General features: G+C 35.6%; 17 protein-coding genes and 3 non-coding genes across 30 annotated transcripts in view; 11 read left to right on the top strand and 9 right to left on the bottom strand.

The window, feature by feature from the left end:
- Nucleotides 1-11,544: 11,544 nt before the first annotated feature.
- LOC113762365 lies at nt 11,545-15,939 on the bottom strand. Its single transcript, XM_027305786.1, has 3 exons — nt 15,695-15,939; nt 15,455-15,570; nt 11,545-12,290 (listed from the first exon to the last, which is right to left on the bottom strand). The coding sequence occupies exons 1-3, from the start codon at nt 15,812-15,814 to the stop codon at nt 11,990-11,992; spliced, it is 537 nt and encodes a 178-aa protein (XP_027161587.1). The 5' UTR covers nt 15,815-15,939; the 3' UTR covers nt 11,545-11,989.
- Nucleotides 15,940-19,780: 3,841 nt separating this feature from the next.
- LOC113761234 (ribosomal RNA small subunit methyltransferase) lies at nt 19,781-21,636 on the top strand. The gene is made up of 2 exons (XM_027304119.1): nt 19,781-20,125; nt 20,690-21,636. Exons 1-2 carry the CDS (start codon nt 19,802-19,804, stop codon nt 21,428-21,430), a joined length of 1,065 nt encoding a protein of 354 aa, XP_027159920.1. The 5' UTR covers nt 19,781-19,801; the 3' UTR covers nt 21,431-21,636.
- Nucleotides 21,637-22,085: 449 nt separating this feature from the next.
- On the bottom strand, nt 22,086-26,589 carry LOC113759996 (peptide chain release factor PrfB2, chloroplastic). The gene is made up of 7 exons (XM_027302574.1): nt 26,063-26,589; nt 25,250-25,462; nt 24,693-24,794; nt 24,370-24,507; nt 23,071-23,375; nt 22,837-22,990; nt 22,086-22,745 (listed from the first exon to the last, which is right to left on the bottom strand). The coding sequence occupies exons 1-7, from the start codon at nt 26,474-26,476 to the stop codon at nt 22,611-22,613; spliced, it is 1,461 nt and encodes a 486-aa protein (XP_027158375.1). The 5' UTR covers nt 26,477-26,589; the 3' UTR covers nt 22,086-22,610.
- Nucleotides 26,590-32,817: 6,228 nt separating this feature from the next.
- On the top strand, nt 32,818-38,288 carry LOC113764062 (RNA pseudouridine synthase 1). Of its 6 annotated transcripts, XM_027308102.1 has the most exons (5): nt 32,818-33,158; nt 34,189-35,041; nt 36,840-37,241; nt 37,472-37,556; nt 37,709-38,288. In XM_027308102.1, exons 1-2 carry the CDS (start codon nt 32,870-32,872, stop codon nt 34,872-34,874), a joined length of 975 nt encoding a protein of 324 aa, XP_027163903.1. In that variant the 5' UTR covers nt 32,818-32,869; the 3' UTR covers nt 34,875-35,041; nt 36,840-37,241; nt 37,472-37,556; nt 37,709-38,288. The 6 variants fall into 6 exon arrangements, with proteins under 6 accessions (XP_027163903.1, XP_027163905.1, XP_027163904.1 ...); XM_027308104.1 differs by lacking the exon at nt 37,472-37,556 and having other exon boundaries at nt 36,840-36,903; XM_027308103.1 differs by lacking the exon at nt 37,472-37,556.
- Nucleotides 38,289-39,088: 800 nt separating this feature from the next.
- On the top strand, nt 39,089-43,675 carry LOC113764061 (pyrophosphate-energized vacuolar membrane proton pump-like). Its single transcript, XM_027308100.1, has 8 exons — nt 39,089-39,361; nt 40,091-40,665; nt 40,791-41,170; nt 41,259-41,345; nt 41,714-42,044; nt 42,547-42,957; nt 43,092-43,151; nt 43,257-43,675. Exons 1-8 carry the CDS (start codon nt 39,127-39,129, stop codon nt 43,461-43,463), a joined length of 2,286 nt encoding a protein of 761 aa, XP_027163901.1. The 5' UTR covers nt 39,089-39,126; the 3' UTR covers nt 43,464-43,675.
- Nucleotides 43,676-50,964: 7,289 nt separating this feature from the next.
- Nucleotides 50,965-54,665, top strand: LOC113760829 (calreticulin). The gene is made up of 14 exons (XM_027303564.1): nt 50,965-51,140; nt 51,975-52,082; nt 52,177-52,369; nt 52,457-52,715; nt 52,799-52,855; nt 52,947-52,994; nt 53,095-53,181; nt 53,262-53,319; nt 53,407-53,474; nt 53,561-53,656; nt 53,763-53,810; nt 53,979-54,008; nt 54,123-54,233; nt 54,332-54,665. Exons 1-14 carry the CDS (start codon nt 51,029-51,031, stop codon nt 54,341-54,343), a joined length of 1,287 nt encoding a protein of 428 aa, XP_027159365.1. The 5' UTR covers nt 50,965-51,028; the 3' UTR covers nt 54,344-54,665.
- Nucleotides 54,666-55,431: 766 nt separating this feature from the next.
- Nucleotides 55,432-58,122, bottom strand: LOC113760259 (histidine kinase CKI1). The gene is made up of 3 exons (XM_027302816.1): nt 57,652-58,122; nt 56,302-57,489; nt 55,432-55,708 (listed from the first exon to the last, which is right to left on the bottom strand). The coding sequence occupies exons 1-3, from the start codon at nt 58,120-58,122 to the stop codon at nt 55,490-55,492; spliced, it is 1,878 nt and encodes a 625-aa protein (XP_027158617.1). The 3' UTR covers nt 55,432-55,489.
- Nucleotides 58,123-58,614: 492 nt separating this feature from the next.
- LOC113760258 lies at nt 58,615-60,914 on the bottom strand. Its single transcript, XM_027302815.1, has 5 exons — nt 60,746-60,914; nt 60,440-60,661; nt 59,691-60,347; nt 58,679-58,834; nt 58,615-58,632 (listed from the first exon to the last, which is right to left on the bottom strand). The coding sequence occupies exons 1-5, from the start codon at nt 60,818-60,820 to the stop codon at nt 58,615-58,617; spliced, it is 1,128 nt and encodes a 375-aa protein (XP_027158616.1). The 5' UTR covers nt 60,821-60,914.
- Nucleotides 60,915-63,526: 2,612 nt separating this feature from the next.
- LOC113763270 (universal stress protein YxiE) lies at nt 63,527-65,015 on the bottom strand. Of its 2 annotated transcripts, none has more exons than XM_027307030.1 (4): nt 64,639-65,015; nt 64,420-64,526; nt 64,017-64,135; nt 63,527-63,855 (listed from the first exon to the last, which is right to left on the bottom strand). In XM_027307030.1, exons 1-4 carry the CDS (start codon nt 64,838-64,840, stop codon nt 63,762-63,764), a joined length of 522 nt encoding a protein of 173 aa, XP_027162831.1. In that variant the 5' UTR covers nt 64,841-65,015; the 3' UTR covers nt 63,527-63,761. The 2 variants fall into 2 exon arrangements, with proteins under 2 accessions (XP_027162831.1, XP_027162832.1); XM_027307031.1 differs by having other exon boundaries at nt 64,660-65,009.
- A 3,706-nt stretch (nt 65,016-68,721) lies between these two features.
- LOC113762817 (dihydrolipoyl dehydrogenase 2, chloroplastic-like) lies at nt 68,722-76,443 on the top strand. Its single transcript, XM_027306419.1, has 15 exons — nt 68,722-69,243; nt 69,414-69,560; nt 69,820-69,954; nt 70,103-70,220; nt 70,924-71,048; nt 71,727-71,852; nt 71,972-72,052; nt 73,413-73,475; nt 73,562-73,636; nt 73,727-73,805; nt 73,887-73,987; nt 74,678-74,791; nt 74,917-75,030; nt 75,452-75,523; nt 76,062-76,443. The coding sequence occupies exons 1-15, from the start codon at nt 68,893-68,895 to the stop codon at nt 76,113-76,115; spliced, it is 1,755 nt and encodes a 584-aa protein (XP_027162220.1). The 5' UTR covers nt 68,722-68,892; the 3' UTR covers nt 76,116-76,443.
- A 1,103-nt stretch (nt 76,444-77,546) lies between these two features.
- Nucleotides 77,547-80,214, top strand: LOC113761683 (COX assembly mitochondrial protein 2 homolog). Of its 3 annotated transcripts, none has more exons than XM_027304772.1 (4): nt 77,547-77,687; nt 78,675-78,756; nt 79,340-79,444; nt 79,666-80,214. In XM_027304772.1, exons 2-4 carry the CDS (start codon nt 78,712-78,714, stop codon nt 79,780-79,782), a joined length of 267 nt encoding a protein of 88 aa, XP_027160573.1. In that variant the 5' UTR covers nt 77,547-77,687; nt 78,675-78,711; the 3' UTR covers nt 79,783-80,214. The 3 variants fall into 3 exon arrangements, with proteins under 3 accessions (XP_027160573.1, XP_027160572.1, XP_027160571.1); XM_027304771.1 differs by having other exon boundaries at nt 77,547-77,779; nt 78,686-78,756; XM_027304770.1 differs by having other exon boundaries at nt 77,547-77,779.
- Nucleotides 80,215-85,706: 5,492 nt separating this feature from the next.
- Nucleotides 85,707-89,088, top strand: LOC113760908 (GTP-binding protein SAR1A-like). Its single transcript, XM_027303659.1, has 3 exons — nt 85,707-86,044; nt 86,386-86,517; nt 88,512-89,088. The coding sequence occupies exons 1-3, from the start codon at nt 85,916-85,918 to the stop codon at nt 88,830-88,832; spliced, it is 582 nt and encodes a 193-aa protein (XP_027159460.1). The 5' UTR covers nt 85,707-85,915; the 3' UTR covers nt 88,833-89,088.
- LOC113764282 lies at nt 87,464-87,584 on the top strand. Its single transcript, XR_003467561.1, has one exon. It is a non-coding gene; the product is annotated as a small nucleolar RNA snoR83 (small nucleolar RNA).
- A 1,052-nt stretch (nt 89,089-90,140) lies between the features above and the next one.
- TRNAA-AGC lies at nt 90,141-90,213 on the top strand. The gene has a single exon. It is a non-coding gene; the product is annotated as a tRNA-Ala (tRNA).
- A 6,313-nt stretch (nt 90,214-96,526) lies between these two features.
- Nucleotides 96,527-98,434, bottom strand: LOC113763714 (pentatricopeptide repeat-containing protein At1g09190). Its single transcript, XM_027307617.1, has one exon. It carries the CDS (start codon nt 98,432-98,434, stop codon nt 96,977-96,979), a length of 1,458 nt encoding a protein of 485 aa, XP_027163418.1. The 3' UTR covers nt 96,527-96,976.
- Nucleotides 98,435-99,163: 729 nt separating this feature from the next.
- LOC113761806 (zinc finger matrin-type protein 2) lies at nt 99,164-102,684 on the bottom strand. The gene is made up of 11 exons (XM_027304945.1): nt 102,403-102,684; nt 102,191-102,271; nt 102,080-102,104; nt 101,811-101,893; nt 101,125-101,157; nt 100,721-100,799; nt 100,589-100,641; nt 99,867-99,927; nt 99,670-99,752; nt 99,485-99,576; nt 99,164-99,383 (listed from the first exon to the last, which is right to left on the bottom strand). Exons 1-10 carry the CDS (start codon nt 102,421-102,423, stop codon nt 99,487-99,489), a joined length of 609 nt encoding a protein of 202 aa, XP_027160746.1. The 5' UTR covers nt 102,424-102,684; the 3' UTR covers nt 99,164-99,383; nt 99,485-99,486.
- Nucleotides 102,685-102,750: 66 nt separating this feature from the next.
- On the top strand, nt 102,751-102,822 carry TRNAP-CGG. Its single transcript has one exon. It is a non-coding gene; the product is annotated as a tRNA-Pro (tRNA).
- A 2,126-nt stretch (nt 102,823-104,948) lies between these two features.
- On the top strand, nt 104,949-110,088 carry LOC113761365 (probable protein disulfide-isomerase A6). Its single transcript, XM_027304323.1, has 11 exons — nt 104,949-105,259; nt 105,693-105,777; nt 106,480-106,577; nt 106,738-106,793; nt 107,952-108,069; nt 108,219-108,246; nt 108,336-108,427; nt 108,629-108,785; nt 108,873-108,997; nt 109,226-109,325; nt 109,728-110,088. The coding sequence occupies exons 1-11, from the start codon at nt 105,102-105,104 to the stop codon at nt 109,791-109,793; spliced, it is 1,083 nt and encodes a 360-aa protein (XP_027160124.1). The 5' UTR covers nt 104,949-105,101; the 3' UTR covers nt 109,794-110,088.
- A 5,606-nt stretch (nt 110,089-115,694) lies between these two features.
- Nucleotides 115,695-117,545, bottom strand: LOC113762623. The gene has a single exon (XM_027306157.1). The coding sequence runs from the start codon at nt 117,409-117,411 to the stop codon at nt 116,095-116,097; it is 1,317 nt and encodes a 438-aa protein (XP_027161958.1). The 5' UTR covers nt 117,412-117,545; the 3' UTR covers nt 115,695-116,094.
- An 8,426-nt stretch (nt 117,546-125,971) lies between these two features.
- Nucleotides 125,972-129,857, bottom strand: part of LOC113764028 — a 5,708-nt gene continuing 1,822 nt past the window's right edge. For 2 of the 3 annotated variants that reach the window (XM_027308063.1, XM_027308061.1), the window contains 3 exons: nt 128,713-129,857; nt 127,061-127,208; nt 125,972-126,747 (listed from right to left, as the gene is read on the bottom strand). The exon at nt 128,713-129,857 is cut by the window's right edge and continues 604 nt beyond it. In XM_027308063.1, the coding sequence (XP_027163864.1) occupies nt 126,074-126,747; nt 127,061-127,208; nt 128,713-129,857 (1,967 nt within the window). In that variant the 3' untranslated portion in view covers nt 125,972-126,073. The remainder of the gene's footprint in view (nt 126,748-127,060; nt 127,209-128,712) is intronic. The other variant, XM_027308062.1, reaches the window with a different exon arrangement.

The raw sequence follows: 129,857 nt of genomic DNA, 5'->3' as shown, positions 1-129,857 counted from the left end.
AAGTAGTTAAAGGTCCACTCAGATTATAATTCAAAGGTTTTGACTCTCAATAGTGTAACCATTATTACTAGTACAAGTTGGTTCAATTAAAAAGAAGGGATCATTTGCTCACATAGATACTGTGTGCCAATATAAGGGTTATGTTGATAGGCGAAAGTACTCAATTGATAAGAACTTGATCACTTGTTCTCAAAATAAGTCATGTGTAGTAGTGCGAGGGTTGTGTTGGTAGGTTATCCGTAAAAACTCTATAACTAATCTATGGTTCAATTGGCAAAAATGAGTCACTTCTTCACAATAGGTCATGTGTGCCAATATGAAAACTGTATTGGTGGACGACTTGAAACCGATAATCGATTTATGGTCCTTGAAGCAATGTGAAACTTTGTAATTAATCTATAGTTGAATTGGCAAAAAAGGGTCGTTTCTTCACAATAGGTTGTGTGTGCCAATATGAGAGCTGTATTGGTGGGCAGCATATAATGATTGACTTATGGTCCTTGAAGCAATTCGATGCATGTTGATGATCAGAGCTAAATCCATCCAAACTTTTATATGCCAAAAAAAAAAAACCATTATTATTGCAATAACTCATATCCGTTAAAGTCGCAAGTGCTATTTCCTATTTGCAATGTGTTCTCTACTTCAAAATAAAACCCTTTCTACTAAAAAATCTAGAGGAAAAAACAAGCTCTGGGGGGGGGGGGGGGGGGGGGCTACGTTGATTCTGGAACGATAATCATTGCAGTTGAAGACATTGAAAGTTCAGCACACAAATTCCTTTTGCTTCAACTCCAACCACAATTGAAGTGAAATGAATGCAGATGAGAATGCAACTGATAGGGGCCCCCCTGAATCCAAGGGAGATGATTCAAATCAATCATTTTCTAAAGCAAAAGTTGTCTGAAACTACGTTGAAATCACAATTTGTTCCATGCCAAGTGACTCTAAGAACGTGTCTGCATCCTTGGGAAATCATCGAAGATAAAGTTATAACTTTTTCATGGCACTTCCCTTGCATCCCATAGCTTTTGGTAGGGCTTTTTTTTCCTTGGACGGCCAAGTGGGTTGGTATGGTCCATCAATTTTCTGCTTAACTGATTTCACACCTACAATGCCATGTGTTTGGACTAAATTTTGATGACAGGTTTCAAAACCTTTCCAAGCCTAAGAGGCTTGTGTAATCTTGAATGAGCAATCTTTAGCTTTTAATCAAGGAAAATCATAAGAATTTGCTAATCTCAAGAGGGTGATTTAGTGATGAAGAAGTTAAAGAGTTAGATCCAAAAGCCTTGAGGTTTTTTATATCTAAATATTTTCTCTCATTGAAAGACTACAACTTAGACAAAGGTAGAATTAAAAAACTGGATGGCCTTTATAGTGTCAAGATTTGGCATGATCATCATCTCAATTGAGTCTTGTTTCCTTGCAAAAAGGCTAAATTTGTGTTACATGCACAAAAAGAATATCTCTTGAAACCATATCTTTTATTTCATGATTCATGTTAATTGGTAAATTTATTCTTAGAATGTACTAAAGACAAATCCATCTCCATTCCAACGAAGGAAACCTCCAAGAAGTCGATGATCAATTGGCCATCTTTTTTCTTGAACTTCAATCTTTAACTGTAAGCTATATAGATTTAGTTGGTCTTTCTTTTTTGGCTGTTTTAGGCTGAAAAATGGACATCATTACTAAAGTCGTCCTTGTCACTAAACTCAATAGCTAGATTTGTGCAGATACTATGAAGTACTAGAAAGGAGGCTTCTTTTTGACTGCATATGGCTCAATTCACGTCTCAAAGAACACCTCCTAATCCAATCCTCTGGTGACGCCAAAACTGATATAATATTATGACCCCAGACCCACAAAGATTCCATCCATTCATCTTCTTCTAAACGCCTACAAATATAGTTGATAAAAGACTAAATCCCATGATTACCTCAATTATGACGAAGCAAGATAGAGAGTAGGGATTGTGGAAAAAAGTAGGATTTGTCAATCCACCTAATGGAAACTGCATATCAGGTGACTAGACATCCAATTAGAGAAACGAGCATAGGTGATCAAGAATGAGTCAATAGTGATGGATAAAATTTGTGTTTATTTGGCAATGGCCAATAGCAAGAAATGGAACAAGATTGGAGTTATTATGAAACATGAGTTTATGCAAAATGACCAGAATCCAGATAGTCAAGCAGGCTAGTTATTCTCAGGAGCCCACATAGATTGCAAGCGTGTTCATCAAAGATTTCCATATTATAATTCAACTGAAAAGCCCCATGTGATATTGATTAGTAGTTAATTATTAACATAAAGTGGAGATTGCTTAACGTTAATCACAACTGATGCATGAGTTCGTGACGATATCTCATATAGAATGGACAGAGATTGCATCTCCTTTTCACTTTCTTTAATGAAGTGATGCATTTGACTGTTAATCCAATTTATAAAGGTTAAATGAGAAAAGTTAATGCGCATTATCTGCTTGAACAGTTTGGCTGCGTTAATTATCCACAAGCTAGGCTTATCCTAACAATTTTTTTTTTTTTTATCAAAAGAAACAAAACATCTAAACAAATTTTGCACAGGCCCTTTTATACTATGATAATATTCATCAAGGAAACACCACTAAAAACAACTATCCAAACAAATCTCTCTTGAACATTGGTTACAATTTTTGTCGTCCTATGCAACAACCAGTTTATTGCTCATGCTTGAAATATGTAGGATTTACGAAGTTATAATAATTTCTCCTCTTTTTCTCTATTGGTTACACATATATGCATTGTTTATCTCACTACGTACGTACTCATCAATTAACCACTTGCCTTCATTTCTTAGTTCAACTGTTGTTTGTATTCAACATTTCAAACTCAGGACGAAAGCACACTTCTTGTTCAACATCAAAAGACACAGTTCACTAATCAACCATGATGAGTAGTATTGAATCTCATTTTTGAGCTAAGATCTTTTATGTAGATGACTATTGGAAGATGCTGGTGGAAGTGTAGCAATAAGCCACGGAGTTGCAGAAGTGGAGGGTGGGCGCTGATTATTTGGGGTTGGAATTGGATACATCGACTAGGGACCATTGAAACTGTCACCCTTCCACCAGCAGAAAGAATGTCGCTTCTTCTCAAGTTGTAGACGACTTTCTAACGAGGGAAAATTTTTAAGCGTCTAAAGGGTATTTTTTTCCTCACGTTGTAAAGTACAAACTAGTATTCAAGCTCAAAAAATGAGTATTAAAAAGTGTAAAATCGATATGTAGAATTTACGAGTAAAATTAGCATTCTCTAATAGTGAGTACTCATGAACGATAATTGGTGTTCGAAATTTCCGAATAAAGCACTGTATAATAGGAGGGCTCACTAATTATCAAAATAGTGTACATGAGATTAGTTTATCAACCAGTCACCATCACCATAAGAAGACAGATGGTGGTGAGTGCTCTCGTAAAAAACAAATGATTGGTGTCATTTTCTTACTCAGATGCACTAATCATCAAGCAGCCAAAGACTTGCAAGAAATCTGGATGAAAATACATCATCACGAAGATGCAAATAGTATAAAGTTACCCTTTTCCCATATGACGATGGGCATGCGCATGCAGGTCCAATAAAGAAAAGAGGAGACTTGAGGAAGGCCCTCCCTCACAAATCCTATGGTTGCCTACCAAAGCTTTCTTTTTTCCTTGCACTGGTCAGTGCTAAAGAGGAAGAAGAAAAAGAAGCAAATTTCACGTGCTGCATTGATGTATATTTTTATCAAGGAATCAAAAGTTTATCCATCTTCCAATTTTTATGCTCCAATACCAAATATTCTAGCCCTTCGAGCACACTCCAATTATATCTTCTTGATACTTATCCATAAACAAAAGCCCTTGCATATTGTAGACCCACAACTTTGGAGGTAATATTTTTTTCTTGACAAAACTAAACATTTTTTAGTCTTTTAATTTGTTCCAAGAAGATGTTTGCTTTAGTTTTCAAATAATTGAATTATTGATGTATCCTGCCGTGCATATTGAGTAAACTTTCGATCAAAAGAACTTGCATTGACAAGGATATTATTTTTGTGTCATATCCTTTGAGATAAGGACTATATCCCAGACTAGTAGCAAAATAATGAACATCCAAAATATAGGAAAATGATAATAGCATTCCAAAAAAAAAAAAAATTCCTCTAGTGCTCCATCTCCTTTTATGTTTTTAAAGGGAGAATAGAGTGTTAGAGATTTTTCTAGGAGTGCCAATAACATTTGCCACAAAATAACTCATTACTCTTACTTGTTCGGGGAGTACAAATGAAAACTCCGGAGTCAAGCCGGCCAATTTAGCAAGTTAAAAAGCCAATAGGTGCATTTTAAACTTTTAGTAAACCATCAATTAAAGCAGATATTTATCAAAAGACCATATTCTACAAAACTGCAAAGAAAAAAGTGACCATGAGTTGATAATGTTTTAAGACTAAAAAAATGCCTTTGTCTATGCAAAATATAAAGGAAAAAAAGGTACAGTGGTGTTTTTCTTACCATCACTAGAATTTAATTCAGCATTTTTACTTTTCTTTTTCGCATACTAATATAGTTTAAAGAGATCGCTTCTTCTAAAAGGTTCTCCAAAATATACAATAAAACCTCTATAAATTAATATCCGATAAATTAATAACCTTTATTAAATGATAATTTTTCTCGACTTGTAAAATTTATAACTTTGATAAAATAATAAGATAATAATTTTTTTTCAAAAAACTTACACAATCTTTGGTCCCATTCATATCATAAATTAATAATTTACTAAAATTACGTACCATATTTTCCTAAAATATGAATTGTTGATTTATGAACATCTTTTAGATAGGAATCCATAATTTAACAATAAGATATGTAAGAAAACTTTGTGTTTCTTTATTATAAGAATGATCTTCTTGTCATTTATATACATTATGTTAATCTGATTCATTGTATGCATCTAATGAAATAGAAGTGGCATCTGCCATTTAATATTTCTAAGTGTTTTTTACCTCTTTAATTATAACAGAAAAATGATATCAGTTACGTATGTACATTGAAAACATTAATTATAGTTGCAAATCAAGTAGATGTGGATTGGTTTATATTCCTTAGACTTTTAGCCTCTTTTTATTAATAGAATAATTCATAATTTTTATAAAATAAAATAAAATAAAAATTTAGATGATTAAATGAGTGTTTCTTCGAATTATAAGTATACTCAATAACTTAATAAGTTACTAATTTATCGATTAATTAATACCTCTTTAAATTAATAGAATTTGGATGGTCCCACAACTACTAATTTATAGAGAGGTTTTACTGTAATTGCGTTATTTGTATGCGCAGAAGAAATATATAACTAATTAACTACCACATGCAGTTTTACTGCTTTAAGGACTTTGCTTGAATGCGAATTTCTCTCTTTTCCTTTATATAGCCGCCGGCGGCTGTTTTCCTGAAGATATCCTAAGCACTTTGCCAATTGCCAATTGCCAATTGCCGACATGTGTTTTGTTTGCATTAAAAAACACGTACTATTTATGCCTTCCTCATAAAAATAAATAAATAACTTGTGCCATTTTATTATACGAGTTTATGAGATGACTGAAAAGGGTTAATTGGACTCAATTTTTTTTCTAAAATAACGTAACAAAGAACTGTTTACCTGAACAGATAATTGCAAGAATTGCAGCATCTTTTGACCTGATTTCTTGCGAGAGTTTCTGTTTTGCATCTTGAAGATCAAGAATTTCCTGGAGCTCTGCAACAGCTTCAAATAGCTGAGTTTGTGAAAAGAGCAAGAATTTCTTTGGAGGAAGAGGGATAAGAATCTGGGTTAGTTGATGTCAAAGATTGGGGTTGGGAAGACAAGAAGGAGGGTAGGGAACCTCAAAATGCACTAATCCAATGCGACCGATTAGGTGAGACATCAAAGAGTCTTGGAATCAAATATGGGAATTAACAAAACCCACCAATTCACTCGGGAATAGAGAGTTGCTAACTTTTTAGAATTCATTCCAAAATTTTCAATCTCATACCTATTATCCAAGCACTTAAAATGGACATCATTCCAAATCCTGAATCGCATACCCTCAAACCAAGCACCCCTTGAGTCTAACCAAAGCAGAGGTATACGGAATATTTTGCAAAATTAAAGTATTTGATTATTCGAATAAGAAATAGAGAGATGAGCTTAGCCCATTGGACTTGACTATTCCCAAACATATTAAACACGAAACAAGATTATATGTTCTTTTTAAGTCGTATACCAATTCTGATTGATCTGGCAAAAAACCGAAGTGCATAACACCATGCACGGTTTTTACAGTAAAAAGTTAAAAATTAACAATCAACAAATTTGACTCAACGCTTTATGATGCAATGTTTTTATAGTTGTTGAGAAGCTTTGTTGTAGAATTTGGATGATTGTAGACTTCTATGGCTATAGAAGAGTTAGTTCCATCCAATCATAGGGGTCGAGATATAGTGCGGCAGTTATAGGGTTTTTTTTAAGATTGTGTAACTTGTAATTTGGCCAAAACTCATTCATTCTATTAGGAAGATGTTATTGTATAGGGTCGAAATATGCATGATTTTTCAAAAACAGAGAGTCTTACTAGAAAAAAAAAAAACTTATTACCTTCTACTAGATCAGAAACTCATTAATAATAATGTCTTTTGATTTATGATACAATGTTATTGTAGTTTAGACAGTTTGAATGGCTGTTTAGACTTGTTCAAAAGTACGTTTAAAAACGTCTTTTTTTTAACGCACCGAACCTTAAATAGAGCCTTATTAGAGAGCAATTATTGCCTTCTATAGATCACAAGTCGTCACTAATGTCTTTTGGTATAGTGGCAAGTTTATCATTGTGATTAAACCTTCGAAATAATTTTAATCTTGACTAGATGTAAATAACTCTGTTACCTTCCACTTAAGTGCCCTCATAACACTAATTAGTACCAAAAAAAAACTAAGCAAAATATTAATTTGAATCTTGAGAAAAGGTGATAAATTCTTTCCTCTAGGAAAGTAACTCCGTTGCTTTGTACTTTTTCTTTAGTGTTTTCACAACACCATTTCATACGAAGAACTAAATGGAAAAGTGATTTGAAGGAGTTGTCCCTGCTTCCAAGAGTCCAAGACTTTTAGTGGAGATCATCATCGAGTTACACTTCACATTGTTAGGCCCCACTGTCAAGAAAGAGTCCAATCCCACTTGAAAAACACCACCAACTATCATCCGTTTTTAACTCGCCGCTGTCACTCGAACATTTTCGATATTTTCGCTATTTCTCCTTTTCTCTCTCAACGCCGTATTTTGTTGCTAAGCTCAAGCGGCTTAGTCTTCATATATATCCTGCTACACATGCATGAAACTATAACAAATCTGAATCTAATGATAGATTGATTCCTCCTCCAAATTCTGAGCCTTGGAACTTCTACTCCTACTTCCTTCTTCCATTGTATAGTTAAGGAAAGCAGGCAAAAACAGTGAAGAATCTGAAGATGTTAGTTGAAGACGATAACGAAAATGGACCCTTTTCATCTCCTGAAGAAAGCTATCAAAACCCTCCTCTTTTTACTTATGTTGACTTAGGTTTCGGGAGCCCAGGTGAATCTAGCTCCAAAAGAATCAAGTTATCACTCCCTAACCAACAACAGGTACTTTTTGTGTTTTTTTTTTTTGGCTATCTCTTTTTCATCCCATACCAATCAGATTTGGAGTTGTAAGTTTTGCTTCCTAAATGTTCTAGGACCATGTTCATGCTTTCTTGGTTCTAACTTGGAGAAATAGCAGTGTCTTTCCAGATTTGGTGGATGATATTCTCTTTCATTTCTTCTTCTTCTTCTTCTTTGTTTATTTTTTTAATCGTTGTGTATGTTCAATTTTTATGTTCCATTTAATTTCTTTTCCTTTTCTTTTTGGTGTGTTTCCTCAAAGGGTTTAAGATTCTTGTGGCTGGTCCATGTCTTGAGGATTTGGATTATCTTCTTCTTGTTCTTCCTAGTAGTTTACATGTGAAGGTCTTCGAACATGCATATCTATTTAGGGTTTGTGACTTTTTCTCAGTAATGGTTTTGCACCAAATACTACTATCAGGTTCTAATGTTACAATGTTGATACTATGTAGGAAGAGAAAATCGACACATCTGAAGAATCAGGTGGACTTGGTTTGAAATTGAGCAAGTCACCATCCCTCATAAGCTTGCTTGAGATGAAGTTATCTAAAAGAAGACAAACCAAGAATGCTTCTTCTAAGTTGGCCTGCAAATATGATAGCAAGAAGCCCACTTCAAAGCCAGATGATATTGGATCCCAGTCCAATGCTGAAAAATTGAAGGCTTCCAACTTCCAAGCTTTGTCAATCAAAATTGGCACATGGGAGGTGATCCCCTTGATTTTACCTACAATACTAAAGAAATTTTTTTTTAAAAAATTTTGTGACCATTTTTTTTCAATCTACTAACAAGGGATTTTTTTTTTTTTTTTTTTTGGGTTAGAGACACTCAATGAATGAAGGTCATTTGGTAGCAAAATGTTACTATGCTAAACGCAAATTGGTGTGGGAAGTTCTTGAAGGGGCACTGAAGAGTAAGATTGAAATACTATGGTCAGACATTGTAGGTATTAGGGCTACTATCATTGATGATCAACCTGGAGTTCTTGAAGTTGAGGTGAATATTTTCTTTTTTGTAGTAAAAATATTTTGTTCTTCTTTTCTAGTTACTTGCTAGAATTAGTTACTAATTAATATTTATCATTTGATCATTAACCATTTTTTATGCTTTGCATTATTTGTGCAGTTGCAGCAACCTCCTACATTTTTTAAAGAAACAAACCCCCAACCTCGAAAGCATACCCTTTGGCAACAAGCATCAGATTTTACCGGAGGCCAAGCTCCCATATGTAGGTATGGTGGTGAATTTTCTTCAAACATTTTTGCATTTTCCATGTACAAAAATTGTTCAATTCTATTTAAGTTAATCAGTTTTTGCAAAAAAAAAAAAAAATGTCCCAATTAAATAAAATCTCATATTATGATAAATAATTTGGTGCATGTGATTGCCTCGTTTGTAGGAGGCACCGTGTGAAATTTGCACCAGGAATACTGGACAAACACTACGAAAAGCTCAAGCAATGCGATCCAAGACTACAAGTCTTGAGCCGAAGGCCTTTCCCATCTCAAGAATCTCTCTATTTTGATGCAAATAATGCAAATGGATTGTCTGAATTTTCTCTCGACTTCAATGGATACGGGCCACAATTTCTTGCTGGAGTGATGCAGCTCCCCTCCTATTCAAGCCATCCTTCCCTTCCTATTCATTTGAGACAAGCAGCACTTCCTCGGTTGATGGACTCAACAAATTTACCAATGTCAGGTATCTCTAGGAGGACAAATGAGCTTAAACAATAATAATGTACCAAGGCACAAGTTATTTAGGAATAAAAATTTTGGCTAATCCTTGATTTTAGGGTTTCACTAGCTAATGGTTTGACAAGTTAAAAGACTACTTGAATTTATCTTTAATTCTAACCCTAGTTTGTTTGTAGACAACCTCGTGGAAATGTTTGTAGGATCTTTGCCACTTATGATATTAGACATTTATTATTTCCTGGTGGTAATAAAATTATGTTTTCATCTTATCTACATATATTTTGTTGGTGGGCACAAGCTAGTTAGAAAAAAGATTAGTCTTCTATACACTAACAGTGTATATACTTTCACCATTAGATGCATGACACATAATTCGAATTTGAATTTAAAACTCAAATTTTGCATATGTGTTGTATATCCAACCGTAATAGTGTATACACCGTCAGTGTATATAAGATTTACTCTTTATAAAATCCATAAAAAAATATTTTGCAATCATGTTTATGGATTTTCCTCCTTTTGACATGGCAGTGAATGATCTCATAATGTTGGAAAACCATAGAAGGGCACTGTTGAGTGAAGCAAATTTGGCAAAATTAGCAAATCAAATTCATCTACCAGGAGGACCTGCTGTTACTCCGGTGGGATGTGATTTCTCTAGCCATCTTGCCAATGCCATGGCTCTTGGAGAGCTCAGGAGAAAATCCAATGAATTTAGTAGTGTGGGCTTACTAAACTTCAACAATATTGAGAATCATTTGTTAGTTGATAATGCACAGATGGTAAGTTCATCATCATCATCGGATGAGAATTCAATTGTAGCAAGGGTGAAATCAATGTATCCCTTTCTTGATCTAGAACAAATAATGCAAGGTAATCCCACTATTTCAAGAGGTCTAGTTGGCTATCCAGAGTCAGCAGATGGGGCATGGCAAGAGTTTGATGAGGCTATGGCAACAAACACTTCAAACAATTCACCCTGTCCATATGCATTAGCTGCATATCCCATGACTGAAGAATTTTCAACTCTAGCTCTTAACCAAGATATATAGATTTATAAGAACAATAGGGTTGTAGGGTTTTAATTAGAATAAGCAGATTTTAATTAGGATCTAGAGTTGTCTTGAGAATAATGAAGTTAGGTTATTGTTCATGAGGATTAAATTAGGAATGTAAGGGTTACATTGATCATGATCAATGTCTTGTTTATGCTTGTATGAAACCAGTACATTAGATTGATTAGTTTATTGCTGTTTACAAATAAACTTAGTTTCTGATTAGAGTTCTAGATTTTCTTTGATAATTTGTTTACAGCATTTTTATTCCACGGTTGCCATTAATGGCATGCTACAAATTCAACTGAGTCTCCAAATTTTCAATTTGGAAATTGGTTTTTGAAGTTGACTCAAAAAATTGGTTGAAGTTGTGATACGTACCTAGCTATTCTAGTAGTTTTTTTATGCTGGAATATAATTGAACTTAACATTTATTTTCATGTGTACAAAATCTTGATCTTTTTCTGAAAAATTTAGAATGTCTAAATATGTATAACTTTTCTTTTTATAGGGATATTAAATAAATTAATAGAAAAACAGCTTAATTTTTTTTTTTTTTTTAACAATGAAAAACAGCTTGAGTTGAATTCTTTAATCTATTAGTGCAATGAAGATTAATTCTTTAAGGTTTGAAAGAAGTGCTAGTGAAGCCCCAGTTACACTGTTAAATGTTTTAATCATAACCAACTCAGACTGCTGTTTGAGGAATCTTCCATGTCCATTTATGCTAGCAGTTTCTCAGCATGTTTAAATTTGACAGTGTTCATATTTGTAGATTACGTAATTTCCTAGGAAAACAAACTTCATGCACCCCAAATTCAAGACTCAAGAGTCAAAACCATGCTATTAAAAACTAGTAAAAATATGTACCAACCAATACAATCTTGACAAACTAATGACTTGGTTGATTGGATTCAATTACTTATTCTTCTTGTTTTACTATCCATAGATCCTCCTCGGATGTCTGATCAAACAAATATGTTTAAACAAACCAGGAAATTTGGCTTTGAATCACTTCCTCAAGTTAAAAGTACAGAAAATTGTAAATATGATGGGGGGAGGGAGCTACATTCTTTGTCTGGAAAAGAGTAGGGTGCTGAAGCAATTATTGTTGTCCTCAGGAGATGGAAAAACTCATTCTTTGAACTTCAGAAGCTACATGGAAACCGAAAAAATAAATCTTAGAAATCTGACTCCCTTGAGTATTTACAGTCCCTGGCTCTACCTTTCATCCTAACTAGTTCAGGACATACAACAAAGAGGTCTTCTGCATACCACTCCAAGAAACCAAATTAATGCTTGAAATACTGATATGTAATGCCCTTCTTTTCTGGGAAAGCACTATGAATTTCTCTCTAAATGGGCGGCATACAGCAAATCTGAAAAAGGACTAGGTCAGAGGAAAGGGAAAGTCAGATGATTAAGAAGACTATCTTGTCCTCATAACCTGGCAGCTGCTGATGAAGGTTCACGATTTTGCACTTGGAGGAGGTACTCTACTAGAATCATCCAAAGAGGCTGGTGCAGCAGCATTTTATCTGCTAGCAACTTCATCTGTTCCCTCTTCTGAGCCTATTTCATCAAATTTCCTCTTCTTTGTTGAAGAATCCGAATTATCCATGACGTTTTCCTGTTCCTTTCCTCCATTTTCTTCAGTCTCTTTCTCTTTCCCTTTCTCTGGTTCAAGTTCAACACTAGCAGGAAATAATGGAGGTTCTCTGCCACTCAATCGACAGAAAACTTTTTCAACTGTTTGACTTAATTCCTTTCCTATGCCGTTGTTATCCAAAATCAGCTCCCACACTGACTTGGAGGCTTTCTCAAGCACTGACGTTCTGCACAAATCAAACAAAACCCACAAAAAAGTTATTTTGGAACCATGAATTTAAGCAAGTGGGTACCAGAAATGAATCAACTACTCTTTCCCCAAAATCATGATATATGGGGCAGACACGAAAGTAGGCCTCGGTCTTCATTTAATTGCCACTAATGCATACTCAAAAGAACTATATTCTGTCAGCCAAAAATGTGCGTGTGCGTGTGTATACACATATCGAATATCTTCAGAGACAACTGAGAACCAATATGGAACAACTATTTTTTCCTCACAAAACCTTCTGGCAAATTTGCATCAGTCACTACATAGTTCCAAACTCATCTAAAAAGGTTAATAAATACAAAAATAACTCCGTGAAATCATTTTTACACTTTCAGTTTGGTGAGTACTGTCAGTTTAGAGGGTCAACATTTAAAGACAACTTAAGTTTTTACAAGAATCTAGGTAACCTCAGAGTCTTCAGATAACCCAGACACTTCCATAAAGGTGCAAGATATTGTTGCGTAACCAACTTTAAATGCAGTGATCATCAACACAAGCTTAGACAGTGCATGATACTTGCATTGTCAACATACAAAGCTGTACCAAACAAAATCGTGACTCTAGCAGCTTGTTTACTATAATCAAAGTGAAAAGCTGACCAACAAACATCATGCACCGTGTTTGGGTCACTGACATTGTGAACTCAACGAATAAGAGAGAGAACATAATGCAAAAATTTCAAAGAAGCTTTGTTTCTGAAATTAGGAAATTCGGCTAGTGCAGATTCATTGGTTGTCGCACCAATCACTTTTGAACATGAAGGCAATTCAATATCAGCATGTAGCTAAGATAGGAATAAAAAGGTGTGAAAATTTTTGGCCATCTTAAACAGAGTCCGAATCTTTAACCTAACATTCCACAATGTTTAAAGTATAGATCAGAAGTGCAGAGATGACATTTTAAGCTATAGATACAGTAAAACACAAAAAACAGCCAAATCAGTTTTTGCGTTCGCTTTGTCTACAAATTCTACATTGCATAGGTTTATGATTAATTGAAGCCTCTCCAGTTATACTTTTTTTAACTAGTTCAACTGAGAGCCATTTCCAGGAGTGTTCAAAGTCAACAATAAAACTCCAATATCAGTAAGGTTATAGAAGTACTTTATTTATGCAAAATCAGCTATTAAACCAGGATAACTGATTACTCGGTAGAATGGTTCATGAAATTCAGCTGCTTCTTAGATATAGTAGCTTGCAGCTTGGCTTATGGAACTTTGGTTTCTCAAGCCAAAGCATAATTCAAGTATATGTTCTACATTGATGCTCCAGCTTTCTTCCATAATTATCATAAATTTATACCCTTAGAATTTTCCCCTTTTTGCCAATAGAAAACAACAATACATATTCAATTCTTTGCTAAAATCAGCCTCAACCAAATGCAAATTACTACAGCCACCAAATCATAAGCTAAATCCTACTCTTCCCTATAGAAAAAACCAAGCTTCCGGGGCAAGAGAGTACATTTGAAGCATCTACATTTCCTCCATAAGATGTTGTGTCTGAAAGATTTCATAGATAGAGGTCTCTAACAAATATTCCTCCCCTCCCATAACCAGTTAACGAGTGATCTATACTAAAGTTATATGAAAAGCTTGCATACTTGCATGGAAAACATTTTCTAGTTTACTGACATTATGGAATTCATCACTTTCAAAACCTAAAATTGTGTTATAGACATCACAGAAAATTGTAGAATCTGTAGAACATACCCTCATTCTCATTTGTGCTTCATCTCATTATGTATCAAAACTTCTAAAAGAGATGCTCAAAGATTTATTCCATACAGGAGCCTGTAAAGAAATATTCTTTATACACTTCTGTTGCCCCACTAACTCCATAACTTACTCCCATAAGTTCGAAGTGTAAATGCCTTGAACCTATTTAAACATAGATGAATTTTTTAATAGGATTTCACCATGTCAGTGCTAAGAGTGATCGCAATCCCCCCCCCCAAAAAAAAAAAGACACCGGCTAATTTTTGAACTTAACTCAAAGTTGGCCTAAATCCAGAGCAGAAACAGTTAACTTTGAGTTCAGTAATAAAATCGCAACCAAGGTGCAGTCCTTATGGAAATGAAAGAGAGGAGAAACTCTGAAGAAAACTTGCACATGATCAAGGTTTTTACCCGAGTCTGGCCCAACTTCACCATTATAAAGTTGAATGCAAGTATAAACCTATTCAGCATACTCCGTCCCATCAGGAAAGATTTTCCTTTCCAACCCCAAACATGAGGAGCACAAACACTACTACTTAATACCATCCAAATATCCTAACCCCATATTTGATTGTTTTTGCCTTCTTTCTGCAGTTTTCTCTCCTGACAATATTTTATTTTTGTTTTACAGGAAGCATCACTACATCAAGTACACTTCTCTTGTTTCCTACATCAATCCGAAGTGCTTCCATCATACTCTCTGCCCGTAGTCTTCCTGGTCCCCGGCTGAATAAAGAACATGAAATCTACTATGCAAACGAAAATGACAGAACCCAGTATGATCATTAAAGGTGGCTTACATACTTTCCTAATTGATAGCTGGTTACTAACTTTCGCATGAACAACATAGAGACTAATATACTCCACTACTAAGACTACCAAAATCCAAGGTCATAGCCCAAAGAATCTTCTAATGTAGAGCATTTACTTTACCATAATTGAAGGCATACTTAAAACAGCCAAAGTACCATATATTTCCTTTCTTCAATGCATAGGCAGACACACACAAACAGAGTTTTAGAAAATCATGCGCATCTCATAGAAAAGATAAATGAATTCTTCCGCGTGTTGATAAATACTTCAAAAACATGCTAACCAATTATGATCCCTAGGAACAACTCCAGCAAAGCAGGCGTCTTTAATGGGTTTTAGGCGGCTTCCCAATAGAGCCATGAAAATCAGTGTCATAAAGTTCAAAACTATGATTACTCAAAAATCCAAAGAAGCAACAATACCACAACTTTTGAAGCTCTAATAAATCTTTAGGTACATAAAACAACAAAAGCAAGGATATATAGTAAGTAACTCAAATTATTGCATCTAATTTTCATCAAATTTGAGTTTCAAAAGCATAAAAAGGCATCTAAACAAAATTAATCTAGTACAGAAAGTTGAAAACTTACTCAAGTTCTTGTCGAAGGGCATCAAAAAGCTCTCTTTTTGTCTGCTTCTCTGCCCCTGGAGTATTCAAAACTTTACTCTGCTCCACCATTTTCACTGTCGTATTCTTCAATTCTTCCTGAATAATTTCCAAAACGAAAAGCAAGAAAACCCGAATAAATAAGACAGCTTTTTGCTGAATTAATGATAACAACTGACAACCCTTTATACCAAACGAAGCGTCTTTTTCTGGGGTAACTAACATTGGCTTTGAGCTGAGTGATGATTTTCAACCGGATGGCGTCGATGGTTCCGTCGTTCATCAACGATTCCAATACGTCCTCCGGCGTGATTAGCTGCTGTTGAGACGATGACGATTCCATTCTTTTGATTCTATTGATAAAACATGTAAATTTTTTAGGTTTACGACTAGATTTACGAGGTGGGAAACCGATCAGATAAGAACTTGACGAGAAAAGGTTGACTCTTTTTCTTTTTTCGGATTGTTTTCCTGTTTGCTGATTATGCCTTTCTTGAAGAATAGTTTTATCTTCCACTTCACGTCCTAGGCGGAGCTAAACTGTGAAAGGAAGGTAAAATGCTGAAGAGGTCCTTCAATTTTTAAGATACTTCCATTTGAGTCCTCATAACTAATTTTCCTTGAAGAAAGTACTCCTTGGAGCGCAAATTTGAACACATTGGTACACTTTGTTTTTCTTTTTTCTTTTTCTTATGAGAGAAGGAATAGTTTAGTACTTAAAAGTTTAACAATAATGTGTTGGATAGTTTTACTATGTGGATTAATATTAGATAAATTTACTTATACTTGTAATAGCGTACAAATTATGCATGCTTTATTCTAGCTTTTATCTCATTTTACTTTCTTGTAAAGAAATTAGTTTGTAGATTGTATTCATAATTCGTCTTAGGTAAATGCTTGGCAATTATCGTGGCTATAATTTTTTGCTACCAGTAAGCTTTTTTCACATTTATGATGGGGAATGTACTTTCACTATGCTTTGCAATTTGATAACCTTTACAAACTATCAAAATTATGTAGTTTTTCTTCCTAATAAGCTTTCATAGATATGTTCATTTTCTTTTGTGTTTATTTTGAAATTATGGACGTATTTTCTTTTTAAAAAAATAGATACTGTTGGATTGTGCGGTGGCTCTCAAATTTGCACTGATCAAGGCAAGAGATAAACAGTGAAAAAGGATCATAGTGGGAATACCACAACAACACCGGTTGGAAATGATACGAGCCCATAAATCTAAAGATATTAGGCGCTATTTGATATCCCAATTTAACACTTAAACTTAATGGATTTAAATCTTAACATATTCAAATGCGTTGATAACAAAAAAAAATATTTTAATTAATAAAATAACACTGAATTTTCTAGGCAAAACTTGCTCCAAAAAAAAAGGTGATAAGCTATTTACTTATCATTTAACATGACATTCACTCAAATGTATCAGATTAATATACTTAACAATTTAGTATTTGTTTGACAACATAAAAAAAAGTGCTGAAACTGAATTCATTCAGACATTCAGATGTTTTGGGTGTTTAATAAATAAAAATTCATCTGCTGAACTTATTAAGTGGTGCTGAATTTGTATGTATTTTTTTTAGCACCAGAATCGTAACTGAATGCTTAGTTTGATAAGAATCAAGAGATTTACTTCAACTACTTTATCTTATCTATCAAATCTATCCTTGTTTGTTAATTACCTTCAAAATCCTTATCTAATTAAACAACCTAATATTTTCTATTCAAAATCCTTATCTTATTAAACAACCGATATTCTCTATCTAATGGCTTTCTACTTCTATTTTCTCCCTATTTAATGACTTTTACAATTTTTTTATGCTCCTCACATCTGTCTACTCCTTATCTTTTTCCATCTGCAAATGATTATTGGTTTCAACAATATGATGATGATGATGCCATAATACAAAATGGAGAAGAGGTCGAAGATGACGAGACAAATGAAGAAGTAAGAGAAGGATCCAGACACGCTGATCAATTATTCATGCATAACCTACGTGAAGAAATTACAAACAATCATTTATAATTTTTTTAGTTCGAATTTATATGTTATATGAATTATTGGATTGTAATGTTTCTTTTAATGTTTTCATAATATATTTCTTATTTTATATTAATTTGATTTAAAAATAAATATTATCATTTTCATACCTAACAATTTTAAGCTAATTAAATCATAGGTTCTATTTCCTTTTTGGATTAAAAGATAGAAGGGCAAAATTGTACAATTTAGCTTATTAAACATTAAGTTATAAATGTTTATCAAACAGTATAAATAGGTTCAGCATTAAGATTCAGATATTCATATATCTCTTTTTAGTGCTTAAAATTCAGCAAGTTAATTGTTTCAATATTCAAAATTCAGAATTCAGAATTTAGAATTCAGATTCAGTTTTATCAAACGGAGCCTTAGTAAGTTAATGGATTCAAACTTTAGATTTTAATTTTCAATTTTCAAATTTTAATTTTATTAAAAGCACCCTTGGAATGTTCTCGCACATGGAAGACATCTATGGTTTTGGTTCACTGTTTATGAAATGCTCGTTTGTTTTGTCCAGGACTAAAAATATTAATAGAAATAACAACATTAGCAGTTATGCTCTAGGCCTATCTTTTGACGAGGAGTAGGTTAACCCTCAGTGTCATAGTACACTTTTGTATAACTCTAATTAAGTCTTTGTGAGTAAGGGTGCAAATGATTGAGTTGCTCGCGAGTAGCTCGACTTGAGCTCCATCAATATCAAGCTTAAGTCGAGTTCGAGCTGACCAAGTCGAACTCGAGTTCAAAAATATTTAATTCGTTAGTTCGCAAGCCGATTTGATTATAAATATTTTTTATTTTTTATTTTAATAATAAAATTACATATATATTTCTAATATTTTACTATTTATTTAAAAATTATTATTTTATTTATTTTCAAAAAATAAATATATTATTATTTTTTTAAGCTCGAGTCGAGCTCGAAATTTATATTTTGAATTCATCGAACTCGAATTAAGTCGAGCTCGAAATTTACATTTTGAATTCGTCGAACTCGAACTCGAATTCGAGTTTTATAAAACTAAGTTGAGACTTGGCTCAATCAGGTCAAAATTTGACTTGACTCAATTCGTTTGCACCCCTATTTGTGAGCGCCCTTAGATTGTTCTCGCACATGGAAAACATCCATTTAAGTTCAGTAATTATGAAATGCTCATTTTTTTTGTCAAGGACTAAAAATATTAATAGAATTAGCAACATTAGCAACTATGCTCTAAGTCTCTCTTTTGATGAGTAGTGGATTGACCCTCAGTGTCATAGTACACTTTTGTATAGTTCTAATTGAGTCTTTGCTTACAAAATGTATAGTTCATACATATGTTAATAAAATTACCTATCGTTTCCCAAAAAAAAAAAATTTTAGTCAACCATTCTTCTAAAAAATAATAGATACACACTAAAACAAGTATTATTAGAATAGCATATAAGAAAAGTGCTAAGCAAAAATGATTACATTAACTACCCTTCTTGAGAAAGGTTGGGTTGTCTAGTAAAGTAAGATGAATTGTAAATAAGATATTTTAAAATTCAAAACCTCCCATTAAAAACAAAAAAAAAACTTCTTAATCTATAAGTGGAAGTATCTTTACGGACAGGAGTAGTATTAAAGACAAGGGATGTGCTTTTATTCTAAAGTATGTTTTCATCATCTATGCGTGTTTAACAAATCCCTTTTAAGACTTAATGAATTATTGTATTTCAACCCAAACAAAACTTTCAAATTTTCCATAAGCTAATGTAGGTGTATAAATCTCTTTTAAAATTATGATTGCTTCCCTAACTAAATAAAATACATAGGAAATACTCTACTGGTCAAAAAAATAAAAAAGGTAAAGCACATGTTTTAAGTAAATAAGACATGTGATGCTTAGAATTTCTACAAAATCCCTTGTACTTAACCAAATTTTAAATTCTTTTAGGTTGAAAACAGGAGGTTTTCTTGACCATTCTCCTCTTGCCCTTATCCCTCACATCAATTTTCCTCATGTAGGGCAAATTTCACATGTAAACGAAACTAGTAATTAATTAAATCAAAAACTTATTTAATAAATAAACAAAGTACTAATAAAACCCAAAAAATAAATAAATAAACTAACTAGGGAGTAGGGACTAACCAAACAATTAAACTTCGAAAACTGGGCCGGGATCATCTTCAGGCCCAAACACCTTCACCATGCAAAAGGCCCAAATGCATTTCAAAAAATGATAAACCCTAACTCCCTCCTCCAAGTGAGGCCTAACCTCCCAAAGCTTCCGACTTTCCCAAACAATCCATGGCGGGAGGAAAGATAAAGAAAGAAAAGCTCCGTAAAGGCAGCGCCGGTGGCGGTGGCAACCCACACTTCCAAGGTGGGATACCATTCCACAAGTCAAAGGGTCAGCACATATTGAAAAACCCACTTCTAATCGACTCTATTATCCAAAAATCCGGCATCAAACCCACTGATGTCATCCTCGAAATCGGTCCCGGTACTGGTAATCTCACGAAAAAGCTTCTGGAAGCTGGAAAATCAGTCATCGCCGTAGAAGTTGACCCCCGTATGGTTCTTGAACTGCAAAGAAGGTTTCAAGGAACCCCTTTTTCTAGTCGACTCAAGGTATATCATAACAGAAATGGATTCTGGTGAAGTTTCTTTTTCGTTAATTCAATGTTTAGTGTTTGAGATTTCAACTTTGTTGGAATGCATGTATAAATCGTTCGATTTGTTTGAGGAGACTATGATTAGTTTAAGGAATCATGGGACGACGGAGCAGTAGTAGTTCGAGGTACGGGCAATGTCCGGGACACCACCTGACGGATAAATGGAAAAAACAGAAATGTTTAAGGAATCATATAAATTAATTAGATAATGGGGTCATTTTCATAAATTGAAAACATTTTTGGGAAAAACTTTGAACAGGGGTGAGTTAAGTTTCACAGTTCATGAAAAGGGCTTAACTTTTTGCTTAATGTCTAGTAAAGCCATCGCCTTGATTAGGAATTGAGCAAAAGGTTAGCCCTCATAATGGAAAATTTTGCAATAACTTTGGACAGTAAATAATTGTGAAACGTTCAATCTTGTACTATATAGTGTATGCTATGTTTCTGCAGCTATATAGTGTATAGTCTGCTCATTTCTCTGGGTTCTCATAGCTGATTCTCTATGCATTTAATGGTGCAGGTTATACAAGGGGATGTTCTTAAGTGTGAACTACCTTACTTCGATATATGTGTGGCAAACATCCCATATCAAATATCGTCTCCACTCACTTTCAAATTATTATCACATCGTCCGTTGTTCAGGTGTGCTGTAATAATGTTCCAGAGAGAATTTGCAATGAGGCTTGTTGCTCAGCCTGGTGATACTCTATATTGTCGCCTTTCAGTGAACACACAATTATTGGCCCGCGTTTCTCATTTACTGAAAGTAGGGAGGAATAATTTTAGGCCTCCACCGAAGGTTGACTCTTCTGTAGTTAGAATAGAGCCTAGGAAAACTCTTCCTCCTGTGAACTTCAAGGAATGGGATGGTTTAGTTCGAATATGTTTCAACCGGAAGAACAAAACTCTAGGTTCTATTTTTAGACAGAAGACTGTCCTGTCGTTGCTTGAAAAGAACTACAAAACCTTGCAAGCATTACAGCTATCCCATGAAGGTTCTTCCGATGATACTGAGATGGTTTTGGCTGTATCTGCTTTGGGAGATACGTTGGAAGACTTGAGCATGGATGTTGATGATGGAAGAGATGATGAGGAAATGGAGGTGGATGATGGAAGTGCAAAAGGATCTGAATTTAAAGAAAAGGTTTTAAATGTATTGAAGCAAGGAGATTTTGAAGAGAGAAGATCCTCAAAACTTACACAGACAGATTTCATGTTCCTCTTATCTCTATTTAACAAGGCTGGAATCCATTTTTCTTGATCCAAGCACCAGCTGCTCATGCTACATGTTTTGAGTGATTTTCTCTGCATTTTATCCACGTCCAATTTTGTTTTGTTTTTGCTCTCTTTCTTTTTTGGTAAGCATTGTAGAGATGAGGGGTATGTGTCCCAACTTTAACTTCTGTGAGAGTTTCTACGCTGTAATATATCGGGAATATGTTGTGCAATTGCGTTTCTCCCTCTCAATCTTCTGCTCAATATCTTGTGCTTAAAAGCTACTAAAAATTTCCTCCTTATTCTTGTTCTGCCCAAAGGAAACTGATTAGTTGAGGACATGGACAAAAACTAATGAGATGATGGCGGAGAATGCGTTTCAAGACTACATGGAAATGGTTCATATATGTTTGCAAGTATTGACAAATCCTTAATTCTGGTTCTATCCATTTCATGAGAGCTTGATCTGAAACCAGGATGCTAGCTCACGTTTACTGGGGAGTGGAGAGGTTTACTATAAACTATAAAGTACGCTAGACTGCAAATTAGCCACCAGCTCATTATTTCTATTATTTCTGGTCCTTCACTGACCAGAATTATACAATTTCAAGCATAGTTTCTCAAAAGATAAATGCAGGGGGCTTGGTATCCTGCATAAAGTAACAAGCTTTTGACAGGAGAATGGCATAAAAGTTAAGGTCTAATCAAATCTATGGACTCAAACCAACAATTTTTAACAGAGACGAGTTTATTACACCAAAATTGTTGCTTCTGCTCATGCATTTTGCCTACCATGTAAAGATCCAGAACAAAAATGTCAATAGTGGATTTGTTTCCAAGCACTCTAAAACCATAACCACTAAAATTGCTTCAGTACATCACCTGACCGTATAATACATTGCATCACTTGGATTGTAATAAACTAGACGTCCAGTGATACATTTCTCCTATGTACTTGACAAAACCAACTTTTTTTGAACCACACCAGCTTATAAGCTACAAAATTTTGGAGAAGGGATTACAATCTAATGCCTCCTCATCCATGGGATTATTTCCAACTGAAATTAACTGCTTAACACCGCAGAAGTAGGTCGTTAAAACAACTGTTAACGTGTCAGCTGAAATTCCACCAGAATGTGAGAGTAGCAACCACCATCTCATTGTTTTAAAAGATGCTGTATCCGGCATCATCACTCTGAGAACAAGTACTGAGATCTGAACTTCCTTTACAGTTCATCTTCATCTTTGTCAAGGGAAGCTGACAAATAGCTCAAAATGAAGTCGTCAATATCCCCTTCGAGAACAGAATCAGCATTTGAAACTTTATAACTTGTCCTGTGATCCTTAACCATGCGATAAGGCTGCAATATAAGTAGTAAACGAGTGATAAAGGTGGCCATTCCTGGAGTAAATTTAGGAATTGCATCAAACAAGATTGGTTTTAATGCTTACATGGAGCACATAAGAACGTATTTGGTTACCAAAGGTATTTTCAGCAAGGGATTGTGTATGCTGCGCATTCATTTGAGCTTGCCGAGCCATCTCAAGTTTGTCCAAGCGGGACTGAAGTACTGCCATGGCAGAAGCCTTGTTTGAATGTTGTGACCTGTCATTTGAATAAAGAACAAACAGTCAGGAAGAAAACTTGCAACTTAAAAACAAAAGAACAAAATGTGTATCCTGTACCTTTCATTCTGGCAAGTTGCAGTGATCCCTGTTGGAATATGAGTTATCCTGACAGCACTGTCAGTTGTATTAGCATGCTGACCACCAGCTCCACCAGAACGGAATCGTTCAATTCGGAGATCAGATTCCTTAATCTGATAATGAGAAAGTCCTTCTCCAAGAATTGGTATAACAGCAACGGCAGCAAATGAAGTATGCCGGCGATTTGCGCTATCAAATGGTGAGCAACGAACCAACCGATGTGCTCCATCTTCTGCTTTGGCATATCCAAATGCGTTTTCACCATCAACTCTGATGGTTGCCCGCTAAAGAACAAAGGCCAGACAAAGGTCAGATTATGCTTTGACCTGGCAAATTGAACAGTCAAATGGAAAAGATAGTACAGGATCCCTAGCTCAAGCATTGGAAGCCTTGTATAAATAAACATACTGCAGGGTGATTCGACCTCCATTATTTGAATCTAGTCATTCATCTGATACATCTAGAACATATTTTGAGGCAACAAATCATCTATTTACAGTGGGCTAGACAAAGAATGAACTATCCTAAAATAAGGGGACTACTAATGATAACTTGTGGTGCGACAAAGCCCAGGGTTACAATGGGAAACACAAGTCATGAAGCCAGCCCTAAGCACTATAAGTTTTATTCTCCAAATTTTATTATATACACCTCAAACTGTTCCAAATTAGTGAAGCTTATCCTTAGAACACTCACTCCTTCGTCAGAGGAGCCAAGCGACTATGCCTCATACCAACAAACTTTCTTATCCACAATTCAGCTACAGCAAGGTTCAAAGACACACACCCACATATTTATCATCCTTAATGTCTATGTTAAGCAATACGTAAGCATATATTAGAGTAACTTTACCCATTTCACCATTGAATTTGGCTTGTCTCTGATTGGAAAGTAATTTATGGCAGATTAGTTTCCTACTATATATGCATGAAACAGGAATCTTGCCTTTATGCAAAATTGTTTTGGCTATTGCATTCGGGATAATAACCAGTGACTCCACATGTATATTAACCAAGGAAACGTTTCAAATACCATTGCAAATGTAGCAAAGAATGACAAGGGATAGCCAATGACACCAATTGATGGGGGGTTTCAGATCCTTTAAATATAACTCATCAATTTCTGCTACATCTGAATTTTCCTAAAAAACCATAATCATGCAAACCACGTGATGATGTGGAATCTGAAATCTATTGTTCTATTTTATGCTACGATCAAGATGTGCTCCTAAAAATGTACAGCAAGCAAAAAGAAAGCAAAGATCATGAGATTATGCACCTTGATTCCCGCAACCTCACCAGGCATTTCGTCCACTACAGTAACCCTGTAACCTCGATGCTGAGCCCACTTTTTATACATCTGCATGACCATTGAAGCCCAATCCATGCTCTCAGTACCACCAGCTCCAGCTTGTACCTAGACTTAACAATGATATTCGATGATGAATTATATATTTGATGCACACATATGCAGAAAATGCTAGAGGTAGAGAAAGGAGGACCAGTGAAGCAGTAAAGAATAAAACGTAAAATCATCCTTAGATTGATCAAACAAATAACATCTCCATAAATTGATAACCAATACAAGCACTGGTGGACTACCTCTATGAAACAAGAGCAAGAATCATGCTCCTCCACCAATAAAGCTTCTAACTCCTTCTCTTTTACACTTCTTCTCATCTGAATCAAAGCTTTCACCGCTTCCTGCATAGAAGATTTATATATAAGACATTGCCAGCATATACCACAACCATTCATCTAACTTTTAAACGAAGCTTATGTGGTTATCTCTAGTAGTGGTACAATTGTTTCTAGGCAGTCAGAAAAAGGCTTCATTCAGTGGAGTACAAATGTCATTAATGGAAAATATTGCACAAAGAAAGTTACACTCAAACTAATTTGTTAAAGATGACATTTATAAAAGAGTAAATATTTTCTACACTGACGGTGCATACACTATCAGCGTTGGATTCATGACATGTGTGCAAAAGTTGAATTTCAAATTCAAATTTTGCATAGTTGTCATTCATCCAACGCTGATAGTATATACATTGTCAGTGTAGGAAAGATTAATCCTTTATAAAAGGGAAGTTTCTGGAGAACTAAGACTAGATGCGAAAAGGTGTACATGCCTAACAAAGAAAGCATTGAGGGCCCACCAATTCCAGCTCTGGATCATTCTCCTCATGAGATAGCTTTATCATGTCAATATGTTCAAGCAGTTCTTGTTCAAATTTCTTGACTTCATTCATTTTCCCGGTAAGCAAACCATGCTCACGGCTTATCTTGCTTGCTTGAATTGGATCGTCCCAAAGGTCTGGCTTATCCAATTGGAAAGATAACATCCTCACCCTTACGAGTAAGTTTTTCCACTACAACCACGGGTAAAAAAATGCAGTGAAGAACTTTAAATTATTACGTCCAAGAAACAAAAATAATATAAGAAAATGCAGTATCTGAATCAGTCAAGCTATCCCCACCGAAACATGATTGCTCAGAGAAGAGCTAACTGGATTTTCATCCTCTTAATCCATTTCATATGCATAGCAATTCACTTTTACTATGACGAAAACAAATATTAGACGGTTCTCTAAACATACAAAATACAAAATTACACAATTTCAGCAACTCATTGGATAAACAGCTAATCATAAACAATATGTTCGGATTGGCGTATGTTTATGCGAACCTCCAGGATGCATGCCAAGCGAAATCCAACATTTGAAATACAACAAATGCTGCACTATGATAACATAACAGCACAAACACCTTCTCATTGCTCAGGTTAAAACATACCCAAATGATGCAAGAGAACCAAATGGAACCAACCCCAAAACTGGCCAAATTGACAGACAATACAAGCCATAAACTTGATGACCTCTTATTACTAAAGTTGAAATTTTGATTGCACAAATGAAGCAAGTTTTTCCAATGCGATATTTACATACAAGTCCATATATTTACAGTTATACCTTCAGGCGTTTCTTCATAAGATGAATGGACTGAGCAATTGCAGAGGCATGGCTTTTCCAATCACTCTCATCTTCATCAAGTATAGTCCAATTATTAGCTATAATACCATCCACAGTAAGCCCATCTGAAGTTGAGGGCTCAGTAGCAGTCTGGGACTGAGAACCATAAAAACGTCCATTACAGAAAATCCCAGATGGGATTTCCAATCTTTGAAGCGATGATGAAGAGAACCCATTATTCCTTCTCCCCAAATAACCATACCCAGAAGGCAAAATTGAGTGATTTTGACTTGAAGGAGAGGAATTGTAAGACTGAGATTGAGTCAGAGAGGAAAGAAGTTGGAAACAGAAGTGGGGTTTGAACAGGTGGTTTTGTTCAAGAAATGCTGATCGCTTCAGTATCAAAGATATCATCTTTGGTCATATGAATCGGTGCTGTGGAGTCTGCAAGTTGTTTACGCGTTCGGCACAAAAATTGTTATGGCACCGGGGGGTTTAAGGCTTTTTTCGGGCCAGGCGTTTAAAGATTTTGGACGGCATTTCAGCGCATCGAATAAGTGGATCCTAGAGCTGCCGGCTTTTGGATTGACTTCTGGAATTAGGGGCCTGTTTAGAATCTGGATTTTTTTTAAGTTTGTTTAAAACTTTACTGTAGTGCACTATAGAAGTTTTTGAAAAAATTTTGTAAAAATTTTTATAAGGTGAATTTTTTTTCCTTTTCTTTTTTTTTTCTTTCTTTTTTCTTTCTCTTTCTTTTTCTTTTTTTCCTTTTTCTTTTCTTTCTTTTCTTTCCTCTCTTTTCTTCTTCTTCTTCTTCCTTCCCCTCCCGCCACCCGTCCTCCATTTCCCCTTCTCCTCTCCTCTGCATTTCCCCCCCCTCCTTCCCCCGCCAGCCCTTCCCCAGCTGCCGCGCCACCCCCTCCTGCCCCTTCCCCCTCACCTCTGCACGCCAGCCCCTGCCCCAGTTGTCGCGCCAGCCCTCTGCCCCTTCCCCCTCTGCACGCCCCACCCTCTGCCCCAGCTGCCGCGCCACCTCCTCTGCCCCTTCCCCCTCCCCTCTGCACGCCACTCCCTCTGCCCCGCCACCCCCTTCCCTATTCCCCTGTTCCCCTGTTCGCCCGGTTCTTAATCATTTGGAGGTCAGCACCTGCGAAGTAGCGGACCTCGCTCCATCCTTTGGAGATGAACGAGAAAGCCTTCTCCGCTGTAACGATTGAGCGGGACGGCGATGATGATGAAGACGACGTCGTCCGGGCCTCCGGGGAGGCTTTCATATTAAGCATCATCTGGAATTTTGGAAATTTAATGCACAATTTGATTTTTTTCCCCGCCTGGGGGTTTGCAAAGAATTGCAGGATTGAGGTGCTTATGACTTGAGAGAGAGAGCAAAGTTAAAGAAGCAAAGGAACGGCTAAGATTTTGGAAAAAAGTTTTTTGTGTATTATTTTAAAATGTGTAGGTAAAAAATTTTGATAAGTTTTTTGGGGTTCCTGTAGCAAAAGTTGTTAAAAAACTAGTAGCTAAAAAACTTGGCCAAAAACTTCACTTCCAAACAAGCTCTAGGTTTAATTGTTCAAATGTCGTTTCTCGAAAGAAGAATAAGTCGATCCTAGTCTACAGTTTTCAAATGTTTTGAAAATTTTATTTTAGTTTTGGCTATGAAAAATCTTACCGTGTATAAAGGGAGAAAAAGTGGTATGGTGTAAACTTTTTCGTCACTTTTTGTTTTTCTTTGTTTGCCATCCTTAGAAAACTAAATAGTAGAAACCTTCAATAACAGCCAATAACTTCTTTTTCTTTTTTCTTTTCTTTATTTAACAATATTAAAAAAATCCATTACACAACCTAATAAAACCTTTTAATAATTGCTCATTATTTTTTCTTATAATTTTTTTTATTTACACACACATAGGATGTGCATTTTTCACTAGTATATGTTAAAATGTTGAGAGGCAAAAAAAATTTGAAAATTAGGAACAACGAACTAAGTAATTTTAAATTTTAATTTTGCAAGCAAGTCAACAGGCACAACATTTGCACATTCGTATTTTTTTACGTAGCAAATAATTTTCATTTTCATCACTCCGAGTGTTTTTAGAAAGTTCAACATTTTGTAGTACAAGGAAGAGAGAGAGAAAGAACGAGAGAATAAGGATAATATGCTTTAAATTTCAAGGTTCAACATTGAAAAAAAATATATCATTTCTTTACACTATTAAAACATTTCCTAACCACTCCGCAAAAAACAAAGTGCCTGAAATTACAAATTTCAGTTGAAGATAGTAACAAATGTAAGATGAAGATAAATTTTTTTTTCTTAAACTATTATTTAGAATATAATTCCCAAAATGTATGTTTAATGACAGTCCTGTCAAACTCAGCCCCATATTTTTCTAGGATGAGTTGCAGGATGCTCCCTGAAATCTGACTAATTCGTAATTTGTCTTCTAAATTTAATAATTCATTGTACTTGGATATTACCCTAAATGGATATTGCCCTAAACCATCAAAGTATGGCACTATGATGGAATCAGTCTCAAGCCTATAAGTTTTTCCATATAATCCTGAATCAAAAGGCTTCACATATGCTGCTGACAAATTTATTTTATGAGTACTATAGTCTTTTTATTCAGAAGTAACTGGCAAAGTTAAGTGATTTTCAATTAGTTTGAGCAATGCATCACAAAAAGTAATATTACAAGATACACTTCAATTAAATTTTTTTTTTCAATTCAGTTGTATTTTTAGATTATGTGACTTAGAAAATCAAACTAAATGAGGAGTGCCATCTAGGTATAATGCACTCTTATGTTGTTTTTTCTTTCTTGATATATAACTGAACACTTGCATATACTGTTTTATTGAGTTAATACAAAATAATTTAAAAGTTTCAAGTTGTGTTCTTTATAATTGACTTTTTTGGTGAAACCATATCATGTTGTCACCTCTCGAGTTATCCTTTTTGTCTTTTTTTTTTTCATTCTAATTTAAAGAAATATATGCAATATATATGCTTTCAAGTTTCAACCTGAGGAGGGATGGGTTGGATGATATAGAAGAAGAGACTGTAAGTGAGAAATTTGATTTTTAACCTCCCACTTACTTACACTAAAAAAGCGCAAAAAAAAAAAAAAAAAAAGAAGAAGAAAAACCAAAACCCCCTGTAAACATGATTCCATACGGCTTTTTCTTTTTTATTTTTATAAACAAATAAAACATGAAAAAATATCACTGTTGGTTTTATAATCTGTGCTGTAAATATATAACTGAAAGAATCCTCAGTTTTTGAAAAATTATTACAATATTTTTTTATTTATCACATCATAAAAAAGTGCTATAATATCATATTCCAAAAACCTTTTCAATATAATCTTCAATCCAAACATAGTCGAGGTTTATGATGCATGAATAAGTACCTGTATGAACGTGTATAGTTCAATATAAGAAAACATGACTACAAACAAATATTCCTTTATTCTGCCACCTCCTCAAAGTGACAAATTAAGCAGGATAAAAAAAAAGGGAAAAGATACACAAAATTCAACCCCCAAAAAAAAAAATTTTACAGATGAAGTGTAGTATCAACATCAGAAACGTCAGGCTTTTGTGGTCTTTTCACACCCCTTTTGTCATGAGCAGACCATAAGGCACTAAATGAAGGTCGAGTAGTACCACTGCTCTTGAGAGATCGATAATCTGCATGCTTGTTGTTCAAGTTTAGTCCCAAGGAAAGTGGATCTTGATGAAAAGGCGCAGCTGGTCTTGATGGAAGAAACATTTGATGATGATCCTCAGAGAAGGAGTTGTTGTTGTCGTTGTTGTAGTTTGTTGGGACGATAATTCGTTTGGCCTCTGATATTGATGAGAACGTACTCATTTGTCTCTCCTCTTGTCTCTTCTCCTTTATTCTTTCCAGCTTCTTGAATCTTTCTTGTAGCAAAGCAATGGAAGGACCAACAATGGCTCCAGCAGGATCACCATCTTGCCGTCCCATCTGAGCAAGCATGGCTATAAACACCTCAAGAATAATACCCTTCAAGGAGATGTATAGCAATGAAGTTTGAGGGCTTTGAAGGGTTGAATATTTGCCTATATAAACGATGAAGTCCTTGTCAGTTTGCTTTTTGGTTTAAGGATTTTGCAGCCTCCTAGCAGAATCAAAATGACGTATCAGGGAGGAGAATCGGCGACCTCGGTACAAAGTCCAAGAAGAACTGCTTAAAGACTAAACCTTAAAAATGAAGGTAGATTTGGTATAAGTGATGGCAAGAGAACTTTTTAATAGGGCAAGATGGTAGAGGAAAACGTCCAAAGAAGTTGGCATTTTGCTTTTGGAAGAGCTGTTATGGAGGAATAACCGGTTAGGTCGTCTGTGTCGGCTTGTCTTTATCAATTTTATTTGCAAGATTAATGGTATCGCTATCGGTGGAATGGTGATAGGAGAGATGAGTTCATGCACAAATTGACAAGAATTGGCATGAATTTTTAAGATAAGTTGGAAGCTACGTGAAGGAAAGATGGCACCTAACATGATCCTTTCCATTTCACACTTGATTAAGATAGAGGAATTACGATGGACATTTGGCATAGTATACAGTTGGCAAGCTTAATTACAAATTTAATAACTGCAATCAAATCTTCCTACATTATCTTTGTAAAGATTAGAAGAGTAAGCAAGTCTAATTAAATCGAATACCCAGAGTATTAAACCTTGTTTGATTATTTTGACGAGTTTGAAATTTTATTCAACTCTGACTTGTTTAGTTATCATCGAATCGAGATTAAACGAATTTTCTATCGAATTTGAAAGTTATCGAATACAAAATACTATTCAAGTTTAAATTGACTAATTAGCAAATCAAACTCGAGGGAGCTTGATTGAGTATCGAGTAGTTACTTCATTTTTCAGCTCTAGTCATGATAACAATTTTCTCATAATTTGCATAAAATTTGGTTATACTTCTAACTTTGGAAAGGCATTTGAGCAGTAAGTAATTTTCCTTCATTAGAGAAAACAATACTTGTACTATTTATTTGGAAGTAGCATGAAAACATTCTCATTGGCGGCTTTTGCGTTTTTAATGATTTTAGATGGTCAAATACCCTAACGTGCAAAATTGGGATCGATTACTACTCAAATTCTGATTTTATCATCAGTTCCTTTTGGCTTGTGTTTTCTGGTCATGGTAAGACCGTATATTCCAAGGAAATGTGTCAAGTGACGCTAGAACCTTGCTCTCTGAAACAAACAAAAGTTTAACATTTTTAATACCTATTGTGGACAATGATCAAAGAATAGTTGGATTTTGTATTGTAGTAAGGTTTTGTATTAATTTGGATTTTGCTAATGCAGTCTGCAAATGCAAACAAACAATCATAGAAGGATAACTTAGTGGTAAAAACAGGAATTAGTCTCTGATTATATCAACTGGAAGTGTCAGATAAGCATGAATCCATAAGAAAATGGAAAGAATTATACACGCAAGACCAACTCAAATAGTTCGGTTTATAACAATTCTTTCAAGATTCTAAAAGTTTCATTCAAGACTTGTTGACATTTTCTGCAGATTTTTGAAAACCTAATGATGAAAAATGATTAAATCAGAATCATCCTATCCAGGTCAACTTCTTTTTACTGCTTCTTTTCTCTAAATCCCTTTCTCTTCGGGAGGAAGATCACCATAGGTTTCGTTTTTATTATTTTCTTGGTCTCCCTTTTTTCCTTCCGTAGATTTCGTTTTTGTTATTTTCCTAATAAAGTTTCTCTTAAATTTTCTTAGTCGGAGATAACTATTTCTCCTTGGGTTCCTAGTGAGATTTTGTGTTATTTTTCATTGTTTTGTTATTTAAATTTGAATTTACTTCAGATCTGGGAGATCCGAATTTATTTCATATTTGGGTCTATGTCGACAGATCTCATTATCTTTATTGGAGATTACAACTGTTGATTGGCAGATCTGATGATTGTTACATGCATAGAGTGGGCTGCAGTGATTTATTTTATGAGAAGATAATTTTAAAATTGATGGTACTTTTTAAATCTGTTCTTAATTTCTCAGGCCTTTTGTATCTATTAAATTGCAAATCTACAATTTTAGTGTATGTTTTATCTGCCATTAGGGCAATGATGTATATCAATCGTGCTGGACGATTTCCAGCAATCCATTAATGAAATATGTTTTGTTATAAAAAAAATCAAAATCATCCTTGAATAAATTCTAAATTTTAACCTTTTTTATTATTAGAAAATTTGAAATCTAAAAAGATAGACAATGACATCATAAAAACTAATTATTTAACATCAATATGAATAATCAAATGAGAACAGACTCTTAATAATCGTTTTTATATTATCACCATTGATTTAATATTAAAATGTTTAGATAGATACTTATTTGGTAATAGCCATAACTTGTAGTTTCTAAATAAAAATTTAAGATTTACTAAATAGTTTAAATTCCATTAAGAAAAATACTTCATTAGAACTTACAAGGAGAGAGACAAAATGAGATATTAAGATAATTTTAAAAAATATATAAAGTAACAAATTATTATTTACGATTTAGACCAAAAGCTCCTTTCCATTCATATATGGTATAGATAATTTACTAGTCTAATAAGAAAATAAAAAGCTTGCCAGAGGAGTAGTGGAGAAAAGTAAATGTGTATTTACCAAAATTTCAATTCCAGGAATAAAGGAAAACCTCCATTTCAATTTACTAAATGACCATAATGCCCTTGGTCCGCCATCTTCCTTCAGCCAATCTCCTCTCTGCATCTTTCTCCAAACCCCTGCGTTTCCTCTCAATGGCGACCAAGACCCACTTGGATTCCATCGATTCCCAGGTCAAAAACGACCCCACAAGTCTCCAAAATTACCCAGTACCCCTGTCCCCACCACTGCCCTCCATATCCAAGAACATAGAGCTCAACAGAGCCTTAACTGCTTCTTCAAGATCGTCCCTTTTTTCTCTTTCAAGAAATCATGTGCTTTTTGAAGACCAGTGGCTCATTGCTATTAACAAGCCTCAAGGGATTTACTGTGAGAATGTCTTGTCTGCTGTCCCGAGCCTACTCACCGATTCCACTGACTCAGGTAAAGTAGGGGCATAATTCAGCTCCTAAAAATTTGGACTTTTTATTTTATTTGATATTAGTATTATTGTTTTGCAGTTGCTGTTGAATGGGTTTGTAGTTTCATAATTTAGTAGCGTTGATTAAAAGTTTAGATTATATGGGGTTCGTAGATACAATGCTACGTGTACAGAAATTCCAAGTAGGAATGATTTTCGTGTGTGATGAATTCAACCCCTGCCAATGTAAGAAGTTGTTTATACCGTAGTATATACAAAATTAATCCTTTTGTCATATTCTTTGAGTTGAGAATATTGCTACCAAATTGCTCTACCTCTTGAACTTCTTCTTTACATTTGATGGAATGTGTATTAACGAGTAATGGATCTAGAAAGAAACGAAAAGAAAAAAAAAGTGAAGTTTGGGGGCTAAGTGCTTAATTGAAAGCAGGATGAGTAAAAAAGATAGTCAGGTGTGTGACAGTGTGAGAGAGATAGAGATGGAAGATGTGCACAATATTTTGCCTTTTCCATGGTTTTTGAATTTGGATGACTAGTGGGGAAGGTAAGAGGAGGAGGGCTTAATTACTCTTACAGATTTGTAAATGCTCTCACAGTTTAGTAATCTTCGGTTGACAGTCAAAATTAAAGGGTAAGATGGTTGACTAAGGGTTGGAATGAGAGTAAAACTAAATTAGTTGTGGCTTGATAACCTCTGAATACTTTATTTCATTGGCATTCTAAGAAATCCAATGTTTATTTTTCTCTAGATGTTGTCATTATTTATACTTCAGAAACTAAGTTAGTTTTGGCTTTACAACCTCCGAATTCGTTATTTGATGGACAGTCTAATAAATCCAACTGCAATGTTGATTTTTCTTTAGATTTTGCCATTATGTTGGATGCATTCTGATAATTGTCAAATGAAACAAAATAGTGAAGAAGTTAGTGTTACAATCGGGCTCACAAAATTTTAAAAAAAAAGTATTATAATTGGATAGGGTGGTTAGATATCATCATCTGAGGTCAAGTTTCCTGTAATCTGATTTCCAGGGACTGAAGTGAAGCTGACGGAGCTTCATCTAGCTAATAGACTTGATCGTGACACTAGTGGTATCATGATAATTACCAAGTCACATAAAGTGGCTGCCAAGCTTGTAAAAGCTTTTACAGAACACAAGGTCAGGAAAACATACATAGCTTCCTGTGTTGGTCAAGCTCCAAAATGGGTAAATATCACAATGAAGTCCGGTCATGGACGATCAAGGTACGGAGCCTGGCGTGTTTATGCTGCTTCAGATGTGGGTAAGACACTACCAGGCGGATCAATTGTCAAGGATATGGAAACCTTATTTGAAGTGTTATCAGTAAATGGGCAGGGGCAATTTAAGGAGTTTTCTGAATCAGGAAGAGACCTATCAGAAGTTATGATTATTGAACAGAAATCTGAAATTGATTGCAACTTGAAGAAAGATGAGATTTTGGTAAGAGCATACCCCAAGAGTGGAAGAACACATCAAATTCGCTTGCACTGCCAGTACCTGGGAATGCCTATTAGAGGGGATGTAAAATATGAAGGTGCCTATGAGTGGAAAGAAAGAACATATGATGGTCATGAGCTTCACGCAGAGAGCTTGTCCTTTGAGCATCCTGTTACTGCTGAAAATGTGTTAATTCAAGCACCTCTACCATCGTGGGCTTGCCAATTTTTTGAGTCTGAGCCATTGAGGACAAACTAAAGCTTTCAAAGTTCTAGGAATCATGTAGCAAGATACTACTCCTGTTCAGTTCCACAATAGCACATTAGTCCTGATTTACATTCATTATTAACAAGCCGCAGAAGGTTTTGGTGCGCTGCTTAATGAGATAACTTATTGCATCTGTGTATTGCAGTCGATGATATAAGGTTTGTGCTTATTCCTTTTTTAACTAGAAACTGATGGATATTCTTGGTGAAATCACTAGAATTGGATTTTGTGCAAAATACTTTACCTGTGCATCTGGTTGCTGCATAATTCTGATTCTGACAGGCTTGCAAGACAATATTTTGTTAATAAATCGTACAATAACATAACCATATGATTGTTGTTAGTGCAACAGAAATTTTTAAAAGGCAAGATAACATCAAAATGGTATTGATGAATCTCATGCATCTTCTGGTCAATGTACTTTTGAATGTTTCTACTTTCAAAACAATTGCTTTTTTGAATATCTCTGCCTTCCAATAAAATTATTGTCAGGTTATAGAAGTTACCCATCACTGCGTAAGACACTTAAAGAAGTCACCTTTTTCTCTGTTAATTTGATGAATGGGAGCTTGTCATTATCTACCTATATTACAAGCTGGTCTTAACAATAAGATGCTCATTCTCAAAGACTTCAGGACTATGAGAAGGTGACTACATATTGGGTTAAATAATTATCTAACAAGGATATATGCTATAAAAATGAATATAGATGTACCTAACTGATACCCTGTCCCCTCTCCCAAAGAGGAAAAAAAACTCCTTGTCAACAAAATGTATCATAATAGAAGCAGGAAAAGAGCTGCTAAGTGGTTTCCTTTGAACTGGTCGGTGTATCTAAATTTTTTCTATTAATTGGTAGGATTTTGTTCTTTCTGTGGTTATAAATTTTGGCATCCTTGAGTTGAAATGTACAAGAGTTAGAGTAACCTTATTCTGACAGTTGACTTCACTTAATGAGAATGTTGGCCTTGATCTTGTTTACATAAAATGACTTACTGTTCTGGATGTATACGTGTAAGAGGTGGGAGGCGCCAAAGAATTGGAGCTATCCTGGGGTGTTATTCTGTCTGTTCAACATAAATTTTGAATTAGCCTTTCTTATCCAAAGTAATTGAAAATTCACCGAGTAAAACAATAATTACTGAATGTCAAATAGCACCTTTTTCAGGAAAAATCAGTGCTTCTATACTCAATATAGCATCCTTTGTTACCTAATCATGCCCCAGTATCTAAAGAAGTCGTTGATTGATACTGCAAGCCTTGTTTTACTGGGTAGTTTACTGGTTTACAAGGAAGAGTGGGTGGTGTTCAGTTTCTCAGTTTGAAGAGTACTCAGTAAACACTCCGTCTAGTTGTTTGATTGGGTTACTTTTCTCACTTAGCTGAATTTGCCTGTTGCTGCTTCAGACTAGTTAGAGCAAGAAGCAAACCAGCTTCAATTGAATGGCTTGGGCTTGAGTTCATGTTAAAGTTCTTTCTCCGAGACTGATTTGGTTCTGAGAGTATGTGGACCTGGGCAAGGCTTGAATGCAGTTTGAAATTCTTCTTATTGATTTATCTCCTGTCTTTCTACAACGATCAAACGTCACACTGACCATGAGATTATCAAACATATCCCTACTTGGTTGAGTTTAAGAAATTGAGTTTGGGTCGCCCTCATACTCAAACACAATATTCAGTACAAGCCTAATCAACTGTTAGCTCAGCTCAGGCTTGATAATTTTTCCACCTGAAGCTTTATAATCATCTGTGCAATTTTTATTTAACATGTACTACTACATTAGGGACATGAATAACACACTATATTTTTATCTACTTCAACCCATAATAATACCTAGGATGAAGGACATTGGAAGTCTCCAAGAGTTACTCCACTGGCTTTGAGCTGCATGAATAAGTATAGTAATATCCACCTATCGATTGAATTTTTGACATATGGAACTTCATATGATGCAGAATCATGCGATTTGGAGATGAGATTGCTCCTACATTGCAGCAGATGGACTAGTGCATAATTGAGGTATAAGTAATCATCTTTAAATTCAAAATGAGCATCTCAGGGATTACTGCAGCGAGGAACATACACAGGAAACAGCAAAGAATCATGATCCTCTTCTGCTAGAAGTTCACGATAGCTGTGACTAGGATATGTGCTTTATGCCTGGAAACCTGGATCAAAACTCATCGTGTTTGACCAGAAACAGCCAGTAATTTGTCTTTGACTTCCAAGTTGCTCGGTGGACTTAGGATTCTGCTTTGAGTGATTAAATGTCATAGAGCCTTTTTCTTTGCTCTAAACGGTGAGGTGCTCGTTGGGCAAATATAAAATCTAGGATTTGGCTGGTTCAACAAGACCAGGTATTTGTTAGGTGAATAGACTTGCCAACATTTATAGTTAAGTGTATGGAATTTCGTGTTGAATATCTGGTCCAAACCATAGTTTTTGCATTTCCATTTATTATCCGTCCGTCCTTTTTATTCGTTTACTAAAGTTGATGAGACTTGTACTGAAGCACAGAGAGTGGCATCTTAGTAATGCCCTAAGGTAATAGAATTTTATGATTAACTCGTTAATTTCCACTTTGTAGTTTTCCAGCCGCCTATTCGGATTGTTTGCAGCCATGTGAAATTGAAGATTCTAAAGTCCTGGAGTTCTGTTCTTTCCTCTTTTAGGTTCTCTTGTCTGAAATGAGTTGAATTATTTCTTTCTGTACTGTGAAGTAAAACTATCCATGATATATAAGGAATTTCGGATTTCTCGAGTGATGTTTTTTGGATCGTTAGCAGTTATGAAAATTGACTTGCTACATGTTCTTCTATGCCAGATTAAACAACAGCAGTCTGATGTTCCAGAACTGATGTAAATTTTCACAGGGACGCCCATATGTGCATCAAATTTCAATCTTGGATACAGATCAGAACGTGGGCTTCCATGAACTATGATTAATTAAAAGAGGTATAAATGTGAATTCAAGACGCAGCAAAGGTGGGGAGATTCATTGCCAAGAATACAAATAAAGTTCTTTTACTTTTTCTGATATCCTTTCACGATGAAACTTTCAAATGAAGATCTCGACCATTGACTTTCCTGAAGGAACTTGCTGCGTAGCTACTAGCTACAGAGTACAGAGTCGCCTTGGACATCAAGCATCAGCACTTCAAAAGAGGCAACTTTGGACTTTTGTCACCTTAATTGCTAAAATATATTCCTCTTATCTTAAAAATTAAAACCCTTTTAGCTAACAGGATTTCCATACCAAACCTGTTGCATATGTAATCATGTCGTTAAGTTGACTGGATGTTTAGGCATGCATTACTCCTCTCTTTCTCTGTAGACATGGGACGTAAATTTTTATTACTCCTCTTAAGGAATTTGACTGTCATGGTGCAGTTACATTTATTGCCTGTAAAAATGCTTATGATCACTGGAAATGACATATTCTTGCATGTATCGCGGTGTTTGGGTTAGTCGGACGGTGACAGGATCAGTAAAGCTGCATTCAAGGACGTTAGTACGAGGATAAAATAATAGTATGGTTACGCAGGAAACAGGGAAATTGTGGGCTTTTTTTTTTTATTTTTTTTTTTATCACGGAGTAAACTACGGAGATCAGTCAAACTACTTTCGAATTTTGTATCCTTTGCTGATGTATTTGGAAAAGACTAATGGCGAAGCTTGATAGATACAATAATGGGTCAATCCAACATGGTTATGAGAAATTTGCAGGACGTAATCATGATTTAGAAAGGAGAAAACGTGTAGGAGGAGATCTTAGACTAATTTTTCAATGGGGAATACTCCTGATTTTAATTCTGGCTCCCTCTACTTGGTCTAGTAGCTTGCAAGTTTGAAACTTAACAAGGAAGCAAAAATGGGGACAGAACATTGACGAGGTTGCAAGATGTAACCTTTTGAAATTTAAGTACAAAGTAGCTGTTCTAGAAGTTTGAATAGTAAATGATATTCTTAAACCACTTGTCCATTTGGTCAATCCAACCAAGCTAAGTTAAGGATTTCCACATGCACCCCGCATGGAAAGCCATCAAAGATTAGTTTTCATTTGTAGCATCAAATTTTCATTTTCAGCAGGTTCAGGAGACTTTACTCTGTGGGATATAAAAAATATATTCAAAAAAAAAAAAACCGGAACAGGTCGCCAAGAAGTTATTTGATACATGTGTTTACATAGAAGGTAGTAATCCAAAGAAGTTAAAGGTGTTGAATTGGATAGAGTTTGCTGGAATGGGGTTGATGAGTGAGGCCTTTTCACAGACTCTGATTCCTGTGTGTGCTTTGATAGGCATTTTGTTTGCTTTAGTCCAGTGGTTTCTGGTTTCAAGGATAAGAGTAGCTTCAAGCGGTCCTGACAGTTACGAGGATCAGTTGATTGAAGAAGATGATGAACAAGTGGAAGGCATTGATTCGGCTGAGGTTGTTAACAAGAAGTGTGCTGAGATTCAAAATGCTATTTCTGTTGGTAAGACATCTCCGTGTCTCTCTCTTTTTCTTTCTGTGCACACTGTTGGGTATCTGTGTTTCTTTTTATCTTCTTCTTATCTTCTTTGATGATCCATCTATTGTGAAAATGGACGTACATTCTTAGACAGATTTCTAGTACTTTAGGTGTGTTTCTGGTTGTCCTTCATTAATGACCTTCTCCAGGAGTTCCGGTAGTTTCTAGTTCCCTTTATATAAACAGACACTACTCGTTCATCCTTTCTGCAGGTAATTCTGGTTAAACTGGTTAACCATATTTTGAGTTGCATGACATACCTGAGAAGGTTTTACAAACATATGTATTAAGATTTCGATTCTTCATGGTGACTTCAAACACAATGTTTATATGAAGAAAGGGATTGTCATCTATTATGACTTCAAACACAACATTGAACTAATTGGTTTGAAGTTTTCATACTTTTGATCCCTTTCTATTTTCGTTTAGAAACTTGAATACATCTTTGATACATCATTGGCGAGGATAAATTTCTGCAGAAGTTTAATATGAACATAATCAGAAACAAGATACACTAACTCTCTCCACGTCTGAAAAATTTAAAAAACAGAATTACAAATTCGTGTCTTGTATCTCCAAAGGATACCTTTATCTAGGTTCTTTAAATTGCAATTCTTTAATTTGAAGCCATTCAAGTAGTAGAAAATTTGCAATCTTTTTTTCGGAACTTACTCTCCACATGATTTTTGGCAGGTGCAACTTCGTTTCTGTTCACAGAGTACAAGTACCTTGGAATATTCATGTTCGTATTTGGTGTAATCATCTTCATATTCCTTGGATCAGTTAAAGGCTTTAGCACCAAAAGTGAACCCTGCACTTACAATGAAGGAAATCTCTGCAAGCCAGCTTTGGCCAATGCTATCTTCAGCACAATTGCCTTCTGGCTTGGATCCCTGACATCGGTTCTCTCAGGTTTCTTAGGAATGAAGATTGCTACATTTGCCAATGCAAGGACAACTTTGGAGGCAAGGAAAGGAATTGGGAAGGCATTCATAACAGCCTTCCGTTCTGGTGCAGTGATGGGTTTCCTGCTTGCAGCCAATGGCCTCTTGGTGCTTTATGTAACCATAAACTTATTCAAACTATATTACGAGGATGATTGGGAGGGACTCTACGAATCGATCACTGGTTATGGTCTTGGAGGGTCTTCTATGGCACTCTTTGGAAGAGTTGGAGGTGGAATCTATACAAAAGCAGCAGATGTTGGGGCTGACCTAGTTGGCAAAGTTGAGAAGAATATACCCGAAGATGATCCCCGTAACCCAGCTGTAACTTCTCTCTTTATGCTTTTCCTAGAGGATCTCATTCATCTAGCACTAGTAGTATGTGTACCATTGTCAATCTGCCAATGTAGAAGGAACTATTTTAAATTACAAACGTGATCCCTTTGCAGGTTATTGCAGACAACGTTGGCGATAATGTTGGAGACATTGCCGGAATGGGTTCTGACTTATTTGGATCTTATGCTGAATCATCCTGTGCAGCACTCTTTGTTGCCTCAATTTCATCTTTTGGTATACACCATGACTATGCAGCGATGTCTTATCCTCTAATTATTAGCTCTGTGGGGATAATCGTTTGCTTGATAACAACTGTTATTGCAACTGATGTTGTTGAGATTAAAACTGTCAGTGAGATTGAACCATCTTTGAAGAGGCAACTTCTTATCTCAACTGTTCTTATGACTGTTGGGATAGCTGGAGTAAGCTTCCTTGTTTTACCATCAAAGTTCACTTTGTTCGACTTTGGGACTGACAAAGTTGTGAAGAACTGGTATTCATCTGGGACCTGATGTTTGTACTCTCTTCTTCTCGTCCATCTTGTATATGCAGTTTTATGATCCTAATGGGTACACTTACAGGCATCTTTTTTTCTGCGTTTCCATTGGCTTATGGGCTGGCTTGGTGATTGGATACGTTACTGAGTATTATACTAGCAATGCTTACAGGTAAGCTGTCTTAAATTGTCCTTGGCTTTCTTTCTGTGTGTGCTGTTAATTGGGACATGGCTTTCAGTACTTTTATTGGCCTCATTACCCATTTTATGTATTTGGTAGATCCTAAACGTGGACGCCATAAACATGAAACTGGTACTTAATATAGATTCCATCCATATTTTACCAGTCACTCTTGAGCATTAAGTAGACAAATTCTTGGTTGACATTTATTCACAACCTAATGCGTAGAGTATATGCATTCTCTTTGAACTCTTATCAGTTGCTTTTTTGCCCACTTTTGTTGAGAGAGAGAGATGATGTTTAATTGTGGATATATCAGTTCTTAAGTATACATAAACGGTTTCTGTAAAATCTTGCAGTCCGGTGCAGGATGTTGCAGATTCTTGTAGAACTGGTGCAGCAACAAATGTAATCTTTGGGTTAGCTCTGGGATACAAGTCTGTTATCATTCCCATATTTGCCATAGCCATTGCTATTTATGTAAGCTTCAGCTTGGCTGCAATGTATGGTATTGCAATGTCAGCTTTGGGAATGCTCAGCACTATCGCCACTGGACTTGCAATTGATGCTTATGGCCCAATAAGTGACAATGCTGGTGGTATAGCAGAAATGGCTGGAATGAGCCACAGGATTCGTGAAAGAACAGATGCTCTGGATGCCGCCGGAAACACAACAGCTGCAATTGGCAAGGCAAGTTCCTGATAGCCAAAAACTTGGTAGCATCAGTTTATGTAGAAACTGGGGAAATTAAGGATGGTAACTTTTACATATGGACTATAATGTAGCCAAAATGGTTTGGTAAATCAGTTATACAAGAGATGATAAGTGGTTTTCTGATTGCCAAAGCTACTTTTGCAATATTGGGTGGTTAAATTAGTATATAACAAACTAACTCACGAAGAGAAATCCAGAAATTACTAATCCATGATCTGTAACTCAACTGAGAGAAGATAACTAGGGTGACTAAGTAGTTAGCCTCCCATTTATGGCTTTCAAATCCTGGAAGTTCTTCTGAAGGCATCCTTCTAGCCCTTTGAGTTTGGGCAAAATCATTAACTTATATGTCAAAAGATAATTCTCCCCAGAAGATTCACCAATCACATAGCTTCACAAGTCACTAAAAAGCGATGATCTTTTTTATGTCCTAAAGAGAGAAGTTCTCAAACAGGCTTAATTATTCTGGTGCATTCAGGGTTTTGCGATTGGATCAGCTGCTCTGGTTTCTCTTGCTCTCTTCGGTGCTTATGTAAGCAGAGCTGGTATCAAGACTGTTGATGTCTTGACTCCAAAAGTCTTCATTGGCTTAATTGTTGGGGCCATGCTTCCTTATTGGTTCTCAGCAATGACAATGAAGAGCGTAGGAAGTGCAGCACTGAAAATGGTCGAAGAGGTCAGGCGACAATTTAACACCATGCCTGGGCTTATAGAAGGAACAAGAAAACCAGACTACGCAACATGTGTAAAGATTTCAACCGATGCTTCGCTCAAGGAAATGATACCACCAGGTGCTCTTGTTATGCTAACACCATTAATTGCTGGTACTTTATTCGGGGTCGAAACTCTGGCTGGTCTGCTTGCTGGCTCCCTTGTTTCTGGTGTTCAGGTATACTTGTTATTCTGAACCGCTTACCTGAATAGCCAGCCATATCTGTCTTTGAAAGTTGCATTGTGAAACAGTACTATTTATGCGTGATGTATAAATGATCATGTATACTTGGTGTTATTATCCTTTCTTAGGTAGCCATCTCCGCTTCTAACACAGGAGGGGCATGGGACAATGCCAAGAAGTACATAGAGGTAAGATAATCTGCCTCGATCAACCCTTCAAGGTGTCGTTTTATCATTACCTATTGTGATGGATACTGATTTTTCTGCCCCAATCGGGTTGCTTGCTTGCTGCAGGCTGGTGCTTCAGAACATGCTCGAACGCTGGGGCCTAAGGGATCAGATGCTCACAAAGCTGCTGTAATTGGTGACACAGTTGGAGATCCCCTCAAGGACACTTCTGGTCCATCGTTGAATATCTTGATCAAGCTCATGGCCGTAGAATCATTAGTTTTCGCTCCTTTCTTCGCAAGCCACGGGGGATTGCTGTTCAAATATCTTTGAGATTGAAGCTGTTACAAAACCAGGCCATCAAATCAAAGTGCATCAGTTTTGACATCACAAGAGAAACTTGTTGATCAACGAATATTTCAAGAAAAGATTAAATCACTTAGCAATGTTGACAAGAGCAACATCATTTGATAATTTATGTTGTAAGTTGACTTGTATTACTATTTGTCTACATTCATGGCATCAATGTATTATAGTTTCAGATCCACCTTTGGGAATAAAATGAAAAGAGAGAGTGAGAAGTATGGGAATAAAAAGCAGCAAAAGAAAAATCACCACAAGATTGCGTTATTTATTTATTTTTTTCAGTAGGAGCGGGATGAAATTTAAGAAATGAGGATTTCAATCGTGATCTCCATTTCGTGGGCTTTTTTTTTTTTTTTGTGTATAGTTTTGTTAAATATTTCCGGATGGACATAAATGCTCCTAACCTTGAGGAAATTTTAAACATAAAAAAAGGAAGGCAAAAAAAAAAAAACTTCAACAACGAAAATGGATGGAATGGTTAGTAATACTTTTACACAATTAAAAGTGTTGTGGTCTATTTGAAACTCTTAAATAGTTGAGTGACTAAATTACAATCAGAATAATAAATTAATTTTTGTTGCCATTCTTCAAGTTTAAGTATTATCCAACAAAAGCCAAGGCTCCTAATAAACGCCCTAACGGATCCAACTCAGAAGCACATGACCCATTCCTCAGGTCTTTTCCTACTAATTTATGTGCCTCCACCATTTCATCTACTTATCTTATGGATCTGGTCATTGACCAAAGTTGGCAATCTCTGCAGCTCACCAATAATCACCATAAATAGGAAAAAGGTGCCAAAGTCACCATCATTCTAATCATCAATATATATGCAGTAGGGCTTGTCCACTACATTGCTGCCTTTTCTTGCCTTTCAATTCAAGCATCCATTGAAAACAGATTTACAGACTTACACTAACTTGTAGTATTATTGTCCCACCATACATATTACTAAAAAAAAGCAGGGTAAAAATACATGTTACATAGACTTTTACCATGCCGTGGGGGAAAAAAACCTTAATTAGCACAAAACAACACGTATATAGAAGGCACTTAGAATGATATATAATTTGTTCTATTTCATTTGTTTGTTTTGAAAGGACCATAAACCCTTTTTTCTTCTTTTGGAGATGTAGTTTAATTTGCTATGGAAATGTCCTTTTTAGAAGAGGGCAATGATCGAAAAACTATTGCCTAGGATTTTCTAAAGAAAGATTCTTCTCTCCTAATGTCTTCTAGTGAGAGTTTCTTCTCTCCTAGATTGTTCCGACGAGAGTTTTATTCTCTTCTGAGTTTTTCCTTGTGAGAGTTTTTAAGATTTTTATCTTTGTGAAATTTGAGATTTTGTAAATTTAGAATCTAGTTTCTCATATCTGCAATTTCTTCATTATCGTCAGATCTAAATTTCTTTTTGGACTTGGACCAGTTTTAATCAGATCTGATTGTCAGTGGACATGCATTGATGTATTGAGCTACAGTGATTCATCCGGAAGAAAGATATATATATATATATATATTTTTTTTTTGATAATAAAACATATTTCATTAAAGGATTACTGGAAATCGTCCAGCACAATTGAGATACATTGCTGCCCTGATGGCAGATAAACATGCACTAAAATTATAGATCTGCAATTTAACAAATACATAAGATTTGAGAAATTAATGACAGATCTAAAAAGTACCATAAATTTGAAAAACATTTCATCATAGAAAAAGTCGGATGAAAGATATATAGGAGCATCGATATTATCTTTATTTGTATTATTTTCTTAGATCTGTTATATTTATTGATTTCAAATCTATATATATCTGTGTCATGTTTGTTTGATATATTTTCTACCATTAGTGCAGATTTGTTTGAATGAAATGATCTTATATATATATATATATAAGTGTGCAATGATCTAAAGAGCAAGGGTGTACACAAATCTAGTCAAGTCAAACATCTAAATGTTCAAATTTATTTTAACGAGTTTGAATTTGTGTTCAAGATTGGTTTGTTAATCTATTGAGTCGAATTCATATGAGATGCTATAGAACCAAACTCGAGTCAAATTCCTGTAGTTTGAATTTTTTGAGCCATAGATATAGAAGTCAGAAGATTATTGTGGTTTGTGTCGAAGGCCCATAATGGCTAACATCCCATGAGGAGAGCCTTGACTTGCAACGTTGTCTGACTGGTAATTTTGATATAAGTTGCTTTCTATTGGATCTATCCTATCATTTGGTTCAATTAAGAGTCAATGGTATCAGAATCTTCTAAAGTTCACCAATCACTTTCACTTCCACCTTTGAGAGAATATAAAATCGTCAATCTTGCAATGCTCATTTTCTTTTTGGTTTAGGGTCCCCTTGAATTATACTCCCTCCGTCCCAAAATGTTTGTCGTATATTGAAATTGTAACTTTTTTTAAAAATAGTGGATCGATAGTGATGTTAATGAATTTGGTTTTACAATTATTCTCGAAAATTCAAATTTTAAATTTGAATTTCATATGAAATATAACATTGAAAAGATAAATCAAAAGTAAAAATAAAAAGTATAACATTTTCAATAAAATAGGGTGGAGTGAGTATCAATCTTCTCAAAAGTACCAAAGTAATCTAAAATGGTGTGAAGCATGTGCTTGAATTCGAATTGTCATTTTGGTTTAGGAATTAGGAGACGTGGAAATCTGACGAGACTAGATCAAGAAAACCAAACAATAAGTTCACGCTTTCAAAACAGAGTCAGTACCCTTTTGCGGATTTGCATTAACAGCCAATCCCTACGTCTAATGGTGTATAAAAATATTCGTTTTAAAGCTAAATCAGTATTAGAAAAAGAAACATGAATGTTTTTATATCCTATAACTAATAAGATTGATACTTGCAAGAGAGCAATGATCTTATCTTAAGACAAAAATTATTAATTTGCAAGAAAACTACTAATTGGAGTAATTATCTTGGAGAAATGAAAAAATATACTGTAACGATGTAATGTATGTGAGGTAAAAAAAGTGATTGAAAATGTGTTAAAGAGAATTTTTTTTTACGAAAATTAACAATCCAAACAAGGTCTAATTTTATTATAAATTTTGAACTTTTGTACTTGTTTCTTTAAGCTCTTAGGGTACCATACTTAATTTTGTATTCCTTTGTCTCTTAATCGGATATTAGTGGTACACTGATGGACCATAATTGTTCTTTTTTTAAAATTGAATCTGTCTCGTTAAGATATATTTCAAGTATCATATTTTTGAAAATATAAGATTGATTAAGAAAAGTAAATAAATAAAAGGGAGACTAGGTAAGATTAAATAGAAAAAGTGATAAATGCAATAAAAGGGAAAATACCGGTTTTCATCCCCAAACTTTGGGCACAAGACACATTTCGTCCCTCATCTTTCGGGCTTGACACATTTGGTGTCTGAATTAACAATTTTTGACCAAATGTCATCCTCAAACGGCAATTTAGCCAACCTTTAACGGACCGTTAAGTAAATGTGGCTATTTGAAGCAAAATCAGGTGAAAAAATGACGTTGTCTTCACTTTCCCTTTTTCTTTCACTTCAACAACTTCCTCTGCAAATTTCCAAGACTAAGCTCCTACTGCAAATTTCTCTGAGAGTAAACCCCCTCTTCCAATTATAAATATATAATTATAATTATATAATACATATAAATATTACTTATACTAATATTTTATATAATTATAATGTATATTAGATATTAAATCTAATCATTATATAATTTTATATTCATAATAATAAATATAATTATAATTATCTAATTTATTAATATTATATACACATATATATTATAAGGGATAATTTCAGAAACCTCCCCTAAATTAGCTTATGGAAAAATGGGAAAATGGATAATTTATGGAGAAAAGTCGTAAAGAGCTGGTGTTTTATTGGAGAACTGGTTTATTTTTATTTTATCCGATAAATAAATTTGTTTATGAAAAAATGGGTACTCTGTTCTTATAATAGAAGAAAGCCATAAAGAGCTGAAGTTTTATTCGAAAACGAGTTTATTTTTATTTTATTCAATAAATAAATTTATTTATGAAAAAATGGGTACTCTGTTCTTATAATGGAGGAAAACCCTAAAGAGCTAGTCTTTTATGGAAAAGTGATGCTTTATAGAAAGTGACCGCGATTTGGTTTATGAAATTATCCAAAAAAAAATTAGAATGAATTTGTTTATTTAATTAAATAATTATTATATATATATTTATATAATGCATTATATAATTATACTAATATTATTATAAAATATATAATTATAACTATATTATATATATAAATATTAATTATACTAATATATTATATGATTATAAAGTATATTATATATTAATTATAATTTTTAGTAGGGTAAAAAACAAAAAAACCCCCTGTGATAAACCTAATACACAGAAAAGCCCCCCATGGTTTCAAAATATACAACACGACCCCTCATGCTTTGAACTAAATTGTAAAGGTGACGGAATCCGTTAAACTTAACGGAAATGGTCAAAATGACCAAAATACCCTGATATAATTCAACAAAAAAACAGCTCAAAAAATCATTTATTTTATTTTCTAAGTAGAGAGAATTGAGAGTTAAGGGGTAGAATAGGTATATTTGATAAAAATTAGGTATAAAAAATTTTTTTTAGGTTCCAATATGTCATTTCCGTTAAGTTTAACGGATTCCGTCACCTTTACAATTTAGTTCAAAGCATGAGGGGTCGTGTTGTATATTTTGAAACCATGGGGGGCTTTTCTGTGTATTAGGTTTATCACAGGGGGCTTTTTTGTTTTTAACCCTTTTTAGTATATATTAGCATATTTATAATAATAAATATAATTATAATTATATAATATATTATTACTATACACACATATATATTATAAATATATGCACATACAATATATATTTATAAATATATATATAAAAATATATTATAGTTATTACCCTAAATATATTAGAGTTATTAGGGTTATTATAGTTATTATAGTTATTACCCTAAATATATTATAGTTATTAGGGTATATACCCTAATAATATATTTATATATATATTTATAAATGTATATTATATGTGCATATATTTTAATATATATGTGTATATAGTAATAATATATTATATAATTATATTTATATTTATTATGATAAATATACTAAAAATTATAATTAATATATAATATACTTTATACTCATAAAATATATTAGTATAATTATATAATGCATTATGTAAATATATATAATAATTATTTAATTAAATAAACAAATTCATTCTAAATTGTTTTTTTGGATAATTTCATAAACCAAATCGCGGTCACTTTCTGTAAAGTATCGCTTTCCCATAAAAGACTAGCTCTTTAGGGCTTTCCTCCATTATAAGAACAGAGTACCCATTTTTTCATAAATAAATTTATTTATCGAATAAAATAAAAATAAACTCATTTTCCAATAAAACTTCAGCTCTTTATGGCTTTCCTCTATTATAAGAACAGAGTACCCATTTTTTCATAAACAAATTTATTTATCAGATAAAATAAAAATAAACCAGTTCTCCAATAAAACACCAGCTCTTTATGGCTTTTCTCCATAAATTATCCATTTTCCCATTTTTCCATAAGCTAATTTAGGGGAGGTTTATGAAATTATCCCTTATAATATATATGAGTATATAATATCAATAAATTATATAATTATAATTATATTTATTATTATGAATATAAGGTTATATAATGATTAAATTTAATATCTAATATACATTATAATTATATAAAATATTAGTATAAGTAATATTTATATGTATTATATAATTATAATTATATATTTATAATTGGAGGAGGGGGTTTACTCTCGGAGAAATTTGCAGTAGGAGCTTAGTCTTGGAAATTTGCAGAGGAAATGAACACAACGTCATTTTCCATCTGATTTTGCTTCGGTTAGCCACATTTACTTAACGGTCCGTTAAATGTTGGTTAAATTGCCGTTTGAGGATGACATTTGATAAAAAATTGTTAATTCAGACACCAAATGTGTCATGCCCAAAAGATGAGGGACGAAATGTGTCTTGTGCCCAAAGTTTGGGGATGAAAACCGGTATTTTCCCTGCAATAAAAGGTAATAATTATGGATTAATCTTTCCTAAACTGACAATGTAGCGTTGGATGAATGATAAATATGCCAAATTTGAATTTGAAATTTAACTATTGCACACATGTCATGAATCAAACGGTGATAGTGTATACACTGTCAGTGTATATAAGATTTACTCAATAATTATTAGTATGTGTATATATGGAGTAGGTTACGTGAATTTTAAGTGTGGTTAACGAATGTCTATTGAAAAAACCCTTTAAAATTCATTCAACAACTGTCAAGTAATTGCATTAAGTTATTAGTGGTAGATCTAAAAGTCAAAAATTACACTTTAGGTAAAATATTAATTTTGGAAACTTTAGTTCACGCTGGTGTTAAGCATTCCTCATGTCTATGGAATGAGGTCCATGAATCATTAGAAACACATGAAATCTAGATCGAGAAACCATTTAGCGAATAAGTAAACAAAAAATTGCATTTTCAAAAATCTTCGTCCAAATCAGTCATCAATTAAATCAAAAAAGTGTGGTTGATTCTAATTTGAGAAATACTTGGATTGCATTTTAATTTAAAGTAATCTAAAGAAATCTACACTTTGAACCAGAAAATCCAAATCTAACCCGTAAAGATAAACCAATTTGATGCACAATATTTATCTTCAATGACTCGGATTCGTTACAAATTATTTTCCTCATATAATGAATTAGCTTCTACAAGAAAAATTTTATTCAACAAATCGAATCGAATCAAATCGAATTTAACTCACTCAATACTCGAATCAAATTCAAATTGATACGAGGTTGTTCAAACTTGATTCACCAATTAATCAACTTAAATTTGCATAGCATTATATGTTCGATAAATTTCAAACTCGAAAAAGCTCGTTCAATCTTGTTTCGATAAATAAACAAGTCAAATTTGATATTCCACATTTTAACCCCACTTCTTTGTTTTTTTTCTTCGTCTAGAATAAAAAGTTTGCTGGTTCCATTCTATCCCGTGTCAAACCTTCTGAAAAATTAAAAGTAACCCCATTTAAATTTTTTTTCATTGTCTTTATCTAAATAATTAAAAAAAAAAAAGCAAGTTAGGATTTAAGTCTGACGTGGAAAATCTCCTAAAACCCCAGGAGAAGGGCTAATCCGTCATTACACAGATGAATCCAGTGCCTGCATCTGCCGAAGCAGGCCTGGGCGTTCAAAGTCGTGGTGGTTCCCAATAACAAAAAGCCACGTCGCAGAAGTGACACTCTGATCATACGTGGCTTATAATAATTGGACCACGTAATCAAATGGAACCACGTCAGATTCCGCCCAAAATCTTCCTTCAGCGTAAAACCCAATGGGAAACCCCATCAAAATCAAATTATAAATAGGACTCTCTTTCTCTCTCTCATTTTTGCAGTGCCTCAGTCCTCACTCTGAAATTCTTCTTTCTCGATCAGCCATGGCGTCGCAGCAGCGGAGAATAAACCCTAGCTTTCTCTCTCTATGCCTTGCTCTCGGCCTCCTCTTCGCCTGCGCCTCCGCTAAGGTCTTCTTCGAAGAGCGTTTCGATGGTATCTTCACCTCCCGATCTCTCCCTCTGTCTGTTACTTGTTCTTTTTCTGAATGTTGAAGTAGTAATTGAGTTTGGTTTTCAGTTATTTCCAATTTTTCTTAGCTTTACTTGTCGAAATTTGTGGAAGATCGGATTTGGATTAGCGGTTGATGTATTGATTCCAGTTTTCTGATTGGATGATTTGAAATGTGAATGGAATTCTGGTCTGTTGCCTAGATCTGTTGATTCCGTCGATATGAAGTTGAGACTTGGATTTCTTTTTGATGATTCGATGTAATGGTTTGTCGGATGTAATTGATCTTTTTTTTTGTAAGTGAGGGCTGTTTTCTGGGCAGTACGCTTGCTTCCCGGATGTTGCTTGGTTACTAGATAAGTTAGAGGTGTGATTTTGTGCGATTCCAGGAGGATGATGGTGATGTTAATATGATCTGTTTATACAGCTTTCCAGTTGAGATGTTTGGAAAGAATTGAATATGTTAACGGTTTAACAATGTTATTGTGTCGGTCCTAGGTGGCTTTGAACAATGTTTTCGTATTGCTGATGATTAGTGTTATCAATTGCACATTGTTTCAATTGGACGACTATGTTTCTGTAGAATAATGTACAATCATGAATCATGTCAGCTTGTTATTGTGATTTGGACACCCCACTGGTGCTAGACTGAAGGAGGAATGTTGGTAGATAGCTTTCTTAGATATCATTTTCTGTCCAAAGGGAAGTCTGTTAAAATGTAAAATCAGTTTCTATTTGATTTTTGTACTAAAATGAATGTACAAGCAATTTCTATTTGATTGTCATACTAAAATGCTTTGTGCTGATAAACACTTTTAGATGGATGGGAGAAACGGTGGGTAAAGTCTGATTGGAAAAAGGAAGATAATACTGCTGGAGAGTGGAATTATACTGCTGGTAAATGGCATGGAGACCCCAATGATAAAGGTAACCTTTTTTGCCCTGTATTCTTGGTGCACTTTTGGAAGTGAACTTGGAAGTTAAGGATACATTGGATCTTAGCTTTGATGTCCCAATGCAGGTATTCAGACCAGTGAAGACTACAGGTTCTATGCCATTTCAGCTGAGTTCCCTGAGTTCAGCAACAAGGATAAAACCTTAGTGTTCCAATTCTCCGTGAAGCATGAACAGAAGCTTGACTGTGGTGGTGGCTACATGAAACTACTCAGTGGTGATGTTGATCAAAAGAAATTTGGTGGTGACAGCCCATACAGGTCATGCCTTAGAAATCATTGTTATTTTCATTGTATATTCTTTAATTCCTTCAACAGTGGTTGATTCTATAAAACTTTTATCTTCAGTATCATGTTTGGACCAGATATCTGTGGGTACACAACCAAAAAAGTTCATGCCATTCTCAACTACAACGAAACAAACCACTTAATCAAGAAGGACGTCCCATGTGAAACTGACCAACTCACTCATGTCTATACCTTCATCCTACGCCCAGATGCCACTTACAGCATCCTAATTGACAATGTTGAGAAGCAGACTGGTAGCTTGTATTCTGACTGGGACCTTCTTCCACTGAAGAAAATTAAGGATCCAGAGGCCAAGAAAGTAATTGCATTTTCATTTCCTTTCTGATTAACATCAATTGATATTTTGCTGTGGTTATGGTATTAACTAGGCCTTTGTGACAGCCTGAAGATTGGGATGACAAGGAATACATTCCTGATCCTGAAGATAAGAAACCAGAGGTGAACAAATTCTTTCTTCTGTTTGCCATTTTTTTTTGGGTTATTCTAGCCAGAAAATGATGATAAGAAGCACTTTTTTCTGTTCATACAGGGTTATGATGACATCCCTAAGGAGATTCCCGATCCTGATGCCAAGAAGGTATTTTTCATTAGAATCCTGTTTCCTGTATTGCCAACATGCACCTATACTCTGTTTGGAGTAGTGATGATGTTGCTGATGAGTTGTTTACAAATTGTAGCCTGAGGACTGGGATGATGAAGAAGATGGTGAGTGGACGGCCCCAACCATTCCCAATCCAGAATACAAGGGTCCGTGGAAGGCCAAGGTGTGTTGGATCTGAATTCGGGTTTGATTGCAATGATTCATTGACTAGTTGTGTTTCTCACTATATTGTTTCTGTATCAGAAAATCAAGAATCCTAACTATAAGGGAAAATGGAAGGCACCTTTGATTGATAACCCAGGTTTGCCCTCTTTTTGGAATGACCATGTACTTTGTTAAACCATGGATGTGTAAGTTGACTCGGATTGAATGTTGCTTATGCGTGCAGAATTTAAGGATGATGCAGATCTATATGTTTACCCGAACTTGAAGTATGTAGGCATTGAACTGTGGCAGGTGAGATTGCTTCTCAAGTGTTGGAGATATTGTTTCTTCTCATTGGATTCAACTGATTGATGGATGGAAATATATGTCCTCTTCAGGTGAAATCTGGAACTCTATTTGACAATGTATTGGTATCTGATGATCCTGAATATGCTAAGAAGTTGGCTGAAGAGACATGGGGCAAGCATAAGGATGTATGTGGAATTTTTTTTCCCCAAACGATGCACAAAAAATAAAAAAATAAAAAGGTTTAAATTACTTTCGTCGGCTTGTTGACACATGAAAATGTTCATGTTGTAGGCTGAAAAAGCTGCTTTTGATGAGGCAGAAAAGAAGAGAGAGGAGGAGGTACTTTTCATTAATTTTCCTCTGTTGCATGATGTCTTGAGTACATTTGAATTCCATTTCTGTATAGTTTGGACTTTGGACTTCCTTTATACTGCATTATTTGAACAGTGATCATTTGATTATGAAGAGACAACTTATATCTCGAACTCCTGTCTGATTTTGTTTCAGGAAGCAAAGGATGACCCAGTCGATTCTGATGTAAGTTCCTGACTAAAATGTTGTTCTCAAAAGAGACTCTTTTTGCTCCAGATTTTAACTGTGATATGTTCTTATTACGTGCACTTTCTTAATGGGAAAAACTTGTTCTTTTAGGCTGAGGAAGGCGATGATGATGATGCTGCTGATGAAGCAGATAGTGATGATGCAGACACCAAATCAGAAACAAAGGAAGATGTTACTGCCGCAGCTGAGGAAAATGTTAAAGTAAGGGCTTGTCTGATCCTTCAGTGCTGAGTTAACTATGATGATTTGTTATCAGAAATTTCAATTGTTTTAACTCTCTTACTTCCACCCTTTTGCAGGACGAGCTGTAGGAAAGTACGTGCGAGTGCTGTGGTTGGCCCAACATGCTGCTGCGAAGAAGAGCTTTGTTGGCAATTGAGCTCTCGACATTTTTCCTTTTTTTTTTTTGGCTTTTAGCTCTAGAATTGCTGTTTAGGGAAAAAAGATATTGGAGGCTCTGCATGAACTTGGTGTTGCGATACTTCTTTATTCTCATCTGGCTCAGCCATTAGAACCAAAAGAGAAACATGCCTGTTTTAGTTTTAGATTTATGAACAGCCTGGACTTGGAACATTAGCGGTGTTGAGATTGATTTATTTCGAAGATTTCAGCATTAGTCTGACATGGATGATCTTGCATGTTTTGGAATTAAAGCCCCATTCCGTCAATTTGTTAACTAAGCTGTAAAACTAAATCCCCTTCAACAACCATTGGCTATGCGGCAGCTTTGACCCTTTGAGAATTTGTTGCATTACCAGGAAGTCCCACCAAAACAAAGAAAAAAGCACGTCCCCTGTTGAAGATTTAGGTCCGTCAGCAACACGAAACAGCTCCACTAACTATAGCTGGGATGTAACCTGCACTTGGGAGACTCATGCCGGAATTTTACTTCAAAATTTCAGGTCCTTGCGAAGTGAAAACAAGACAATATTGAACCACCTAAATCAACATGAGCACAAACCTTTGTTCCAGTTTCTTACTCTAATTTCTTTGGACTAGAAGTTTTTGAGTAGAAATGCCAGGATATATATACGCGTTTGTTCCTATTTCCTTTACTGGCAAAAGATTTGAAAGTAGAAATGCGAGGAATTACTAGTAGTGTATAAACGGTTTCTTCCTATTTCCTTTCCCTGTAAAAGGCGTAAAAGAGTTCATATCAGCTTCCAGCACAAACATTCCATTTTTCACCCAAAATCAAAGATGAACAAAGTCCCGGAAAACTGAGTAGTATCTCCAAGAACTTCCACTTTATTTTCAAGCGAAGACATAGAGAGGAAGACCAGAAAATTTGGTGTGTTTGGATCGCAGATTTTCAAAGAAAAATTTCTACATTTTTTCGTGGGCACATTTTTCAATCACCTTTTTACCTCACGTATATCAAATCATTATCGTAATTTTTCTACAAAAAGTCCAAAAAAATACAATCCAAACAAATAAATAAATAAACCATTCAACAGTCAATGTTTGAATTTGCGCTCAATATCTCTAATGGCATCCATTAGTTTGTCTGCATCGAATGGCTTGCACAGATGAAAATCCATTCCAGCGTCAACAATCTTTCTGTGTTCTTCAGGCATAGCATGGGCTGTTAGTGCAAATATGGGAATATGGATGCCGTGAATTTTCTCTTCCTTCCTTATAAGTCTTGTTGCTTCATATCCATCCATTACTGGCATCTACCAACAAAAACAAGTTCCAAGCATGACCATCAAAAAGCTTCATATAGCAGTACGAACTATACATTTGTGGTCACTATCACAAGAATAACTTAGTTTTCAAAGACAGCTTCAATGAACTATGAGGATGGAAAATATTTAGGGTTAAAAACAAAAAAGCCCTATATGGTATACCTAATACATAAAAAGCCCCATGTGATTTCAAAACATACAAAATGACGCCTCATATTTTGAACTAAATTGTAAACTAATAGAATTCGTTAAAATTAATGAAAATGACGGTCTCAGCTGTTAAATTTACTGGATTCCGTTAAATTTTCCGTTAAGTTTACCGGATTCTGTTAGTTTACAATTTAGTTCAAAACATGAGGTGGTGTTTTGTATGTTTTGAAACCATGGGAGCTTTTTTGTGTATTAGGTATACCACGTAAGGTTTTTTTGTTTTTAACCCAAATATTTATGATGTTCAAAGTTTTTTCCTGAAAAAATGTGAGAGTTACAGCTTATCTGAAAACCAAAAAAAGAAAAAAAACCGAATTTGTGACAGAAAAAAAAAAGTCAAAATATCAGAGTCAGTAGGATCTTGAGAGTACCTCACAATCCATTATTATGAAATCATATGGGAGAGTTTCCTGATTAATTTCCTTCTCATCATTCAGGACCTTGCAGACTTTGTCGAAAGCCTCCTTCCCATTCTCACAGACTTCCACTCGAGCACCGAGTTTGGAAATCCTCGTGCTGGCTACTCTACGTAATACCTCGAGATCATCTACTACCAATACAGATTTTCCCTTGAGTGGGTTTGGAGAGCTTTGGTCAGCAGCTGGATCATGTATTACAATCTCCTGGAGTTCTTGTTTTTCGTCTGTTGAAATTTTGCCGTTTTGAAGCTCAGTATTGCTGGAGAATTTAACCAATCTATTTGGAGGTACAGTAGTCTCAGAGGAGCCCTCATTTTCTTGAACTGCTTCAGCTTTAACGATCAACGACTCAGGTGGAAATGCACCATGAAATACAGGAAGAAGTCGTAGCACGCCATATAAACCTGATCCATGCAAGGGTTTCTTTAATATGTAGTCACAAGGAATTAGTGGCCTTTGCTCTTTCACGTCTCTTGAATTCCTTCTAGGAATAATTGAATTGTCCCAGTAAACAACCTTACACTGCAAATTTCGTGTTTCCCTCTTAAAGCTGGACAAAGCTGCACTTGCTTCCAAGGAAGGTCCAATAGCCGCATCAATCACGATCAGTATAAAATTTTGGACAGCTTTGGAGTTGAAGCTTTTTCTTTGGGGGAGATGAGCTTCATGTCCATCTGTAGCACCTGAATGCCCTTCATTCAATCCTGAATTAGAATTGCTGGACGCGGACAGGTAGTCAGGCGGACTAGATTCGGATTTCTCATGCAGATTAAGCTGGAAATGGTCCATCTTTTCCTTTATCTTATATAGAATACGTCTTAGATCTTTATCTGTCTCTGCAACTGTTACTTTTATGCCAATATTCTCAATTGCTCTCTTGGAAATCTTTCTGCGCTCTTTACTTGCAAGTAAGAGCACGACATGGGATCCCTCCAATCTTGTATTGGGATAGCGAATATGTAATTCAAAATAATGCAGAAGATCACTTGAAGAAACTCCATTTTGCATATGGTTTCCATCTTCATCCATGACAGTGGACACCGGATTGCATACTGTCAAAAAGACACTGAACCTAAAGCAGGTTCCTTTTTCTCCATTTTCTTTGTCAACGATTCTGATTTCTCCCCCCATTAAACGTACCTAAGCCATGAGCACTGTGTTATACTCAATAATTTCTAAGAATAAAGACAGCACAAGGATCATCCCATGACAATATTTTTATTTTTCTAATTTGATGATTCAGTTGATGAAACAGCTACTAAACTAAATGATGAAGTAAAGACAGCCAATGCAATTTCTTACCAAAGACTGAACGATGCCGAGTCCTAGACCCCATCCTTGTTGTCCAGCAGCAGCGACTGTAATCTGAACATAGTTTTCAAACACAGATTTTCGCCTCTCCTTTGGAATCCCACAGCCCGTGTCATCCACCTCGAACACGAATTCCATACAATTAGGATTTTCATGAACTGTATGGATGTCATCAAGCGAATGTAGGCTTCCACTGTTCTTGTAACACAACCTTGAGAGACAATTTAATGTGCTTCTGCGGTTAGAAGCAATTATAGCATTCTCTTTACTTGTTTTCCTTGCTATACAGCGAACAACAACATGGCCTTCTGTCGTAAACTTTATAGCATTACTTAGCAAATTCTCTAGTATCTCTTTGAGCCTTCTTCTATCACCCCTGACATGGCGAAACTTTATAATTGAGAAATCACATTGGTCAAATATGACATCTATCCCTTTCTTAACGCCAACAGGATAGTACATATCAACAACGTCTTCAAGGACCTGTTCCAGGTTAAACTCTTCTTCTACAAGTTCTGTCTTACCAGCTTCAGTTTTACTTTTATCAAGAACTGTATTTAGTAGACCTACAACAATTGCCAAAGGACAAAGAGAAATTATGACTGCATACATGTTGAAAGAAATTGAGAAAATGCATGTCCACATTTATGAGAAACAAATATCTTGCAGGCTAGAGTGAAGTGAACCAGAAATTGAATGAGTACTCATCCAGCCCCAACATATTATCAATATTCACTTCAACTTCTCTAGACTTCTAACTTGATTAGTCCATTATGAATTGAAAAACAGAATGGTTACCTAATAGATCGTGTACATATGTATCTAGTTGTGACAAGTTGGCTGCCAACTGAGAATTTGGGACGACATCTTCACGACAAAGCTCTATCAAGCAAGTTATAGCTGTCAAGGAAGCACGTAGATCATGACTATATGTAGCAAAGGCATTCGTCTTGCTCATGCTTTTGCGCTCAGCTTGTTGAGTTGATTCTTTTTGTTTTACGAGTGCATCGCACAAAACTATCTCTCTTCGTGCAGCTTTCAGGATCAAAAAAATGAAGAGGCAAAGCGAGACAACTGATCCCACAAGCGTAAGAACAAGAAGCATGATGGCTAGCATGCTGCTTTTATGGGCAGCAGCTTCGTTTCCATCTTCCGGAAAAGCCAATACATATACCTAAAATACAAATTAAGACACATTTGATTATCCAGTTGATTTAGTTCAACTTGTTACTATTAGTAGTTAAAAGCAAAAGGCATTTCCAATGTCGTATAAAGTGTTTATGCTCCAATCAAGTATGCCAGGATGATAGGCTGACGGTTAAGGACGACGAATCCCTATGATGGTCTGCAATCATGGATATAAAACTACTAAAAAAGATAGACATACTGAGTGTAAGGCTATTATATCATTCTGTTAAGCAGAGTAATTCATCCAGTTCTTTCGGACAATATTGGTTTTAGATAATCAGGGGACTGCCTATTAGATCTCATCAGAATTTGGTTTCTGGTAAAATGAAAAAAATTCTCACATGATTAATTCAGATAAGCATACTGCAGGATAGTTGTATTTCATATATAAAGGTAAACAACATCAAGAATAAGCATTAGGGAGACATTTCAAATTCTGTAAAATTGCATGAACCTAAAAAGGGTAGACATCCTATTTTGTAACATGAAGCAAAACGCTCTTATTAGTCACTATTTATTCATTGTTGAACTAAAACTTGTATGAGCAATTAGAAGTCTGCAATTAGCATGAGCACTTGTAGTCAATGGCGTTGCTTCGACTTCTTTTGTCATTTTTAGCTATAGTTCTTTCCATGATCTAATCAGTCACGTATGCATCGATCATATGACTGTGACTTTGCAATTCAAGAAAAAGTGGATGCAATAAATACGGTAAGATGCTTAAATACCCAATGGTGTTGTGAGCAATGTATGTGCTAACTTCATGCTTAGTTGTTAGAATTAGTCAATTTCTAAAGAATCCTACAGTATTTTTCACGGATTTAGCATTATTAAGGACTTACTGAATCAATTCCTGCAATGTCAACAGTTGAGCAATAAAATTTGTGCTTCTTTTCATTGATCTTCACATCCAAATGCTCTAGATCAGCATCATCCTCCAACTTGCAAGAAACATTACTGACTACATCTTCGTAAGCACCATTTTGTTTCTTCAACTTCAGTGAATATGTTCCGTTGTACACAAAAATTTGAGTATCAGCAAGCTCTTTCTCAAAAAGTACTTGGCCATCATTCGAAGCTAGGTGCAAGTGACTGCCATGAAAATCTAGATGAGAAAACTGATTTTTAACTTCATCTGCTGGAAAACCTATTGAAATGAGCCCCATTCCAACCATTGGAACATTGCTTTTGAAAAGGAGATCCTGATTCTTCCCCGTCTCTAGTGAAGGATATGGTAGTATCCCTCGTGGGCCTTCTACAAATCTCGTTGAGTTAAATGCAATAGTATAGTTAGACTCAACTGCTTCACCAAACAGCTTTCCAGTGTCACGGTTCACAGGCTGAGTATATGATGTTGAAGGAGCTGAAGAGTTCGAGAAAAATGCAAATGTTTGCTCATCATTGCGGTAATAGGAGAACTCCCATCTGTCCAACCCCATGAATTCCACCTCTGTTACCCGCGGGATTGTTGTAAGTGCTTGAAATAGTGACGGCGCAATCTAAGCGAATTGAATGAAAAGAAAGAAACCTGTAAAAACAACTAAGAAAATTGTATCAAATTTAAACAAAAAAAAAATTTATTCTTGCTTACATTTGCTTGGATAATAGGAAATGTTAAGTCCGTTCCATTTAGTTTTGCACTGAGCACCGTAGCTAGATTCAAGGCAGAAGAATTCAACGGATGAAGCATGCTTGTGGCGTTTTCAACATCTCTAATAGTTTTGTTGCGAGCTTCATCTGCTTGCAAAACTATGATATGCTCAACTTGATTGATCTTCAAACAGACCTCCATGACCATGTAACATGCTATTCCCTGGATTGAGATTTTCAGTCAAACTAAACACAATTGTTTAGGCATCAGCCAAAAAACAAAAAAGGAAAATGCTGCAGAAATTACCAGGAGGATTAGAAAGAAAAGAGGACGAGTAAATATGCAACAACAGCGTCCCATCCTGTTAAAAGGTAGCCTCATTCTGTGAAAATGAAGTGATAAACCTCACCACTACGTAGGATGTCTGCCCATGGCTCTGCAGGATGGAGTTATTAGCTGAGTTAATGGCTCATGCTGTGACTAACATCCATAACACACTTCCTTTAGCTCATCATGTATGATGCATCAGAATTGAACAAATTTTGTTAATATAATCGCTGAAGCAGTTTATTGTCTTTGTTTCCTGACATTCCCCAGAATCCGCTATTGCTGAACTCCCACTAATACCTTCAACAATCTGAATTAATTTTAGCTCTGTATAACAATACACAACAGTTTCATGCTTACAGAATTCGTATAATTTTACACATCCAAATTATGCAACCATTCACAATAACATCAACATTGAATTTACTGCTATTTTGACAATTCACGTAGGAGTCTTGTTTGCATGTACCATTATATACATGTCCAACCAAATGCGAATACTGAAAAGCACTAAAAAACCACCAAACTTATGCCCAAATCCAACATGCTAGAGGTTGCTATGGATCCGGTCATTTATTTTCAGAAGGCAAGGGAAGCACAAGAACCACTATAATCAAGATGAAACTCCAAAATAAGTACTAATTCTTTTCTGGGATCCAATTGGAATCAATTTTTTTAACAGGATATCGCTTGCCAAAACCCAAAGAAGAAATAAAACTTTAAACCTGTGTTAAACCCTGTTTTATAAACGGTGTTTTGATGAATGTAGAGAAATCGAGAACTTTGGATGCTGAATATCCCACTTACCAAGCTACGAAATTTGAGAGAAGAAAGAAAGAGTTAAACAAAAACTTGAGAAGAAACAAAGAGCTAAAAGGAGAGAATAACACTACAGTAGAACAAACCAGTTGCGATAACTCATGCACAAAAAAAAAAAAAAAAAAAATCTTCTGTTAATAAGATTCTTGGAGAGCAATCAGCAGGGAGAGATTTAAGGCTAATGCAATACAAAGTCATACGGGAAATTAACGTTTGATTAACGTTCTTGGGATATGATTAGGATAGAGATTGACGGATTTTGGACATGCTCATCATTTACGTAATCTGATTATTCTCCGATTAAAACTTCTTTATTTTGTGAAGAGATATTCATGGAAATATCTTGTGATAGAATCCTTGTTCTCAGCAACTATGGAACGGAGAATCTGCCGTATCCAACTTAACAAGGAAAACAAGTTACTGACCAAAAAACTACCAATTTTCATTTTCCTTGTACTCCTTTTTATTCTCAACCTTATCCGGCTATTAGTAATTGTATGCAATCTTGTGTTCATACTTTTTTAGTTCTTGGTAGTTTTGTTTTCTTTGTTTTTGGGTCAAAACTCCAGTTTACAAAAATAGCAACAGCTTCAGATCATCTGTTATGTCAATTTTAGGAGCACTTTAACAGTTTTAAGGAGACATGCGATGTCCGCTCTCTTAAAATATAGAAGATAAGACAACATATTAACGGCAAATACGTCCAACAATCATGCGTGAATGTTTAGTTCATTGATTGTATTACGCCCACCATTGTGGGATCTTTGTAAATCTTATCAGCAGAAAAAGAACAAAAGCTCAAATGTTCCTATGTTGAATTGGACTTGAGCTTATATTTAATGAATGATATTAGGTAATAGGATTTTTCTGACGGGTGTCCTAAGTCCCTAGTTAATACACTAGCATTCATCAAATTTATCATATATATATATATATATATGTATGTGTGTGTATATGCACATACTAACAATTATTTTTCTTATATTTATTTACTTTTTCTATTCAAAATTGTCTACCCCCTCTTATATTTATTTACTTTTTCTAATTAATTTTATATTTTAAAAAATATAACACTTTAAATACATCTTAACAAGTGCCATATTAGAGAGACAGTACATAATATGTGGTTTGGGTGACATTACAAAGTAGAATTTGACTAAAGGATACTTATCATGAGCACACTTTTAAGAGAGACTAGACATGTTTTGATTGTTATCTTCTAAAATTTTTGTAGAAAAATGTGTAATGATTTAATGTACATTAGGTATAAAAGTGATTGCGAAATATGCACACGGAAAAGTGTAAAAATTTTTGACAAAAATGACAATCTTTTTGTTTTTTTGCATAGAAGTAGATTTAACTAGAAAAGGTACCTATATACAGACATGCTATAGTTCACGTGATAACATCAATTGGGGATCCAGTGTGTAAAGGAGAGAGGAACCAGAAACAGTAGAACACACACTGCTGCAATGTCTTCTAGCAAGAGAGATTTGGAAAGTAATCCCAATAATATGGGATGGAGCCAAAGATCAATAAGGCAATTTCAAAAGATGGTGGAGCAGAATCACCGGTGCTAGGAAAAGACTAAATGGTAAAAGCCCATTGACCTCACTGCCAATATTCTGTGGCAGATATGGAAGCAAAGAAACAAGAAGGAATTTGAGAACCGGACCAACCATCAACCATGCAGAGTTATTCAGAAAGTACGCAAAGAATGGCTGGAGCAGGAGGAAATATGTTCAAACAAAATCAGATTGAACAAAGAATGGTTGTAGCACTTTTTATGATGTGATGTATGTAAGATAAAAAGTTAATTAAGAATATACAAAAGTGAGTTGAAAAATGTGTTTATGGTGCAAGCGAAATATTATTTGAAATAATAATGGTATCCAAACAAACATATTGTTTCGAATGATAACAACAATATTGGTCCAAATGTTAGTTCATATGCTTTAGGCAATTTTTTTTGGATGAGATTATCGCTCGAATTGTAAAGCTCTCTTTAGAAAATCAATGAAAGCATCCTAACGTTTCAAAAAAAAAAAAAAAGTACCGTAAGTTAAACAGGAAAAACAACATAGAAGTTATTTTTGCAAAAAAAAAGAAAAGAAAAGAAAACTTGCTATACAAGGAGTAAATGATCCACCAAAAGGACAGAAAGGAGATTTATCAACTAGTTTCCATCATGGGATTTGGGCTTTTTCACTATCAGAACTGGACACTTGAGGTTCTGTGCACAGTGATGGCTCACACTTCCAAGAAATGCCCTGCCCCAATTCCAAAAGACAAAAACAAAAAAAAAAAATCAAAATCAACCAACCATTACAACAATAATGAAAAGAGATTGCAATAATAATCATCAACTAATATAATTAATTACAGGGATTTATTTAAAAGATCAAAAAAAAGGAAAGAAGGGGGATTCCACCTCTTGATGAGCCCATAGCCGTGACTTCCCATGACTACCAAGTCCACGTTTAATTTCTCTGCCAGTTGACAAATGATGTCCCTTGGATCTCCATGCCCCACCTTAGTCTCCACCTTAATCTGTGCACCACATCCACACCCAAACATCATTACTCCTAGATCGTAAATATTATATTATTATTTTCATACCCCTACAAAACCCAAAATTTAAAAATCCACCCCCTTCCTCATTAGCGGTTATCTAGTATAGAAGGGAAAATGCTACATTTATTAATAATTTGTCTAGAAAAAACCCTTTTTTTTTTTTATAATATCGAATTGTGCCCCAAAAAAAATGGATTTTGATTGTATAATTTGAAATGGATTTCTTTAGGAAGAGGAAAAAAAAAAAAAGAATGGCTTACGGCATTAAAATCCTTGCATATTCGGTGGGCTTTCTCAAGAACGCATTCTGCAACTTCATGGCTATACTTCTCCATTGAGGCTAATATATCAGAAGAGAACAAATACCCTGCAAAAACAACCAAAATAGTAAGAAAATTTAGACTATGACATTTTAAAAAATGCCCATATAAATAATTAGCTCAACCACAAAAAAAGGAAAAAAAAAAAAAAGAAGTCACCTGGGAGGTGGTCTTCCTCACCTGATCCATCAAGGGTAGAGTAAACAGCTCTAGGTGGCCTGGCATAGACGAGGACAAGGGTATCTTTGGAATTTTCATTGACAATGTTGGAGAGACACCATGACAAAGCATAGGAGCTCTCCTCCCCTTCATCCACTGCAACCAGAATCTTGCGTTCTTTCTCCGCCACTTCAGAAGCCATCAACCACAGATTTTCTTCTTCTTCTTCTTCTTTTGCTCCTGGATGCTTAATTAATAGAAGCTTGTGACAATTACAAAACTTTTTTTCTTTTTTTGGTGCGTAATTAAGCTCTGACTATGGAATATTTATATAGTGTGTGTGAGTGACTACTGTGTGTCCTGTGTGTGGAGTCTGTGAGAGAGTCGTGTGGGGGGTGGCGGCGGTTTGATGGTTTTGAGCTTTTTGTAAGTTTAATAATGCTGTTGGCGGCTCGTGGGTTCTGGGCCATGGACCATGGTTTTTATTTTACTACTACTCAACATTCAAAAAAGATATTAAAAGTAATTTTGTTTGATAAAATGATAAATATTTTACAACATCTCAAAATAAAAACATGACATTTTAAAAGGGAATGACTTTTTTAATTATTTCACTAGCCTCCCTTTTAAGTTTTAAAAATTATATTAATATTTCTTGAGATTTATTATTTTATATTTATGAACGGTGTGTCTGATAAAATTGAAGTTTGAATTCTAAGTTTATTAAATTGTTAAGTAATAAATCTAATACATTTGAGTGCATATCACATTCAGTGATAAAGTGAATAGTTTATCACTTAATTTTGGAAACATGTTTTGTTTAGGAAATTCAGTGCTACTTAATTAATTCATATGTTCAATTTTTCGTTATTATATGGTCTGAATATGTTAAGATCTGAATCCGTTAAATTTAAATGTCGAATTGGATTACCAAACAGAGTCTAAGTCAACCAGCAATTAAAAAATGACACTAGAAAAGAGAGAGAATAACATACGATTCTACCATTATCCCTCATCTATTATATTATTTAATTAATTTAACACTTGCTTATATATTAAAAAAAATACTTTAAGCACAAAACTTTAAAAAGAGTACTTTTTCTTAGGTGGTTTTTGTGGCAGGTGTCTTGGCGAGAGCGTAGTGGCGCCGCCGTGTCGCACTTTTTTTTTAGGTCTCATGTGATTAACACGTGTGTTTGGATAATCATGAGATTACAAAAAAAAAAAAATTATTTATAGTAGCGTCACAAACATAATTTTGAATACATCTTTTCATTTTTTTAATTATCTTTTTATCTCATCTGCATCATATCAAAAACAAATATTATAGTAATTATTTTAAATAATTTCTTGTCCAAACCAAAGTCCTGTTTGGCAAACAAATTTTTTTTCTAAATTTGTCTGCTACAAATTTTTTAACAATTTTAATTATATTAATCTCACAAAACTTATCAAAATTTTTAAATTATATATTTCAAAATATCTAAAAGTTTATACACTTCAAAAAAATTTTCTGCAACTTCTACGATAAATTACAGTAAAATTTTAAATAAATATCGAAAAAACTCAATTGACAAACGAGCTCAGGTTTCGGCTCAACGAACCACATGATGCTCCCAGGCTCTCACAAATTCTTTTGAGGAAAGTTCCATAGTTGCCAACGTAGGCGAGAATGTCAATAATGTACTTTTTCACTTTAAAATCTAATCCAAATCCAAAATGCTCATGTATTATATATATCCAGATTCAGCATTGAATCTCTTGTTACCCTTTTTTAGTATACGCCAAATTTTAGCTAAGGAGCTTGTTTCCATGCAGTTAATGACCTTAAATTAAGAGAAACATGTTACCCTGTAAACGTGGTGTATTCCAAAAGCCAGACTGATTCTTGTAATTATGCCCAAGAACCAGAACTTGTTATTTGTAATACGAAATAGGGCATATGAACTTCCCCTTTTCATAAAGATACAAAGTGAAAGATTTTCCATTTTGATTGCTATCTTCTGAAATTTTTGTAGAAAAATATAGGGAAAATGACCTATTTCATCCCTCACATTTCACAAAAATATTCTTTTCATCCCTTACTTTTAAAATGAAGCAATTTCATCCCTGACATTTCAAAATTAAAACTATTACATCCTTGAACCCAATTTTCAATCTGAATCAAACCACCTATCAACCTGATTACAAATTTTGGAGGTATAATTGGTAGATCACTTGGTTAACTTAACTTGAATATAACTCAACTTGAATTCCTACATTGTCATTGTATACATTGATGTTTTATGTACCTACCATATCATTTCAATTTAAATTTAAACACCAAATTTTATATTTGTTATACACATCTAGACTCGCAAGCGAATATACTAACGATGCATGAAAAGATTTACCCAAAAGAAAAACCCGACTATTCCAAGACAAATAATGGCCTTTATGTTATAATGTTTTTTTTTTTGGTTTGATAAATGTCATGTGAATATGATGAAATTGATCGAGTGACCTATCAACTCTATATCCAAAATTTATTATTGGGTTATTGGATGGTTTGATTCAAATTGAAAATTAGGTTCAGGGATGTAATAGCTTTAATTTTTAAATGTCAGGGATGAAATTACTTCATTTTAAAAGTGAGGGACGAAAAGAATATTTTTATGAAATGTGAGAGATGAAATAGGTCATTTTCCCAAAAATATATTGTAACGATGTGATGTGATGTATATAACTTGTAAAGTACTAAAAAAGTGATTAAAAAGTATATTTACAAAAAATGTTAAATTTTTTAAAACAAAAAATAGCAATCTAAACAAGGTTGCATCTAATCTTTGCCGTCTCCACTCGAACAAGTCGTAAATGCTCAGCGTGCCATCTAGTATTGCCTTGTACGTAGTGTACCAACGCCAATAAGACATTACAAAGTAGTGTTGTTCAATCACATATTGTCCCTCATAAGTATACAAATTCGTCCCGCCATCATTACTTGATAATTAATGATTGATACTAATGCATCATGCGGCGATGCACATAGAACGTGTAATACCTTTACATACAAACCTCAGAAACTAGCTCAATAGGTGATCACAACAACGGTCATGCCATCAATGACTTTGTTTGGGAGGTAATGTTATGTACGTGCAAAAATTGAATTTTAAATTCAAATTTTACATAATTGTAATTTATGCAACGCTGGCAACAGTATATGCATTATTGGTATAAGAAAGATTAATTCTTTCTTTGGAGTTAATTATTTGTAAAAAATTTATTTGCTTGCATCATTAACGCATTTTTAAATCATCTATTTATCTTATGTCAAATGAGTATTACAATTATTTTTTTTTAAAAAACTATTCTAATTAATTTACTGTCCAAACACACTCCACCACGGCTACAAAAAAAGTTTTTTTTGTTATTATTTTGAGGATTTAACTCATGTGCTCTTGTTTTTAGATTGTTTGCGTGGCTAATCAGCTTAAAAACTTGACACAAATCTTCAAAGCTTTTAGGTAAACAAAAGTGATGTCAATGATATCTAAGAAGGATATTATGAGATGTAGCACAAACCATTTCCAAGGAAATTATGTCAAATATAAAGAAATGCAACAAAAGCAAGATAAACCATTTACATATAAGAGAACTTAGAACTCCATACCAAATACTAATATAAACACTCATATGAAATTTCGGTAATCCGAATTCTCAAACTTTAGAAGTTTAATATTTCTTTAAAAAATAATTATATCCATTTATTCACTTATTAAAACACTTATAGCACTTAAATACATCTTTCTATGCAAATTCAAATATACTAGTTCTTTCTTAATTAAGCAATTACATAATGAGTTCTAAATTTGTCTTTGTTACTTATAATATATTCAAAACCAAAATGATTCAACACCATTATATCAAAAATAAAAAATAAAAGTGACACCTATTTCCTCTTTTATTTATTCTCTAATAAAAAAAAGGGCAAAAAAAAAAAAAGCAATCAAAGAAAAAGAAGAAACTATTAAAATAAAAGAGAAAGGAACAAGAAAATTAAAAAACGAGCGCTAAACGACTAAGTAAGAGGTTGGTTCATCAAACGCCGCTTTGTTAACTCCGCCACCTCCAACGGACTTCTCGAAGCCTTCCCTCCTCTTCCTCTACATCACTCTCCCGGCGGCCCCACTTCCGCTCCCAAACAATCTCCATTAATTCATCCTCTACTGCGTGAGTGTGTGTTTTTGAACCTCGAGTCCTCGAAACCTTTAAAAAATGCAATCAGCAATGACAATGTCCCTGGCCTCGCCTTCCCTAACAATTGCCCCGAGATCCGACTGCTCTTCTTCCACTTTTCTCACGTCGCGATCGCTCCGGTTCTGCGGGCTCAAGAGAGAGGCGATTTTCGGACTGAATTCTTCGCATTCAGCTGCAGCGAGATTAGTTTCCTCCTCCTCGGCTGCTGTATTTTCTTCTTCGTCCACAAAGCAGCGTTTGAATTTGAAGGTTTCGGCTTCGGTGAGTAATGATAATGGAACTCCGTCGAAAGAGGGTTTTGATTATGATCTCGTAATTATTGGCGCTGGTGTTGGTGGTCATGGCGCTGCACTTCATGCTGTAGAGAAGGTAACAATGCCACTCTGATCATTAAAGAAAGTGATGAAAGAAGCTGGTGGCTAACATCAAGCAGGCATTTTGTTTGACTGCTTATTCACCATATAAATGCATCTTGTGATACCTTTATCAAATTCTTGAATTCAGTGAAAGTGATTAACTGACAAATGTTTTGTTTTCAGGGTTTAAAAACTGCCATCATTGAAGGAGATGTAGTAGGAGGAACATGTGTAAATAGGGGTTGTGTGCCTTCCAAAGCCCTCCTAGCTGTTAGTGGTCGTATGCGGGAGCTTCAGAATGAGCATCACATGAAGGCTTTTGGTTTACAGGTAGGCATTTTTGGTCTTGTTCTTTTTGCTGAGAAACCAAAGTTTAGTCTCTTGAATGTTTCAGTAACTGTTTTTGGGCCAGCTGTAAATTCAGCATCAAGTTCATGAAATGGTTGAACTTCTTGTATTGGCACAAGTTACTGTCCAGTGTCATATTTCTTACAAAATCGCCGAAGTTTGCATTGCAACCCTGAAATGCTTTTATTTCTGTTTTCCCTGTTTTCGACAGCTTGCTCACTTTTTTAACCTCATATGATAGGTTGCAGCTGCTGGATATGACAGACAAGGAGTTGCTGATCATGCAAATAATTTGGCCTCCAAAATTAGAAATAATTTGACAAATTCGATGAAAGCTCTTGGGGTAGATATATTGATGGGTGCTGGCACAGTTTTGGTAAGCTGAGCTATTCATCGAAATTTCTCAAGTTTAAGTAGGTGTTTTCTGTGTAGAAACGGTCATTTTTAAGTAAAAGGGAAAGTGGTAGTCATTAGATCACATATACGAGGCTTTGTCATTCATTTTCACATAACTATATTTTCAGGGTCCACAAAAGGTGAAATATGGAAAGGCTGGCGCTGGAGAAACTGTAATAACAGCAAAAGACATTATAATTGCTACTGGCTCCATTCCCTTAGTGCCAAAGGGAATTGAAGTTGACGGTAAGTACTCATGTATTTGTCCTTGTGTTGGCACATGTTGTAGCTCGTCTGTCAATGTTTAATTTCTAGCTTCTAGTTTGCAACGAAGTTGCTGCAACAGTTTCTATCGGTATTTAGATGTAAAATTGGTTTAGTTTTGGTATGCTTACTTTCATTGCAATCTCAAGGAAGGTAATAAAGTATATGCAGGATGTCTGCCAGATTGATCTTGAAAATTTGGGATTTACTGGATGTTAAAAGTTTCTGCTGTATTTAAATTGTTGAAGAGCTTATAAATGCTAATGTTCTGAATGTGTGCATGATACCATGTCTCTCAAGTGATGTTCAATAGCCTCAAACTGATTTGTAATTAAACATTTCAGATTATTAGGTTAATTAGTGCCTAAAGTTTGTGATTACCTATAACTGCAAGCGATGAAGAGTGCTTCTCAATTGTGTAGGAGGAACAATTTTAGCAAAACAATCGTGTTATAATTAGCTTGCAAGGAATTAGACTTGGAAATTTTACTTCTTGAACTGCTATTATGTTTTTGTCATTCTTTTAGTTTTGTTGCTCATAGTTGCACAATGCTTTTTTCGTTGGAGGGTTGAACTGTTATAATCGTGTTCGTCTGTCTTGCTTTTTCAGTCCTCCAAATCTTCTAACTGAATACTATTGTTTGCCAAGATTAGATTAACCAATATCATTGATAGTTGCCTGCAGGTAAGACAGTCATCACCAGTGATCATGCACTCAAATTGGAATTTGTTCCGGAGTGGATAGCGATAGTTGGAAGTGGTTACATCGGTCTCGAGTTCAGCGATGTTTATACAGCTCTTGGAAGTGAGGTGAGAGCAGTTTGTGCTTAAAAAGTTGTTTCATTTTTGTTGAGAAGCAAAATTTCTCGTCATGATCACAAAAATTTTGTTCTACTTTAGTCCTGTTTAGGGAGAGCTACTCCTCAAAAACCATCTTCTTTTACTAAAATATACGTTTTGCTTTTTAACTGTTTTAATGAAACTTGCTCTTCCTTTCTATTTCCTGATTTGGTATCACTTTATAGTTTCCCTAAAAGAAAGTTATGGGACAGGGTATCTATGGAAAAGAATGTATCATCATTAATTGTTAAAGGAGTTCGACAACCTGACAAGGACAATAACGTTCAATAATCATTCTCCATGTTTGATTTATCAAATGGAGGGGCTTCAAAGCTGTGGAGTAGCCAACTTCATAGAGACTAACTAAAAGCAGGACAAAGAAACATATAAAACATAGGGAAACAACATTTAGTTGGAACGATCCAGTTTTAATTTGTATGAATTGCATAACCCTTTGCAATCTATTACAAAACTTTGATTGACTGAACTTTGTTTCTGATTGTCCTTTGAAGAGCCTTCTGCGACATTGGTCATTGAACATTTTCAAATGTGTAAAACTAGGAGTGCATTATCTTTTTGTGTTTATTTTTGCTTCCACTCACCCTAGCAAAATGGCTTGTGTCACAAAGTTTCATCTTTATTGCACAGGTTACATTTATTGAAGCTTTGGATCAGCTGATGCCTGGCTTTGACCCTGAGATTGGAAAGTTGGCACAGAGAGTCCTCATAAATCCTCGGAAAATTGATTCTCATACTGGTGTGTTTGCCAGCAAGGTATGTCACAGTTCACAGTCCTTTTTCTAGTTACAGGTGCAATGCTGCTATTAATATGTACGCTGCTTTCCTGTTTGTGCCTTTTTAAATTCATTTTCATTTATCTGATACTTTTTCAGATAACTCCAGCAAAGGATGGAAAACCAGTGATAATTGAGCTCATTGATGCCAAGACCAGGGAACCGAAAGGCACTCTAGAGGTAAGTTAATAAACATTCAGTTAATGCATGAATTCTTAGGTCTGTACATCTGAAAGCAGAGTGACGTTCATTTAATATGTCATTCTTAGGTATTCAGATGTCATTGTACATAATTAGTGCATTGGATCTCGACATGATTCTTGGGTCTTGGCACAATATATGGTTGACCAATCATGATCACTGATTCTCGGAGACAGCTTCCTAGTATAGAGTGACAAGATTCTCTAACGTAATTCATTCCAGATCTTTTGTTGAAGAAATTTCATCAATTCGATACAGATGTTTGGTGAAGAGTTAGTTAGCAATTTAATGGATTTATTGCAATGCAAAATATGCAAATGGAGGATCAGGATGTGGTTGACCTTATCATCCAATATAGGGTGTATTTGGATAGAAATTATTTGTCAAAAATTTATTTGCTTGCATCACAAACACATTTTTCCCATACACCTTTCTATCCTTTTAATTACCTTTTTATCTCACATACATCATATCACAAAAAGTGCTACAGTAATTATTCCAAATAATATTTCAAATAATCCAAACACACTCGTAGTTCCCGTAAACCTTCCCATTTGTTAGTTGTCGGCACTTTCAATCATATCATATACTAGCTTTAATTGTCTTAAGGACAGACATTTTGAAAGAAATTGCAGCAGATATCAGCATTTGGCAAACACAAAAACTTTTGCCCCTTTGTTTGAGATGTAGCTTGATTTTCAACTGTGTGCTAATCATTACAACTTAAAAAGTGTGGGGTGGGAGAAAAATTCGCTCAATAGAGAACAGTATATAGGGTTTCAAGTGGGTACCTGAGAAGAAGAGAAGAATATTTTGAGATTTTAAGTGTTATTATACTCAAAATTCGGTTCTCTTCATTGCCCACAACAACCAAATCATGTTATTGGGAGATATTTCAGCAAACTTGTTATGACAGAAGTGCATCTTCTCACTGTGGGTTTAGATTACCTTTTTCTCATTATTGTTTAATCATTATCATAAGCATGCATTGAGTAAATAAAGTCTGCTATATGTGCACTTGAGATGGAGACATCAATGATGAAAGAGAAATTATTAAAACTTTAAGTTATTTTGTAGTAGATATGCTTTTGTCACTTGTTTAATTTTGTTAAAATTGGGAACAATTTAAGTGTGCTTAAAAGAACCTTGGCTCAGGAATTAAAATTTCTGCAATTATGAGTTTGTAAAGCTTACAATGACTATCCTTTTTCAATCCTCCAAAGTGTGCTTTCTATGATCAAATCTTTTAGAATTCAGTCCTCTGTAAATTCCTTTGATTCTTAAATCCTTCTCGGTGGCATCCTCGCTCACAACATGTTTCAACTGTTATTTACCACAGGTAGATGCTGCTCTTATTGCAACTGGTAGGGCTCCATTCACTGAAGGACTTGGCCTGGAAAATGTTAGTTGACTAGTTTATTAGTTTTCTGAATGAATTACAAAATGAGATCATAGCCTAATTCTATGCTATTGGCTTACACATTTCAGATTAATGTACAAACTCAGCGTGGATTTATACCTGTAGATGAGCGCATGCATGTAATAGATGCTGATGGGAAGTTGGTCAGTCGCGGCCTTCTTTGCTCGTAATGTGTCAGTGATGTTCTGCTGGTATAGGCCTTCCTTTTATTGATATAGATCTCTCATTTATAGGTTCCTCACTTGTATTGCATTGGTGATGCCAATGGGAAGATGATGCTTGCTCATGCAGCAAGCGCACAAGGAATCTCTGGTGATTACCTATTCTGTATTCTTTCACTGTGTTGTTCTTATTTTCATATATGTTTAACAATGGGTACTGCTGCCATCGTAGTTGTTGAGCAAGTTACTGGAAAGGACCATATTCTGAACCATTTAAGTGTACCAGCAGCATGTTTTACCCATCCTGAGATCAGTATGGTTGGACTGACAGAGGTACAAATTGCTTCACCAATTCTTATTCTTTCATATATTGTTGTTTAATCAATTTTTGGTGCATTAGAATGTAGGTATCTGTGCACATTTCACATGTACTGGTGTATCGTAATAACGGTTATGAGTTGCTATCCATTGAAAACTCAAACCCCTCTTTGTTCAATTAACTTTTACTGTACTATCATTTTTGTGAAAAATAAATTTTTTATGAAGATTACTGTGTGTGTTAAATGTTAAAGGAAACTTTCCTTTTGAAGTGGATCAAGTGATACTACTAAAGCTGTATAGGGACACTCTGCAACTATTAATTGGAATCTGACATCTGACTACTATGGGTTGATCCAGGATCAGACTTTCTTTGTTAGTATCGTTGACCAAGATTGACTGTAGGATAATTTAGAGCGCAAATCTTGCAATGGCTACTGTAGGTTGAATCTTGAGTGCGTCTCCTGTGTATTATAGATCTTATGACAACCATGTTGATTGGTTCACCTTCACTGAGGTATTTCTGGAATGTTTGCTAAAAATCTAGATTATTGCCATGTACCTTAAATATTTAACCTTTAATACAAGGCAAAGAAACTATTCGCTTAAGACATTGGATAGGCAAGTTAAGTCTTATGCTTGGCAAGCATGTGTCTGAAAGCTATTTCATTGAAGGTATGGGTGAATAAATTTCATTTTTTGCAGCCTCAAGCAAGAGAAAAGGGTGAGAAGGAAGGATTTGAAGTCAGTGTTGCTAAGACAAGCTTCAAGGCTAACACTAAAGCCCTGGCTGAAAATGAAGCGGAAGGACTTGCCAAGGTTGTACTTGTGATCCTTTGAGAAAATGGACATGTCTGTAATATACATTCACTTCCAATTTATTCCTTGGCTCTGCCAAAATTTTGGTGTTTAGTTAATCTTTTCAAACCTGTGATTTGATGCAGTTGATCTATAGACCTGACAATGGAGAGATCCTTGGAGTTCATATTTTTGGTCTGCATGCTGCAGACCTCATACATGAGGCATCTAATGCTATAGCTATGGGGACACATATACAGGTACACATCTGCTTTGGGAATTTGCATGCTCGTGCATAGGATATATGCTAGTGTTTGAAAAACATCTTAACAGATGGCAGAAATGGAATTTCCTTGGGCACTTTCGTGATTAAGAGAAACTAGGACAAATCATGATTGTATGAAGAAAAGGGTTGAAGCAATAGCAGCAATATCAAAATTGGAATTTCTTAAATTCAAAATGATAGTCTTCTAGGTTGTAAAGCAGTTGACTGCATGGTCTATAACCTTTGAGTATATCAACATCTATTGGCATATTTAGAAATGCTCTTCAACTTCAGGGTCTTTTTTCACTGCAATTGAATTATTTCTGGAACCTCCTTTTCTCTTGTAATTATTGTGTGCTGCTGCTTTTTTATCTTTCTATCTTGTCCACTTTATTGCTTCTTTTTGCATTACCCAGGACATAAAGTTTGCTGTTCATGCACATCCAACCTTGTCTGAAGTGCTTGATGAGCTCTTCAAAGCAGCCAGGGTAAACTTTTTATCCCCTCTCTACTTTTTATTGCACCAAAAAAAGCCTCTTAGGATACTTTTAAGAAGAACATTGAGGAAATTGCTTTAAAAAATCACAATGTGAAAGTTATCTTTGACTGCTTGCTCAAAGTTGTCGCTATGAGAACTTCAATGTGTGTCACAATAATCCTTACTACCAAATCTTAGGGCTGTTAGTCATTATCTAGACGTAAATACAGATAAAGCACCTAAAAGTATGGAGTATTTTTTTTTCTCAATTCTAAAAATCTAATGAGGGACTGCCAAATCTACCAAGATACCTTTACAAGTTTGCATGTACAAAATTGCAGGTAAGTAGGAAAGCTTCCTTAAGTCCTGAACTGAGATTCTCTGTCATTTTATCCTGGTACTCTAAGCAACCTATTTTTGAACGAATAACTAGTGCTAAATCGCAGTTTGCTTTCCTATATCTGCAATGTCTTGTCTTCTCTCTGAATTTAATTTAAAAGTCAGCAACAGCTATTGAACCAAATTTATCTTTTTTGTTCTTGTGGCAGGTTAAAGTTAACGGTTCTATTCGAGTGGGTATGCAATTTGCTGGCCATACTTAGATTAGTCGGGGAATGTTTTTGGGAGTATGTGTTGTTACCTTGCTTTTGGGACCTGAGAAGAAGATTCAGGTCCAAGAGAAAGGAGCACTAGAGCAGCATATAAAATTGCTCTTGCTTGCATTTTGGTAGCATTTTCGCTGCACATTCAAGCCATAGACAGCCTTTTGTCAAAGCCATCGTCATTGTTTGTTGTAGAAATTATTCTCCTTGAAAATAATTGGAATTCTAGCTTATGACAATGAGATGAAGTTTTGGTCACAGTCCAAGTACAAAGGATTTTGGTGTACCCTGTGATGAGCTTCAAAGAAAATCTGATTTGTACTTTGTATTCTCGCAGTCATATGATTTATCAAGGGTCGAATTGACTCGAAAAATAAAAGATGATGGACTGATTCTTGCAAATTAAAGTTAAAGAACCAATTGTATTTTAATTAAAAAATGTTGGAGGTGCCATCTACGATGGTTAGTAAATATGGTACATGTATAATATGTATTTATATAACACTGATTTTGTTTCCAAAAATAAGATTAAAAATTCAGCGCAAAATATGAGTTCGTCAAAATTACGCATAAAAATTTGGAAGTTATAAAACTAAAAGTATGAGTAAAACTGCTACAATTTTTCAAGATCATGATATATTTAATGCTACCCTTAACCCTTACGCTTTGTTTGGATTGCATTTTTCTGAATTTTTTGTAGAAAAATTACTGTAACGATTTGATATATGTGAGATAAAATGGTGATTGAAAAATATGTTTACGAAAAACGTTTAACATCTAATTATGATATCCAAACAAAGCTATTCTTGTGTATCAAATAGCATTTTTCTAAATTTTTTGTAGAAAAATTACTGTAACGATTTGATATATGTGAGATAAAATAGTGATTGAAAAATATGTTTACAAAAAACGTTTAACATCTAATTATGATATCCAAACAAAGCTATTCTTGTGTATCAGATATTAACTTTATTAAAAGTTTAACATGTTTACATGTATAAATATATAAAATTATGATATACGTACGTGTTATTCCATATATAATTGGGAAGATAGGTTGTCATTGTTACACAACTTTTTAAATCTTTCCAAAATAAATAAAATTTAATTCGCGAAGTATAATAGAAAAAAAGTTTATTATTGTTATTATGCGAAAAGTACATATATTTTTCAGAGTATTTTTTAGATAAAGAAAAAATATTTTGAATTATATCAGACGGGCAGTAGGCCATCATGTACAAAAAAATCTAAACTCGAATGGCTGGAAATCGAGAATTTTAGCTGATTATTATTGTTCACTTGTAGGAAGCTTAAAAGGAAAAAAAAAAGAAAAAAGAAAATCCCCATCTTCTTTTTGTTAAACCCATCTCTCGACTTCTTTTCCTGGAGAGCAGCCGGATTTCCTCCACCACCCCCGCCCTCCCTCCCTCCCTCCCCCAAAAAAAAAAACATCCTGTTTTCCGATCATTCATCAATCATATTCAATTCCTCTTCACTGAAATCGTGGTTGCGGGAGCAAATCACACTAAACAGGGTTAGCCCGGCAAAGTCCGGCGCCGGTTGCATAAAACGGTAGCGTTACCTCCCTCCGACCAACCCAAGAAATTCAAGGGAAAAGAAAAAGGAAAATTAAAATCTTGCAAGTTGTATTCACATTTCTAAAGGTATTTTTTACTGTGACTGCTTGTTTCGTATTCGGGTTTTTTTTTTTTGGTAGTTTAGTTGCTGAATATTCTTTGAAATATGTGGAAAATGAATGGATAATTTGACTCTGCTGCCACAGTAGATATAGTAATCTGGAAGAAATTTATTTTTTTTTTCTCTGGCAGTTATACCGTGCCAATTTGTGTGGCTCAGATATACGTAATTGATTGTTAATATAAGCGGCGAAAAAAGAAGGGGAAAATAACGTGAATTTTAATCTTTGAAACCCTTTTTATGTTCTTTATATCTATCATGAAATCATATTCCCAATTGTTCTTCTACAGAGAATAACGTTGGCATGATAGAAAATTTTTTATAATGGTTGACATTTATTTTACTGAATTCAATCTAAAAGAAATGGAAGTAAATTATGATACTGAGTTACTTTAGGAGAAAACTTCCAACTTTAAAGGGCATAAACTTGAAGAATGCTGCTATCATGTGAAAACATTGAACTAGGCTGAGAAGTAGAGGATAAGCGAGATGAATGTTGTCCCAGAACCAGTCATTGGGTGCTCATCTATGACTAGGGAGTGATGGATTATGGATCATGGATTATCTTGCCCGCAATTGTAAGAGCTACTATAGGTGTAAACCAGCTGAAAGTAGGAAGCAGAAGTAAACAACACCAATCCTGTTTATTTGATTCATTATTTTTAATCTGTTAGATGATACTTCTTGATTGAAGCTAAAGGAGATGTTACGAATTTTTTTTTCTTTTTTCCGGCTGAAGACATACGATCCCTACTTGAGTGGAAGGATCACTATTTAAATGAATATAATTAGATAAAAACACATGTTATTAGTGTCTAAATGTAAAAACCAAGATTGATTTCCATATTTTAATTTTTCCTGGTTTGTGATAGGAACCTTCTGAAGTGTTGAGAAGATAATGCATCCCCCGCTAACATTACACAGGCACCCAATGTGTGCAGAAGTAAGTCCTGTTTTGCCTCCTTTTAATAATTGCTTTGTCTAGTTCTTTCTCATTTTAAACTAAAAGTTTGTTGATGTTTTACTGTCTTCTATTTGGTGATGAATGATACCTTTACATAATATCAAGCACATTCCTTGTATGGAGTTGAATTGAATGAGGTATATTATGAACTTTATTTTGTTCATGCCTGTTGTGTGGTCAGTGTTAACTCAGCGCTGAATACCTGAAAATGCAAGAATCCTATTATTGTAAGCTCCTTTTCATGTTTAAACATTCAAATCTTGGATTATTATCGAATGAAATATGACAATTGAATACTCTATTGTAAATTGTTGAAGTTGCTTTGGAATTTTGGTGTTGTTTAATATCTTACTTTGGACTGGATGGGTATGGACTTTTCTGTTTACTTGGAGTTGAAAAGGATGAGAAATGGTGTTCTTGTGTTTTGACAAAACTGCAGTAGGTTCTATAATTGTTTTCAGCTCTACGGACTTATATTGCCTGGATTTTTGTATTCAATTGTAGAGCTGTTGGAGTATGATTAAGTTTGAAGGAATTAAGTTATTCGTGCTGCATGATGCAGATTATCGAACAGTTCCAGAAGTGTCACTCAGATCATCCAATTGGGAAATTTTTTGGTAAATGCACAGAACTCAAAGTAAAGCTTGATCGCTGTTTCAGGCAAGAAGTAAGATTTTGTAACTGGGATATTGATTGCTCTCCTCTGATAGGAACAATGAAGCTTATTTATTACTCTCTATTTGAGATCAAAGCTACAATACAAGTTTGCACACACCCCAACCACCCCTTGGATGCTTTGCAATTATTTTAAAAAAAGAAAAAAGAAAGTAAAAGGGTAAGTGATAAAAAAGCTTTAAATATTCATTTGTGATGCTAAAACTTTTGCAGAAAGCTTTGAAACGAAAGGCAAATTTTGAAGAGAGCAAGAAGTTGAAGGAGAGGCTCCAAGCACACAGGAAAGAACTTGCTGAGAGAAGCCAAGAAGACAAGCTTCATGCAAGCTGAAAAGAGTTAATGGGTCACTGAAGGCTTGATCGAATTCTGCCCTTGCTACTGTGGGATAGATGCATGGAATTGCACTTGGCTGGATACTTAAATGTACACAAAAATAAAATAAAAAAAATAAAAATAAGAAAGAATTACATTGATGTGATGAAGGCATTCTTGAACTTGTATGTATCAGGAGTTCTTGGGATCCATGTCAGGTAGAAATATTCAGGAGGTTCAATGTTAGTAGATGAAGAACTGATTGTGATGTGGGGACAAATAAAATGACATGTCTTATTTTTCCCTTGCTTGGTGCAGTGGATGACCTAAGACCGGCTACATAGGAACTTGCATATAAATAACCACTATGTGCAAATTGTACGATGAGATTTTATGTATGCATAACTACCAATTATTTGTCTAAAAGATGATGTTAAAATACTTCTGATAGATTTTCTTGAGCATATTTGCCAGTTTCAATGCATTTCCAATTTGAGCGCAAGAATGCCTTGATATTTTATTCAAGAGTGCTTAACTCCATTTTTTTTTTTTTTGTCAAAAGGTCATCATTTAATATATATGTGAGAAAGGTTACAATATTCCTAGCATATACATACTACTGGCACACAGCCAGGACATCTTTGTGGGCTTCAGTCCTAAGCCACACAGGGAAGTCTAGCTCCCACCTTGTCTCATCAATTAGGTTGATGGCAAATTTTGCCAAATCATGATTAGTGCGATTATATTCCCTTCCAATAAATATGAAGGAACATCGCCAAAAGGATCGACGAAAATGTACAATATCCTCTACCAACACATCTAACAGAGATAGCCCAAAACATTTGTGATTAATTCTATCCACTAGACCTTTACAATCTGAATGTATGAGCAGAGATGTCCACCCTTCTTCCAGAGCTTTGAGCATGGCTGATCTGATTGCTTCAGCTTCTAATATGGCGGCATCCTTCATCATTCCAGTAGGGATTGCCCATGCTTTGACAAGTTTTCCATTATGGTCCTTTGTTGCGATGCCCAATCCCCCTCTACTTCTCTTTTTGTCCATTGCTGCATCCGTGAACATTAGGGTGGCATGTTGATCTTGAAGTTCTTTTGTGATGGTCATCGCTGGTACTTCTGGATCATCCTTTTTCCTTTCCATTTTCTCCAAGTCCCACATCTGTTTGTACTCCATCCATTCTTCTAGAGCTCTATTTGAGATCGGTTACCTTTTGTGCTTTCCTTGTTGAAGTTGCAGGCATTCCTTGCTTTCCACAATTGCCACAAGAAGTTTGTTGTGGCTTCTATGTGACTGATGCCGTTAACTCCGCTTCTAGCACCCTGCAATGCTTCCCACCGCTTCGAGAAATTCCATGAACTTTCTTGAATACCATCCCATTTGATAGGGAATGTCTACCAAGCCTCTTCTCTAGCTATACAGTTGAAAAAAAGGTGCTCTAATGTTTCTACCTCTTCACCACAGCATTTGCACCACTTGTCCCGTTTGCCAGTTCTTCTATTCACTTCTGCATTGGTAGGTAGGATGTTATGAAGACATTTCCATAGGAAGTGCTTCAGTTTATGTTTTATGTTTAGATCCCAGACTTGATGCCATGGTGTAGGATCATCCTTCCTTGCGCTGGATCCCTTATTTGGTTGCATCTTATTGGCCTTCTTGCTCAGTTTTAATCTGGCTTGAGCATATCCTGACTTGGTGGTGTAATCTCCACTACTGCTATGCCTCCCAACGAACCTGCCCTGCCTTTCCTGGATACTGAGAGGGATCATTAGTATTTGTTCCACCTCTTCTCTTCAGAAAATGGACTGAATAAGATTATTGTTCCATCTCTTGTTAATGATCAGCTCACAGACTCTGTCTATGTTGCAATTTTGAGGTCTAGCTGATCTTATTAGTCCATTCATACCATCAAGAATCCATCTATCTTTCCAAATTGCAGTTGATCTATCATTCCCTATCTGTCTCCTAAGTCCATCTTCTAGCAAAGGGATTGCACTATGAATGCTCTGCCATATCCACGAGGAACCTGACTTTGCTTTGGCTTGCAAGATAGAGGAGTTCGGAAAATATTTCCCTTTCATTACCATACTAACCAGCAACTCAGGATTTGTTAGCAGTCTCCACGCTAGCATGACAAGTAAGGCTTCATTGAAGCACTTTATATCACGAAATCCAAGTCATCCTTTACCTTTGATTTTTGTCAGGTCCCACCATTTTTTCCAGTGCATTTTCTTCTCGCCTTGGTCATTTCCCCACCAAAACTTCGTCATCATGCTACTTAATGCTTTGCATAGTCCATCTGAAAGGTTGAAAACTGACATGGTATATGATGGTAGAGCTAATGCCACGGATTTGAGAAGAACCTCTTTGCCCGCATTACTTAACATCTTGCCCTTCCATCCTTGTAGCTTGCCAATCATTTTGTCTCTCAGGAACCTGAATGTGCTGTTTTTAGATCTTCCTATAACCATAGGGAGACCCAAATACTTTGCCTGAGAAACATGCTGGACGTTGCCTAGAGTTTGGAGGACATCTTGTTTATTTGCTTGGGAGCTGTTTCTGCTGAAAAGAACTGCTGATTTCTCAATGTTGATCTTTTGCCCTGAAGCTAGTTCATAGATTTGAAGAATTCTGGTGATCTCACTTGCCTCCTTAGAGTTAGCTTTACAAAAGATTAATGAGTCATCTGCAAAAAACAAGTAGGATATGGCAGGGCCATTCCTGGAGATTTTAATTCCTGTTAACAGATTGTTCCTGCAAGCAGAAGTCAAAAGATTTGCAAGACCTTGGAGTGCTCAACTCCATGGCGGGTACTCCAATGGGCTTAGTGGGTTGTCCACTCAGTTCATGTTAAATTGACTGATTCTTTTCTCCGGGGTGCGAGATTCTTGGACAGAGTGGCTCTTTGGTGCTAGATGGCTGTTTCAAATTTCGGATTGCCCTGCCTATTCAATGCAATGAGGGTTCTTCAAGACTGATTAGGTATCAGCTGGGGGCACAGTTAACAACTCGTGTCATCCCCTTTGCCTACCGAACACCAGAGAAGACAGAATATCAAGCATTCAAAGATTGCATTGCCTCTGATGGTGGAAATGTTGGGCAAGATAACGCCTAGGAATCTCCAGATCCGGCAAACAATGCGCGGACTAAACAGTCTGAACCTTGGGGTCCTGGTACTGGTGGTCTGTCATTTAAGGATGCTCTTTTATCTACCACGAGCCTTCCACCAATTTACACAGGCTCAGATGATGAGGATCTAGGTCAACAAACAACTTTGAAGTCATGGAGAAAAGCTGTCATTCTCAAACTGTTGGGGAAAACCATGTCATTCACTTCCCTTTCTCCCGAACTTGTTAAACTTTGGAAGCGCAAATACCCATTGGAGCTTGTCGACCTGAGCATGAACTTCTTTCATGTACGTTTTCGATGCAAAAAAGATTGCTATCTGGTGCTGGAAAAAGGGTCCTGGTATATAATGGGAAACTACTTAACTATTCAGCCATGGAAACCGGATTTTAAGCCTGCCCAAAGCTCAACCTTAGTTTGGGCAAAGTTCACCGGTTTGCCTGTTGAGTACTATGATGACAGGGTTCTGTTCAAGATTGGAAATGCACTTGGAAAGGCTGTCAAGGTGGATAAGCGGACGATGGCTATTTTTGCTAGAGCATGTATCGAGGTTGATCTCGATAAGCCTTTACCTCCTTGCATTGGATCAAAACGTTTTTGCAGGATGTAGCATGTGAAGGCTTGCACATGATTTGCTTCAACTGTGGTAAATCAGGCCACCGGCGAGAGGCCTGTCCATGGATTAGTGACAGGTGTTTGAAGGAACTAAATGAACGGTAGGGGTACTAGGTGAAGTATGTTTTCTGAATACAAGCAGGGCTGTTTGTCAATTCCTCCTGTCTTGCGCCTTAATTTCTTGGATGAGCTAGTTTTCTACTTCGGAGTATCTGCTGTTCTGTCTCCTGTTGAATCATTCTGTGCTTATGCTTGTTCAAAGAGCACTGTCTGCGACTGAGTTGCCTCTCCTCATTTTTTGCCTTAGCTTATTCATGAAGAAATGAAATTCTTGGCATGAGAAAGTGCAAATCTTTAGCTTACTTCACAAGCACTATCAAGAAATTCGTTAACTTATGGCACGTTTTTAGATCCCAGTATAAGAAAGGTTAATCCTAAAACTATGACGAGTACTTTTATGCTAAAACAAAAACATAATTATCACTCTTGTTTTTCCCTACCTGTTTTTCCCTACCTGTCAGAGAACTTCAACGAAAGTTTCATGTAAAATCCCTTCAGAGTCTTACACAGATTGGTTGGTAAGTGCCTTTGGCAAGTCAAGGGTGAAGTTGCAGAGCAAAAATATGTGCATAAAATAGTTAAATGCATCGATCACAGCCCATAGTGACCGTCTTTGCAAGGCATCCAACTTCATGATTTTTAATCTTCACAAACTTTGAAAGCAGGATTCTTGATTACTTTCTGTGAAGTTGACAACCCTCGAAACATTCTCAGTTTGTTGTTGTCCATTTGAGCGATATTGTACAAATACAGATTACTGTATTTTTCTTGTACTAGTTGACAAGTCATTTGATTTGTTAAACAAAGAATAAACACTAATAACACTTACTTAATTGTATTAAATCTTGATATTTAGTGGATTAAAAGCTGATAGAGCGGACTCACTTTTGAAAAACACTTGCTTAAATATTCCATATAATTTTTCGTTGAATAGTCAAATCGATAAAAATAAGACCATCACTTGTGCTAATCAAATAGTGAAATCGTGACTAGACCAAAAAAAAAAAATAATAGTGAAAGCGCGGAACTATGAAAAGAAACTTAGGTCCTGTTTGATAGCGTAATTCAACACTTAAATATTTTAAAAACAAATATTGTACCACTTATTTAATGTTATATATGCGAAATAAAATTATAGTTGAAGAATGTGTTTATAATACAAATAAATAGATTTGCGCAAATAATAAACTATCTAAACAAATTTGTACCTAGAAGCAAATACATATTTGAGATAATTTTTTCAGAAAAATACTATAACACAATTTTAATATAATATCTGTGAGATAAAAAATAGTTGAAAAATGTATTGATTATGCAAGCAAATAATTTTTGCTAATAAACGATTAATCAAACCATTCCACAGTAACACTTTTTTAATGTAATACGAGTAAGATAAAAAAAAATGTATTTGTAGTGCAAACAAATATATTTGTACAAATAATAAACTATCCAAACAAATTTATAGCCAAAAGAAGTACAATAAACTAGTACCAAGATTAGGAAATTCAATAAGAACAATAAAAAGAAAAAGGCACCAACAACCACCATGATGCTATCTTTCTCTTGTTCCTTTTTGATTTCTCACAAATATATGAGATAAGCAATCCTAGATTCACCTTTGACTTAAAAAGCAACAAAAAAAAAAGAAGAAATCAAGTACCCAAAGTCTTTTTTGCAATTCTTCAAGATAGTATTTGATAAGTTGCCTCTAGCAAAATTATTTTTGTTATAAAATTTTTAAAATTAGTATTAATTCAGTTTCAGCTTTAGCTAATTTGTGACTAGACTTAGGCCTCATCGATAACAAAAATAAATTTAAAATTTTATAATTAAAAATTTATTAAAGCACAAAATGAGAGATTCATCAAATAACTTTAAGATTTTATTTCTTATATATATATTAATATATATATTTTTTGTTTTAGATATTATTGCCTCATGGTGCATGCACTATATATAAAAATTAAAAAAAGGAATCATGTACAATAGCATGTTGATTCCGATACCCAACAGGCAACGGTTTGATACCAGAGTTCAGCATCTTCTGTCCGCTAGTGCACGGTAATAACTCTAGGGTTCCCTCTATAAATAACCATACCCGTCCACACCAACCCACCTTTTTCTCTTTCTTTCTCTCTCTAAATCAGCGCACAGTAAATTTAGCCCAATTTTTTCCCACCCTCTAAGTTCGCCTTTCTTTGATTCTCTCTTCTGTTGTCGTCCATCGATCCGACTGGTGAGGTTTATTTTTGTAGGGATCGGAGGTGGATTAGGGAAATTGGGGGTGATTAATTGAGGAATTTTGAGGTGAATTATAATTACAAGGATTCGAAGATGTTTTTGTTGGATTGGTTCTACGGAATATTGGCCTCGCTAGGACTGTGGCAAAAGGAAGCTAAGATCTTGTTTCTGGGCCTCGATAATGCCGGCAAAACCACCTTGCTTCATATGTTGAAAGATGAGGTATAACTTTTCCATTCTTTTTCCTTATGCGTACAATATTTGTGGTTTGTTAACTTATATTTGTTGAGATGAATAAAGGAATTTATCTTTTGTTTACGGGGTTCCTTTGATTCATTGATTTGTTGAGCTGATTTTGTGGGTTTGGTAAAATTGTTGTTGTAATTTAGAGAAATATAGTTGGGAGTGGTGGTAATAGGTTTCCTAAGGTGTTTCACTCGATTAATGCTTATCTTTTTTGGTTCTTGGATTTCGTTGCACGTGGAGAAGGGAATTGTTGAAAGTACTAATTTGATGTAAAGGGGTTTTGGATATTGAATGAATTATTTGCATTTTGTGGGCAGAGATTGGTTCAACATCAGCCAACGCAGTACCCGACGTCTGAGGAGCTGAGTATTGGCCAAATTAAGTTTAAGGCTTTTGACTTGGGAGGCCATCAGATCGCTCGCAGAGTCTGGAAAGATTATTATGCCAAGGTATAATTTCTTTTTTCCTCCTTTGTTTACTGGTATTGGCTGCGATATTAGGTGCAAGATTGAAGCGCAAATCCCATGTATTGGGTTATTGTTTTTTATCTTTGTTAGGTTTTCTATTTTCTTGATCAAATTTGGGGATTATTTCACAAACCTTCCTTGAGGTTTCTGACCATTTCAGTTGGCTTCGTTGTGGTTTCAAATATAACATTAATTTTAATTTTCATGTACAAAGTCAGTCCATGTATCTAAAAAATGATATAAAAGTATAATAAGCATTTCCATTCCCGAGCTTCCCTTGCATATTAGCATAATAGATTATACATGGACCAGAAAATGGTGTGAAAAACACTGCTAAATTTTTCACACCCTCTAAATTCGCCTTCCGTTAGATGCATATTAGCCCAATTTTTATCCCCTTCTGTGTGTTTCCCTTAAGTTCCACTCTAGCATTCACTGATAAGTATTTTTTCTTGGGGCAAAGTACTATTTTCTTCAGCATGGGATGCTCTATTTGTGGAGCGAATTTCTTTTGTCATGTTTCTTTGGCTTCTTTTCCCCCCTTGTTTTTTTCCTTGTCCATCCTTTTAATTTTCGAAGAACCAGGTTTTATAATGTGTCTTTTGCTGGTTGAAGTCTCAATAAAAAACTTGCCTTAATATGCTTCAGATAGTAGTGAACCTTGTTATATGCTTAGCAATGTCTATATACCTACTTCAACAATTTTTATCAGTTTATTCTGAATATTTCAAGGTTGTACTATTTTTTTCCAGGTTTACATGAAAGTTCCTTTTTCCCCCCATGGCTGTGCTTTAGTCTAATATACGAGGTGTAGGGGACCTAAGAGAAGAATTATTAGTTTGGCATCTAACAGAATGAATGGGAACCATCTATATAGAGGATAAATGAGCTTTCTCTCATTTGCCAAGATGTTTAAGTGCCTTCATTAATCCCAAATGAACGTTTTCTATGTTTATTTGATTCATGGGAGGCCAATATCGATGTGGAAGTTCGCTGATAATACCTTTTATATTCCAGAAGGTGTTTCAATAGTACCTTGCCCGACAAATATTAACTTCGCTGTGAAAATGTTGTTTCTATCTTTTTTATGGGTTTATTTTGTTACCTTTAGAAATTATACCTTAGATTATTAATTATCAGTTCCTAAAGTACTCTTTGTTCCTTTATTTGGCTCTATATGTGGAAAATGAATGCAACAAAGAGTATCACATAGCTTTTTTGAGGGATCTATGATGTTTTATGAAACTTCTCGTGTCTGATGAGGATATAGGTTTATTTTTAATGAAGTTAGAAAATAAACAATCTTGCTAATTCAGATGGAAGAAATGGTCTTCTTGATGGCATGCAATACATGAACTTTTTCAGCATATTTGACTTTTAACTTTTATGATCTGGAGTGTATGTTTTAAGCTGTTGAGTGCACTTACAGAAAGTTTTGAAGTTGTCAGGTTCTACTAGCTTGAAGGTTAAAGCAGGTTCTTAGATGCCATATTGTGTTTGCACCTGATTTTGTGGCTTGGACTGCTGACATTTTTCAAGTGTGTAGCACAAAATCTTTTAGGACGCTGTGCAAAATTTAGCATTTCATGATTTGTTTTCTTTTCTAATGTTCTTCTCCTTTGATATTCTGGCTTAGGATATGTCTTCATTTTTTAAGCTTTTATGGTGTTGCTAGATCATATTTTGCATGACATGTCAAGCATTCCTTTTTCTGGTGGTGATATACTAGTTTCTGTAGCTAGCTTATGTTCATGCACATGTTCTTTTGATAAAAGAGGCAAAGAAAATCTATTGAGTTGTGGATAGGATTGGATTATATCTTGCTTTTGTTTCTCAGGACCTGGCTGATTTGAAGAAGTTGGTTTTTCTATCCCATTTCTGTAGCAGTTTATCTTTGTTATATTCTTGCTTAGGAATACTTTTCAAATTGTAATTGGTCAATACCATGTGTATAACATGCAAATTTGGGTGTGAAGGTGGATGCAGTTGTTTATCTCGTGGATGCTTATGACAAAGAAAGGTTTGCAGAATCAAAGAAAGAGCTGGATGCTCTTCTCTCTGATGAGTCCTTGGCAAATGTCCCTTTCCTTATTCTGGGGAACAAGATAGACATTCCTTATGCAGCTTCTGAGGACGAGCTGCGTTACCACATGGGCCTGACAGGCATCACTACTGGAAAGGGCAAGGTAAACTTGGCAGACTCAAATGTCCGTCCCCTTGAGGTCTTCATGTGCAGCATTGTGCGCAAAATGGGTTATGGAGAAGGCTTCAAATGGATGTCTCAATATATAAAGTAGTGGGCTTTAGTGGGGGTGAGAAAGAGAGCTGTTTTTTCTTTTAAAATGTAACTCCTGCCAAAATGGAGTAGAACATGTGTGTCTGGAAGTACTACTGGATATTCTCAGTTTTTGGTGAAATGACATACAGACGTAACTACGTCATTTAGTATTACTATCAATGATTGATGCTTGTCTATCAGAGAAGAATGCTGCAATGTTTTTGCCTCTTGTATTTGTTATTGTTCTCGAGGATTTTGTTAGCTTTGCCAAAAAACGGTGGAGGATTCCTGCTTTTTCAGCTGCAAAGTCAACTGTCTGTGTCTACATATTTTCAGCTTGTCTGGTAATATCTGGTCAACTGTATATGTTCCAACCAATGCGCGGATGAAACACGGCTCGGTGATGTATATCAGAAATGCTGAGAATTGCTTACCGACAGTGTATCATTTTTGTCATCTGGATGGAGCATGCTTACAGGAGTCAAGTGCCCTCCTGCTGTGATTTGAGAAGAGCACTCTACAGCCCTCCCTCCAGGACCACTTGTGAAGCATGGCTGCACTGGATTTCATTTTTGCCAAGTCATAGTGAAATGAAGTGGCGGGATTCCCGTTAATATTAATGTGAAGAGACACGAATTAATCAATCACCAAATGTATCAATCTTTTCCTGCTTCAGTGACACTTTTTAGGTGTTCAAGATGAATGATTGAAGAGCCCATGATATCAACTTTTTCCTGTTTAAGCGACACTTAGATGAATGATTGAGGGCTCAAGATATCAACTTTTTCCTGTTTAAGCGACACTTGACTCTTAATTGTTGGAGGTTTTGGGTCAAGGATAATTATTTCCATTTCATGGTGTTTGATATTGGTACGTGGCATTAGTTTTTCTTGGGACGTCCTTGTTTCCTATGATAATAGTGGTCTGATTTCTGGTTTTACAACACAGCCTATCTCGCCCAAACTCGACGTCAATGCTAAGGGAGCTAACGCTTCTTGATGGAAGTAGGAGAGAAAACAAAGCCTCCGATTGGCAAGTGAATTTTTTAGGTGTTTATCTAAAATTTTATTGTAATTTACTGTAGAAGTATATAGAAAAATTTTTGAAGTGTGTAAATTTTTGAATATTTTGAAGTGTTTAGTTTAAAATTTTTGAAAAGTTTTTTGAAATTACTGTAATTAAAGTTGTTAAAAAACTTGTAACAGACAAACTTGGCCAAAAATTTGCTTGCCAAACAAGGCCTTTTCCAATTTTATATGGTCTCAGTCTTCTGAGAAGCAAAGTTAATTGCAAATATGGATTTTATAGATGCCCCACTGGCATAAATGGGGATGTAGCTCAGATGGTAGAGCGCTCGCTTAGCATGCGAGAGGTACGGGGATCGATACCCCGCATCTCCATCCTTTTTATTTCTTAATCAATCTGTGTATGTTTCCTCCTCCTGCTGTGACACACACAACAAAAGATGTCAGAACAAATTCATGACATAAGAATCTTCTGTTGATACTGCTCAAATCAAACCTTATTCTTACCGTCACTTCTGTCAAATTAGTGATTAAAATGTGGTTTTTCCTGCCTCCAAGGCATAGAAATTTAAGAACAAGTAAGAGTTGGTGGCTGCTTACACACCAAACTTAGTGTATTCTTTTCAAATCCTTAATTTGGTCTTACCTGTATTCACTTAAAAAGAGTTGATTGATATCCTTTCTCTTCTTCTACAAGCGATGGTATGTTCACCTTGACCTATCAGATCAGCGCCCTTTATATAATTCAAGAAGATAATCATTATCAAACTGCGCAGTATTTCCTTTGCTGATACCATTCACTACCTCTGCAAATCCTCTTATCTTTTTCATCACTCCTATGGTAGCCTTAAGTTTCTTGAGGAAACAATGCTTCATACTTGCTCTCCTTGCAGTTGCTGCTATCTTTTGTTGCCACTTAGGTAGGTAACTGTTTTAACTCGGAAAAATTGAGAAAAAATTGTTGTACTATATTACACTTGTGCATGATGAAAATTTTGATGGACCAATCAACAGGATATGCACAGATAAATCCCATGCAAGTTGCTGGCAACGCGCTGCTGTGCTTCGACAACAAACTTGTAGGTGCCTCAGCATAATCATGAACTAGAAGATGTCTAGAACAGGCACTTTCGAGTTCTTCTTCTTCTTTGTTATTATTTGGTTCTAACTGTGTCCTAAATCTTGTTCTGGATCTGAAAACAAAAAAGATATACAGGGGATGTTATAAAGACTATCAACTAGACCAAAGCGGGGGTCTTTACGTTCCTTGTGAAGCAACAAATAAATATTGCAATGGACCTTGCTTATCTGAGACTAAATCTCTGCTTAAATGCATTGATAGGATGGCCTCCAACTTCCTGTTTTTGAACGGGGCCACGACTCAGTTTATCAGAAATGCACTTGATACTGGATGTAGTAGATACAGTAATCAAAGAGGTAGATCGTTAATTATGAAGCAAAATCATCTGTACTTGAATTGCGTTTGATATCTTCTCTTTGAGCGAGGTAATGAAATTGTTGACCTTTGCATCCCATTTCTGTTCTCTGTCTCTTCTTTTTTTTTTTCGCAGAGACGTTTATTGTTGGAGATGATTTGAATAGACTACATGAATCCTGCGGTTTGAATTTCTATAGCAGTGCTCCACCAATCGGGTTTCAACATTATGCTATGTCTTTCATATTAGGAGGGTGTTGCCTGTTACTTTTCCAACATGTTTAAGTCTCAATAAAACAGCAGGGAGGGGAAGTACAGAGCTGGAAAATGTATTCTAGATTTGTGGACTACAAAGTTATATCAGCTGCATGCACTGGTTTCATCTTTCATGCATTTATCTGCAATCTTCCTATTACTACGTCTATTTTTACATGAGTAGCTTTCTGTGAGAAAATCAACCTTCAAACAGCTTTTCTTCATGTAAAGATCCAGATACTCTTATTCATTTCCATAATCTCATCGGTGGAATAAATATTAAGGTTTGATCATCGAATTTCCGGCCGGCCGAGCGTTGACACTAAGCAAACCATCTTACTCGTTTAACTTTGTAAAATATAGGAAAAAAGACAATGAACTTTACTTTGGCAATTTGGTCAAGCTACATATGCCAAACTACAACTCAGCTGGAATTCCTACCTTAGCTGGTGGTATATCATGCATCCCAGCAGTTGTTGACAGATTTGGCACCAAGAAAGCATGAAGTAGCCAGAGTTAGGAGCTGGAATTTCTACTTTGTGCTGGGCTCTACGTAGCTTCTCAGCAACCCTTGAGTACTGTTGGCCCTGCCATGGCCTCAGTCCTGAGTCCTGACAAAAAATGCTTTGCTTACAATTAAGAGTTCTGGAGTTCAGAAAACTTGTTATCTATAAGAGGCATTCAAATAAAGTATCATTTCTGTGGAGGTATTGATTTATTTTTCAGAATGTGAGAATCTTAATGGGAAAATGATCACACTGCTCTGTAAGTGTTCTCATGAACCTTACCGTATAACAGAAAAAATATGTCACTTTACCTCATGCTGAGAGCCAATACTTTGATCCAATAATACAAGGGGTGATGATCTGAACAGTTTCAAGTCCTTGCAGAATTATTTCCATTAAATTTCATCTAAAGTTTTGAAAGGACTAATATCTTTCTGGACCAGAACTGGCATAGAAGAGGCATCATCTATTATTTTTCTTCACCAATTTTTCTCAAAAGAACAACGGAAATTTGCCTGTTAAACATGCGGCCTTTCATGGTTCTTGAAATTTGAGAGCCATGTTCCAAAACAAGAAATCTGTACGCCCATCCTGTTTAGAAAGCCGGAATCACTCAGAAACTGGGACATCCATAGTGCATAAGGAAGTGAAAACTTCCCTTATGCAGAATAAAGATAGAAGAGCATAATTGTTTCTCTTAAGGGCAATAAAATGCTGAAAGAAAACACCAGCAGAGTCAGCAGGACGCTACCGGGAATCATGCATTCTCAAAGACGAAAGCACATAACAATCTGTTTACGGAGTACCTTTGAAGTTATGATGTCGTTTTTGGGGAACTACCTAATCTCAAAAATCTCCAGGGACCGAAAGATTTGGGCCATTAAGAGAACAATATAGCTTGTGAAACTCTATATCCCATAGCCAAGAAGAGGCAGGTTGAGTTCATCAGTTTTCATTGGATAATTGGAAGTTATACGTACATATGGTATTAATCTTTACCCACGATGCATATCACCACTGTGGCATGTTACTTCCTTACGACAAAAAAAAAAAATTCCTCAAGAAGAAGACTTGGATAGAAGGATCAAGAGACAATGTTGGAATATTTTATCCAGTCTAGAAGGTTTACCTTCCTTTCAAACGTTTGGGGACAAGTGCGGAAGTTGGTGGCTAATATTACCAAACTCCCTTATTCATATTCCATATGTCTCCATATGTGCTTTTCCTTACAGGTAAGTTGTGTAAAATATCGACTACATATATCTCTTCTTCCATAGAATTTTTCCAAGTGGCATAATTGATTGACAGGAAATCAAAGCATAGAGTAACATCATCTATATTTCCTCCAACCATCCTTTAAATTCCAAAAATAGCATGAAAGTTTGTCCATTTTCCTTATTCTAGCATCCTAACAATGGTCTATTTAATTACATCCACGATAGTCTCAATCTTTTCAGTGAGATCGAGATGCTCCATGCTTTCACTATTTATGGCTATTTCCTGCTGCAACTTAGGTAGTAGAGTTTCCTGAACAACTGCAACTGGTTTATCTTTTCTTCGGTTCTCATGTTAGCTGATTTTCCATCAGTGGGCATCTGCCTATGTACAATAATCCTGAACATTATTGTTTATGCAAACAATCAACAGGGCATACACAGGATGCAAATCAAGACAATAACCCAACCTTTTTGTGCTTCAACAACAAAGTAGTGAGTAACATGTAATAAAGCATATCTACAAGACCTCCCTGGCTTCCTTTGCCCCCCCCCCCCCCCCTCTCCTTTCTTTTATGTTTTGGTGTGTCTTTTTTCTTTCTCTAAAGATCAATTGTTATCTGCTGATTAAAGGGGTGAAGGGCTCCCTCTAACTACCTTTTGTTTTCCTTCTGGAATATGACTGAAACAGACTTATATTGGCTGTGATCAAGCAGATAGATTAAACCATAGTGGTGTCATATACATCCCAAGCAACAGTACAGAGAAATTCTGCAAAGGACCTTGCTTTTTGGAGACCAAGCTGCTACTGAAGTGCATTGACAAGTTAGCTCCTAACTATCTATTCGACAATAAAGCCACAACTCAAGACATAAGCGCCCTTGGGCCTTTCTATTTGATTCTGGATGCAGCTGTACTGATCAAAGAGGTAGGTATACTGATAGGAGTTAATCTACTAAAGTACCACAGCATTTCGCTCCAGTTAGCAAATGTAATCAATCAATCATGTCAATTATAATTAAAAGATGTTTTGGAGTCTTATCCAGTGACATAAAGATCTGTAGAGGGTTGCAAGTTTATGACATCTTCCCTTTTTATCATTCATAGTTATCTTTGATGTGGCAGCTTGCGTACATGGTGGTATCAGTTATTCAAGCAGAAGTCACTTTACCTTCAGATACCATGCCTTACCCGTCACAGCACAGCACTTTGGTTTTTTTGGCTTCTGCATCATCATTAAAAATGTCCAATATGTGGAGTAGCATGTATGCTCTTCTTAAAAGTTACACTTCTATACGTGTAAAACGCTATCACATCAAGAATATGCACCATATTTATCGCAAACTTCCTTTTATTAATCTTTAGGCAACAGCATCAGCTGCAACCAACCCGGAGTTGATTATGCATACTGACTCGTGTTTCAACTTCTCAGTCAATATACCAAGCAACATCAAGCTTCAAATCAGATTCCAATTTTAGACAACATCATTGTCACAGCCCTACCGAATAAAATCACCCTTAAACTTCCAGGATTTTTTTCACAGAGACAGAGAGCGCAGTAGAGAATAAGAACTCACATAATATAGATTGATAAAATCGGATTTTACATAGAGGGAACCTGCACCAGCATTCTTATTACGCAGAACTACTACTACTAAAGATCCACGAGGATATTAATCACTTCATCATTTTATATCTGACTACCATATGGCACAGGCCCCATAATAATATGCAGTTACTTAATCACGTGAAGGCTCACCACCTCCACGGACACGAACATTCACCTTCACTGGCTCTTGCTTCACAGCAGCTGTCTCCTTCTCCTCAGTCTTAATGTCTTTAGCTACTGGAACAGCCTGACTTGCAGCAGGAACAGCAGCAGCCTCCTTCTCTGTCTTAATGTCCTTTTTTGTCGTTACAACTGTTGGTTCCTTCTTCGGAGTGGTTGCAGCTGGAGAGCTAGAGGTGTACTTCCTCGAAGAACAGCAACTACCCTTGTATTCCATCTTTTCCTTCTTCAACAGATTTTTCCAATAAAGGGTCACCCAAACTCAAAAATATCTAGGTCGTACGCTGATGCGATGACAGAATGCTAGTGAATACTATTTATAGAGCTTACGAGGCTCATGGGATTCTTCCTTAAAGGATATGTGCATGTCTTCTGCGGAACCAATGCGTCTCAAACTCTTCACTTCTCATGTAAATCTCCCATTAAATTCTATGCAAAGTACTTATTCATTAATTCTATAATTAATTTTGTAGAATTCTAGGCATCATTTGTTATGCAATTGGACATGGTTATGCCCCATGCAATGTATAAGATATGCAGGGGTGGTGGTGGGGGGGCTTGAATTAATTACCAACTGGTGTAGTGATTTGCCAAGGTTCTCAGATGCAGTCACTCTGATCGTAGTACCATTAAATTTGACCTCGTTTTATGGGATTCAACATCTGTTTGTCAGATAAAATGCACCAGATAGAGATTGGTATAGAAGATGAAGACTCACTTTTTTTCTTCAACTATAATTATTAAACAAGTTCCATATTCTGATTGGAATATAAATGCTCTTCCGGTATAAGATCAGCTACATCAAACTTGTGTCATTGAAGGAAATTATAAATTTGATAAAGACCTTGATCATAAGAGCCACTTTGTATCAGCGGCGGAGCCAGAAAACATTTTCAGTGGGGGCAAAAGCAACTCTAAAATTTTTTACTTACTCTTTTTCTAATTTTTTAAAGAAAGAAATATTCACCAATAAATACAAATAATGCAAATATTCCATGAAAAACATAAAAAGACAAACTCAAAATTATTAATGTAATAATAATTTTATTTCAAAAAGCAAACTAAATCATTTACAATTGCTCATGACGAGTTTTCATAATTTGATAACGGTTTGCAATTTTTTCATTTTGAATTTTACGAAGTATATTTTTCTCAATATAACTAACGAACAAATCATTCATCCAAGTACGTCTTCCATTCTATTTCGTAACCGATTCTTCCCTATATTCATAACTAAAAAAATCCTTTTCTACGATAGCTATAACAATAGGTAAAATCAAAAGCAACTTTAGAAGCATATAAACCGATAGATACACAAAACTCAGGGAGCACACTTAAAATTATATATCAAATTCTTACGGGAATTATAGAAATTTAAGGGGACAGTGGGGCCCCTGCCCCCAGTGTAAATCCACCCCTGCTTTGTATTCTGTTCAGAAGTTCCACACAAAATATAATATAAACAAATAAAACGAAAGTGTTTCCACGTGAAAATTTTGGTCAAAAAACAAAAATTGGGGGAAAAGAAGGCCGATGACAAAGAAAGGACATTTTTTTTTCATGAAATTTGCTACATTGTATCTGCTCCCATCTTTGCATATCCAACATTCAAACTATTTTCCAGTTTTGTCCATTCTGCTGTTTTACTTGATCGTTTTCTTCTGTTGAAAATTTTGTGGAATTACTCGGTCAGTCAAGCAATATTGGCTTCCAATGCGTTTGCTCTTCTGCTCAATCTTTGCTTTTCTTTTCAAACATTTTGCTCCCAGCAGTTACGAGTCAAATGGGTCGGACTCACATGCAATGAGGGCCAGCCTCTCACGCCTGATCTTCAATTCATCCCATACCTTGCGCCAACTGGCTGTGTTGCCTATGCATCTCCCCATCTGCCATAACGGATCAGATGTTCACAAAAGAGTTCGTCAATTGCACCAGCGAATTACCCAAACATGCTCTGTCCTGGCACCTTAATCACACTGTTTTCTCTCATCAACACTCTCAGCTTCTCAACTTCATCCCAGTCCCCCTTTTCTGCATATATATTTGATAACAACACATAGTTTCCAGAATTCCAAGGTTCCAGATTAATAAGCTCCTTAACAGCTCTTTCTGCAAGTTCCATATCACCATGAGTTCTGCAAGAACTAAGCAGTGCACCCCATAATCGGGCATTTGGCTTCATTGGCATTGTCTCTATTAGATCAAAAGCCTCTTTTAAGCAACCACTACGTCCAAGAAGATCGACCATGCAGCCAAAATGCTCAAGCTTTGGATTTATACTATGCTTTCCAAACATCAAGCTAAACAAGTCCCTACCCCTTTGCAACAATCCCGCATGGACACAACATGCTAAAACTCCCACAAAAGTTGAATCGTTCGGGCTCACACCTTCATCTGTCATCTCATCAAACAATTCAACCCCAAGTTCCCCCTTGCCATTGAAAGCCACACCTGAAATCATTGCATTCCAAGAAACCACATTCTTTCTGGCCATCTTCCTAAATACCAGAAAAGCAGTATTTAGGTCCCCGCACTTGCAATAGAAGTCAACTAGTGCGTTACCGACTGTTACAAAATCTTGAAAGAGACCATTTGACTCGACAAAAGAGTGAATCCACTTACCAACCTCAACTTCCCTCAATCGGCCACAAACCGGCAACATAGTAACCACAGTCGCCTCATCCGGCTCAAACCCACCATCCCGCATTTCATGAAAAAGCTCCAAAGCATCCTTATCCCTCCCAATCTGCGCCAAACACGAAATTATTGTATTCCAAGAGACAACACTCCTCTCATCCATTTGTCTGAACAGCTGAAATCCCATTTTAACATTTCCAATCTTACAATACCCACGAATCATCAAGTTCCAAACAACCACATCTGAATGAGACATTTCATGAAACACCTTCCTTGCATCATCCATCCTCTCACAACTCGAGTATAGCTCCACAATTCCTATCCTAATAGACCCAAATCTCTCAAACCCAAGAACAAGCGCCTCTTTATGAACCGCTTCACCCAATTCAGGGTCACCAAGATTCGTACACGCCTTAAGTAAAGGCGCAAACGTAAACTCATCGGGCATAATGCCGCGGCTTTTCATGGCCGTAAATATATGAAGGGATTTTTCGTAAGGCCCGCATAAGGAGTAGCCCTTTATCATGGAGTTAAAGAGGAGGATATTGGGGTATTGAAATTGTTGAAAGATAAGGTTGGCATAAGGCATTTTATTGAGGGAGCCGCAGACGGAGACGAAATGGGAGAGGAGCTGGTTGGAGTGGTGGAGATGGTGGCGGAGGAAGTGAGCATGGATTTCAGTGAGGTGGGTTCGGGTTTTCCGGCCGTGCAGAAGGTGGAGGAGCCTGCGCTCCACCGCCTTCCCGCTTCCTCTGTTCATGCGCTATTTCTCGCTCAGCATGATCTGTTAGCGGGAAACGAGGAGAAGGGGTTGGATTTTGGCGGGAACCTTTTTGGCTTAATTATGTGGAATGCCTTACAATTAATTAATACGACTAACAAAATATTCCAAAAAAAAATAGTTTGTCAACTGAAAAATTCATTTCATTTCCCTCGGAAGCAAAATTCATTATTTAACTCAAAGTCCCATTATCCCCTGATAGGAACAATTTTGTGGAATATTATAGCCTCTTTAGATTGCAATTTTTGAGTCTCTTTTTAATAAAAAATATATTATAATTATAATATGTCAGGTAAAATGATAATCGATAAATATATCGAGGGACTATTCCAATCCTCCAAATATGCTGCCGTATTTGGAGTTCTCGCCGTATTTTTTCATTTGTTTAGCAACTTATTCAACATAACTAGTGGTGGCAAAACACGGGAAATCTACCCTATAAGCAGTTGCTTACCTAATTTTTGTCGAATAGGATTCTTTAGTGTCTGAGGGAATTTAGCAACAAATGTTGCAAGAAACCGGACAATTGTTTTTCTCTGGATTAGTTTTGTGGTAGAAGTTTAAGATAACGCTGTCTCGCGGTTACTAACTGCAACGCACAGGAATACACTTCATTAACCTGCAAGCAGAAGCATCTGTGGAGAAGATGATTGCTCATGGAATCATAATAGTTGGCCTGAATTTTTCAATCAGGAAAAGGCAAGAGAGTTGCTCAAAAGAATGCATTTGATTTGTATAGCAGCAGGGCAAAAGTCAAACACAAATCAGCCCAACAAAATCCTACCAAGCGCAGGCTGATATTTTGACAACTCAAGTTACATTCGGATTTGCTGTCTGTTAAACTAGAATTAGACAATCTCATAGTACACCCTCCTTTGCCATCCCAGCTAGTTTGCAGACCAAGTTGCACAGGCTTTCCATGACAAACCTTCAATTTTGTACAATCAGAGCAGTTCAAAAGTAAGACAGAAGCTCAAAAGGAATACATCAGGTGAAGGTGATATAAACAGGCAAACGAATCATGCGCACCATCACTTTTTGGTAGATCGAAATCCCCCAAAGCCCATCATAGCCGCAACATCAGGATCTAATTCAGGTTCCTCTTCTTCAGCCTTCTCTTTCTGAGTAGAACAAATCAGCATGCGCCATAAGCTCATGATGGGTCAGAACCAAAAGAGTAATAAGTAGTAGACTACAGAAATTCAAGTACAAACCTTCTTCTCTTTCTTTTTTTCACGGCGCTGGCGCTTCCTTTCCTCCTCTTCTTGCTGCTGCTTCAAGATTCTCTCATCAAAGTCTACAAAGGAAACAATCAATAATGAGTCTGACAATCATAATTCATGCATAATAACTAAGAGAAACACGTTTTATTCAATACTTTAACATCAATTAGTAATTATTTAAATATTACCTTGCTCAGTAAACCCTACAGTGTCTTTCCGTTTCTTTAGAAGCTCGAACCGCTGCTGGACCTGTGATATATATTCTCAGCACTTGCATTAGAAGCCAAAACCTTCGTTCCAGTTCCAGAAAAACTTACAAGATTAAAATCAGTTCCTAGAAATGGCAAACAAGAGCACTACATGAATAGGCCTGCTAATAGCCTTTCCAGAGCATGGCATGTCAATTGGCATACTTCGGCTCAAAACAAAATGTCTGTACACATAAATCTTAAGGGAAAAAACAGTAGTAGTTGCAGTTTCAACCTATATTTACCCAGAGATGAATCCAAACATAATATCGACATCAACCACACAACTGAGAGAAGTCCAAAAACTGCATCTTCAGTTAATGCTGCAAACTTGCACCCCTTATCAAACTAAACATTTATCAGTTGTCGTCATAGCAGATCAATAATGTTTTTCAAATTTGTACAGAATAACATTAAGCAGTTGATCTTTGTTATTTCTTTTCTTTGCACATACCAACTCTTTCAAAACAGTTCATAACATCTAGTGGCAAAGTATGATAAAAATTAGCCACCAAAGATGGTCTCAATTACAAACCTACCAACCCCCTATCTTCCCCAATCCCCTTCCCCTTTCCCCATTGGACAAAAGCCAAATTATTGCTTTTCTAAAACACAAGACAAAAAATGACTAAGAAGTTGAAGGACAGATTGCACAAGCTTACCTGCTCCAGGGATGCCCGCTCCACCCGCATAGACATACCCAGAGCTCGTTGATCTAAAAGGAAAACAATAGCACATTAATTGACAGAAATAATGTCCAAAAGGGACAGTTTCAACACACATGGAACACATACGCTTCTTCCCATTAATATGGTCCAAATAATTTGCTGAATCTTTTACTACACATTCACAAACCGAGCAGTAGTATCCTGCCTGCAATACAACAATCTCTGTCATGAAAATCCAAGGGTAAAAATTACTAATGTATGAAAAAGGATAGGGACTATTAAGATTTTGAGAAACAAAAACATGCATATACTACTTCATAGATAACCATGAAACCCTCATACAGTACAACACATGGACTAATTAACAATAGGTTTAAATTGTGATCCAGTTTCATGTAATCCTTTCATTGTATTAATGCCTTGGCATATATAAAGTTCTTTTCCAAGGACATTAGGAACATAGTTGTATGTCAGATCCAACCCTTACAAAGGAATGTGATGATGCTAGTGAAAGTAAGCCTGGAGATTACCTGTTGGCTTAGGGGTGCAACCGGAGTGACAACCTGCCATAAAATGCACAGACATAAGGCATTAGCACTGTGAAAACCAAGTGAGGAGCTACAGAAGGTTAGAAACGCAGCAGTTCATTTTCAACTCAAGGTTGTATAACATATTGTCAATGGAAGCAACATGATAAAATAAGGCAAACCTAGTACACAGAAATGTCAGCCCCAAATCCTAAAATATAACAGCATATACGAACCCATTAAATTGTTCTAGCATGTGATACTTCTATCTCAGCCCCATATCTACATCAACTGAATCTTTTTACTTAGCTGTGACGAACAAACAGATAAAACGCAGCCATCAACCGACAATATGGGAGACCACCAAAGCAGCCACTGAATCTTTTAACATAACTTTAAGCAGTTGCATCGAGAAAGTAAAGATTTTCAGCATGCAACTCCAACACAAGATGGACAACAGCTGATAAATACCTCTTCAGATTATATTTAGCAACTCCTAATGTCCACTAAAGCAGCTCATTAGACCTACAGCTCATCATGATTCATGCTCAACGCAAGTGAAGAACGCAAGTTAGTAACATAACCTACACCAATAACTTCAAAGCCCAAGTAGCAGCAAGAATTCAAGCCCAAGATCCTCTTGATTTCAACAAAACAATCAATTACAAAGAGAACTGAAGGACACTAACCTGAGTCTTTCCTAATCGAGATTCAAGGTCGACTTGATAATCTCTGTGCTTCAAGGGTTTCCTCTGCACCGGTGGACCTTTGGCTGCACATGAAAACTTTCAAGTTCAGCACCTAAAACCAATAAATTGGAATGGAATGCCACTATCTAAACCAAGTGCAGAAGAATTGAAAACTTGGCCAAATGTGCATCAGCACACTATACTCATTTATCACAGCTGAACCAACTCGTTTATCACAGCTGAAGAACAGGCAAGCTAAATAATATTACATTTTTTGAACTTCGTCTCTGCCTCCTACAATAAAAGACAAAAAAAAAAAAAACTTTATTCGAGAAATCATAAGAAAAAGCCCCCAAAAAAAAGAAAAAAACCAGGAGAACCTTTTCTTCACGTTCGCGAGCACGTTGCAAATACTCTTCTCGATCGAATTTCTTGCGGAAAGTGTTGTCAACTCCAGCGACCTGCCCCAAAAAAATATCATCAAAATATGAAATATTTTTAAAAAATCCATTAAAATAACTAACTTAAATTACATGACAGGGTCCAATAATTTGTTTGCAAGTAAACAAACTTGATAAGGTTTTGAACTTACGCTATTATTAGATTGAGCCATTGCTCTTGATGCTTCAGAGATGTAAAGCTGCTTCGGACTATGAATTAATCACCAGGTACAGCAACTTAAATTGAAAATGAAGTTGCTAAACTATCTTCCTTTTTCAAGAAAAAAACCCTAATTTTCAAATTACAGGAGTACTATAAACCCTAATTTCACATTTGAATTCAGACGGGACAGCCTGAACACTCGGGGGGGAAATTGGGGAATTAGAAGGAGGAGGAGGAGGAGGCAGTACAAATTTGGAGGAAAAAAAAAAGCTATTTAATTTACTTTTGACCGTTGATTTACAAAATAATCGTACGTCGTCTTCTTTAAAGGGAGAGAGGGTGTTTGGTCTAGTGGTATGATTCTCGCTTCGGGTGCGAGAGGGCGCGAGTTCGATTCTCGCAACACCCCCCTTAAGTTAATCCCTTCTTGATGGTGCAATGTTTTTACAATGAATTTGGGTTGGCAATATTAATATTTGTTGAATTTATGATGGTTTGCTTTCAAATTGTTTTTCCAGTAGAAAGAAACAGGAATATAATATGACAATTATCTCATATGTGCGTTTCTTCTCCTACCCTTTTGTGGGTTCAGTTGTAATGCTATTGATTGAATTGTGATGATTGGATTTATGTGCAGTGCTATTGATTGAATTGTGATGATTGGATTTATGTGCAGTGCTAGTGTTATTCCATCTATTATGGACCCCTTGTAATCTAATTATAAAAAAAAAAAAATCATGTCAGGTTAATGTGTTATTATACACATAGTTTGATACCAAAAATATGAAACTATCATTCAGCTGCAAATTCTGAAAAAAAAAACAACAATTAATTTTTTTTAGTTTAATAGTTAAGGTTGAAACCCACGAATTAGTGGTTTTGCGTTCAATTCCTATCTTCCATGTCCGTTTATGCTTCTTAACTAAAATCTCACCCCTTCCCATGGTTAAAAAAATTTAGGATTGCTAATACTTTGAAGTTAGATGCAAATAAGCAACCATTTTTATGAAGGATTGCTATTTACCCATAAAAGAAAAGAATTTAAAAAAAATCCTATACACTGGATTTAGATCCAATGAATGTTTTGCTAGTGTAAACAAGATAGTACTAGTATTAGACAAAACAAGAAGGCATTCTTGTATTGGCAGCCTTTCCCTAGTTTGATAATTATAAAGCAGTACCACTGAACACTGATAGGTCAACCCTTAGGTTTTTTCTTCTTGTATAGGTTAAGAAGAAAGCTTACACCTGGCTTGAGGAGTACCATTTATGGCTATAACAATTGTTTTTATGTACTGGTACAAAAGTGTTGCAAATTGCAATAGCATTCAAAGAAGGTATATAGGCCAACAAATTGCAACAGCATTCAAAGACTTGCATATTGCAATAGCTGTTGGTAAAGTCTAAGGGAGGTGGGGGTCCAGGGTTCAACCTTACCTCCCACCGTATTTGTCACTTAATTGTAGCCGCCACCTTTGGATGGCTTTCTCTGAGTATTATCGTTGTGAACAAAAAAAGAAAAGTTTCAAAAAAGGCATTCATAAAAAGTAGCTAGTTCGTTTTGACAATTTGCAATATTAGACTTTTTATCAGAAACTGCATTGCATTAGAAAAAAAATAAAAACATACTCCAATGCGTCCGCAACATGAGTGTGCATCTGTGCATGACCTTGTGTTCCCTTACCTACATGTGTTCATGCACTTCATTCTTCCTACTTTACTTTGTTTTTTTTTTTTTTTGAATATATAGGGTCCCTATTTGGAGTAGAATTTGATTAACAAAATATATACCCATTGGTCATTATCTCTTACAGGAAAATAACTTGGCTAGGAGATTATTTTGAAAAATTATTTAAAACAGTACTATAACACCTTTTTCTAATGTGACTTATATGAGATAAAAAGATAACTGGAGATATAAAAGAGATGTTTGAAAAACATGTTTATGATCAAAGTAAAATTTTTTTTTGCAAATAAGATGACATTCAAACAAACCTATTCATAGTACTTCACTTTTTTTTTTTTTTGTTATGATGGTACTTTTATTATACCTTTTCGAATTTGAACCACACACACAAATATATATATATATATATATGTAAAGTCAATAAGAGTGACATCATAAAAAGAAAAAAGAAAGTGCCAAACGCTAATAACAATTATGAATGAGATAAGAGTAGTAAATCTTACATATACAATGACAATGACAATGCATATGTAATATTTGAATTTTATTTCAAATTTAAATTTAAATTATATATTATATAACCATTAAATAGTAAAAATATATACATTATCAGTGTATAAAAAAATTAATTATATAAAAAAAGTAAAAAGAACAACTGCTCCTTTTTCCAGAAACACTACTGCAATTTTATTGGCAGGGAAAACAAAAGCAGTACACTAGTCATTCCCTCATTGGTGGAATGAGCCAACGTGACATGTTTTCTACTTCTCTCCTTCAAAGTTCAAACTTTGCTCCTCCTGCTAGATAGGAAGTCTTCAGTTTTTTTTTTTTTTGGCACTATAAAATTTGGCTTTTTTTTTCCTTCTAAAACTATAAAAGCCTTCAATCCCTTGTTTGCCTAAAACCATACCTGGGAAATATCCCGCATCACTCTTTGCCTGCGATTTAGTGGCAGCAGTAGCAGTAGTAGGAGAGAATTTCCAGTTATATTAGAGAAAACAATGTCGAGGCCACGGATCTCAATAGCTTTGGTAACCCTAGCTCTGTTCTTCTTCTTCGCATCGGCCTTAGCTGACGACGTCGTCGTTTTGACTGAAGAGAATTTTGAGAAAGAGGTCGGTCAAGATCGCGGGGCTCTCGTCGAGTTCTACGCTCCTTGGTATGCCTGATTGGCTGATTCCCCGTTATTTCCTTCATTTGTTAATTTTTGCGAGGTTTTTTTTGGTCATGGTGAATTGGATGTAAGTTTTTTGATGGTTTTGATGAATTGGAGTCTGATGTATTTAATTGCTTTTAGATCCGCGAACTGTTTTTTTTTTTTTTTGTAATAGTCGAATTCGGATCTTTGCGAAAAAGATTGCTGTGATTTTGCTCTGTTTTATATTTATATGTGGAGTCATAGGCTCTGCCAGTTTTCGTCTGTTGCCGTGTATGATATTTAGGAGATAGATGGACTAGCATGAAAAACTACTGTGTCGGAATGCGAGATTGATTTTTGATATCATTATGTTTGCTGATTTGAAGTGATTTTGAGCTGTTCCTGTAAGGGAAGATGTAAAGAATTTTTTTTTTGGCCCGTGATGAATTTGCAGGTGTGGGCACTGTAAGAAGCTTGCTCCAGAGTACGAAAAGCTCGGTGCTAGTTTCAAGAAAGCTAAATCTGTTTTGATTGGAAAGGTTAGCTCTTCAGCTCTCTTATGATACATTGACCCTTTCAAATATGGTGGGAAAAGCCTCTTTTTTACTCTAGGCTTGTAGTGTTGCTATATCGATAAGAACATTTGCCTTGGGTTATTAAGTAGTTTAGCTAAAGTTGGTACAATCTAAAGCTTGTAACTTCTGGGAATGTTACTATTGCATTGCTGTAGAGAGCTCAGATATGATGCAAAATTCATGGCTTTTGCCATGCCATTGTGGTGTGTTTCTTTTAATGGATTTTGGAGTTGTACATTATTAAGGTTTTTGCCATTGTATGAATCATCTATCTTTGTGCTTTTTCTGATCACTGGTTTAGGAGTTGTCATCCTTGGCAGCTGCATTAATATAGAGCAAGATGCTATGGCAAAACTCTCTCAGACAAAATATACGGTTATTTCATGTTGAAAAAGTGCTTACATTTTATCTTTTCATCCTCACAAACTGGGTATGCTCTATTTGATTTCCATCACAAAAATCTTGAGTTGTGTGGAACCTGAGGTCCATTACTATCTGGTGGCTTGCTGTTATCAACGTCGGTTTAACTTTCTTAGCTGTTGTGAATCTTCTATGTTGCATCTGATTTAATTTCAATACTTAAAAAATATTAATCAATGGTTTAGCTGTGAATTATAGCAAAAATAAGTTTAGTTTTTGAACTTTTGTCAAATTATATTGTTGTAGGTGGACTGCGATGAGCATAAGAGCCTTTGCAGCAAATATGGTGTTTCTGGCTACCCCACCATCCAATGGTTTCCGAAAGGTTCCTTGGAGCCCAAAAAGTGAGTATATGTGTAATACTGGAGTTTTCAAAAGGTCTTTGTTTTTCTTTACTTGCTCTGCGAAAATGATTTCTGTCCTGGTGTTGACTATATGTAAATATAACTTGCATGCCTTGAGTTCATACAATTGTATTCCTCATGAATCTATTTTTATTCTTAGGTATGAAGGTGCACGATCTGCAGAAGCCCTTGCTGAGTTTGTGAACAGTGAAGGAGGTAATGTTATTGGCTAGCTGGCTTGTATTTTGTACTCCATAAGTGTAATCCATGTTAACAAGTTTGTTAGATTTACGTTAAAGCATATTTTGGTAAAGCTGTTTAATAATCCACGTAGATGTTAAAATCCAATCCATATTACTTATGAAGATTAGAAATTTACTTCACCTTAAGATATCACCAAACTCTTTTGGATTCATTGTGCTGAAATATCACCTTAAATACCTGATAGTGGGACTTTGGCATTAATTCTTCCTGATCTTGAGCATACATGAACTGCATCGTAGCTAGTATTTATACTATACATGGATTTTTCAGCTGCAGTAATGTTTAGTTGTAATCCCTTCTAAGCATTTAATTTTGATTGTTCATCTTGAATAAAGAGATTATCATATTCATCGAATTTAGTTACAGCAACTTGAAGGAATTGTCATCATTGAATTTCAAGGTGCCTTTCATTGATCTCTTGTTTTGCATGCAGTTTGGAGAAAAATAAGTAATTGATAACTGACATATTACTGCACGCTTAATCTCTTAATATGAAATATTCTAATGACTTTTTTATGTGCTGTAACATTGGCAGAATTTTTTTACCTCGAACACATGGTGTTTGTGTGTTAGGTGTGCAAAAAGTGCCTCATATATCATTAGAAGTTGTTAACAGGAATACATGGAAGGCTAATTCTTAATTTTTTTTTTTAAAAGAACTTGTAATTTCAAAGAGCGTGAGATATGTCCACTTCATAAAAGACAAAATTCTTTGTGGATGGACTGACTGCAGCTTGAAGGAATGAAATCAGTTCATGTGCTTGGTTACCTTTCATTCTATTATGTGTTCCTGTTCAATGTTCAATGCTTTTCTCTTCCACTCCATCTCAAAATTAGATGCTATATAATTAAAGCTTATTATTGAGGGGCGGATACTCATCTAGACAAGTTTCAATAACATATCCTTTTCCTTCTCAAAAGGAATACTGAAGTTGTATGTTGTATGCTGTGTTGTTTGATAGATTTTGTCCTATTGTCTTTTCAAACAAATGTTACCAAAAATTCTATTGCAAATTCAGTGACCTCCATCTATTATCTAGCTATTTTTTTAATCCGCATCTGGATGATATATGCTCAACATATGAAGATTGAATACCATTTTCTGTGTAGGGACAAATGTCAAGATAGCTGCAGTTCCTTCAAATGTTGTGGTACTTACTCCAGAAAACTTTGATGAGATTGTGCTTGATGAGAAAAAAGATGTTCTGGTTGAGTTTTATGCCCCCTGGTAATATATAGGTTCTGGTACATTTTCTTTGTTGCAAATCCTCTTTTAGGTTGCCAATTTGTTTTCCAATCAACTATGTGTGATAGCTCTGGAAGTCCAGTATGATTATACGTCATTTTGCATCTCTGATTTTGCTTTATCTTTTGCAGGTGTGGTCATTGCAAAAGCCTTGCTCCCGTATGTGCATTACTATCTAATGGAATATGGTGGAAGCTGTCAAACAACTTTTGACTAAAAGCCTGACTTTCTATTTTTATATTATGCAGACTTATGAAAAGGTGGCTACAGCATTTAAGTTGGAGGATCATGTGGTTATTGCTAATGTTGACGCAGACAAGTACAAAGATCTTGCTGAGAAGTGAGTCCTTGATATGTTTGCATTTTTGGTCCTTAGCCAATTGATTTTTCCATCAGATTTCTGCTTCTGCTGTTATTGTTTCTAGTTTATCCATCTTTGTGCAAAGAACTGGGATGCTCTCTCTCTCTACACCACTGCCCCCAAAAAGCCCTTGTCTTCTGTGTTTGTAGAAGATTTTATGCTAATATTTTGCCAAATCAGATATGGTGTAAGTGGTTATCCTACATTGAAGTTCTTCCCAAAGGGCAATAAAGCCGGCGAAGATTATGATGGTGGTCGCGATTTAGACGACTTTGTTACTTTCATCAATGAGAGAACCGGCACCAGCCGTGATGCAAAAGGACAATTAACTTCCCAGGTTAGTGGCAAACTCTCATACTGTTGTAAAGTAACACAACACCGGTACTAATACCAATTTTGTATTTTTGTTTGTCTTACAAAACAGGCTGGTATTGTTGAATCCCTTGATATTTTGGTGAAGGAGTTTGTAAGTGCTTCAGATGAGGAGAAGAAGTCAATATATACACGGCTGGAGGATGAAGCCCAGAAATTGACGGGTCCCTCTGCAAGGTTTTTATGATGATTTTTTCTCTTATTTTTTCTGCAAATTTGTATTCCTATGTATTTTCCATTTGATAATGAAGCTTAAATTACAAACGTTGTGGTCTGGTCTTGTAATTATGCTTGAATCAGTTTTCGACTAAATGTTCTAATGAGGATCATGCCTTTTTCAGAAAAAGGATATATATTTAAGCGCAGTCCAGTGTTGATCTTTTTGTTTGAAATTGTTTTGTTTAGATATGGGAAAATCTATCTGAAAGCTGCCAAGAGCTGCTTGGAAAAAGGTGCAGATTATGCTAAGAATGAAATTGAGAGACTTGAACGTATGCTTGCTAAGGTAATACTCGGGCTGTTCTTATGTTAGTTCTTCAAATTTTCTGCAGCTACTCTTTTATTCTTCTTTGATTAGCACTCAGTAATTATAGTTGCACATCATGTCTTGCGACAATGACTATCTAGAAATCACAGCTCACTTTTAGAACAATAAATCGACAAAGCTTCTTTTGAAATAATGACTAAAGGAAAGATGCAGTGAGAATTTTATAGAGAAAAGAATGTCATTTAAATGATTGGTTTTTCTAGTGCTATAAATGCTATGGAGGATGTCGTTTTCTGTATCTGGCTATGAAAAGTTTGTTGAGCTTCTCAATTAGTTAATCGATTTGAAATTGTCACTCAAAGACATAAAATATTCAAAGTTTTCTGATATCTCTACATTACTCGATTAATGGTGATGCAGGCAATAAGTGCAGCAAAGGCTGATGAGTTCATCCTGAAGAAGAATATCTTATCTACATATGCTTGAAAGCATAGGAATTTCAGTATGGTAATTCATGTAGAAGCTGGTTGCCTGGAGATGTATTCATGTATTCGTCTGCCATCCAGGCTTTCCCAACACTTGGGAATTGTATCATCTTGTTACTCTTAATTTGCTTCTTTTTTTGGCATTTCCATGCCTGAAGTATGTTTAGAAGGTAGATTTGGGAAAAAATGGAACATTTTGCAGTTTTACGAGCAGGAATAACACAAATATTTAACGTAGGAAATGCTTATTATGACTTTGACTTTTGAATGAGACGGCATCCTGCTTCCGCAAGACATTTCCTACCCCCACCTGTAGCAATCTTGCTCTTTTTTCTCGTTTTAAAGGATGTATCCAATCTGATGAGGATACCCTGGTGAATCAACTTGGGTAGTTTTTAAGAAACAACTGCATTGGTTAAGGTAGTACAGATATTCATTTCGATATTATCATAGAAATCAGAACGAAATTTTGCAGATAATGTGGTGAATAAGATATCAGTTGAACGGATATTAACATATATTTTAAGAACTGTATCAGGGTATCAGCTTTGTCTGCTAAAGCCCCAGAAACTATAGTCTGCAGTATGCATAATTAGCCAACATCTTTTAGGAGCCTCCAAACGAACAACGTTGGAAGCAGTTCTAAGGTGCCAACCACACAATTTTCCGGAAAGATGGAACCGGCTTACCTTTGTGGTTTCTGTTAAAGTGGCATGGTACTATAGTATATGTACCAATTGACTTGCTTGCCCAAAAGCTAAGATTTGTTTCTTTGAACATCTGGCTTAGAGTACAAAAGATCCTCCCTTTTAGTGGTCAAGTTGCCAGAGATAAATTTGTTGATTGTTTCTTAAGATCAAATGGGATCTTTTTGTCTCAGAGTCAGCGAATGGGTAGTGCTGATTTTCCACTCCACTTGTAGTCGGGCCATGCGTGCCCTTGCCACACACACACACACTAGTACATTAGGGAAGCTGAACGGCGGTGACTTTGTCGAAATCCTGCAACTCTCTATTAGTTTCTAGGTTGTGTATGACGATACACAACTCAGGAGTAATACATGAATTCAGCGTCACATGCATCTTCAGATCACCTTCCATTTTCGATTGCAAGAAAATACTACTAGTACTTTGCATTACGACTCTGTTTTTACGTCTTCATTCTCCCTTCCCTCTCCCAAAATTACTAACTTCATTCCTTCCGCAACCCTAATCACAAAGGTTGGTATGTGATTGTTGTATACAAGAAACTACAATGTCAAAGGACCCTGCACTAAAATATGCAGTAGAGTTGGATAAGATGAAATGATAAAAAACTTACAATGAAGAGGAGATGGTCATTGGATGATGGACTGATTAACAAAATCCGACTTCTATAACTTCGTAACCACACAAATATTTAATTACAGTTGTTTCTTTTTTCTTTCTTTTTTTTCTCTTTTGGTCCCCCTTTTACCTCAAGGAAAGAACTAGAGAAGAAATGTGAAAAACTGTCTCCAATTTGCTTTCCTTTCCTTTGCTTAGCTTGGCTTGGTGGACATTGAGCCTAGCAAGCTGGCTCAGCTCTGCGTCCTAGCCAAGAAAAGAGTACATTCCTCATAGAACTCCCAAAATATGGGTTCTTTTGCTCAAACTCAAAAGCCATGAATCATGACAATCATAAGCTGTTGCTGCTGCTGCTGCTGCAGCTGCTCATTGATGCATACATACATAGTCTGGCAAATGATGCCATTGCCACAATAATGAAGCAAAGGCTGTCTGTCACTCGGGCCCTTCATCTTATGTCTGGTGTTGTTTTCTTTGCTTTGGTTTGATATGACTGTCTTCATTTCAAGCACTTTTTGCAGGCTTAGAATTCATGGACTTTCAATGGCTAAAGGACCCCTTGGTCAGTACTGATATATATATTCGGTGCAATTTGTGAAAAGGTTCTTCTGAATTCTTCTTGTACTAGATTTTACCAGAAACATGTTCTTTAACCTCGTAACCTCTGCAGGCAACCTCTCTGATGCAGTAACAAACATAGGAATTTGACCAACCTTTTTATGGATGGGTGAAATCTACAGCAATATATTTGTTTTTGCTTTTCCAATCCCTGCAGAGAGTACAATCTCAAGTGTTCATTTTTACTTTTTCTTGGAATTGTTTTCAGAAAAACAGAAACTATCTATGAAGGAGAAATCATTTTGATTGTCAAACTGTTTTGACATACGATGAAAGTGGAAAATAGTTTTGTAACTTTTTTTTTTTAGATCACCACCTTAGTGTGACAAGTACACAGTTAATATGTGAGAGTAAGAGTTGTAGCAAGTCATAAATTATCATTTTCCATTTTATAATATTGTAGTTATGTACTAAAACCAAAAAATGTTCTGGGCTGATATTGCTTTTATATATATATATATATATATATATATATATATATATATATCCAGCATCATCTATCTAACATAGGCCTTACATGTTGGTAGTTTAGGGGTTTCATGTTATATCTTTCATCAAGAATATAGGAAATGAGGCATATAGAAATAATTAGTAGTAATATCTTTGCATACCATTGCATGCTTGATTTATGTAAAATTCTTCAATTTCAATCATACATCTTAAGAAATCATTCAAGTTTGACCAAAAAACTACTGCAATTGAAAGGTTAGATAATCAATGCCATCTTTTATTAGTATTACAAAAAGATGAGTGATGCCAAGATGGATACCTCTCTACGTTAAGAAACAATTCAATGAGATAATGGCGTAAATATATGATTTTGTAACAGATGTCTACCAGACACTTGTTAAAACGTCTAAATTATACTTAACATAGCATGTGAATACATATATTTAACGTATCATTTGAGTGCATATACATTTCCAAAGTATATATACTTGAATTACATTTTATCGAGTATCCACGGACACTTGTTAGACAAATCTAGATACGTGAAGGAAAATTACATTTATCCATCCTATGTTATGGGTGGTCCCTTGAGGGCTAGAAAGTGGTGTTTCTGTGTGAAACAATTATTAATAAACTACTCTGATTTTGCTTTGTGGATTGCTGAAATCTTTGCTGAAACACTATTGGGTGGGTGGCAAAAGCAAGTATACTACAACTTGAAACCTTTTTACCAACAAGAAATGATGATGCAAAGTTTTTCTGGCAGAATGACAAAAAGGGGAAACAACCCTCAATAGTCATCATAAAAGTGGAGAAGGAAAAGGAATAGAATAGAAATGCAAATCTATGTCTCCATCAAGCTTCTTCATGTCAAACTCCGGGAGACAAACCGACCCAATCAAAGCCCAATTAAGAATCCTTCCATTTGGAGCTGCATGAGTTTGCACAAGTTGCAAGTCCAAACACCACAAGTCTTTTTGCTTTCTTCTTCTGATTAGCGTTTATTAGGAGAGAAAACACCACAAGTTGGATTGGCAAAAACACATTTTAGGAAAAAGAAAAATCAAACCTACGATTCAGTCGATATCATTATAGAAATAAAATGTGTAGAAATAAAATGATATAATTATATATTTGGTGCATATTGGATCAGTCGATATCATTAACAGAATTTAAGAGACTAATTTATTGAATGAACATTAACCAAACCTATGATTGAATGAGTCTGCGGGTAGAAGATTATTGAAATGAAGTTCAGTGCTCGAATTCTATATCAAATAGTTTGAGATGAGAAAATGTTCAAATTCTATACCTAACCGTTGGAGACGAAAAAAATGTCGCTAAGACGAAAGAATTAAAAAAAAAGTACTAATAAAAGAAAAACCCCCCGAGTCGTAAAATGTTTTAACTATTAAATAGAAGGCGCGGCTCACGTCAGAAAAAAAAAGTATTGGGTAATAATTAATTAATAAATGCATTGTATTGACATATATCCTCACAGAACTTGCGCAATAAGTTGCGCTCCCAACTAGGGATGTAAGCGAGTCGATCCACTATCAAGTAGCTCGGTCAACGACTTGACTTGAATTCGATCAAATCGAGTTCGAGCCGAGTCTCGAGCTACTCGAATATACTTTCGAGTCGAGTTCGAGTCAGGAATTTGTGACTTGTGGCTTGACGAGCTACTCGTCGAGTCGGATATATTTAATTAATATATATATAATTTAAATAATATATATGTATTATAATTATAAAATGACCGTTATAAATATAATTTATACTGAATTTACAAGTGTACATTTTCTGAGTCGAGTCAAAAAGTTTGATTAGACTCGACTTGATAAGGCTTGACCTTTGATCGAGTCTTATCGAATCGAGTCTCGAGCTTAAAAGAATTTTCTCGAGTCAAGCCTCGAGTTGCAATTTTTAGGCTCGATCGAGTTCGGCTAGGTCGAGTCGAGTTTGAATATAGCAATACTCGAGCTCGACTTGACTCGATTACATCCCTGCTCCCAACCTGTCAGTCCAGAAGCCCAAAACTTGCCAACTCCGAAATTATCAGGATCGGTCTATTTCCACTGGAGAAAGATCATAGAAAAGATAATATCAAGATGACAAAGACAAAACGCTTTGTTTAACCTCCGAAGAAACTTTTCAACGTCTCCCTCAAAAGGACTTTGTATAATTAACCAAATTGGATTACGGTAGGCCCTAATTTATCCAAAAATGATCATCTTTTTCAATCAATCTGAGAATGCATATGCTTTTATCAAGGCTGGCCCTTTGGAAATACAACCAGAAACAGCTACGTGTCCTTGTCACATTTGTTTATTATTCAACACAGCCAATTTTGCAATTGTAGAAGATGGGGCCTAGCCCCATACCTAACAAGGGCTCACCTAGGACAGCATCCATCAAATAATTGCATCAAAAATCTAACATGGCCTCTAAAGCTTTTGCCTCCCATGCATCATGCAGCATGAACAGTTCAATGTTTGATCAATGAGGTTGCACTAGTAGAGTATTTTTCACTTTCTTTTCTTGGCAACTTTTAATCCGTTTGGAATCAAGATTAATTAGAAAAGGGTTTCTTTTTTTCTTGTATTGTTAAGTGAAAATTGTGAAATGATTAAAGGAATTGCCTAAAATAGATGAATTCTAAAAGTAATTGGTAAAACTATTCAATTACGAAAACTTTTAGGGACTTTCGTGTAACTTCTGTTCATGTAGCCATCTCTCACGACCTCAATTGCCCCAACAAGAAAAGAAAAGGAGAAAATCTATTGCATCACCTTTGTAACGGAAAAAGATAACCCCTTTCATTCTTTTTTCCATCTATTGCATCACCTTTGTTTGGATTGCATTTTCCGTCATTTTTCATGGAAAAATTACTGTAGCGATTTGATATATGTGAGGAAAAAAGGTAATAGGGAAATGTGATCACGGAAAATGACAATATTTTCCGACGGAAACAAACAATCCAAGCATGGCCTTAGGACAAAGGTATGGCATATGGAATTAACATCGCTTTTCAGTTGCATCTATCTAATCACAAATTTTAACGTCAATAAGTTCAGGAATCTTTTGGAAGGCATAAAAACAAAAGGATGAAAACAGAAGTAATAGGTACTAGCAGAATTCTCATCCATCATCCACGCCCCCAATTGAGCTGTTATTTTCTGTTACTACAGGATCATTGTAGTTTCTTGAAACAATATGCGTCTCTGCAACAACACGGATGGAGTTACTCTTTCAGACCCCTGTGCATCATCTGCTGCCAAGCATCATGGCTCAGCAGAAAGTTTGTTGCTTTTGAGAGAGATGGAAAGAGACCGCTGTCTCTCTGGGGGAACCACGGGAAATTATTGTGTTACAATTATGCAGCAAGTTGGTCAAATAGATTACAACTACCACTGAAAAATGGTCTACTAAACAAGTGCCAAAAATACCAAAGAAAATGTCAAGAACTGAACAAATAGAGATGAGATCAAAAAGTGATTAGTCGTCTAGAATAGATGCTTTGACTTATTGGAGCTACTAACTCTCTGGTGGATTGTTCATCCAGACAACAAACAGAAGAAAATTGTGGATCTAAGGAATAGTTTGCCAAGAATGGCTAAACAAATCCATCACAATTAATCAACAAACTTCTTCTATTTCCAACCTTCTAACGAAGAGATCGCCATCAAATTCGTAGTAGAGTTAACTACATACATAGGCAGATCCCAAAATTACACTGAAAAGTGAAGAAGGCACAATTAAAAAGAAAGTTTCTATACAAACCCCACTTTACGGTTTTTTTTTTCCCAACTAGTAATAATTTTCAACCCCATGAAGGATAATCTAATCTAATGATCATAGATTTTTTTTTTAAACTTATTTTACATAATCTTCTTCCCCTTTTTATTTTTACCTTGAAGAAACAGGGTTCAAAGCTCTAGCAAAACCATTCATGGCACCATAACTTTTGGAACTAAATCCCAAACAACCAAGCAATCCTTGCCTATATGGCAAGAATGTCTTCTTCCTCATCTCCTCAGCTTGAGCTCTATTGGCAGTATAATGCAGTTCATGAGGTGATGGAGGAACCCTTCTCTTTCCAACCCCATTTACCGCCACCTTCTTCTTCCCATCTTTTTGGCCGCCAGTGTGTTTTGCTCTTTTCCCATCTGCAGACTCTGTTGCCAACAAATCAGGTGAAACTGTTGCTGCACCTGTGGGAGCGGCCTTCTCTTTATCTTTATCCTTAGGAGAGGAGGAGGAAGAAGAAGAAGAATGAAGTGATGGGAACTTTGTTGGCATTAATTTCTCCATTTTGATCTTGTCTTTAACAGGTGAAAATGACAGAGACCCCCAAAACTTGTGCCCATTATTTCTTCCTTCACTCTTACTCCTATAGAGAAACTCCTTCAAGAAAACCCATCTACTCGAACTCCTCCCCACGGATGAAGATCTCGAGGACGCACCAGACTCGCACGGGGTCGTCTCGCCCGAAACAGCTTCTTCTTCCTCGCCATTTTTAGCAGCAGCCAGCTGCTTTTTGTCCTCGAAAATTCCACCTGATCTATCAACCTCAAAATCGGCTCCATCGTGCCACCCGAATGGGCTCGAGCTAGTCCTCAGGGGCGACATAGATCTAGTCCTCCTCCGCAAGGATCTATCCCGCATCTTCGCCTCTCTTCCTCTAACAATTTCGTCAACTTCATCATCAGCCACATCTAAATCCAGGAGCGGGGCTAAAACTTGAGGTCTCTGGAGGTGGGAGGACAGCTTCATGGGCCGGATCTGGCCGTTCAAGAAAAGCTCGTCAGCGGAGCTCATGGATCCGGCCGATGAAGTCCCATTGGTGGAAACTTTACTGGCTGCGAAATCGAACTCGAATGAGCAAGTGGAAGAAGTAGGGGAAACTTCAGGTTGGGAAGACAGTCCTAAGTCGTTACTGTTACAACTACTCATAGCCGTAGAAAGCATGAAATGCATAGGACTCGCCGGAGCACTGTAGTAAAAGCCGGTGACGGGTGCACCCTGGCCGCGGCCGGGGCTAGAGGGTGCACTTACGTATGGGGTGGAGCAAGTGCTATCAATGTCATAGTAATCGGTGAGCATGTTCATGGGCTCATTCATTGCGGTGGTGGGATCACATTTCTCGAGTGTTTGAGTGGCGGTGGAGGAGGAGGAGGAGGTGGTGGTGGGAATTTCGAGTTCTTGATTTTCCGGGAACAGCATTTTTTTTCTGTGAAAGGGACTATAGCAGAAGGGGAGTGGGGAAGGGTGGTGAAGCGTGCAAAATAATGGGGGGGAAGGATGGGAGGACGGTTACATTAAGGAATAGACCTTGAATGTTCGGATTTATATCGTCAATGCCACTGCTGTCTTTTCAGATTTCGTATTGTTTTACTGTAGTAAATATTTGTACCTTTGCTGATGGATATGATATCATTATGAAATGTTCATTTACTGCGACACACAGTCACACGCCCCCACTTTTGCCTCTGAGTAAATGATGTGTTGATTGCTGTGCAGGATTTTCTTTCTTCCTCTCTTTCTTTTTTTTTTTTTTTCAAATCCTTTTACTTTGGTAATTTTTTTTGTTATGATAAAACTAGAACGACAAATGAATCGAATAAATTCAAATTTTGATCTAATCGAATTAAATCTCGATTCAATTTTATCAAGCTCAAATTCAAACTTGAGATCGATGAATTTTTAATGTAAAACTCGAATTTAAATTAGACGAAAGTCGACAGCAATCGTTCATATGCATGTCACCATACGGTGGTTCTAAATTTATACTCCCTCCGTCCCACTTTGATAGTTCTGTTTCTTTTTTCACACAATTTATGAAAAATTAGTTAACTTTGTTGGAAAAGTAAATTTAGATTACTATTTTCCTAAAATACCCTCACATTAAATATGGTACAACTTTATGGGAACTTGAATTAATGGTAAAAAAAGAATCAACTCTCATTAAATGTGGTAGGTTTATAGTAACAACTACTTACATTGAATAAGGGTATTTTAGAAAAATTAAAATACAATTACATTCTTCAATTGGAAAGTGGACTATAATTTAGGACAGATGAAAAAGGAATACAGGACTATCAAAGTGGGACGGAGGGAGTACATCTTTGTTTGGTTGAGGGTCATTTAGGAAAAAAATTTTCTTAGAGATTTTGAAAACAAGTTCTTTTACAATCTTTATGTCTTTGTGATCAATTTTTTATTTACTACTATATTATGTTTCAAAAAGTACCATAAAAAATTATGAAGTATTTGCTTTCTCATACTACTTTGGCACAATAAACACTAAAAAGGAAAGGGCAATAGTCTAACTGGGCCTATGGGAATAACAAATAATTTTAGGACAACATAAATGGTATATTGAGAATAATTAGGGGGTGATAAAGAAGACATTACTGAGTATCAAGAAAGATTGTGGACTTGTGGTACTCTAACTTCCAGCAAGCTATTAGCTGATTAGCATTTTATTTTAGTACTGGGAAGCACATGGATGATTTCATTGGCATGATTTTATCCCACTTTTTTTTTTTTTTTACCCCAGTGGATTGTTTAGATTTCTTGGCATGATTTTATGTCTTTAATTGAATCAGCACCAATTCTTGGGAACATCTTTTCACCACAACCAAAACACAACAACAAAGTCATATGCGGTTAACCTAACACCAAACATAGGTAATGAATGCTGCTACGCCTTGATTTACCGAAAGGCAAAATTAAACCCAAGACAAAGAAGGTGTTAGCATAATTACACCTAAAAAAAATGTGGCGAGGCAGAATTATGTTGCTGAAAATTTCAGCAACATTAGCGTGGTTGAATACATCCTCAACAATGTTCTTTTCATTTTTATTTTTATCAAAATATTAGCATTACTATTAAGGGGTTTATCTGATACTTTTCAGAAAATCGAATGTTGGATAATCAACAGAAATGTTGCCAACGCAAGCTAGTTTAGTTGCAAAAATGACCTACTTCCTTACAAAAGGTCACTTGTTCGAATCCCGCCACTCATGTGAGAATTATGTTAGTAAGTGATCCGTAAGAAATTTTGTAAGCATCTTGTGAAAGACATAGAAGTGTGTTCTGACTCTTGACTAGGGGTGTGCATTCGGTGCAAATTCGATAATTCGGTGCACTGAATTCGGTGAATTCGGTTATTCTACCTGTAAAAATTTAAACCGTTTTTAATTCTGAATTGAGTATAACCGAATTCATTCCGAATTGAATTTGAAATCGGTTATGAATTCGATAAGAATCGAATTTGCTCACCCCTACTCTTGACAGTGATCGAAGTTAAACACACTCAAACTTCATATTAATTAAAAAAAAAAAAAAGTCTTGACCTCGAGGTGGGGGCACGAGAAATCGAGAGCGTACCAAGCAAATCTTTATTAAGTGTATATTTCTCGATAAATTTGTACCATGTACTAGGCTACTAGCTATGCAATGTAAGTTGTAGCATAGTATAGACTACAGTGTGACAGATGCAAATCGGAGGTTTTGCTGGAATCCAACGCTGGAAACTTATCCTCAAAAGGGAAAAAAAAAAATGCATTAGTATGATGCAATGCTAGCAAGAAAGAAGAGATGGTATGAAAGAATTAAAAATGGTGGACATAGAGAGAAGAGTAGGGATCTTGATGGGAAAATGGGAAAGTGCAATGGACCACTCGCCAGAGACATGCCTGCAAACAATCAGAGGCCGGGCACGTTCTTAATCTCTCCTAATCAAGTCCCAACCCTTCCCCCCTTTTCTAACTCCTCTTAACTGCCACACCACAGTTTTCTTACCCCTGCATATTTGCTAGGTTTCATGTGCCTTGCTCTCATCTTCTGTGCACATCATTATGCTCATACATGATGATGCACGTCAATCAAGATCTTAGGACTGTTTGCCTGTCTCTTTTGAGACAAATCAAAGAGCCACCTTTGGCCCCTCGGGGTCAGCTCGGCTGGTGAGCCTCGGGGTAATCCTCGGGGTGGCACAGGTTCGAGTCTGGCCTCACATACCGTCTGGGTGCTCTTGGGGGGCGGGGTACTTCAGGCGCAGGAGATTAGTCGGGCCGCCTTCGGGTCTTGACCCGGACACTCCTGTATTGACAAAAAAAAAAAAAAAAGCGCCACCTTTGTGGTAAACCCTTCTTTTTTGTTTTTTGGGGTACAAGTGAAGAACATAAAAAGAGTTGCACTTGTGTTGCTCTTCTCCTCTTTTAGTTAGTGATGCATCTTCAAGGGTTTCATCGACATGTCCTTCTTAGTTTTTTGTAACTAGTCACAAACATTAATCTGAAGTTATGGTTTAACGTTTAATTATAATATAACGTTCACAAGATGAAATAATATTTGTAGAGTTCTACAGAATAATTCAAGATCAAACACCTCATCGACCTCTACATAAATGGCAACTTAGGACGTTTCTTCCTCCTAAAGGAAAAAGTTTAAGAAGATTCTCATGACATGCATACTAGAATTCATGTATCAACAGAATAATTTTGAAGTTTGTCAAAGTTTTCTTATATCTAGAGTGAATGTGAAGTACTATAAAACTTCATATCAGAAAAGCTTTTTATATGAATGACCATAGTCATTGATATTAGTTCAAAGTTATTCCCAAACAATTTGAGTAGTAATTTGGTGGTTTAGTCATACAAACAAGCCTTTGTGAATGGCATTATGCATTAATAGACAACAACATCATCATCATCACGAAGAGAGTAAGAAATGGAATGCATCATCATTCACACATGTATGTATGTGAAACAGTAGCTAGGGAAAGTGGACACATGCAATGGAAGAAGCCAAGAGCTCCTCCATAGGATTCTGACTTTTTGGGGCAGCTAAATCGAGGTGGGCATTGCTCTAATTAATAATTAATCATTGGTTGGTAGAATAAAAATGTCTAGTAGGCTTCCTTAGTTTAGTTTATATATCTACTTACTTTGTTGGCTAGTAACCATAAAAAGAAATTATTATTGGCATTAATCTGCAAACATTACAGAAAACAGCCTCTTTTTTCCAGTTCTTCTCTAACCAAGAAAGCAGATTCAGGGATCCATAGTAGCTTGCTGCAGAGGAATCTCATTGAGGCCAAAGGGCACTTGACACGTAAAATATGGCCCTTGCTGTTTACATTAATTATTATTATTATTATTTTAGCTGTTTTGTAATAAAATTAACTAACTTTATCAAGTTCCAAGTCCCACTTGTCAACACCAACAATGGAATGACAGATTATATTATTTGCAAGTCAGAGACTCAGAATTACTCTCAAAACACATGGTTTAATGTTACATTTGGGAACAGCCAAAGCATGTTTTAGAGCGAAAATGTACAACAGAATTATTATCTTTGAAAGAAGTAAAGTGATTTAATTTCTATGGTTTCCTCTTCTATGGCATTTTATCTGTCCAAATACATTTGCCTGTCTCAACATAGAAATGGTAATCAACCCTTCTTCATTTAACTTTCAAAGGATTCTCTAAAAAAACTTTTACGTTTTTCGTAAACATATTTTTCGATTATCTTTTTAACTCGCATACATCAAATCAATAGAGTACATTAACCTATAAAATACTTTATAAAATAGCAATCCAAATGAGGTTAGTTTTTTAATAAAAAAAATTTCACGTTTACTATGAACACAATTTTCAATCACTTTTTAATTTCACATATATCAAATCGCTACAATACATTTCTCTTCAAAAATTTCAAAAAATAGCAATCCAAATGTGCCGGACTTGGAAGTCTCCTTTCACCAAGGATGTTTTCTAATAATATATACCAATTTTTTCTTGCAACTAATATAAGATTAAAATTAATGGAATCAGATTTTAACATATTCAAACCGTTTAATAACTAAAAATTAGACATTTGAATTAATCTAAATTTTCTAGACAAAGTTTGTTCTCAAAATTAAGTAATAAATTAATTACTTATCACTAAATATGATAGGCACTTATATATATTAGATTTAATATTTAACAATTCAATAACTTAATGGATTCAGACATTACATTTCAGATCTCAAACTTCAATTTTCAGACTCTAATTTCATCAAACGCTTCCTAAATAGCGGATTTCGGTATATGAGTACCCATCACTTAGGAAAAAGAAATAATACCAAAAATGTTTCTTGAAGAAAGGCAAGCTGTGGCCAGAGCAAGCGGGTCGTCTGCCTGCCCTAATTAGCTGTGGAATAGTACTCTTTGACTGCTGAGTGCTGATGGTTAGGGAGCATCCAGAGAACGTACTGCTTAATTTCAGGGACAGCATATGCAAAAGAGAAGATAGATGGTCCTTTGAAAGAACATTTTTCTTTCTTTCTTTTTTTTTTTTTTTTGGTTAAAAGTAGAATAGTTATGGTTGTGTAGCAGAATCTTAGGCCATGCTTGGATTACTTGTCATTTTCCGTGTTCACATTTCCCTATCACCTTTTTCCCTCACATATATCAAATCGCTACAGTAATTTTTCCATGAAAAATGACGGAAAATGCAATCCAAACACAATTTTTTCATTTTCATTTTTTTTGGTTTAATATCAATGTATATAAGTTGGTCAAAAAAGTTACAACAATTAGTTTGTTGAAATAGTATTCAGGGTTTAGCTTTTTCCTATGGTATTTGATCGCCCACTGATTTTAGAAAGTAGTCTACTTTTTATGTGTTACTATATTTGGGGTTTGGGACAAATACAGTTAAGATTTGAAGCGGTTGAGAGGTACAAATTGTTTATTTTATATGATTTGGTGTATACTAATGTCAATTTGTTCTAAGAACGAATTTTTTTGATGTATACTAACTCAATACATGAATACAACCATGTCTATAAGCGTATTTTGAATCTTGAAAGAAATATGACAACTATACTAATTTGGAATATTATTTGGAATAATTACTATAGCACTTTTTGTGATGTGATGTATGCGAGATAAAAAGGTAATTGAAAAGATAAAAAGGTGTATTGAAAATTATATTTGTGATGTAAGCAAATAATTTTTGACCGTTACTTGGCTATCCAAACACACTCTATATCTGAGGTAGCTACTTGTAAGTTAAACAAGTAGACACATATTGTTTGGATACCTCCATTATTTCAAATAATATTTTACCTGTATCACAAACACATTTCCCAACCTACCTTTTTATATTCCCAATCACCTTTTTATCTCACATACATCACATCACAAAAAGTGCTACAGTAATTATTCCAAATAATATTTCAAATAATACACCATCCAAACAATTTGTTATGGTAGATTCATAATGATTTTGAACTGAAAAAAAATGAGATTTGAGCTTTTCGGCCTTAAAAAAAATAGAAAATGACCAATGGAAAAAACACATAGATACAAGTTTGTTTGATTGTGAATATTGGGAAAAATTTGTGAGTTCTTTGAGAATATTTCGTTAACACATTTTTAATCTACCTGCTCGTTCATATAATACATCTCAAAAAAGTGTTATAATAATTTTTTTTATCCTAAAAATGCGAGCCAAACACAATTTCTAATAAAATTGTTCATCAATGATGGTGTCTTACTCAAATTTTGTGGTGAGCAAGACACTAAAGGTTACTCTATCAGCGTTGGATGAATGACAACTATGCACAATTTGAATTTGAAATTCTACTTTTGCATATATGTCATGAATCTAACGATGATAGTGTATACACCGTCAGTGTAAGAAAGATTTACTCTTATACTTAATAGAAAAAATTTTCAAGTTTCTCTTATTTCTTTTCTTTCTTTGGTTGGCTCTTTGTTCTCAAAAACTTGTACTTACAAATGAAATAATTCCTATTTGGATTGCTATTTTCTTAAGTTTTTATAAAAAAATATACTATAACGATTCGATATATGTGAGATTAAAAGGTGACTAGAAAATATGTTCATGAAAAACGTAAAAAATTTTTGGGAAAAAATAGCTTTCAAATCAATCTTCCTAGTCTTGAATTAATGTCATAGCAAATTTGGTTTTAATTATTAAATTAAATTATCCTTCCAATCAACCTTCCTAGTCTTGAATTAATATTGACATGTGAGGATACAACAAGAAAATTTTCTCTGGTATAAACATTGTGACTGTAACATTATCTATTAACTTTTGGAAAAATAGATCATGAATAATGTACTGCCTATATAACCCGTTTGGATTGTTATTTTCTAGAGTTTTTTAGAAAAAGAAATACCATAGCTATTTGATGTGTATGAGATACAAAAAATTGATTAAAAAATACGTTCATGGAAAACGTAAAAAAATTTTCAAAAAAAAAAAAAGGCAATCCAAGATAGCACTCTAAGCAATAAGGCAAAGAAATGATGGGATCACGTGATATGTTGGCCGGTTAACCTACCAATATTAGAAAATGGCACGTGAGCCCATTTGGCAAAGTATGACCATTCTGTGTTCATCTCCACAGCCATCTTCTGCCATCCCATTACACAACACAGCCATAAAATACATGTCTGCAATAAATACCACAAACATCAACTTGCTCATAAACAAACATTTTGCTTGGAATTCATGAATTTAGAAGCATGTGCTTTGATTTGTGCCCAAGTTAATGATGCCAATCACAAAGGGCTTCTTGGAAGGATCACTCCCCTAAGGCAACATTTTGTCCTAGATTCCATCATCATCTCTCCAAACCATATAGTAATTCTTTCCAGCACCTACTACTTAAATGTTGGACCACAATTCAACCTATAATTGCAGTGAAGTTCTATTTGTGTACCATTTGGCTCAGTCCCATTGGTGATTGGATACCCCTAGCAAGTCATTTCAAGAAATTCACTCCCATCTTCTTGCTTATCCATTTTGACATTCTTGAGCCTCAACAAGTAGGTGCCATTCAGCCAAAACCAAGTGCTATTGAACCCTCCTAACCATCTATTTTCAAGGTATATTAAAAACTCGTTTACATCAAGTTATACCCATATAAAAAAATGTTGAAAATGTTAAATTTGATGGTCAAACTTTGCAACTTGACTAGTTTTCCACCTCCTCTAACTCTAAGCGATGGTATCACATTTTGACACGTACTAGGGCGGGCCAAAAGAAAGCGATTCTCTTGATAATGAATGTTTTTTCTTTTTTTTGTCCTTCCTTTCATCAGAGCATGGCTACGACTCCTCAAGTATGCAAAGACTCAGCCTCAAACCATTGGATCTACAAGGATTTGGTTAACCACCAGCACCAAAACACTTGAGATTGTGTCAATTGTCAGGTTAATATGGTTCAACCGTGTAAATCAATTATTCCCATTTATGGGAAAAAGAATCACTACTACACCCAAATTCAACCTGACCAATCCCAGCCAAACACCCCACATGGCCGCCCAAAGAAGGACAACTAGAATGATTAGTCTTCTACAGTGTACCCTTCTAGTTATCTTGGGGCTTGGCTCATCATACATATGTCATGTCGAATCCCTCATGTCTGCTAGGCACAGCCTAACACAGTTATACATCAAAATGATTTTTCAATGTCTATAACCTGCATGATATTTTATGATCACCAGTTCAATCTTTTTTCTTTTTACAAAGAATTGGTTTTACACAAGGTTGTAATATTTGAGCCAGGTTGTAAAAGTCTTATAGTAGAAGATACGGACGGAACCTGTAATGTCACTGTTTATGAGGTCCTATAACGAAAGGAAGTTAGGCCTAAAAAGGGTTTCAAGAAATTTCAGTAGTGCAGTTCTACCCAGGGAGACAACAAGCAATGAAGAACGGTGAAGTTACAATCAAAATGCAATCTGCTCAAGTATGAATTTGTGAGCCTCTATATTTTTGGGCCCATCACAACAACCATGTATCTACAAGTCATACTTGAGTAATGTAAAACCTATGTAGCCTATGTTGCAATGCTTTAGAACAGCAAGAAATCATCAACCAATTCATCAACCAGATTACTCAATATTCTCTTCTCAATTTCTACACCTTCTTCAAATGCCTCAATCTCAAAATCAACCCACTTCCCCAATTTGGTACTCATGTCCTTGTCCACAAGCTCATCTACCATCAAATCTTCCATGCTTGTCCAGCCTGAAATCTCCCTGCCCAGTTCTTCAGCCAACCAATCTTTCTTCTGAATCAGAGCTGCTAGCTTAGTCCAAGATTTCCAGCTTCCACTAAAAAGCTGCACGCACTTTAATTCTAGAGATTCTTCAACATAGTCGAACAATACCTTTTGCACTAACTTGAAGTTCTTTTCCACATTTTTACTTGATCCTAGTTTTACTTCACCCCACTGATCAAACAGATTGGGAGCTAAGACCTTGTGTGCCTCACCAAGTGCAAACTCCTCCAGCAACAAGTCAGTGTTAACAAGTATACACCGGATATATTCCAACTCCCAATTGGCTGATTCATTAGTAATCATTGAAGTGAATGATGAACTTGTATCTGTTACACTTGTGGCCCCGAGAGAGGCTGAAGAGGCAGAATCTGATACTTCCATGTCGGCTTCCACAGGTCGGGACTTTCTAGTGGAGCTCCATTGAGTCATTTCATAAGCTTCAACTGCCAAAAACATCTTGCTAGCTGAAATTGAAGAAAATATTACATTAGATCCTAAATTACAACCCCCAAAGAAAATTCTACTAAGGACTAAAAGAGTTGGTCCGATTAAATATTTCAATCAAGACTTTAAGGCTCATAGGCTTCTGTATATTCATAACCTCCTCGTGTATCCTAAATGTTAACAGCCATCAGTTAAATCTTTATTATGCAGTTGATCATAGATCAATTATATAGTTCTTGGACTATGTATAAAATGCCAGATAATATAGTCTATCTCAATCCAGTGTAGATTAGAAAAATGTGATAACAGTACTTAGAGGACAAGCATTCTTACCCTCACTGCTAATACTTCTGTTGCTATCTAGAGAGTTGCAACTACTCTCTGAGTAGGCGGGTTCCAAACTTGACACTGGACCACAGGATTGATATTTGGGGTCTCTGTCATATCTAATAAAGCCAAGCTCTTCCATCTCCTGTACACCCTGAGAATGGTGAAGAAAATACAGAGTACAATACTTCTTTTCAGCACTATATGGGCAGAATAAAATTAGCAAGTGTTATGCTGCTTATTAACCCACACAAATGCATGCATGCGCCAAGAAGAAAGAGGCCACTACATGCATTTTTCAATTAATATGGAGTCCAAAATCATGCGAGACACCATAGTTTGAACTTGAAAGAACAAAAACTACTTAACGGATGTTTATTAGGACAAACCAACAGTTGAAGCCTAAGAGCTAAAAGGCAAACAAACTTGTTTGGGTACAAGCAAACTTAAAAGTAGCGTATTGGCGGCAACTGTTCATCATCTGGCATTTCCAGCCAAATCTCATTTAAATTTGCCAACTGACATTCCACAGAGAGCTGTTTTAAATGAATACTGTAATAATAATGAATAAGCATCATTATCTGACTCTAAACAAGTGGGATAAGAGTTTAAACAAACAGACTGATATAATGTACAGTTAGTGAATCACTTCAAGAGTTGTAAGAGGTAAAAATTCTAGCAAGAGCAACTTCATTATGTGATTCTTGTAAGAGTAACCGTGTGATTTACTCCATGACGATGAGAAAGACAGATATGAAATTAGCAGATGTTAATCCCCAACTAACGTATTCCAGATATTCAAGGAATATGAGAAGTGATCACTGCAGTTAGTTTGCAATATAAAGGCTTCTCTACATGACTGTACAAGTACTTGTACACGTTAGCTATGTAGATTTGACTTAATCATGGTAAAAAAGAAGTATCTAAACAAGGATCGTAGTACAAGGAATAGAATTGGTCATTCTACAATACTGTTGATTTGAGTTATTTATTAGAAATGCAACATGCAATGAACTTTTAAAGGGAGATAAAAAATTTTGATGAAATTTGGTTAAAAAAGATAAAAGAGAAACTACATAAAGCAAATTAAGGCCGCCAATTAAAATACTCTATTGCTGATAAGGGAAATCACCCAATTTGTCCTTGAGTTCAAACTTCTACAGAGGCTCATAGCCATTAGGCAGAAGTTCTACAAATGAACCAACAACCACCATAGGACCATTCTTGGTTTGTAACCCATATAATTGAATTACATAGATGCCAGAACAATATCTACCTAGTTGTTCAACAAAAAAAAGGAATCACGGGTTACAGCACAGTTGTATTGAAGCCATTCCTTGATCACAAGATGACACCAGCTGATAATGATGTTACCTGTTACCTAGAATGCACTAGTAGTTGTATTGATGTGATGTCTTCATTCACAAAAAAACAAATAAACTTTTGAACCAACAAAGGCATACTTGTAATGCTCCAGTGAGATAGAGAATTTCAATCACTTTTTACTGTTTTGCAGCATTGTCAAAGGTTTTTTTTTTTTTTTTTCTGGGTAAACAAAGGAATATGTATGCTTCTTTCATTTTTTACTACAGCAAACGCAGTCAAAAAAACATGACCCATAAGAATACACGTACAGACAAAATCATAAACCAAATTACCTGCCACTTTTGCATTGCTTTAAGGTGAAGTTCATCAATAGAAGAGCTATCGGATTTAGGTTGGATGCCCAGTTTGTCCAGAGGCACATCAAGTTGGGAATTTTTGTGATGTTCACCAGATGTGGTATGTGTCATTGTGAGAGTAGACACTGAATCTTCACAACTGCCAGCAGAACTACAAGGAAACTCTGAATGGAAGTGGTCTTGATTAGATGAGTCAACTTTAGATGTCAACTCCTTGAGCTTTTGTTCCAAAAGAATGCTTAAAGCATCACCACCATCAACATTCAGACCAAAAGAAGACTGATTTTCACTAGTTGTGGGAACAAGGAATGAGCCTCGTTTCTTGTCAGTGACTTTCACAGGTGAACTAGAAGCAGATAATGACTTTTTAATTGGAGAAGTGAATGTGAATGATACAACATCCGTGCCATTTTTTCTCTCAGCTGCATCCCATTTACTGCACCTATCAATTTCATAATTGCATTTTATAGACCTTTCGCCTCTACTCACTGATTGGTTATCATTTCCATGAGAAAAATTGTTTCCATTGATTGGTTGCTTCTTTCCTGAAGATCTCTTTACTGCTGATGGAAGTTGTTCCTTTCCAACATGATGGATTGAGGTCTTTCTGGGCATGACAGGAGTGCTTACAACAATCTTATTTACAGTCTTATTCGGCCTAGATACGTCATTTGAAGACAGCTGTTTCCTGTCTTTCTGATGACAAAATGGAGGCCTTGAACCTTCCATCTCTTTAGCTGAAGCAAAGTTTTGCTTCCGGTTATTTTGCCTAAGTACATCAGAAGATTTGTCAGTTGATGTTCTCCTTTCAACATTCTTTTGGATTTTTGATTGGTTCCTACCAGAAGAGCTATGCCTGACATCATTAGGTTCCTTATGGTTTACAGAACTCCGGTTTCCAATTGCAGTACATCCCTCTTTCTTCTGAACATTAGCCTTAGCTTGAACAGCCAGTGAAACTGATTTTTCCTTATTCTTGATACTCTGAGAACCAGCATTTCTTGATGTATCAGAAACCCTAAACATGTCTGGAGCTTCTCCTTGACCTTGGACCCTGTCCCTAGTTTGTCTCTTTACCTGTTTGGAAGAGCTTTGTTCTTTGGCCTTCTGAGAAGCTTGAA

Source organism: Coffea eugenioides, chromosome 2 (genome assembly GCF_003713205.1).
Source record: "Coffea eugenioides isolate CCC68of chromosome 2, Ceug_1.0, whole genome shotgun sequence".
NCBI classification, from domain to species: domain Eukaryota; kingdom Viridiplantae; phylum Streptophyta; class Magnoliopsida; order Gentianales; family Rubiaceae; genus Coffea; species Coffea eugenioides.
The sequence above is the reverse complement of the archived record's forward strand: the minus strand, read 5'-3'. Positions and strand labels throughout refer to the sequence as shown.

Excerpts from the sequence above, each read along its gene's own strand:
- LOC113760908 (XM_027303659.1), top strand. The coding sequence starts at position 85,916 with ATGTTTTTGTTGGATTGGTTCTACGGAATATTGGCCTCGCTAGGACTG. Across the intron at positions 86,045-86,385 it reads TTCATATGTTGAAAGATGAG|AGATTGGTTCAACATCAGCC; the intron begins GTATAACTTTTC and ends TTTTGTGGGCAG. Across the intron at positions 86,518-88,511 it reads GGAAAGATTATTATGCCAAG|GTGGATGCAGTTGTTTATCT; the intron begins GTATAATTTCTT and ends TTGGGTGTGAAG.
- LOC113760258 (XM_027302815.1), bottom strand. The coding sequence starts at position 60,820 with ATGAGGCTACCTTTTAACAGGATGGGACGCTGTTGTTGCATATTTACT. Across the intron at positions 60,662-60,745 it reads TTTTCTTTCTAATCCTCCTG|GGAATAGCATGTTACATGGT; the intron begins GTAATTTCTGCA and ends ATCTCAATCCAG. Across the intron at positions 58,835-59,690 it reads ACATTGCAGGAATTGATTCA|GTATATGTATTGGCTTTTCC; the intron begins GTAAGTCCTTAA and ends TTTGTATTTTAG.
- LOC113761683 (XM_027304772.1), top strand. The coding sequence starts at position 78,712 with ATGCATCCCCCGCTAACATTACACAGGCACCCAATGTGTGCAGAA. Across the intron at positions 78,757-79,339 it reads GGCACCCAATGTGTGCAGAA|ATTATCGAACAGTTCCAGAA; the intron begins GTAAGTCCTGTT and ends TGCATGATGCAG. Across the intron at positions 79,445-79,665 it reads ATCGCTGTTTCAGGCAAGAA|AAAGCTTTGAAACGAAAGGC; the intron begins GTAAGATTTTGT and ends AAACTTTTGCAG.
- LOC113759996 (XM_027302574.1), bottom strand. The coding sequence starts at position 26,476 with ATGATATCTTTGATACTGAAGCGATCAGCATTTCTTGAACAAAACCAC. Across the intron at positions 23,376-24,369 it reads GTGAGGTTGCGGGAATCAAG|CGGGCAACCATCAGAGTTGA; the intron begins GTGCATAATCTC and ends TTTGTTCTTTAG. Across the intron at positions 22,991-23,070 it reads GCAACTTGCCAGAATGAAAG|GTCACAACATTCAAACAAGG; the intron begins GTACAGGATACA and ends TTCAAATGACAG.
- LOC113762817 (XM_027306419.1), top strand. The coding sequence starts at position 68,893 with ATGCAATCAGCAATGACAATGTCCCTGGCCTCGCCTTCCCTAACAATT. Across the intron at positions 69,561-69,819 it reads TGAAGGCTTTTGGTTTACAG|GTTGCAGCTGCTGGATATGA; the intron begins GTAGGCATTTTT and ends CTCATATGATAG. Across the intron at positions 73,806-73,886 it reads AAGCGCACAAGGAATCTCTG|TTGTTGAGCAAGTTACTGGA; the intron begins GTGATTACCTAT and ends CTGCCATCGTAG.
- LOC113764061 (XM_027308100.1), top strand. The coding sequence starts at position 39,127 with ATGGGGTTGATGAGTGAGGCCTTTTCACAGACTCTGATTCCTGTGTGT. Across the intron at positions 40,666-40,790 it reads ATGATCCCCGTAACCCAGCT|GTTATTGCAGACAACGTTGG; the intron begins GTAACTTCTCTC and ends ATCCCTTTGCAG. Across the intron at positions 41,171-41,258 it reads GACAAAGTTGTGAAGAACTG|GCATCTTTTTTTCTGCGTTT; the intron begins GTATTCATCTGG and ends GTACACTTACAG.
- LOC113763714 (XM_027307617.1), bottom strand. The coding sequence starts at position 98,434 with ATGAACAGAGGAAGCGGGAAGGCGGTGGAGCGCAGGCTCCTCCACCTT.
- LOC113760829 (XM_027303564.1), top strand. The coding sequence starts at position 51,029 with ATGGCGTCGCAGCAGCGGAGAATAAACCCTAGCTTTCTCTCTCTATGC. Across the intron at positions 52,083-52,176 it reads TGGAGACCCCAATGATAAAG|GTATTCAGACCAGTGAAGAC; the intron begins GTAACCTTTTTT and ends GTCCCAATGCAG. Across the intron at positions 53,475-53,560 it reads TAGGCATTGAACTGTGGCAG|GTGAAATCTGGAACTCTATT; the intron begins GTGAGATTGCTT and ends TGTCCTCTTCAG.
- LOC113762365 (XM_027305786.1), bottom strand. The coding sequence starts at position 15,814 with ATGGAATCGTCATCGTCTCAACAGCAGCTAATCACGCCGGAGGACGTA. Across the intron at positions 15,571-15,694 it reads TCACTCAGCTCAAAGCCAAT|GAAGAATTGAAGAATACGAC; the intron begins GTTAGTTACCCC and ends GAAATTATTCAG. Across the intron at positions 12,291-15,454 it reads GCCCTTCGACAAGAACTTGA|AACGTCAGTGCTTGAGAAAG; the intron begins GTAAGTTTTCAA and ends TGATTTGTGCAG.
- LOC113763270 (XM_027307030.1), bottom strand. The coding sequence starts at position 64,840 with ATGGCTTCTGAAGTGGCGGAGAAAGAACGCAAGATTCTGGTTGCAGTG. Across the intron at positions 64,527-64,638 it reads TGAGGAAGACCACCTCCCAG|GGTATTTGTTCTCTTCTGAT; the intron begins GTGACTTCTTTT and ends TTGTTTTTGCAG. Across the intron at positions 64,136-64,419 it reads TATGCAAGGATTTTAATGCC|ATTAAGGTGGAGACTAAGGT; the intron begins GTAAGCCATTCT and ends TGTGGTGCACAG.
- LOC113762623 (XM_027306157.1), bottom strand. The coding sequence starts at position 117,411 with ATGCTGTTCCCGGAAAATCAAGAACTCGAAATTCCCACCACCACCTCC.
- LOC113761806 (XM_027304945.1), bottom strand. The coding sequence starts at position 102,423 with ATGGCTCAATCTAATAATAGC. Across the intron at positions 101,894-102,079 it reads AGAGACGAAGTTCAAAAAAT|CCAAAGGTCCACCGGTGCAG; the intron begins GTAATATTATTT and ends TTTCATGTGCAG. Across the intron at positions 99,577-99,669 it reads AAAAAAAGAAAGAGAAGAAG|AAAGAGAAGGCTGAAGAAGA; the intron begins GTTTGTACTTGA and ends TGTTCTACTCAG.
- LOC113761365 (XM_027304323.1), top strand. The coding sequence starts at position 105,102 with ATGTCGAGGCCACGGATCTCAATAGCTTTGGTAACCCTAGCTCTGTTC. Across the intron at positions 106,794-107,951 it reads GTTTGTGAACAGTGAAGGAG|GGACAAATGTCAAGATAGCT; the intron begins GTAATGTTATTG and ends TTTTCTGTGTAG. Across the intron at positions 108,070-108,218 it reads GTTGAGTTTTATGCCCCCTG|GTGTGGTCATTGCAAAAGCC; the intron begins GTAATATATAGG and ends TATCTTTTGCAG.
- LOC113764062 (XM_027308106.1), top strand. The coding sequence starts at position 32,870 with ATGGCGACCAAGACCCACTTGGATTCCATCGATTCCCAGGTCAAAAAC. Across the intron at positions 33,159-34,188 it reads CACCGATTCCACTGACTCAG|GGACTGAAGTGAAGCTGACG; the intron begins GTAAAGTAGGGG and ends TCTGATTTCCAG.
- LOC113761234 (XM_027304119.1), top strand. The coding sequence starts at position 19,802 with ATGGCGGGAGGAAAGATAAAGAAAGAAAAGCTCCGTAAAGGCAGCGCC. Across the intron at positions 20,126-20,689 it reads CTTTTTCTAGTCGACTCAAG|GTTATACAAGGGGATGTTCT; the intron begins GTATATCATAAC and ends TTAATGGTGCAG.
- LOC113760259 (XM_027302816.1), bottom strand. The coding sequence starts at position 58,122 with ATGTACTATCCTGTTGGCGTTAAGAAAGGGATAGATGTCATATTTGAC. Across the intron at positions 57,490-57,651 it reads TCGGCATCGTTCAGTCTTTG|GTACGTTTAATGGGGGGAGA; the intron begins GTAAGAAATTGC and ends CTCATGGCTTAG. Across the intron at positions 55,709-56,301 it reads TCATAATAATGGATTGTGAG|ATGCCAGTAATGGATGGATA; the intron begins GTACTCTCAAGA and ends TTTTGTTGGTAG.